The sequence below is a fragment of the Sinohyriopsis cumingii genome, chromosome 3, assembly GCF_028554795.1.
Source record: "Sinohyriopsis cumingii isolate HCF-2022 chromosome 3, ASM2855479v2, whole genome shotgun sequence".
Classification (NCBI taxonomy): Eukaryota; Metazoa; Mollusca; class Bivalvia; order Unionida; family Unionidae; genus Sinohyriopsis; species Sinohyriopsis cumingii.
This window is the reverse complement of record NC_142963.1, coordinates 38015773-38131965: the sequence shown is the minus strand read 5'-3', so window position 1 is coordinate 38131965 and position 116193 is coordinate 38015773. Positions and strand designations below refer to the sequence as shown.

The 116193-nt window shown below is 35.6% G+C and overlaps 1 protein-coding gene and 1 pseudogene across 2 annotated transcripts; both read right to left on the bottom strand.

Moving 5' to 3' along the window:
* Nucleotides 1-9220: 9220 nt before the first annotated feature.
* Nucleotides 9221-106361, bottom strand: LOC149802715 (cell division cycle and apoptosis regulator protein 1-like). Of its 2 annotated transcripts, XM_089952126.1 has the most exons (22): nt 106260-106361; nt 94747-94811; nt 89845-90050; nt 86955-87199; nt 85055-85169; nt 77062-77227; nt 69665-69899; nt 66154-66379; nt 64382-64662; nt 53335-53548; nt 51749-51826; nt 45520-45654; nt 44140-44205; nt 34579-34770; nt 33286-33486; nt 32501-32560; nt 32141-32200; nt 31354-31434; nt 27199-27384; nt 26480-26624; nt 20287-20520; nt 9221-18464 (listed from the first exon to the last, which is right to left on the bottom strand). In XM_089952126.1, the coding sequence occupies exons 2-22, from the start codon at nt 94802-94804 to the stop codon at nt 18187-18189; spliced, it is 3462 nt and encodes a 1153-aa protein (XP_089808252.1). In that variant the 5' UTR covers nt 94805-94811; nt 106260-106361; the 3' UTR covers nt 9221-18186. The 2 variants fall into 2 exon arrangements, with proteins under 2 accessions (XP_089808252.1, XP_089808253.1); XM_089952127.1 differs by lacking the exon at nt 32501-32560.
* Nucleotides 34782-38321, bottom strand: LOC149802716 (uncharacterized; annotated as a pseudogene).
* Nucleotides 106362-116193: the final 9832 nt, after the last annotated feature.

Here is a 116193-nt window from a genome sequence, read left to right as displayed (position 1 = left end):
TCCTTAGGTATAAAAACAAAATGAGTATATAATAAAAGAGGTTACTGCATTTGTATGGGAAAATACTAACTTGGTTTTTTATATATTAATACTGCACTTGCAAGGCTGTGCAGTATTACTCAGAAAAAACAATTCATATTTTCCCATACAAATGCATAAAACTACAATTATTGTTACTCCTAAATGAAAAAAATCATACTGACATGGGGATTTTCACAAGATTTCTAATGATGGCACCATGGAAGCCACTCATCCTAAACTGAAAGACTTTTCAACATGGGGTTTCACCATAAGACTTCTTATAGTGCCCAGTTAGGCCTAAATGAAAATGATGCAGATTTAACATTTAATATTGCCACCATGATGTCCATCTTTAAAATCATGTTGATATTCCTCCTGAACGCATGATTATATTGGCTTCTAATGATGTCCCTTGGTCTTGTATCAAAATAGTGCAGGTCTTACAACTGCAGCTAAAAATATGTGTTCTTATTTTGAATTGCCTAAAATTATGTTTGGTCTGAAGAGCATTAATCCTTTTTGAGAGATGTTTTGTTTTTGTAAATGTTAATGAAAGTAAAGGCATTAGTAAAATTAATATGGCTGGTATTGCACAAACAGGACCTCAGTCTGGACTGCAACTTGTATGCAATCCAGGAATCTGAATAAATGTTGAGTCTGACTTGTCAAATTTGGACCAGGTTGTTGCTGTTGAAAGAAATTCAAGTATGATTTGACCCAGTCTCAAGTCTAGACCTGATGGATCTTATGAAATAAATGCAAGATGCATAAAAGCACCACTAATTTGGAACATTCTTGGAACAAACTGGAGTATAAATATTGGTTGTGGAAGTGCATACTGACAGACTGATGTGCCCTTAGGGGCATTAGTATATGTGGACAACCTATACCACTACAGCAATCATAGCATTAGTCAAGGTATACAAAATAAACCAATTACAGCAATGTTACAGCCATGTAAATCCAATGATACCTGTCTGCAACGTGCAATCAAGAAAGTAACCTTTATGAACAGTGACCTTTACATATATGCTGAACACTACAGCAGAACTGAGCAAAATGTTTGTATGTCTTGTACAAGTAGGCATCCTCAATGCCTACCCCTTACTGATTAATATTAGCTATTGTTCACAAAAGGGCTAGGTCTGACTAAATGGGTATTTTTGTACACCTGAAAATAAAGCAGATCATAATAATGTTATGATATCCATCTGTCCAATATCAATGCTGTTTCTTAAAAAACAACTCGGGCTGTCAATTATCTAACTGTCTACAGTTATCAAACTTTGTGGATGGCTTTCACTTGGGCATAAGGGAGAAAAACTAACAATTTGGGTACAAAAAGGTAAAAGTCACAGAATGAAAGCAGATAAATTACTTTTACAAAATAACATTAGACATACATCACATACAAGGACCAAACTTTACCTGCATTTTGGATAAGGAGGAAACCTATCGGTTTTGGGGTCAAATGATCAAAAGTCAAGGTCACACAGACTGAAAGAAGAAAAAATATTTCTGCTCAATAACATTAGTTCTACATATCAGACCCTGGCCAAACTCTGTGGACATTGTATACTTGGGGAAAGGGACAATATTATTGGTTTCATGGTCAAAAGGTCAAATGAGAATGTCACAAAGAATGAAAGAAGAAAATGGTTTATGCACAAAACTTTTAGTTATTGACAATGTACCTATGCCAAAGTTTGTGAATAACTTGCATTCTGTAAGCTTAAAGGTTAGAAGGTAAGTTTACGCTAAAAGAAGAAACATGCTCCCTCAATAATCTGACAGCAACAAGGTCCATAAACATTGACCACAACACAGGGAAAAAATTGTGGTTAAACATTAAAAGGTGGTGGGGGCAAGCTTATATCTGAAAATTATAATCTCTTTTGTTCAACACAAATATTCATATCATGGATTTTAATATTAATGGATGCTTGCAAACTAATGGCAGACTTTTAAAATAAATCCATTGGACATTTAGTACTAACAAATATGTGCATCAGCAAAACTCCTCTCAGTTTTATGGCCTCTGATATAATTGTATGCAAACACAAATGATGTAAAGGCTCTGATCTCACAGACCTGTGTTGCACTGTCCCAGAACAACCCATTGATTAAAAGCAAATGTATAGATGTAGTTGTCAACAATGTATCATTTTAAAAGGAAATATTGCTGATATACAGCTGATATTACTGTGATTTTGGAACCTTCAATATATTTTAATTAGTTGGCGACAACTAATTTGTTAATTTACATGCATCACTGTGTCCAAGAACCATTAGATTCTCAAAAGTCATCAAAATAGCAGCTTAGCCACTGAATATGCACTTAGACTCTGGTGGAAATGCTCATGCTCACATCTGAATACATTAAGGCTTATTACATTTGTAATGACTAAATTAAAACCCAATTCAGTGACAAGTTAGAACACAAATTTCAGTGGATATCAGTAATTGGTATTTATTTCACTGTTGCCAGCCACCTGCAGGCATTTACCAACATTTTCATTGCTCAGTATTTTTTATATGTTGTGTTGTGTATATTTAATTTGCGTTATTGGTTTTTCTTCATGAGTTTGTGTTAAGCATATCTGTATTTTGTAAATGACCATTGTCCAAAATCAAGTTAATGGTCTACCTGACTAGTGATATTTATTTTGTAAACACCATATTACATACAGTATATAATATTTCTCTATGATATTTAGATCATTATTATTGGTGGTAAAGATGGTTTATTTGTATCCAAGAGTAAGACATTAGTTTTTCACTTAGAAAATCCTCATCTTGTGGACATCTCAGAATGTTTTAAATTGGAAACTGACCTATATACTGGCTCCATTACTGTGCCTTAGCTTTTTATATCAATGTTGTTTAATTAAAAATTACTCATTCCTATGATAACACTGTAAGTGGAATCAGTCTTATTATTGTGTTCTGTTCTTAATTTGAGTGGGTTTATTTATTTAAATTATTCACTGGAATTACAAAGAGTTCATTAATACTTCTTTGACTAAATCATTATTTTGGAATTATTGTAAATTCATTCCAGGACCTTTTGTACTATATTATTGTTACATCAAGACTGTAAGTACATTGCCACATTCCATGCCATTGGTACATTAGCACATTCTTGCCTACAGGCACATCAGCACATTCAATATTGGAATTTTTTGGGAACACCACTGGAATTCATTTGGGACTATACATCTGGTCTTTCGATATAACTTTTAGGACTATTTGAAATTTAACTAACAATACAGTACAGTATTTTGTATTCTAGGGAAATAAATTATCTGTTTTACAAAACTTGCTGTTTTTAGTGCTTTTCTGTTACTTAGTTTAAGACCACAGAATCATAACAAATGTTTTAATTTGAAAAAAATATTTTTCTTTGGGAAAATATAAAATTATATCTGATTTCTCATTCAAAATTTTTAAATTGTTTGATGATTATCCTGAATTTTGGTGCACTGACCATCATTTTTTGATGACAAAAAGATTAACGCATCAAACTTTTAATGACCAATTTAGATTTCTATTTTGTTTTAATGTTAAGCAAATAGATGCCTATTTTGCTTTTTCTATTAGAAATGTTGGATACATGCAGGTTTTCAAATTAACCAGGCACGCTAAAATGAGGCAACAGTGCAGTTTTAGTACCTTAACCAAGATTTGTGAAATGCTTGCACTTAATGTATGGAAGAGGACTATTCATTTTTAGTTCAAAGGTCAAGGTCATCATGACTAAAAGAAAGGTGACTTTTGTTGAATAGTTCTTGCTTTACAACAAGTTCCTTGACCAAAGTTTGTTCTGGGTCCAAAGATCAGAGGTCATAGTCATGTAAATCTAATTTAAAAAATACGGTTTCTACCAATCAAGTTTTACAAACATTGACAAATAACAGTGCTTACACCCTTGACTACTATACATAGGGCTGGTGTATTATTGCCATTCACTGTATTCTCATTCCCAAAAGTGGCAGACACTGAATGTAAATATTTTATCTCAATAAAAATTGTGTTACTCTTTAAAAAAAAATTTTTTTTCTAAATGTACAAAATGCAATGGTCACATTGCAGCTTTGATTTCAATTCAAAGTATCAATCAAATAATTTCTGTACATTTTCGCTTCTGAAGGCTTGTTTTCCCACTATTAAAGTAATATTTACCATTGAGTATGACCGTTCTTGTGTCCTAAAGGTTAGAGTGTGCACTTCAGATGCAGGACATTGCGGGTTGAAACCCCAGCCAAGTCATATCAAGGACTTATAATAATGGTACCAGCAACTGCCTTGCTTGGTGCTCAGCATTAAGAAGTTAGTGTTAGGACTGGTTGGCCTGGTGTCAGCATAATGTGACTGGGTGGGACATCATGCTTGATGTCCAGACCTGCCAAACCCTGACAAGTCTGTCTCAGTAAGGCAGTTTATTTTTTTTCCGTAAGATTGACCAGTTTTCAGTAAGGTGTAACAAAATATCAAAAACTGCTACTGTAAAGCTGGAAAACGTAAGTTTGACGCATTGACAATAAACATTATGTTCAAATGAAAAGTTTGTAAAGTAAGCGTAGACTTTATTCACAACTAGTACAGTTGCACAAACTCTAGTTCCTAACCCTATGCAGCTCAATGGCTAGTTGCTATCTCTCAACTTGACATAATTCTTGGAAATTCTTTTTCGTTTCACATGACGATGGCAATCATATTTACCGCCATGAGACATACTCAAATTGGTACATGATGTCCAATAAACATAATTGTGTCCTTTCCAGCTTTTATTCACAAGAATCTGAATACACCTTTTTATTCTTCTGTATTGATTATTAACACTTTTCTAGAAGCTTATTTTCCCTTTGGTCTTAAACCTGCATTGCTTTCTGGATGCCATTCTTAAAAATTCTATAATCACCAGTTTGATCATGCAGATACTTCACATGAACAAACAGGTGCATTCCAAAGCATCTGGGGTGCTGCTGTAAAATTAGTCTGGTTCCCTGACTAATTTCACTAATTCTAAGATGAAACCAGGATCCAAATAAAACATGGATGAACCAATTATCCAGATATTTTGGCAATGATCATTTTTCCATAGGTTTTGCTAGTATGCCATAAGTCCATACTTTAAGGGTAATTTTTGTAAGACTTACGGCAAAATTGTAAGAGTTGTCAGGTCTGCATGTCTGCGGCATTATACCCCAGTGCTAGACATCACTATAAACTGCCACAATGCAGACACTGAAGCAATATGACTGTAAAATTGCTAATGCTACAATAAAAATCCAAAACACACTCACACACACACCATCGACTGCAAGTGAGCACCCCCATCCAATTTCTGCTCTGCAAAGTCTTCTATTAAAATATTTTTGTTCTGAAAACAGATTAAGCATGCACCGTAATCTACATGAAACAACCACCCCCAAATGTGGCTGGAAACTTAAAATGTTTTTGTCATCAAATTTTCCATGCTTCACTGTGGGTTCAGATAAGTTTAGTGGACAGAGTGAATGGACAGTAGGTAAGAAGTATCAAGTCTGAATCCAAAGTTCTTTTTGCCTAAATTAACTTCTAAGGATGTTTTTCTTACAACATAATCCCAACTGGCATTTTGGTATCTATTTTTATTATCTGAAAATTCCAATAACGTCCTGCCTTATAACATACGTAAAGATGGCCACCATGACAGTCATACTGAATGTCAGATCACTTTAATTTAAAAACAATCAGATATTATAAGAAGTCTTCAAGTGAACATCACATGTTGATATCATAATTTGTTCAGTAGAAGCTCCAACAGCAAAACTGTTAAGATGGCCACTGAAGCAGCCATATAGAATATCTGAGCAACACCATTTTCATTTGGGGCCCCAAGTGGCTGAGTGGTCTAAAGCGCTCTCCGTTACGGATCACTGCCATCTCACCTCTGTCTGTGTGGGTTCTAGTCTAGGATTCGGCTAATGTGGGTATGCGAGAAAGCTTGCCAGTAGCTTCTCGTGGGTCAGTTGTTCTTCCTGGGGTTTTCCTGGGTTCTTCCGCTACCATTAATACTGGCCGCCATGCATAGCCTATCGTGTGCTGAAAAAGGGTGTTAAACACCACAACAACAACAACAAAAAATAACCACTTTCATTTAGTACCAGCTAGACCATGGGAGGACAGTGTGTGTAACATTTCATGGCAATCCTCTGAGTATTTTATGATGAGTACCGATAATGTACTTGTGCAAATGGATGGACAGATAATGTACAATAAACAGGCTCTATTTACATTTAAATGTGAAAACACCTGGGAAATCTTAAAACACCAGAGTGACATAAAATAGGTAGTTGTTTTATATCAGAGGACTCCTTTTACAGATCAAAGTGATTTGCACACAACTGGTAACTCTGGAAATATACAGGTAGAACATCCATTTTTTTGTAACCTATCTTCATAAACAGTGGCTTTGATTTGGACAAGGCAGTTTTATGGTGCTGCCAATGACGGATTTTTTTCTCCATTTTACACACCTTTGTAAATTTTCACTTTTTACAAGTCCTATCATATAAACATGCTCAATACATTATTAAATGAAATCTGCATCTTAAAATTTCACTTTTCTAAAAATATAAATGTTAAACAGGATTCTCCTGAATGAATTTTAAATTATTTCAATACTCAAATGAATCTCTCTTCTTCTTCTCTCTCTCTCCCCTGTATAGGCATATAACTTCATCTAAGCTGACAGAAACTAACATTACACATTCTGTTTATATTCTGAGTTGTGACTTTGATAACAATAAATCATTGACTTCGATAACAATAAATCATTAATCAACTTAATAGGAGTTTCATAGTACGGAATTAGAATGTCATTGTCCTGACCTTCTATTATATAGAAAAATCAACAGACTACTCAATATGTTCATAGGGGGAGTCGCATTCATTCAAGCTGGAAGACAGTGGTATTTGGTAACAACTAGTGAACTTCACTCTTACTGCTAGTTCATCAGTGTATAATCATTCACAACATAAATAAGCCTCCTAGTCAGATTGTTTAAAATTACAGGGTTTTAATCAGTACAATGGGTTTTAAAAAAATACAAGGAAAAATACAGGGATTTTACAAGAAATCATGAAGAAAAATAGGGATAATGACATGCTATTATTTGGATTGAATACCACATTTTGAAGTACATGAAACAACCAGCCAATACTAATAACCAAATCAATGAAATAATGTAAACATGTATCATACAACATGTGTAACTCACAAACACACATGTAATGAATACAGCCAGCATAATGGATCAGGCTGTATTCTTTATGGCATGTGTGTCAATACGAAAATGTAGCAATATTAAAGGAAATATGGACATCATAAAGATCCTTAAAAATTTAGGACTTATTGGGATTTATATAAAATACTGAGATGCTTGGAGGCAGTCAGAGCTAAACAGCTCGTAGAATTTAAGACAGAAGTATACTCATCAACTGAACAAATTTATAGCAACAGCTTCAATAAAATGCACACAAATTAGCTAAGAAATTCTTGAGAAATAATAATGATATAAAATTAAACTTCTAAACTCAAAATTTACCTCCATTTAACTTGACTTTTAGTTGAGTAATGCATTTTATGGCAAACCTTAAAGATGTCTCATGTAAGCATGGCTTGTACATTACATCATCTGGTTACAAAAATTGGTAAGATCAATTAGATTCAGGCCAGCTCTAATAGTTACTGAACTAATTCATTTTCAAAATAAAAATGACCAAGGCTTGCATGTTGACCTGGAGAAATAAAGAAAGTATTATAACCTGCATCATGGTATTTAAAAAAAACTTGTATTCATGCCCAGCATAGAAATGACTAATTAGGTTTCTTTCATGTTTAATTATTTAAGAATTTTATTTTGTATTTTAAAAACTGATATCATTCAATGATATTTCTAAAATATTACCAAATACATTCAAGATTAGATTATAAAGGCATATTCTTCCAATTTTTTTCAATTTTATTGAAAACCAAAATTCTAGTTTGGAAGCAAGCCTTCAATATATATTCCAATATAGTTACCGCTACAACAGATTGTATCCATAACCAGAATAACTCCATTCTTTGAAATTATTAGTATTTACACCAATTTTGCATAGATTCAAACATAAAAATGGAAATCCAATATTTCTGATTCCTGGGGTTGTCCCAACAGGTAGCAAGACTAAAAACATGTCACAGCATGTGCAGTGCAATTGAAATATCCCTTGCAGTCCAAAATGGATATGATCCATCACTTTTTCTTGCAAGCTGTAAGAATGTAATGTAGTCCAAATATGGCTAACTTGTCAAAATTTGTTACCAGATCATATACCTATTGTTATTCAAGTATGTTTAGTTTTTTCCGCAAAGAATAGCTCATACAGAAAATTATTTCTTAAATGTGCTCGTATTACATTACTTACAACGAATTACGGAAATATGTGTATGTAGGAAACAGAATAAATATGGTACAGAAATCTTAGAGCTAAAAACAACAAAGTCCTATGTAAAATAAAATCAAGAGGGTTAAATTATAATGTTTACTTATTTTAAAAAATGGATTTAATGCAGCCGTCTATTTTATTATGAACAATTTCTGCATATCAAGAATCTGAGTAGTCTTCTGTCTTAAATGATGTGTGTACACAGATGATTCCCTGTCTTAAATGATGTGTGTACACAGATGATTCCCTGTCTTAAATGATGTGTGTACACAGATGATTCCCTGTCTTAAATGATGTGTGTACACAGATGATTCCCTGTCTTAAATGATGTGTGTACACAGATGATTCCCTGTCTTAAATGATGTGTGTACACAGATTATTCCCTGTCTTCAACGATGTGTGTACACAGATGATTCCAACAAGGCAACATGCAGGGAGATTTGACCTGTTCCTTTACTGCATTTACAAAGTCAACCAGAGCTATTAATCAACAAGAAGGTTGGAGTCTTTTAACATGAATAAAAACCACAACTGAGCACAATAACAACATTATTAATGTTATGAACTGCTGTGGTAACAGAAAGTATGACTATTATATTTCTGAAATAACTCTTAACTAAAATTTGCAAGCCTGTAGTATAGATGTAGACAGTCTTTGTGCCTAACCAGCAAAGAACACTACAAAATAAAAAAAAATAATCAAAAAAAAGTCTGAAAAAGGGAATGAATTCAAGACCATTTATTTTTTAGCTGCAGAGTTTTGAAACCACCTCTAATATTCTTGAGTGATAAGATTTTCAATATGTCACTGTGGATTGGATAATGGATGTCTGAGTGGAACCATTTCCATTTAGGTCCAACTTGACATCATAAGAAGTCTTTTGGTAAAATAAACCCATGCTGATATGACTTTCTGTAATAAAAAAAGCAATAACATGATTTTACAAATGTCTGTCATAATGTAATTTTAATCACAAGGAATCAGATACTGGGACTATGACTAGTGCACAAAACAAGACTTCGACTCCACTGATAAACAGCAGACTTACAAAACAGTTGATACATTTTTTACTTCGGCATATATAGCATTGTAACATGACAACCCAGGCAAACAATCTTCCAAACTTTATTGCTGATTTTACCTATTTTACTGTATCTTTATAAAGGATTGTTCTAAAGATAATATCATGATCAATATTATATGCAATCTCTTGCTCATAACTGAAGTCATCCAACAGCTGGATGACAAACTCATTTACAAAGTTTCAATGAAATTGGATGAAAAATAAAATGCCTAAATTGAGATAGGAAACAAGCTCAGCCAATCAGATGAAAGTTATCTCATTAATATATGCTGATCTAACTTACTACAGATGTGCTGAAGGTGGAGTAGGCTCCAACTGGAATTTGGTCTCTTGAGTGGTAACATGCTCATCCAATCAGATTTAAGATTACATTATTATTATGTGTGGACTATTATCAAACCCCTCCAAGATCTTAACAATTTAAGCATATCAGATTAGAAATGTGGCATCTAGAATGGTAAGAAAGTCAACCAATCAGATGCAAGATTACCTCATTAGTATGCATGGGTCTAGCTCTTTATCTTGTTCAAGATTTTAATATCAGCATGGTCTAATCAGAAAAATGGCTTTCAGAGTTGTAACAACGTTAATTAACCAGATGAAAAACCTCAAAGGTGCATGACAACTCTGGGTGAGATGAGATAAAGTTATGCTGTGGAAAGCAAAGTTTGAAGGAAAAGCAATAAGGGGCTATAACTCTTTCAAATAATAATATGGATAACTTGAAATGAAACTCATTCGAGGTCTCATCAATATAATACCATAAGGCAATTTTTTGAAATCCAACTAAGCTTAGTAATATTATGCTGCAGAAACCAAACTAAGGAGGATGGACAATCAGGGGCCACAACTTATGTAAATGATATGATGAAATGTTATTAATTAAGATTTTATCAATACAAAATTACACACCAAATTTGTCTGAAATGCAACAAAGGCAAGTACAGTAATGCATGGAACCCAAAAAAAGTATGACGGACAATCAAGTGCCATAACTCCTGTAAATGATGACTTAGAATGCTGGAAATCAATCTCCTGCAAGATCTCATCATTATGAAGCCACATGTTAAATTATATTGAAATCCAACAAACTTTGATGAAGGTATCATGTGGAAACTAGTTAGAAGGATGAGCAGTCAGGGGCCCAAGACACTTTTAAAGGAGACTAAACACAAACTAGGCACACTTAAGCCTATAAGACAATGTTCTTACCAAAGTGCATCAGAATAGGTTAAATGGTTCTTGTGCTATGTGAGTTAAAACCAACATCCCATCTGAAGATATCCAGTTAAATGTCATGGGTCCCAACTCTATCCAAACTGGAGTTGACAAAATCTATTAAAGGTACATATAAAGCTATTAGACAATGTACACACCAAATTGCATCAGAATAAGTTGAATGGTTCCTGAACTCTGCTGGTTTGGTATGTTTGAAGTTTGGTGGGGTTTGACACATGACAGGCTATAATATGGTGGCCAATATACCTGGTGGAGGAAGAACCTGGGAAGAACCAGTCCCATAGGAAGCTAATGGCAACGTTTCTCACATACCCTCGTTAGTTGATCCAAGTCTCAAACTCACGTAGACATAGGTGAGACATATGAGTGCTTTGATAAAGCAAGTACCTTAGACCATTCAACCACCTGGTGCTCCATGGCTACAAGAATTTACCGTAGTAGAAATGAATTGTGATAGAAAGCAAATTTTTCAAAGTAAATTATGTTTCTCTGAGAATACTTACTCAATCACATTACGTTAGGAAAATTTGCCTGCTACCTTGCAAATCCAGTCCTACTCAAGGATGAAAATCGTCTTATCCTGTCTATTTTTAGAGTGACAAAGAGCAATAACTGTCCATTACCTCCTCTTGATACCACCAGGTGTTGCCAGTTTGTAGCTGAGTGAGACATTAATGCAGATGCTCACATGGCAGGGTGGTTGGGAGGGTTTTTCAGTAATGTGATTGGGTAAGCATTCTCAGAGAAATGTAATTTACTTTAAACATTTGCTTTCTCCTTCGAATACATTCCCCAATCACATTACATTAGGGGAATTAAGTAACAGAAGGAGTGGATGCTGAGCTTTCGGCAACTACCTCCTGTATCCTTCTGGAGGAGGCACCATGTGGCCAAGTGGTCTAATCACTCACTGTTACAGATCACTACCCTCTCAAATATGTCTGTGTGGGTTCGAGTCTCAAATTCTGTCAATGAGGGTAAGTAAGAAAGCTTGCCAGTAGCTTCTTGTGAGTCGGTGGTTCTTAACTGGTTCTTCCTCCACCATTTATACTGGCTGCCATGTAGAGCCTATCTTGTGCTGAACAACAATTCTTCTGGAGATGAGTGGCTGGATTCCCCATATGAAAGATAACCCATTCTCCTAATGACCCAAGCAACACAGCTCGAGATCCCATATGTGTGTGTGTATATATATATATATATATATATATATATATATATATATATATATATATATATATATATATATATATATGGCTGAGAAGATGAAGCTGATATCTTCTCACCTACCAAACTTTTCACTTGCTTATCCAGTGAAGCTAATGGGCTGTGTTGATTGGTCTAGTTGGATCTGGTGGACATCTGTGCTGTTGTCACCAGCCCTACCAGATTCAACGTTTGTCTCTGTGGTGCTAGTTCTCAGAGGTAAAAACATGTGAAGGTTGACTGCATGCCAGCCAACAGCTTCTATAATGTCTCTGACGGAAAAATGGTGCTTGAAGGCAAGGCTTGCAAAAATGGCTCTAATCTCATGAGCTGTAACCCTCATGAGGTGACTGATCTTGAGAGCTCTCTGAGTATGCTGAGCATATACTAGTAACCCACTTCAACCACGAAGCAAGGGCTTGAGGAGTGATGCCTTGTTTTCCAGCACTGACACGGATGAAGTGATGTTTTCACTCGTCATGACTTGTCCTGGGGCACTGATGTGAGAATACTCTGATCTGGTGAGATGTCAGAGTACACCAAGCATATGACCCACTTCAGCCAGGAATAAAGAGCATGAAGCTTTATATCTTTTGTTCTGTCTCACAGAGACTGCTTGAAACTTTGGAGCAGTAATCTATGCAAGAAGAGAGGTTGCTTGTGCCATGACATGTCACTGTGCATCTTAAGTATTGCTTGAGGGTGCAGACAGGACCTTGCAAGGCTGTCTCTCTAGTCTTGTCTAAGGAAAAGAGAGGACGAATGTCAAATGGTTGCTTACCTAAGGACTGCAACTGATTCACGGCAACTAGGCCCGTTTGTGTAAGGAGGACTACCAAACGAACTGAACTGAACTGAAGACAGTTCAGGTCGACTGAAAGGGCATGTAGCTCACTGACCCTGCATGCAAAAGCTAAATTTTAGCTATCAGGAAATATGTCTTGTATGAAAGGAACTTGAGCAAAGCATGAGCGAGAGGTTCAAACTTGCTTGAGTTGAGCCAAGTTAAAACCCAAGATAAATTTGATTTTGGAAACAATATTATGGATTTTAGTTGCTGGAGATCAAAATTGTCTTACAGATCTGAGATATCTTTATCAAACCCAATGTCACATCTGCCATGATGTCAGAATGTGTCAGAGGCGATAGATCCCTGAGAGCACTAACAGAATCTTGCATGGCTGCTGTTCTTGACCTGGCTATGGAAATAAGTGAGCAGGGACACTGGATGACTACCAACAGGCAGTAATTTGTTCTGGGCTACAAATCCCAATAGTATCATGAGAACCACCGAACCCTCCAATCTGAACTGAACAGAGTTCCAGTGAACATAAGGAGGGATGCAGCCTTGGTCTGTGTGATAGTGTCTTTAGTGATGTGAAGGCTAGAAGTTCGAAGAGGTTCCAATCTAGCCATGTAAAAAAAACACCTGATTGGATCACTTTGGAGACAAATAAGGGATATTCATCAAGGAGACCAATATTGTCTAAAAGATATGATAGGTCTCTATCCCACCCAAGCATGTTGTCATGATGCTGGAATGTGTCCAATATCATTGGGCAGTAGCCTCTGGTAGCAATTGGGGTCCGAGTGTTTCTCCTTCAAGAAGAGAACCTGAGAAAGTCAGCTAGCTGAGGGATAGAGGCACACAGATGGGTGATATAGATGGTTACTCTTAAGATTTCTCCACAAATGAAAGTTTGAATTGTCTGACTTGCAAGACTGTCCAGGTAAAAGCCAAGCATGTTGAAGAAGAAGGCAGTCGATTCAGGTTAGCCAGAATCTTCGTGGGTGTATTATCATTGGGAAAAATAGACTGGTGATATAGGGCTTGTGCCCTCAAAGATGGACAATCTGGGTCATCATGCCATTCTGACCCCATAATTGTAGCACCATATGAGGGACAACAGAGGCCCACAACCCCTCCCAGATGACTGACAGTGGATCTCACAGCCCAAACTGCTGTGTCTAGAACTGGAGAGACAAAGGTGGGTAGCTGCTGATTTCACCTTGTCATCAAGCGGATGACCTTGAAGTGTGTGAATCCGAGTGGCGATCAATTGATGGAGGGGCAATTCTGGGACATGACCCCTTCTGGATTGATTCTCAGTGAAGTCAGTGATGTAGCCAGAAAGTGTATGAATTGAATGTTGATATGGAGATTGTTGCACCCATGTAGAAAATGTCAAATCAAAACTACCCACAAGTTGTCTGGTACCTCCCTATTTGAGGATATAAGTCACCACCACAGTGTTGTCGGATCGAAAGAGGACCATTTCACTCAAGGATTGATGTTTACAGAAATGAAAGGTACTGATGACAGCCTTCCTTCTTCCTTTCTAGGATACTGATGATTAGAGGCCATTCCCCAGGTGTCGCTAACAGTAGTGAAGGTCAGCAATGGGTGGGTACTCCTACCATGTGCACTAGTGGCAGTACTTTACGTTATTTCTGCCTGGGGTTCTTCACTGGAATTCCAGTGGTCAGCCAGCCTGTACTGCCCTACCGATGTGGGGATGATCAAATCATGACTGCTTGATTAAGAGGATGTAAATCAAGGTGTCAATGTGCTGGCAAGGCCTGCATAACAAGATGGCCAAGCAGGGTTAATCCTGCTGCCATATAATTGCCAAGGAGTTGCAAGAACTCTCCTGATGAAATCCAAGTCTTGACAGAAACATACTCAAGTTTGATGCTTCTGGGAGCACGAATACAAGGGGACATGCCAGATTCTGGTTAATTAAAAAATCAGTGTCCAAATGGACGAAATTCTGGGACAAAGGAGGTCTGACTTTCCCAGTTCATGAAAAGGCCTAGATGATCTAGCTGAGAAGGGAGATAGTTCCACCTTGGAGTAGGACGGAACGTATCATGTGTTTCTTTAAGATGCTGCCCAGGTACGCTGATGTCAATGTAGATGATGCCGCCCAGAACAGTGAGATGGCAGACTCCCTAGTGTGAGTGAAAGCCCAGGGGTTGATGAAGACCGAAGAGAAGAATGGTGATAATGATAATGGTGTGGCGGTAAGCGGAACATGGAAACTAGCAATAGATGTGGTGGATAGGGATGTGGAAGTATACAGGTCAAATCAAGACTAACAGCATACTTGCCTTGTCTGATGGAAAGGTAGAATGACATCGCCTTCCTAGTCTTGAATAGGGTGAGGAGACTCCAGTCGATGATGGGCCTCCACTTGCTATTTGCATTCCAAAAGCAAGTCCTGAGTAACTCATTGGGGAATGTGTTCTTAGAACAAGCACCCACACATTTTATGAGCAACCGTACCCTCTGTTACCAGACGGCATCCATCTCATGATCTAATGGTGCAATGTGCTGAGATGAGGAAATTGCTGATGAACCAAACCTGAAGCCATTCTTATTGGCCTGGATCAGCCCCCACACCTTCTCAGGGGACAGGGAGGTCCAGTGAGCTCAAATCGATTTTATACAGCCACTGTACTATTGCATGATAGGGATCAATGTGGGTGCACATGTGACTTTCGATGACTCATCACCCTTACTGTGCATCTGGCTCAGCTTCCAGTGCAACACAAGTCATGCCAGGTGACCATGAAGACTCCACTCGGCCATATCTGTGCAAGACATGAGCTCTCTCTTGAGTATAAACTGTGTGTTCTAATATCCGCCATCACAGCTAAAGACAGCACTGCCGGCATCACCACACTGACAGCACTGCTGGTATCTTTGGCTTTTCCTGTACTGTCTGCATTGCAGCACTACCTGCCTTTCTGGGTTACCTAAAAATGGGAAATATTCCCCTAATGTTTTGCTCAGACTGAAGAGAGTGGGGCTTTCACTGCTGTACCAATCAATGTAACTTATCCAGTGACGGATGGTCCCCTCCTTTATCCTCTCTGTCCCCCGACAATACAGTATATGTAGGTTCTGTGTGACAAACTTTACTCCAAGAGGGGGGATTCTAACGACCCCCACAAGGATTGCCACTGAGGCTGATTTGGTGTGAAAACAAAGGATGCCAGAGGTATCCTGCCACGACCTCGACCATATCTCTTTCCCCTTTGCCACTTTCTAAAGTACAGCCATGCATGTTTTTTTCTGACCAAACACTGCATGTTTAGCTCCTTCTGTTCAATGCTGAATGTGTGTAGTAAACATTCCTCCTGAAACGACATGAGACGATAGAAAAACAAAGCATAGATTAGCAAATTAGTATGTGACTAACAAGCTAATAGTATAAATCATCCAATTCGGCAGCCCAGACTACATATTATAGACAGTGTATATCATAAACAATGGATAATTAACAAAGTAGGAGTCCTGGCAGACTTCCATGCTTTGAAATTGCATATACATATATAAATGTTCTGAGGAAACAACAAAGACAAACTAAAGCAGAATCTAGTAATGGGTTGAAATTACTAGGTCGATAAAACACTGCCGTAACTAACAGACCGAGGAACATGTATCATAAACATAGGTCCTATATTAAGCTTAAGCACAATGCGTACATACTATAAACCGAACCAAGGTCATGGTAGTCTACCATGCACTGATACAAGAATCACACCTAAGTAGAAACTAGTAATATGCTGAAATTACTAGGATGCTGAAACTAAACACTGCTGTAACCACATGTTACAGATGCCACGTAACAGAAACCATGTATACATATAACTTAAACAAAACTGGAGTCATGGTAAACTTCCATGCCCTGAAGTGGCCTGTAGAAAGTTTAACTGATATATGCTAAAACGACACAAAACACATAAACTAAAGCCGAAACTAGAAATGTGTTGAAATTACTAGGTCTATAAAAACACTTTCGCAACTAACAGATTGGTGAAGTGTTATATCAGAAACCTATGGCCCTGTTTAAAACTTATGCTGCATGCTTAGCTAATACAAATTCTATCAAAACAGCATGAAACATAAATAAGTTAAGCATAATTATCAAGCAGCACTTCAAAATTTTGCTATTAAGAGCTTCGTAACAGACAAAGTAAGCTAAATAAGTCAAATGTATGCTAACCCATAATGACCTTGTGTAAGGTCAACGATAGCATGGTGGGATGGTGGTCCTACAAGAATAAGTCCTGACAAGTGAGAAATCTCTCAAAATATTGGCAGACTATGTAAAATATAGCATACAATCTGCAGTAGATAGATAAATCCACACTATAAATGCAAAATGAATGTTGGATGGGTCCACAGGAACAGAGAAAAGGGCTGGCTTGTCAAAGGCTATTTCACTATGTGTGTCTCAGCACACAATGAAGGTAAAAACTGGCAACACCTGTTGGTATCAAGGGGAGTTAATGGACAAGAATTACTGTCCTTTGTGCTGTAAAAATAGACAAGATAAAATGATTTTCACCTTTGAGTAGGGCTGGATTTGTGAGGTAGCAGGCTAATATTCCTAACATATTGTGATTGGGGAATGTATTCGAAGGAGAAAAGGGCAATAGCTCCAACAAAATTGGCTAAGAAAGGAAAACAATTTTTAAAAGGTACATGTACATGTAATAGACACTTCACCTATTAAAATAGCATTCAATTATCTATAAGTGTTAGTGACTTTTTGGTTAGAAAAAATGTGAATGGTCAGACATATCAACAGACACACAGAGGAGACAAAAAGGTGAGTACTACATGGCTCCTGCATTATGATGTGTGTAAATCAATATTCATGCATTTGTAAGCACCAAGATAAAACCTTTTAGATTGACTATCAAAACAGTCCATTCAATTACAGTCATTACTTCTTCAATCATTTCAGGATGTAACAATAATATGCTTCATGTGACCTGAGAATTGTATGGAAAAAATAGATATCATATATACAATACATCTGATAACCTCTACATTTCACAGTTTATAAGACAATTCTGTTGCACTGACATAGACATAATTCTATACAGACATGTACACAATTCATGAACTCAATTATTGCTGATTATGCAGGAGAAAAATGACATGGCCATATTATGTCTGATATATGAAGCATGAATGACAGTATTTTTTATTTTTTAAAACTCTAAATCTGTCTGGAACACACAATGTCAACAAGTCAAACACTTAAATCTTTCATTAAGTCTTTATATGTATGTTGCCAACACACACATATCAACTTAATATTGTTCACTAAGACCATTTGGGGCAGTATAAAAGACATTTGATTCATGACTGATCTCCATTCCATGTGGGCTCTGTTTTAATATGTACAAGTTCAGGATTAATTTCCTTCTGTTTTTCATCAAGAGCATTTGAGACTGTGTTGACAAGGGTTGTCAACAGAGATTTAGATTCCATTAATGCTGACAGGTAATTCTTGTTCAGTAGCTCAGTGCTGGTTGTCAATTTTTCCTGGACTGACAGCTGATGGCGGGCATTCTTCAAATCTAATATTAATTTTTGATACGCCTCTTCCTTCTTGCTTAGGCTTTTCTTTAGACTGTCTGAAAGCACATAATAGAGCAGTTCAAAATGCTGTCACTCATCTATTAAACAGGTCTAATTGGTCTAGACCTTTAATGCTTGCAAACTAATTTAGCCATAGCATGATAAAGTTTCCTTGTCTTTACAATGAGGTTCTTCTGTATTTCATCAAAACCTATTGTGACTATATTACTGTAATGATTATATCAACTATTCTATGCAAAACCTATTGTGACTATATTACTGTAATGATTATATCGAAGGGACTGATGCTCCACTGTCCAAAATTAACTTCCAGGAATTCAAAATTATTTCTTTTAACTGCGAGTGCTGAAACTATCTCTAATCTTCTTGAGTTGGATTTTCAAATTAATTACTGTAACATGCATATTGGATGATGTAAGATCAGCACTGTTGTTATTTTGGACAAACATGACACCATTAGAAGAATTCTGGTGCAAACTCCAAGCCAATATGATCATCAATTTGGAAATTTAATGACTAGATTTTCAAGATGTTCATTGTGGCAGCAATATTGGGTGTCTACAGGGGCACCATTTTCATTTAGGACCAACTAGATCTCATAAGAAGTCTTTTGATGAAAACACTATAACATTTTCAGGAGTAGCAATAAGGTTTTCAAGGTGGCCACTGCTAAAGCCATACTGGATGACCAAGCAGAACAATTTTCATTCAACTAGACATCATAAGAAATCTTCCTGTAAAACCACCATGTCAAAGTAACTTTCTGTCTAGGAGGAATAGAGATAAAAAGATTTCACTGGGGAACGCTGTGGTGGCCATATCAGCACAATTTTCATTTGGGACCAACTACACATCATAAGTCTTTCTGTGAAAACCCCATGTTGATATGATCATCCACTCAGGAAGATTAATGATAAAATTTTCAAGATGGGTATTTTTTTTTGCAACTATAATGGATGTCTGAGCAGAACCATTTTCATTCAGGAGCAATTAGACCTCGGGATGAATGTGTGTGTCAAGTTTCATGGCAATTCTCTGAGCAGTTTAGGAGAAGCACTGATGACAAACTTGTGGTGACATATGGCCAACACATCTGATATCAAACAAAAGATATGCAACAGGCCATCCCAAAAGTTCTTCTAGTTAGTGACCAGAAAAGCCCCCCAAAAATTATATTTGCAATAAAACTACACATGAATTGGATTCCACAAAATTCTCAAATAATGGTCCAGAAGTAGATTTTCTTGGCATATTAAGTGCTTCACTGTTGCTGAGTCTACTTAAGGCTTACATAAGATAGGATAAACACTTTCTGTATTTAATCACTTATTCAATGGAGATGCAGTTAAGTAACTTTAATCAGGATGCTATCTCCTGTTTCTCAAATTGTGTGAAATTAATCTTGTGGGCATACATTTTCTAGAGTTAGCACACATACAAAAGAAAGGCACCAGTAATTAAACTCATTGATATGATTTTCGCAGAAATGGTATTATCAGTTGAGACCGCAATATCCAGTAAAAATTGTAAATAACAAATCAAAGTGAATTCTGAGCCAAGAGTGTTGTACATACCATTCAAAGTAATGTCTCTAAAATGCTATTATTTACACCGGGACAATATCATAATCAATGATTAAAAAGCTATATATTTATGATCTCACTTTTATATCCAATGTGATCCAAGAAGACATTGGCTTATTTTAAACTGTTTATACCCCCAAAGTAAGAAATTGTGCTACCTTAATCACCTGGGGCAATAGTAGACAAATAACCTCCTGATGGTTTAAGTTATGTGCAAGAATGAATTCTTTGTTTGTTTGCTGAATAACAGACATTAAAAAATTTATAACCAAACCTTTATCTTCTGAGAGGCTTTGAATTTGTTTCTCAAGCTCTGCTAAAGACTTTTCACTTTTTTCAAGCCGTTGCATCACACTACCAATATCTACCAGTGCACCACGGAAATCTACTAGTCCTGGAGAAATTTGTTCACATCCTTCTGGTTTCAAATTTTCTGACTCTGCTGCCTGTTTCCTACTCTGTGAAGCTTCTGCAGGGAATATCCTCTTCTGCAAAAGTTCCAAATTTCCTGTAAAAATCAAACATAAATGGTGTTAAATACAAAACACTTGCTTCAGATCCACAATTGCAATTTTCATGAAAGTCCTGAACACTAGTTGTGAGTAATTCTGTAAAATGCAGCAAAAAATTAATACCATATATATACTCTCTTATGAGTCCAACTGCAAACTGCACAGACCCAGATCTGCTGTTGCATAATGCACTGCCAGATCTGGGTCTGTGCAGTTGGTTAGAAGTAATCAGTACAACAAACAATATTGACCCTGATCTGCAGGTGCATTATGTTACAGCAGATGTTGATCTTTGTTATGTGCAGTTTAACCTGACTTACAAGCAAGTATAGACATTAACAGACCTGTTTACCCATATATTTTCTTTTAGTATTTTAAGCAATGTCAGTCAGTATTTTTAGAAGGCAGTCAGTATTTTCATTCAGTGTTTCTAACATTGTAACACAGCACACATCACCTGTGAAACAGCGCACAAATCGTAGACACTATCAATACACTATAATTACCATTATGTAGTATTGCACAACATACTGACTATACAATATTCTGTAAATAAGTCTTATCTTGTAAAGATGCTGGTACTTAGGCAATTCTGTGTTTCAAGGCAAAATCTGCAGAAATTGACCACCACTGACTTTAAGATATTGTTTATATTATAGTGATAAAAACCACAAAAGAATACCTCCACACACCCAAATTTATTCCATTATTTACCTCTGTTACTTTCTCTAGAAAATCTGTTTTATCAGCTTCACACATATCCATAACATTTTAAATAAAGCCAATTTGCTACATTTTACATGGTTAATTAAGACTTGATACAAAACATTATGATAGACATTGTTATCCACTCAGAAAATAAAATAACTTCATCTAGACAGGTAAACTCAATCTTATTATTTCATAAAATCTAGTATCAGCATTGTCAACATTTACTAAAATGGAAATGAGCTTCATATATTATTTTGCACAACGTTTGTCAACAATATCAAACTGATCCACTTGGAATTAATGTTTTATTGAAGGCTTAGTCTATGGGTTTTTAATGGAGATATAATAGGCACTCTTTATCCTATCCAGCTGGTCATCTGTCCACTCTCTGGTAAAATTCTTTGGTAAAGCCTCATATATTATTTTGTACAAAGTTTGTCAACAATATCAAACTGATCCACTTCGAATTAATGTTTTAATAAAGGCTTAGTCTATGGGTTTTTAATGGAGATATAATAGGCACTCTTTATCCTATCCAGCTGGTCATCTGAACCACTCTTTGGTAAAATTCTTTGGTTTTGACTTCAGGACCAATAAAGCCTCAATGGTCTGATTGGCTAGCAAGTATCTCTGATCAGTAACGTTTTTCCTAACACAGCTGAAAATGCATTCACAAGCAGCACTGCTATAAGGCACAGTGAGTAAGCTCAGCATGACATTACACAAAGATTGGAGATCAGGTTCCTTGGTAGAAACAGCGATGCAAAATTCATCTATTCTGTTTTTCAAACACATTCAGATGTCCATTGATTGGTACCAGCAAAACTGCTCTATGATGGTATCAGCAGTTGCACCTGGTGGTAACAAGCATGGAAATCTTTTCAGAAAGTAATGCAAGTTTATTGATTTTGCTGTTACTAGATTCTTAGGATCCACAACACAAATGTGTTGAAGCAGGGGGTCTTGTAATGGCAGCTTCTCCAAAAGACAGGTGCAGATGGCTTCAAAGTAAGCCCTCACTGAGGAATAAAAGTCTGTTATTCTGCTCTTTCGCAGATGACTTTCCTCTGCTTTGCCCACAAAATCTCTTGCTTCTCCTCCAATTAAGAGATCTTCATGATCCTTTTGTTCCTGTCGATCTCTGAAATGGACCTCCTCCACAGAATGATTCAAAATAGCATCTGGCCTAATAAAACGGCTGTATAGATCATTTAAGAGACTACAAAGCAATGGCTGCACCTCATGGATCATGGGCTCCTCTGCCTGTAACTTCAAAAGGACTTTTTCAACTGCCTTGATGGTATAGCTGACGAATAAACAATACAGCCTGTTTGTCGGAGAACGAAGGAACTGGAAAATTACATCAATCTTCTGTGCAGAGTAGCCCCTCTCTTCAGATTTTCCTGGTTTTTACTTCTTCTGTTCTTCATGGAAGAAATGCTTTAATGGATCCCAATTTTCAAGCAGTCTTGCAAGGCATCTGAAAAACAAGAAGGCAACAAATTTGAGAAACTGCATAAATCAATATATTTATAAATTTATTCTGACCAGAAACTGACATTAAGGCCATTATCTATATATTAGATTAATTATTTAAACAACGTACATGTAGCTGAAACATGGAATTGATTGTATTAGTGTAAATGAATTGTTGGCCTTTAACTAACGAAATTACAAAGTCAACAAATGTGAATCTTTTATTACATTCAAAAACTCGATGGCAGTTTGTTAACAAATATTCTGAATAGTAATCCATCAGTATCATACCTTCCAATGCTCTGCCATCTGGTTCTTCCATGCTTGAGCATCCTTTTTTGTTCAACATCATATAGTCCCTGAAGATCTTTCAGATCTGACTTGTGGACTGTACTTTAAAAAAAAAAGTAAAAGATGTCTACCAGGACCTCATCAACTGGTGGCAGGCATTCTTCAACTCGTCTTGCTGCAAGGTGAACTAGGTGAAGGGTGTAGGCAGACAAGAAGACTTCAATCTGTTCCTTCTCCACAATCGTATTCCAATATCAGCAAACTAATCAACTAATGACCAAGTATGGCCAAGTTATATACAATTGTAATAATGTGCATAACCTGAATTTTTAAAATATGTTTTACAATTACATTGAGATCATTGCATTAAGTATCTATATCTATGAAATTCTATCCATTTTGATATTTTTTATATTCAATAGTATTCATGGAAATATTTAATGTTTAAACAAGTAGCTTTCATACATCTATCATACACATCACAATACCAGGGTAGGGGCGATTCTTTGATTTCAAACTGTGATTCTGGAGTTTATATTTTAACTTTTTTTTAAACAACAAAAAAAACAGAAGTTTGGATCTAATATGAAAGGAAAAAGAACCTACAACGGTCTAAGGTGTCAGTTTGAAGTGTCATAAGTGTGCATTTGTCTTTGTGTGTGTGTGTGTGTGTGTGTGTGTGTGAGAGAGAGAGAGAGAGAGAGAGATTATTTCTAAATACCTTGTGCAATTTTTGAATCTGGGAACATATTTTTCATTGCTTCTGTTAACTTGTCAGCTGTGCTCAATAACAAATTCATAATTACAATCAACTCACATAGAATCGCCTCAGCATGTGTTTTTTGCTTTTGAAATATGTGCTGACTTCCTATCCCTTCATCATGGACAAAATATTTCTGTTTCCCTTCACTAACGATCCCAATTTTGCATGATTTTCCGATTCCATGTGCCGTGAATGTCATTCCTTCCACCATGTGCATAGGAAAAGTCTAAGTTGCAAACAGTGCACGCACAAAATGTTCTCCTTTAGACAATGGTTTAAGGCATGGCCACAGAATATTATAAACTGGTATAAAATGCTGCTTTCTATGTTTAGACTTTCCATTTTCATCATCAGTTTCGTGCTGAAACTTTCTTGTCAGCTACATTTTCTTTGTTTAAACAACCAGATGTTGAGAATGTTAAAATCAGTGACGTGGAACAGACTGTGGATGCGGACACAGACCGAATAGACGATACAATGAAACGAAATGAAATAAAAATGACTTAAAAATTAATTTAAAAAAATAAAAAATAAATGCAGCTTTAAATCATATTTTCAGATCAATGACCATAGGACCATACAGATGAGCTTTATTCCATACAAATACAGCAAAATACGGATGGGTAAACAGGTCTGCAGTAAGATACTGATAACTTTTTTTTAGATACAGTCGCACCATCTATGGTCAGTTGCGGGATGATCTGGGAAGATATCATAAAGACCAATGAAGCAAACAACCCAACTAAATATGTATCCTTATGGACATACTCTGTCTGCATCATATAAAAAGTGAATGATTCTATTTTGTTTAAATGACAAAAGTGATAATCAACAGTCACTGAATGTATAAAACATATCTGTCATTCACTAAAGATGATATAAAAATTCAACTTTGTATTTTTAGGATTGTATCTTTTTTTTGTTCTGTATGCTTTTTGGGAGGAAAGCATAAGCTTACTCTGCACCAAATAGCCAGGATGGTGCTAATATGCCAATAAATCATTCAGTTATGACTCATTGATATATTTCTTTTATATTCAAGTGGCAGCTGAAAATGCCTGGTTTTCTCCAGGCTCTATTAACATATACCATTTACATCCCCCATTGATCGGGAACCTTTATTTGTCACTGTTACCATCTTATCATTTTAATTTCAACTATTTGGTTTTGATATCGCTGGTTGATATGAGACTTTTTATCATTTTTAAACGATTATACATATAACATTTTGTATGGCGCTAAATAGCCTAACAGTGCTCATGCGCCGTTAAAATACAATCAATCAATCAATCAATCAATCAATTTTTAAGGCTCTGATCAATATTTGCAAAATTCAAGGACTTTTCCAGGTTGGGAACAAATCTATTTGTTCCCCAGACTTATTCCTGATTTCTTGGTAGCATGGGAACCCTGTATTACACCCTTTACTCTTGTGAAATCTGATAACGGTTCCAAAGAATGGAACTACAATCTGATTAAATAACAATCTAAAAAATGTAAGTAGATCTGACTTGCACCGATAAAAGTTCATTTTCAGGGGAACCCAAGAATTTCCAGACATCTCATATTTAGTAGTTATTATCATGCTGCATTCTCTCTTATGGAGAATTACTTCAACAAAGAACAGGCTTCAAATTACGTTTTTCACCTTCATAAATTAAAAAGCTGAAATTGTATTACAAAACAAAAGGCTCAATAGATCTGCCAGAGATCTCAAATTGTATTACAAATCAAAAGGCCCGATAGATCTGCCAGAGATCTCAATTTGTATTACAATCAAAAGGCCCATAAGGTCTGCCAGAGATCTCAGTTTGTATTACAAGACAAAAAGCCCAATAGATCTGCCAGAGATCTGTTTGTATTACAAAACAAAAGGCCCATAAGATCTGCCAGAGATCTCAGTTTGTGATACATAACAAAAGGCCCAATAGATCTGCCAGAGATCTTTGTATTACAATCAAAAAGCCCATAAGATCTGCCAGAGATCTCAATCTTAATCACACAGAATTATACAGGTACAGTTACCTTGTGTCTTGCATAACCAAATATTTAAAAAAAGTAACTGAACTGGATAAAGTGCATAAAAAAACACCACCATCACCCCCCCAGTTTTTAATGTGGGAGGGATCTATCAACAATTTATGAGAAGCTACAAGTAGCTTCAATGATTACTCAAGGTCTTGTACCCTAGAATAGGTATCAACTGATTTTCACAAAAGAATCAACTAAATTTTCTTTGATGGTGACATTACACTTTCACAGTTTCACTTTAGATTTTTAAGTTCCATCACCCCAAAAGACTTATTTTTCAGCCAGTTATTATTTGTACAGAACAATTTATAATATATAAATGTTTGTCTCAGTGACTTTACGTGAGTGGAAACTAAACTCTCTGGCCCTGTATTCCCAAAACTTAAGGTTTATCTTAAATCTGAACATTCTAACATTGTAACTTTTATTAGAATTAACTTAGGTTCTTCTACCAGTCTGCAAAATCACAATCAAACTGATTTACCCAGTGTAACATGCATTGTATACAAAACCTTATAAGAATACGGAATGGACTTCAGAACCAGGGGAAACCACTGACAACGGATGGAAAACCAATGACCCATGCATGTACTGGAAATGAGAACTGAACTTGTAATAGAAACTTTTGAAAAATACATTTTTCCGATGTTGTAAACTGGTAGAGTTGAGGATTTTAAACATACCCGCTGCTACTTTTGTCAGGTCCAACTCTACCTCTGTCTTCTCTTCAGTGGGTTGCTCCTCTCCTGAAGATGGTACTAGTTTATCAGTCAGTTTCCTGTAGTTTAGCGTGTCCCGCACTACAGCTCTCTGCACTAATTTCCTGACCTATAATGTAGAGATCTTAAACAGACAATGTGTCATAAACTAACCATATTTGTGAGAATAAATGGGTAGTCAAGGCCACAAATGATACATATTTGGCATGAAGCTAAACAGAGAGTCCTGCCTCCCCAGATGGAAACATTTTCTTGACAGAACCTCACACTGAACTATATTTTAGTATTTCTTTCCACCAAATTGTATGTTTAGTTTTTCTTTCTACTATTTTCTTTGCTTATCTTACCACCCAACACCAGCCACTTCACTTTAAACAGAGAATTATTGTCATCCTTGGCTATGAGAGGTCGCTTTTTATCTGACCAGCAAGCTTGAATTTTTTTTATTTTTTTTGTAATGCCTGTTTTCTTAACAGTATTCTGAAAAAGTTAATAATTCTGACTAGCAAAGCTTTAAAACCCAAATCACTAAGTAACAGGAAGTTTAAGGCTAACCAGGAAATGAATAACAATGTAATGTCAGTAGGTTTTAGTGCATTTAACATTTATAAAGTGTATTTGTGTATGTATGTGCTTATGTGGGGTGGTGCATTCATGCAAGTGACTTCATATTTCTGTCTTACCTGAGCTCTGGACAGCTGCAGACCTATGATGTGAATAATCTCCTCTATATCCTTGTCCAACAGGTAACCTGTATGATTCTGGTCAAAGTAGGTGGCTGCCAGCAACAACATTGGATCTTTGGTCACATATTTCTTTTTCTCCTTCCTTTTCGCTTTGGAATTATCTCCCTTTCCATCTTCTTCATTCTGATAAAGGAAACATTATTAACTGGAATTCAGTTTGTAAAAAAAAGTATCCCCATGCTTAACTGTTCTGACCTCCTCCACAAAGTTTCAGCACCTGGAGTTCCAGAAGGTAAGGATGGCCCCTAGGGCAATGTCACTTGCATATGCCCATTTGTTTTTTTATACCTAGCAAGTATTTATGGTAGTATGGCAAGGATGTTAATAATATGCAAGTTATGATACAAGTGCAAAGTCCTTTTGGGGTTGTGTATTTCTTGGGTCTGTTTTAGTTTATTGTAGAAATTGGTCTGTTTCATGCACTCTGTGTGTGTATGCATGTCTCTCTCTCTCTCTCTCTATAAATATATATGATGGGGATCTCCATAGTTTCCAATCCATGCTATTGCTAAGAGGTAAGTCTCTTGGTGTCGGGATGAATATCAGCTGCATGTATAAATCCTCCTTTTCATGTCCAGTTAGTGTACATATTGGTATAGAGTGGGGATCTCAATCACTTCTATTTTATGACTCAGTGGCTAAGAATCTGGGGGTTAGAATAAAAATCCAGTGGTCTCAGTCTGACATGTATTGTCATTTGGGTCATTAATTATACAAGCTGATTTTTAGCAGCGCTAAAAAAAATGTATTACCTGATGCATGAACCCTTCTAAATCTAGATCAGACACAATCCATATTCTAAGCGAGATGCCTGTTAGGGTATTAAAAATTATTTTTACAAAAATTAATTTAATTTGCCTGAAACATTTTTGATCATGTAGACATTGGAAGTCTTAGTAAATTATTAATATTTATCCACATGTTATTGTTGTTTTGCCTGTCACCCCTTATGGAGTATAGGCTGCCCACAAACGCCAGAGGCTTCTGTCCTGTGCCATCCCCTCGAGCTGACTCCAGGTGTGACCCATCTTAGTGATGTCTGCATATAGCTTGCATCATCAGGTGTTTCTTGGTTGGCCCCTTCTCCACTTGCCTTGAGGGTACTACCTCAACGCCTGTCTGGTAATTATCCACATGAAGGCACCTTATACTTAAGAAAATCGTCTACTTACCATATTTATAAAAAGCAAAGCACATGACCTATGCAAGGGAATTTCATGAGTTTCCTATAGTAAGAGCTCATGCTTATACTAGCGTAATGCAACACTGGTTAAATATACCGAGTGGCACCTATAAGACTGCATGACAAACATAAGCTATGGGATTGGTGACTTCTACAATAGTCCCAGACAATGTTTTTCACATTAAAAGGATCAGAGATAGTTACCCATATTTTTATCCATTCAGTTAAAAGATCTATTGATATACTAGGTTAATTACCTATCTTAGGGCGAATAAAAAAATGTTAAAATTATAAAAAAATCAGACGATCAAGTTTAAAATAAAGTCTGAACAAAAAAATATAAAAAAGTTTTAAATAATTGGGACGCCATAGCAAGTTTCAAACTCATGACTTCTTGTCTGGCAGCCGTGACACACAAAATGACAACTGTGGGTGTTTATATATAAGTTGGATTATATATTTTCTGTCACTGTGATGTAAACTGTCTAGACATGGGTGAGATGAAGTTCATCAGCCGTTGCATTTGTCTGCCCCACCCTTCACTACAGATCAGTAATGCCAAACACAAAAAGGTCATAACTTAAAGATAAAGCCAAAGACCTAAAAAAAATGTCTGAGATTCAAAAGATGAGGCAAATGCTACAACCATCAGGAATTCCACATGTTTTGAAAATGGTGAAATTATCAAGTTCCAGGAAACTTGTGAGCCCTTCTACAGCAGAATGTGAATGAGGACTACGTTTCATGAACAACATCAAAAGTATGAGAAATTGTATAAAGCAAGACAAGCTTCTAATGCTAATGATCATCAATACTACCAACTCAGCAAATAAAGTGGACACTGATAGAACGAATTGATGATGGTTGACATCAGAATCTAGAAAAAAAGTTGCTTTATCTGAAACATTTTGAGAGGAAAATAAGAACACAAGTTCATTTAACATGATTTTATTTACTTCTTTTATATTTAAGGTAGAGCATTTTATTGTAAAAACTGAGCCCTTTCAAGCACACTGGAGTCAGGTCAAATTCAATTATAGTAAGGACAAGTGATTCTATTTTGAAGTTACTTGCCCAAGGCCTGTGTTTGAAAATTTTCCTTTGAGCACTGCCAAGACATGTAGACACAAAACTCAGGAGCAATTTGAAATTTATGAAAATAAATCACTAACTGCGCCCCCTTCCTTGGGCATGATATAATTTTCAAAGGTTTTGGATTTAATCTACACCCATAGATAAGTTGGTATAAAGTGTTATCACATGGCAGTGTAATAATTCCAATTATTATGAAATGAGTTTTCTGCAATCTGACTGGATGAAAATGGTCATGTGATACTGATATGGAATTTTTATACACATCAGCAAATTCTGTGGATTCAATTTGGTTCCTTGTTTCCAGGTCATTTTATGTGAAGCTGTATCTATACCAATGCCTTACACCACAATAACCACCATAATAACAACAAACCCAAACCCACCCACCCACCTATATGATTTCTGATCAAAATTTGCAACCCCCACTTTAAAATTGTCCATTAGAAGCTGAAACAATGTAGTGGCAAAGATCTTTCAGCACTCCAACACTCTATCCTTTTGCCAAAGAAAGTATATGGCAGGCTTTACCAGCCAATCTTCAGAAATTATTGCATTCTGCTTCAACAATATGTTCCACCAGCTGTTATTGAAGATCAGGTCATATGATGAGCAAGGGATCTTAATAATGGTGGACATGAGTTTGCTTTAGAAACATTTAAATGCATAAAAAGCATGAACAATGAATGCTATAACAGCACATGCCATATGCAAGGGTAATGTTGATAAAACAAAGGAATAGCCTGGTCTAAACAGCAACAAACAATTTTTTTATTTTTTAAACGACCATAACAAGCTCCTTAGATCAATGAAATGACCCGCTCTACCCTGTATGTAGAGAATCGACGACTCATGGCTAGCGAAGATGGGGATACAAATTCTGTTGCAGTTAAGAGGTTAATCAAAGAAAAGTTCAAAGTTACATAAAAGTAAATGCCTTGTTGATGAAATCTGTTGTTATGATGGCAGAAATGAAGTAAATTGGAATTATAAGGATAAAATGATCATGGTTGGGTATTAATCGATGTGTAAATAGTTACCTAATCAAACACAAACTTAACTTAAAGTCCTTTGCAGATTATTTATTTTGTAAGTCATTAGGTAAAATTTACACATCGATAAATACCCTACTATGATCATTTAATCCTATAATATTGGCTATGTTGTGTTAATGAAAAGTGTCAAAACGGTACATATAAATAACTGCATCAACAAAAAAAACATCCTTTGGAAGACAAACCCTTCCAAAGAAATGTAAATATGAAGTACTACAAGATAAAAGGTAAAGATGTTAAAATTCTATAAATGGTACAATTAAAGGACAAAAGAACCCAAGTTTCATGTGTCTAGTTCTAATGGTGTAAGACAAGTTGTAGGAAATCATTCATAAACAAATGTGTATTCAGAAGGACCATATCACAATATTCCTGCACTGTTTATAAGTGCAAGGATTCTGTTTATTGCTTCAAGTATAATGATATGAATGACAATAAAAACTTCCTACACATTTTTCTTCGTTTTTTTCCCCTTCCTGTCTTCTGTTTAAATAAATGTGATGATTATAAACATGTTACAGTGAAATATCTTCTGGGAAATATTGTTTCTTTTTCTGAAGACCATCATCAGCAATTTTATACAACTGAAAACAGCCATTATGTATTGAAATAGTTCAGTATGCAGGATTAAATTAAACTTCCAGTCATAGATACTGAATTGAATAGATAAGAAGCAGAATCGGGCCAATTAGATCACACAAAAAAATCATAATCAAATAGAAAAGAAAGTTTCATTTTTATTTTCATATATAGAGCTCACACCTCATCTACTTCATCTTCTTCATCTGTGTCCTTTTTGGAGGATCCATCTCTGGAACCATCTTTCTTCTTCTCCTTAATCTCCTAAAAGTAGCAAATGTATCATTCATCTCACTTGATATTTGACAAAAAATGGCTCCATGATGTATGTTACAAAACTTACAAACATATAATAAGAGTTCCATTGAACAATGTCTTGCCTTTCTTTGGCCGTGGATTACAACCTTCCAGTTATTTACTACTGAGCCACCTGCTTCTTAAACAAAGATTTTAAAACTGGCTTGCACAAGAACTTTAATACAGTGTTGTGCTTAAACAACAAATACTAACATTGGCTTGCACAAAAGCTTTAACACAGCATTATGATTAAACAGAGATTTTAACACAGGCTTGCACTAGAGCTTTAACAAGGTGTTTTGCTTAAAAAAAGATTTTAAAACTGGCTTGCACATGAGCTTTAACACAGTGTTTAAAAAAAATTAACATTGGCTTGCACAAGAGCATTAACAGCATTGTTCGTTGCCACTTACACCAAGAAAAGAGGCACAAAATTAAAATCTTTATACTGTTGTCAGCCTTGTGGGGCAACACCCTAATGCCAGAAGTGGCCTATGGTGTGACAAAACAAAACTGTAAAATTTTAAATAAAAGTGCATTGTTGGTATTAGATACAGTAGTCTCTAATCAGACTCCTGGTACCTTGTGAGAGGTCAAAGTTCAAGAGAAGCAAAAGGACATGATTATTCTAGTTTGATGGTCCACTGAAAAACTGAAGAATCTGCTTTCAAACCTTTTTCTCAGAATCCCGCTTCTCCTTTTCATCAATTTTCTTTCTCTTTGCACTTGGCTCCTAATAAGGAGAAAAAAACATTTTTGATTAAAATAGATAATACAGACATAAAAAGTTGAAAGTGATGTTGTTGTTGTTGTTGCATTTAATGACATTAATCCACATGACAGGCTATAAATGGCAGCTAGTATAACCAGTGGAAGGAAAACCAAGGAAAACCCTGGTAAGAAGTACTATCCATACAAAGCCAATGGCAAGCTTTCTTACATACCACACTGGCTGTGCCCAAGTTGAAAGTGAAAGGATCTGATCATTTTTGTTGGAGGCATATTGAAAGATAGATGATTATGTTTTACAAACCTTTTTTTCAGAATCCTGCTTCTCCTTTTCATAAATTTTCTTTTTCTTTGCACATGATTCCTGAGAAAAAACCCTATTTTCATTAAAAGCTTCATTCTGTGGTTACCATCTACAGTAGGATGGGAAAGTTAGTATACAATTAATGAATGCATAATTTTTGATAAACTTGTTTTCAACTAATGGCAGCATGATCTACATTTTCAGCTTCACAAGCTCCATAAATGATTAAGTAAAAGCACATGTAATTTCTGTCTCTAACAACAGAATTGTGTGCAACACTGTGTTCATGGTGTAAACATGAAGTCTAACTTATATTAAAACAACTACTGCGAGTTACAAAAAAAAGTGTGATGCAATATTAAATGACCCTTCTGAAAACAAAACTTCACAACTAAGTTGGCAGCGGTCACAGCAATATGTCTAGTGACCACTGTGATATTGACTTGGCAAGAAAACACAAACATTTCTACTGAGGATCATAACTTTGTCAAAGAAAGAGAGAAGAAAAAAACGACCAAGCTCTCAATAAGCAGATCTATATCTATTCTAAGGTTTATGCACAACAAAAACTCTAAATATGATTAAAGGCTGCAGAGGTATCATGGCTACAAGACAATAAGGAGTTACACCGTAAAATCTTTTGATAAAGGGCTATAATCCATTACAAATGAAAGTAAAGACTTATCCACAAAAACAACATCTAAATTTGAGGTATTTTACACACCAAACAGTATTACAATATGAAGAATGCTGATCTACATGATTACAAAACCAAATCAACCTACCTTATCCTCCTCTTTTTCATGCTTACTATCTTTTGCAAGCTCATCATCTTTCTCCTTCTCTCTATCCTTAGATTTCTCCTTCTCGCGGTCCTTTTTCATTTCCTCTTTGGGTTTCTCTGGTGCTGCACATAGACTTTTGTAGATGTAGAAGGCAAAGTCTCTGGTAAGCATCTCATTGAACAGTTCAGCAAACAGGGACACCTGCAACAGTTTTCAGTCCTACTTACATCCTCTTGAAAACAGTGTGCTGTTCAATCTTCTGCATCTATTTTTCTTAAATTTGTTACTGACAAGACTAGTAATTTATTACACTCTAATATCACTCGGCCACCAATATGTCAAGTTCTTGCCCATGCCAATGGTTAGAAATTAAAATCAGCATTGCTATTTGTTTCCCACATCTAGAAATTATTATTTGATTATCTAATTGGAGGAGAATCTCAAGGACGGAGGATTGTGATTGTAAGGAAACAAATTATTAAATGCTGTGAGTTCATATGCAAATTGACCATTATATACAATGCATGTATAATAAAGTAATAAACTCCCAAAAATATTACAGTAATCATTTTATTCTGATAACTTGCACAGAAACAAAAAACATATGATGAAACTGTCCTCATGGAGGTATAATTAACACATCAACCCCTGGTGATGAGTTTAAGTGGCAGGAGGTAGTAGCCTACTGCCGAGCTCTGTAGCATCAACGTCATGTACGATACACTAAAGTGGGTGGTATTTTAGAAAGGTAGACAGATGTAGCTCTACAATGATACCAACAAAATTTGGAATTTCTAGTTGCACTACAAAATAGTTAAAGATTTTTCTACCCAAAATTCGCCCATGGTCAGAATCTGATTTTGTGTCCGGATTTTAGACTGTTTGTTCTCAGATCTAAGGCAGACCAGTATGAACTGCAAACAGACAGATGAACCTTTGCAAAATCCGTTAAGCAAAAAAAAAAAAAAAAAAAAGAAAATAAATAAAAATTAACTCCAACTTTTACCTTTCTGGTCATGCACGAGCCAAACAGCCAATAGTTCCTAACACAACTAGGCAGTATGTTATTGGAAGATCACCTGGAAGTTGGTGTTTTAGGATTTATTCAGAAATAGCTTTCAAAATGTGTTTCCCACTTGAATTTCAGACGAAAACGATAATAACCTCCAGTGGCTAATGTGTTAACAAAGAAACAAATTCTGACACATACACAACACAGGTTCCTAAGTTGGGACATTTAAATCAAACAGAAATGTCCATTGATGTAATGAATCTCTAACTAGACATGCATACCTCAAAAGAGTGTTCCTTGTTGTCTTCAGGTCTGTAATCAAGCAGAACACTAAGTGACATGACGGAGCAGTCAAACTTGCCATTCTTGGCATGAGCATTGGGATGTACCAAAATACAAGGGTTCTCTGGCAGTGTATACCTTCTTTTCCATGTCACCTTCTCCTTCTCTATCCTTTTCTTTTTCTCTTCCTCCTAGACAAAGACATACATTGTAAAACCTCTTATTATTGCTACTGCATGAACAATGGAACATGGTGTGAATAAGATGGTCAAATTTCAGACAATAAAATGATTGCTTAGCAGAATAAATGGGGGTGACTACACACAGTTGTTGACAAGTCATCTCATTTTGAAGAAACTCAGAAACAGTGGTTTCTTATTTACTTTAGTATTATCAATTCTCGTGGGGATCAATTTTCATGGAATTCATTGTTACCCCAAACCACGAATTTAAGTCTCCAGTGAAAAATGAGCCACGTAGGATGATGACCATCCCCCCATTTTCTTACAGTGTTTCATTCCTAGAGATTAACACAGCTACTAGCATTTGATAAATCAAGGTCATTCCTGTAATCTGGTAATGAAATATTAGCTTTTACATGGGTTTGTTTTGTTTTTTATTTTAGCCCTTTGAAACAAGAATTATAAATCATTTTATATTGTTTCAATGCACAAGTTTGATAAGGTATCCGATAGCTGTAATTTTACACTCACTGCCTTAAATCAATACGGGAGGTAAGTCAGGATACAGAGAAAATAGAGAAAAGGCATAAGCATTCAATCAATAGTAATACTTAAAATGAAAGATAAAAATAATACAAAAACAACAGAATATGAAAATTAAATTTAATACTTACTCAAATCGATCCCTCATTCAAGTACTACTTTATTGAAACATTTAAATCCTTCTGAAAGCACATTTCAATTTATCCATGCATTTTTAATCCAAAAGAACAACAATCGTGTAAAATACTATTTCTTGAAACACTATTATTAATGAAACATTATGTATATACACTAATTACAGCAGAGTATTAAAGCTCACACTTCACAGATTTTTGGACAAAGCCACTGTATCAACAAATTGTTAATCAAGTCTCATGTTACTCACAAATGCTGTTCAGGTAAATATTCGCCAAGTTGCTGAATTAAACAAGTCCAGCTTTCTCAAAACCACCATAGCTGCCAACCCTCCAGGCTCGCAATTAGCGAAAATAGGAATAAAAATTAGTTAATTTTGACATGAATTCATGAAGCAATCTTCAAGTCTGGGAATATTTGTCGGAACAAATGTTTAGCATGGTCTCCAGCTGATAAAGGTAAATTGTGTTCAACAAGAAAACTCACAAACAATGCTTCAGCACTGGTAGCTTGCAGGTCTTCCGTCAATGGCTTATAATATTCCAGAGCTGAAATCTGCTGTGAGTTCTTAATTTTCCCAACCTCTAAGTGCTTTTTGCTACCAATGTGCTTCCTCAAATCATCTCTGCCACCATGCCCAATGCTAAAATTTGTGGCACACTGCGTGCAAAAAGCATGATGTATATTGGTGTTTGATGGCTGAATGCACAGCCAATTTTTGGTATATTACAAACTAAACTTCACATTTTGTGCAATATATTTTTTTTCCTTGTTGGTGAAGACATTTTCAAGATGTGATGCCAAATGGTAATTCAAATCAGTGTTTGCAGCACATGTACAGAGCAAATTTCTGGTTAGGCCCCAATTTCTCTCAAAAGCATTTGTAAAACTACTCTTATACATATAGATTAAAATATGCTAACATGCTTGCTACCAGGCCAACTGTACCAATCAGCTATAGTTCCACTAATATCACAACCAGCAGTACTGGACCGTTTCAGCAACTGCTAATATCACGATTAGCACTTAACGGGAAATCGGTTAAGGGACAGCCTGTCAGGTTAATTGTTCACATATGGAATGATGACATTATTCACATAATGTATCAGAGATTCTCTGTTACTCCAGTGTGAGTCTGTCTGAGTCACATACCAGTGGTCAGGCAAAACTACACCCATAGGCAGGCATCTGTCAGTCTTCCTTACATAAATGACTTGTGGGGGCAGGAGAGTTTTGGATTTGCTATTGAGAATAAAATCGCAATATGCCTCTTGTTATCAAGTGCAGAAACTGACACTTGCTTAGATCCATGGGCTTCCATCGTCCAGTCGCCACCTGGCACAAGTTGGCACCCGGTCTGATCCCAATTTATTATAAGACAGTCTGGAATATTGTGCTGTTTCACTACAGTGTTAACTTTCTCCAAGAACGGTTTCTTAATGTCTTTAAAATTATGGGGCAGCCATTTTACAACTTTCATTCCTTTCTGCTTAACAAATTCCATACGACGAAGTAGCAACCTCGCCCAATGCTTGGTGATGCTGATGTGTCCACCGTAATGTGCCAGCTGACTGCGAGCATGCTTGGTGATCACAGCCTCTGCCCCTGCCATTACAATCCTAATATTGATCACTCCTCCATTAATTCTAACTTTCTTGATCCAATCTTGTATCTCAGCATCAGGCATGCTTCCTAGCATCAAAGGATTGCCCCGAGGTGATTTGGGTAAATTATAAAGTTCATGCCCATGTTACTTTTTTAACTTTATGTGCTTGTCCTTGCATACTCTGTACAGTGGTTTCACTAATCGTACAACTCAGATCGCTACTGAATTTGCAGGCTGCCTTGGCAACACCATTACTGATGGAGTATCTGGCTATCTTTGCCCAGATTTTCTTGTTATAACTGTTATACTCTCCTCACTTTCATTTCTGGGACAGTGACTGAAGCAGGGGTTCTACTGCATCATTAGCTGCCTGGTAAGCAAGCGCCTGCACCGTGTTCTCAGTTTCTGATGGGTTGGGAAGTCCAGGAACCAAGGAGCCAAAGACGAACTTTACCACTCAAACCACTGTGTTAACGCCATGATCATCAGAAAGTACTGATGGTGCAACTTGATGGACAGTGGTTTAAGTATGAGATCATTCATATGTACTTTAATAACCAATTGGCCTAGTGTTGTTGGCTGTGTTGGCTTCCTTTGATGTTGAGCACTCAAATGAAAACATGGCAAAAGTGATTAATTTTGATTGGTTTTTTATTTGTGCTCAAAGAGATGGAAGTATTGTTTTAGTGTTGTTGGCTGCATCTGCTTTGAGTGATGTTATTCACTTGGTCGAAAACACGATGTAAGTATTGAACTTGTCAGGTCTTTGATTTATGCTCATACAGGTTGTAATATTGTTTTAAGCATTAAAGTGACTGCCGTTCGCATTGGCATAGTTTTTTTTTTTTGCATTCTTTATTATGGGTATTTCTAGAGGTTGAACCATCAAATTAAATACCTACTAATATGCACATTTTGACAGGCAAAACCACGAATTTAGGTACCAACAAAAATGCCTTTTTTTAAAATACAAAACCACAAAAATTGAGCCCATTTCAAAATAAATGATACTACAGTATTAAGATGAAATCCATGTGTAATGGTCCCTCACTATAAAGTCTCTCATTAAAACACTGTTTTATGAGGTTTATTGTCCCTTTCTTCTTTAAAGTGTTCTTATCTGTTGGACTATATTTCTAGAAAATGCTTTAAGCACCAGCTTGATCATTTTGCATTTAAAAAATGTGGACATTTTTAGCTAAGTTACTATCGTAAATGTTCCACTGGTTCCCTTATCAACTCCAAATATAACGAGATCCAGATCAAACACAGTCATACCAGTTTACAGATTTGACTACAACAATTGTATTTTCATAATTTTTGCTATTATTCCACAAATCTGTAATTGAAGGGTCATTTCTGTAAGATGTACAGTCAAACTGTAAGGGCTGGCTGGTCTTTGGAGGCTGAAACTGGGGGCCAAAGTGTAAAAGAGGGGACAGACCACCCATTCTTCTGTCTGGCTGCCTCTTGTCATCAAGACAATTGAGTGAGGGAACAAAAGCGGGTCCAAATTAGGCAATACCCTGGTCAGCCTCTCTAAATTGTGAATCCTAGCATCTGATGATCACAGATTTTTTTTTTTACATATCTGGTTGAGTACAACTTGTTTACTACATTTTCAAATGTCCACACTTAATTAAATTCACAACCTGAACTGCATGGAGGGATCAAGATGGAGATCCAAAACTGAACGACTCGGTGTAACTGGTTCTGATACAAAATCATCATTGTCAACCAAAACAGATAGTTATCACCCTGTCTAAGCTCTCGAGTGAGATGGGGTTATCATGTCTCACTGCCCTCTTTGGGGAAGGGGACTTTATGATTAAAGGTTCTTCATTGGATGGGATGAACACATTGTTCCTCTTTCCCAAGAGAAAGAGGCTGATGATTTCTTCTCAACACAGGGGGCAGTGAGTGGTAGTCACCTTCCCATTCCTTCAATAAAATTAGAACAGTTTAAGAAACTGTTTAATTATGCATGTACTTGTCTTAAATAGCTTTTATTGTAATTTTGTTCTTATACACATTACCTGATCAAAATACAAAAGGAGCACATCCACTACCATGCAGATCCAACCCTCTCAGCCTTAAAAATATTTTCACTACATCTTTTGGCTTGTTTAAGTAATAAAAGTGCTACAATTTTCATCTGCTTTTCTGTCATGAAGTCAGACTTAGGGGTCTCTCATTGGATATTGGGGTTTGTGCCAAATCCATCAACCATCAATTACTGCTTTTGCTCATGCTAAGTCAGATTGTTCTTTACTAGACCTACTTTCTGCCCTTTCAGCATTTGAGTGATTACTTTTGAGTTTTCAGAGAAGCACACTTCATCTATTTTTCGGTCTAATCTATCACATTTATCACAAATGTACAGTGTGTTGTACAACGTAATTATTGCAAACTTACAGCGTAATTATCAAAAATGTATGGCATAATTATCACAAATACTGTGAAGAGGAAGTTGTAATGCACAAAACTTTCAAGCTTAGTTACAACAGCACTTTGATACAGCACAGATGCTGAAATTCGAAGCTACTTCTGTTTGAGACTTTGCAAGAACATGAGACTTAAATATGATTACACGGTTAAAGGAAATGTACCATATATACTCGCTTACAAGTCAATCAAACTACAAAATAACAAAGATAATGAACTGCCATGGCATAATGAGCCTGCATTCCACGGTATATGTTGTCTGTCCTATTGATTATTCCTAATAAACTGCACAGACCCAGATCTGCTGGTGCATTATGTAACGGAATATCTAGGTCTGTGCAGTTTGCAGATGGACTCAACTTATAAGTGAGTATATAAAGAAAGGAAAGAGTATGTCATCAATGATAATGAAGAGTAAATATAAAAAAGACATAAGACAAATTAAAGCTACATTATCAGTATGCTGGATGGTATTACCAATCCAGTTTAAAACATTCAAACCTGAAGAAATGGAACATAACTAAACAAAGACTTTGGCTGACTTTCAAAACATATGTAGGTGGGTATTTTTGACAGGCAAAAAACAAAGAAGGGAAATCTTATCTGAAAGTATAAATGTGTCTTTTTGTACCACCCCCATTATGATGATTAATGTCATTCTGGGATAAGGAAAGCAAAATTCCAGCAAGAAATTAAATTTTGTTTGAGTGTGATCCTATAATTTTGAAGGTCAAAGGGCAACATTTTATGCTTAGATTCAGAAGTCATTATATGACAAATTTATTTCAAATATCATTCAAATAAACATGATCTAATCTTGGATTTGATGACCTTAAACAAAATGTCAAGATCACTAGTTGACATTTTGTGCAAAGGACTGGATGTTAACTGGTGTAAGATATCTTGGAAACCGTTTGTGAGGCCAAATGATGTGATCTTTTGATGTAAATAAGTGTCAAGGGAAGCAATACTAGTCACAGTGAAATTTTTTTAGGAAAAGGACATACATGGGACTACATCCATTTACCTTTAATGATCAGGTCTATTTTATACAGAGGTTTAAGATCATGGCAAAGAGAAAAGACCAACCAATGTCCTGTAGGTGTTCTTTATACCAAGGTGGCAAGTTTCAATTAATCAGTATAACTAAACACCACACAGCCCACACTCACCCACCTAAAATGCATAATCCCCCCACAGCATACTGAATACCACTCAGTAACTTGAAGATTTGCTCAAGGTCCCCACTGCAACCAGTACCACACCAATCACCTCCCCTAAAGGCATCTGCACGTCATATTTAGTCCAGTTAGTTCAAGTCATACTGGTGACATCTTAGATATCAGCAGAGACCTTTTACTGGCTTGTAGTTGATTCCTTCACTAAACACAAAGAATTAACCTGTGACTTTGAGATCTATGTCACAGTCACCACAACCCAATCTAATGAGGATCCAAAATCAAATTAGACCTGCTTTTATTTCACATTTATTTTAGATATCTTGCTTAAATGGTCCTTGTGAGATCACATCCACACCATTCCCCAATTATATATTACGTTAGGAGAGTATTTAATGGGAGCATGGAATGCTGGGCATTCAACCTCTACCTCGGTTACCCTCTAGGGAATGACGGCTGGGTTCTCAATGCGAACGATAACCCATTCTCCTAATTACATAAACAACACAGCCTAGGGTCACTTGACATGTGAACCCTACATATGCATACATGTCAACCCCTGGCGAGGAAAAAGTGTAATACAAGTGGACAAAATGAGTAATCCGAGTAGAAAGAGTAATCCACATAGAACATGATAAAAATTCAATAAGCATAAGTACAAAATGATTTATTTATCCCTATGGAATTTTAACATCAATTACTGCTTCAAGTTTTTGTATATAACACTTTGAGCTTTAAAAAGCAACAGACTCATATTACATTTCAAAACACTTTGTACCAGCTGAGATTATGAATGTTTTGCACACCAGTAAAGCACTAAGTGCTGGGTTAGAGAGCCTGGATCTGAATTCAGTTTTATTTTTTTGAACATTACTGAACAATTTCTCACAGTCAGCATTAGATTGGAAATTTATATCTTACAGTTATTTAGTCTTTTAGCTGGGAAATAAGATGAAAAAAATCAACTCTATCCGCATGATGTACATTGTCAGGTAGAGTGGAGTGCCAACTTGATACTTCAGGAGTTCTTCTTATTTATCAGCAGCTTTTCCTGCAACATGGTGCATCATATGACCGAGACAACTGATATGTACAATGATGGAGACATTTTTAATTTTTTTGCCTTTATGAATTCCTGTCAACACTGATGCAGTATCAGCTTAAAACCCGATACAATTATGCCAACTTAAGTTTATTCAAAGTATTATCAAGCAAATAAATAAAACGTTTTCTCCAGTGGAATCTACTGTTAAATCTGGTAATTAAAAAAGAGCACTCTGACTTTGCCCTTTTCGTTGTCAAAGTCTCTTACACAGACTTTTTGTCACAATCACTACTCCTGTCTGTTGCAATACTAAACGGCCCAATTTTCATGACTTCTGCAATTTTAAGTGAAGTATCTTCTGCTATACACCTAACAATATTAGATGATTTTGTTCTTGCACATGTATATTTTCTGGAATTTTGTAATCAGGAAACATCCGTCTCAACAAGGGACCAATGCAGTCTTCTACCACTAGAGGTTGTCCGTGTTTTATTAGGAAATTAAGAGCTTGGTAGAATAGCGCATCTGCATTTATAAACTTCGTGCCTCCAGTTCAGTTCTGCTGTATAAAAAGAAGTTACCTCAGTACTGGAGTTAGTAAATAAGCTAATTCAAGGTTTCGTGTTTTACCACCATGACCAATATTAAAATCCTTTCCATGCAGCCTGCAAGGGGCAAGAAGCTGCCCTAGAATGGAACACTGTATTGTGTAATTCATGTATTCATTTCTGAATCAGTTTATCGTCTTTTCCTATTCCATCTGTGAAATTATTTGAAACATATTTTTGCTCTAACAAGCATAGACTAAAATTAAACTGACTTGACGTTTAGCACCAAATACCTACAGACCGGTTCTGTTCTGAATTATAACAAAGAATCTGCAAGCAAAGATTAAAAGTTAAAAAACCAGTCTGTTCTCAAATAACTAAGTCATACAGCTGCTATAAATAGAAACTGAGGTCAAAAGTTGAAAGTAGAAACCAGCATGTTTACTGAAGTAAGGCAACTGCTATAAAAATAGAACATAATACTGTTAGAAAAGTGCATGCATGGACCCCAGCATCCCCCTACAGGCTCACAATGGAAGCTGACTTGAGATGTATACTGAGGATGTCAATATTATTTTTCCTTGACTGATGTCTTCTTTCCTTCCCTTTAGCTGACTTCTGGACTACTTTAGTCCAAACTTCCTCCCACCATGTATTACATACGCTGCATGGCATTGATAATGTACATTTACATTTACAATACCGGAGTCATGGTTGTATTTTTTGCTTTGAACTATTTGCATTTTATGCATTTGGATGACATTTCCACAGAAATGTCACAAAAAGAGGAAACAAAGCATAAATTAGTAATTCAGTATATGACTAACTTTCCAATATCACTCTAAAAGTGTCACATTTTGGATGCTTTCACTCCTGTTACTAACGGAAAAAGTGAAAATAGTGTCAGATTTTAGAAGCCCTCTAGACTATGCTTTTAACTTATGTAGAGATGCATTCAGTTAACACTTCTATTAAAATGACACAAGAAAAGAAAACAAAGCATAAGCACATCAGCATGTTATTAACTTGCCGATACCAACTTGATTACTAATGGAGTAAGCGAAAACAGTCAAGTGAAGCTAACTTGTAAATGACAACATGAGGTCAACGACAGCATGGTGCAGCATGGTCTTAAATAGACAAAGTCCATAAATGTGACAAAATCACTCAAATTTGACAGAAATTGTAAAAATAATGTATAAAACCTGAAGAAGAATAATTGTCCCACACAGTAAATCCAGAAGGAATGTTGGCTGATTCAGTGTGTACACTAAATTGGTTTGGCTTGTCAGAGGTAAGATGAAGGATGTTATCAGTACAGCAGCAAAGCTAAAAACTAGTGACACCTGGCAGTGCCAAGTGTAGATAATGGTCAAAGTTATTGCTTTTGTCTAATTGAGATAGACCGGAAAAGACAATTTTGTCCTTTAGTAGGGCTGGATTCATGAGGTAGCAGGCTAATATTCCTAAAGCAGACTAATAATCCTAATGTAACGTGATTGGAGAGCATATCTGAACAAGAATTGAGGTCACAGTCATCAGAACCTAATTATGTCTTGGGATCCACTCAAGGTATCTATAAAGTAAATTTCCAATTTGGTCTCATTTGATCTAATAGTTTTTATATATCTTCCTTACCTCGTGTGACAGATGGAGGTACAAACAGATGGAGGAACAGCACAAAACCAAAATGTCCCCCTCCATAGCAAGGTAAACAAAATCATAAAGTCTGGAACCAGTAAAATCTGCAATATGGATTTTTAAGGCCAGTCTTCTAAATTCCACTCTTCAAATTTCCAACACCTAATGAGTTAAAACAGTTTCTCCTTATCCTGTCATTTCCCATCTGACATACACATTTCACTGAAAAAAAAATACCTCTCTCTTCTTCTCCTCATCCAGCTCCTCAGCTTCCTGAGACCCCTTCTCAGCAACTGCCTCTTCCTGGAGAAATATAAACAACATAAATTGTACTTTCAAAGTTTCAATACTAACTGCTGGGAATCAGAAAATGCTTGTATTTAACACCATTTTCAGGTTCACTAGTATCTTCATTAAAACTTTCTCGGCTCCAAAATTTCATAACTTTAAAAATAAATTGCCATCATCACTATCATCAGCCATTATTTGCCGAATGAAATCATCACTTAAAGATGAACCAAGCTGGAAATCAGCCATTTTGGGTTATAAATGCATATGTCAAACTTCAATGATGCAAGGTTCAAATTACAACAGAATGCTTCTTCCCCAATGTGCCAATCAAATTTAGTTTAACATCCATTCACCTCATGCTGAAAACCCCAGATGTGTAAACAATTATGAAAAAGATATGTTATCTCTACCAGCATGACCACCTCCACCAACATGACTTATCTCACAACAAGTACTTTTGGGTGAATGGCCGAATAAAAACTGCATACCGTACAGAGGACATTTTCATATGCATGACTTTGTGGGAGTATTCACACATTACTGGTCTCCAAGTGTGTGGATTTCTACAAATTTTGTATGATTCATGCAACTGTGCCACCTAGCAGTATCTCTGTTAATGTATAAGAAACTGAATTTGTATGATGGTTTAAGTATACTACCATATTCTGTCATCAACATTCTGTCAACATCAAAAAAATGTAGCCTCTTGTAGTACACCTTTATGGTCATCAAACCTGTTCACCATCTCTGCAGATAATAAATCTAAGGAGCTTATCTTCTGTAATTGAAATGAAATCCTACTTTACATCAAAGCCATGCTCTGAAAACAGATCACATAAAACACAAAGAACAGAATTAATTTATTATGATACATTTATGTAAAGTACTCTTTTCTCCAGATTTTACCACCAAATTTACATCTCTATAGTGGGGCCCCCAAGTGGCCAAATGGTCTAAAGCGCTCTCCATTACGGATCACTGCCATCTCACCTCTGTCTGCGGCGGTTCGAGTCTCGGATTCAGCCAGTGTGGGTATGCGAGAAAGCTTGCCAGTAGCTTCTCGTGGGTCAGTGGTTCTTTCTGGGGGTTTTCCCAGGTTCTTCCTCCACCATTAATACTGGCCACCATGTATAGCCTATCGTGTGCTGAAAAATGGCGTTAAATCCCACAACAACAACAACATCTCTATAGCAATTAATTGAACCTGACCATGCATGGGTATCCCCCACCAAAAGGAGTTAGAAGAATAACACATCCTGAGTGGGATTGATAATATTGTTCAACATTATACTAGACAACAATTACTGAAAGGATCAAAGTACTAACAGCTTCCATATTCTCCTCCTCTGCTTCCTTTTCCTGCTCCGACTTCAGACTCTTTGTTAAACGGGCTATAAGCTGAGATTTCAGCCCTTTGGAACTCAAATTTCTAGATTCCAACTCTCTTCTCAAGTCCAATATCTGAAACAAAACAAACAGGGTTTGAAGCTTATGAGTCAAAATCTGACACAATTTCTAGTATGTCTGTATAAAAGTATGTATGTTCACATGCATGCATGTGTATATATGTAGTAGTGTTGTATGACACATCAGCACAAAAGTGGCTATGATGTATAAAATGAATTGCACAAAAATGTATAAAGTTAAACCCTTCCATAAAAATTTAAAATTAAATACAAGATAAAATACAAAATGTAAAGATTCTTTGAACTGTACTAAGATTAAAAGATGAAGGAAACACATGTAAAATCCTTAAAACATTATGAAAATTTGCTCCATAAACTGCATTCTCTGATACATCCTGATACAACTTCAACAATTAGTTTATTTCAAAATACTTTTGTCTCAATGGGTAAATTTGAACATTAAAAAAGAATGTGCTCCACCTGTCAGTGGAACTAACTGGGTATACATTCTCGTTAAGGTTCACCCGTTTTGGGCATGCGTGAATCTGGAATGCCTGTCCAATATGCAATTGGAACCATATAATCTCATCTCTCCGATTTGTTCTACATGAGGGATGCCACTCTCCAATAGTCGGATAGTGTTCTCAAGTCTCATTCTACAGGTTTTGCTTTGTATATTGAACATAATGATTTGTAATATTTTTTGTCAGTATAATGAATCTTAGGGCAGCTTTGGTTGCTTTATCTGCACTTCATTGAGGTATGTGACCAGGCAGCCAACAGACAAATACTTTCCCCCAATGGAATAGGAACATGTTTCTGGGATATCTGGGATATTAACATGTTGATGAATTAAAAATTCTACAAGGCTTTCAATATGGAAAGGGAATCTGAAAAATGAAATAGTTTGCTTCTTGAGCAGTTTCAATGTAATTCAAAGCTTTGAATACAATGTGAGGTTTATCTCATAATTTGATTCAAGATGGTGCCATCAGGTGATCCAATGCAATTCTAACTTTGTCTCCACATTTCAAAATGTATACAGGGACATATGGCTCTTACAGAATGTTCTGATTTCATTGAATTTACTCTGAAAAAGGTCACAATTTACTTTTAAACTTTATACATTTGCAAAGGTCAAATATTTTGGAAGTTTTTGATAACCACAGTGGTGATCAGGGAATACAGAATTGCGCGATATTTTCAGCACCGTTTCTAAAAGTGAGGATGAAGTTGTTTGCCAATAGGTGGAAAAAGTTTGCTTTCTGAATGTGCAATGTATGGTATTTGACCTAATCACCAAATAATATGCAGGTTAGACGGATTAGAGGACAGTTTGGTAGCATACTTAAGAGCCAATTTTGTTCATATGAGATAAAGCAATTTTGTCTCAACATGCTGTCTGTCGAAAAGGGGAGTTCTATAAGCACCCAGATAAAATTCAAATCCCTGATTGTTATCAGATGAAGCATCTGCGTGTAAGATTTACAAGCTGAGCTGTATACAATCAATCAATTGTAATGTTTAGATATTACTAATGACTTGTATAAGTGGATCAAACATTGGTCAATATACAAAAAGCAGTGAGTTCCAGGACTAAGGAATTTTACTATGCTGTTAATTCTGATGATGAATGGGGTGATTGAGAATATACTGCCCTGAGATACACCCAACTCAACAGCATGTGTTTCAGAAGGGCACTGCCTCTATGTACTCTGCATTTTCTATCTTTCATAAATTAGAGATAGTGTTAGGTGGGTGACTGCTTGAACCTAGGTTGAATAAGCTATTCATTATACTGTGCTTCTGTGTGGTGTCACAAGCTTTCTTCAAGTTAAAATTGACATCAACAATATGTTCTTTTTTTAATAAAAGATTCTCCAGGAAATGCTTAAAGTCTGACAAGATGGACTCTTGCACTTCTGAACCCAAACTGAAGGTCTAATATTAGTTTGCTGGATTAAAGATACCAGAGCAGTCTATGATTTAACATTTCTTCTATAGTTTTTGCGAATAAAGCCTGTAAGCAATATAAAACAATAATAGGAAAGGTTGGTTTGGTCCTTTCCAGGTTATGATCATCATCGTTCCTTGCCAAGTTGCCAAAATGTTTAACAGTGCATTTAGAGCTCTGTTAGGTGTTTCAAAGGATAATAATTGATAACATCTGTTTCTGCTGAAGTGTCACAGGCTTGAGCCTTGTAACTCTCTGAGAGTCAGAGGTTTACTGAAATTTTCTGCATTAACAGATCTCAAATTTAGAGAAATCTTTTCTTTCAAGTTTTTTTTACATGTCAGAAGGTTTCAGAATAATTCTCTTGGATGGAGTTCTTCAAAAATGTTTTCGCTAATGTATTTGAGATTTTTTTGTTATGGTTGTGAAAATTTCATCAGATTTCTTTAAATGATTCATACAGCTTTTATTTTTGCCAGTGACATTTTGTACCATATTCGATACCAGTTTAACACAGGAGTGAGAGTTCAACCCAGAGACAAAAGATCTCCATATTTTTCTCTTGCTCTTTCTTATGGTACAATAAGCTTTAGCTGAGTATGAATGGTATTTATTCAGATTCTCAGATGTTGGATTGGCACTGAAATGATGAAAGATCTATTTCCTGATATCATCTTTGCATGGATTATGAAACCATATTATGTCAACATGTTTAGGAGTTGGCCAAGTTTTTAGTATCATATTCCCAGCAACATCCTGGAGTATCTTTGCAAAATAGAGTATTGTATTTCCAGCAACATCCTTGAGTATTGTATTCCCAGCAACATCCTGGAGTATCTTTGTAGACTGGAGTAATGCACTGCCAGCAACATCCTGGAGTACCTTTACAAATTGGAGTATTGTGTTCCCAGCAACATCCTTGAATATTGCATTCCCAGCAACATCCTGAAGATCTGTATTCCCAAAAACAACCTGCAGTATCTTTGTAAATTGGGGTATTTTCTTCCCAGCAATATCCTGAATTATCTTTGTAAATAGAGTATTTGATATAATTCATTGTTATAACAATCAGCTATCACATTCAACTCGCATAGGTATTACAATGTTTCTCATCTGCCTTGTTTCAGTTTCCATCTCTACCTGAGCCCTTGGGGTCTGGGAATACTGTTTCTAAAATATACTGGAAAGTGGTCATGGCCACAGAGGTCATCAACAGCTTCCCAAGAGAAGTCAAGGAACAGAGACAGACTGAAGATAGTCAAATCAACATATGAACAGGATGCAGTGGTAAGATGCAGGCAAGAATACAACATTTCATTAAAAAGGCAAAGAATATTTTTGGAAACAAGTCTTCTATGTTCTTCCCTCCCTCATCAATATCCTTACATACCCCCCAATTGGTGGATGTTATACTCACTAAGCAAACAAAAGACACTGGTAAGTGACACAAAATACGTCAAGTTCAGACTGATTGGTTAGAATGCTTGGAGGGAAATATAATGAACAAAGTGAAAGAGTTTTATGTATTATGAAGAGCTACAGCCTGCAAAGTAGTCCGAGACTACTTTGACTAACAGGAATTTTATTATTCATGAGGACTGATACTCCTCCATTGGCCTAATCAGTATTTCTTGAAAAGCTTTTAAGATCGACTCAATTGTTTTCTTTTAAAATGGTTTCTTGAAGACCAACTAATGGATCATATTCATTAAGTAGAAGGCTATTATCATTTATATTTGCCTTTAAACCTCAGATATTCCATTGTGTTATGGTGTCAGACATATTTATGAAAGTAGTGGAATGAAAGAACGTATTTGCCTTAAACTGTCTGCAATTCCATTGTATTATGGTGACTGTTTGGCTAGAACGGGTTTTGGTGTCATCAAGAGTGTGAATCTGGTGTGGCCAAGTAATGTCTGCATACAGACAGCATTTGTGGAAGGTGTCTTTTCCACTTCAGTTTTTGCAGGCATGAGATTTGCCAGCTGTGTTATGTGGCACTGTGGCTTCAACAAATTTCCTGGCCTCAGGAAAGCTGATGCCTTTCTCCTGTTGCACATGTAGGATCTCCTCATGTTTGAATTTACGAGTCTCTGGAGTATGAGAAGTGCTCTGCCTAGCAATTAACACAAGAGATTTCTCTTAGCAGGATCATCCATCATTACCCTCCTGCTAACTTGTTTCCTTTGGCAGCCATCTTGTTGTCGGCCATATATATGGCTCTTAAAACACACCAAAGGATTATTAATCAAAACTTCAACAGGGATATTTAAGAACCTGGCACTGATCGATGTAAGTAATGTGTCACGGCTGAACAACAGTAGGTAAATGTTTGTGGGAATATATTTGCTGTTACAGATGCTGGTTTCACTTTTGAGACATTCTGAGAGCTGAGATTTTTGACCATCTCTGCTTCAATGCAGCCATTCAAAACTCTACCAAACAATGTTTTTGATGAGCTGGAAGATTTGTGTGGAAATACCTTGATTGGAGTGAACAGTAGGCTTTACAGCTATACCCTACAAGTAGCTGGCCTGAACCACACTGTTAACACTTTTTGGACTCCCCAGCCAAGCCAAGAGTTTTGCTTCTCATCATTGGATTTAAGATGATAAATCTTGGCCAATTTCCTGACCATGCAAGTTTCCTCATCCGAGTTGCATGGTTTTCCTATGTTAGATTATTATTTCACCACCTGTGCTTCCCACAAGGCACCAAAGATTAGTGCTCGTTTATTGCATTTCTCATGTCAAGGATACATGGTGATATACTGAAGTGGAAACATTAATGAATTGATTCTTGCAAACACCCTAAGAGGCTATATCCTTTGTAAGGCTTGGTGAACACAACCATGTTGATTAATCACAAACATCACTTTTAAACTTTATGCAAAACACTTTAAGTGAATAACTTTAACAAAGCACCTGAAACTTGGTGTGACTAGCCAGCTATTTAGCCCAGGTCCTTCCTATCATCTAACTAACGTTGAGGCCAAAGCAGTGTGTTGCTTTGCAGTGGCAACCATCTGCCTTCCCTCTACTGAACTACCATGATCTTCTCATGAGATAAGATGCAACCCATGGCAAACAGGTTACCTCCACTCAGTTGCCACTTGTGACATGCAGTAAAGATGCGTCATAACTATACTACAAAATCAAAACCACACTGGGTCACGGCCAATATAATACTCAAAATTCAATGTGAATACTAGTCATCCAAAGTCATGAATTAAGACAGTTTTTTAAAACATTCCCAAAATAAACAATGACATATTCATACAAAGAACTCCACTCTACATATCAAATATAACTCTTGACTAAACTTGCCCCTACACAAGATAAAACCAGTATGAAATACTTGCATTATGTGACACATGTATTTCTTGACTACTTGTACATCAGAAAATAAAAGCTGTTTTGTTTGGAATTTCCCACTCCATTAAAAACTAGACTTTCATAGAAATTTTGCAAGCTGTGAAGTGCACGTGTTCAGAGCTATCAGCTGAATTTTGAAAATGGAAGTCCAAGCCATACCTTATGAAAAATTTGAGCCCAGTATATAGAAAACTGCAGATCAGCTTTTAAAACCTGTGGCTCCAAAACCTGAAACTGAAGGTCCTGAGGCAGAAGGTGTGACACTCTTCCTGTGTCCACAAATTTACCTTCCAAGTTTATATGGTGACAAAAAGCAAACAAACATTGGTTTCTATTTATATCCTCAACCTCATTTATTTGCTCATACTACAAGTTCAATCAAGACAGGACTTTGAAGTGGAATAAATTATAACATTTTATCACATTATCTCCAACATTTACAAGTTGAACACATTGATATACACATTGATGGACAGCCAGAAATGCAAAACTTGTCCACTTTATATATAAAAAGTTTAGATCAATGTATATTTACATGTAATACCGATATACAACATATTTTTAAGCCTATACAATTTGGTAATTTTGTTTTTAAAAAAAGGATTTTAATTTGGGTCAGTTATATTGGGGCAACTGTGGATCAACATAGGTAATATTTATATTTTACCTGGATTTAATTTGGCCATCCCAATCTTTGACTGCTAAATCACTACAACCTTTCCACCACTTCTATATCATATGTATTCAAACCAGCTTTTAACTCAATCCAGAAATGGTTTGACATTTTAAAAGATTTTTGTAACAAGCTTGGAGAAATTCACCTTCATTGTTCTGGGGTCCAGCTCAGAAAAATGAGTAGGCTCATTTTTAACTTCATCTTCCACACCCTCTTCTTCTTCCTGTAATGAGAGAATCAGGTTTTACAACCTTTTTACTTAAAGTTAACATGATGATGACACGAGAAAGTTATTAGTTGCAAGACAGTTACTGGTGCAGCCCCATACTGTTACACTCAAATCTTGACAACTTTGAACTTATTAACTTAAGAACACAAAACAATTTATACAGAAAAGCAATTATTTTGTCACAGTAGACAAACCATCCCCTGATATTATCTCTTTCGCTCACTTCCAACTGAGTGCCAAACACCTATTTAATACAACCAGTATAAAGATATTTGCATTTTAATGTCAGCAAGAATCTTATATTCATGGTTCCCCTGGACAAACTTCATTTGAAAGAAAAAAACATAAATATTACCTCCAGCTATCATAATGAAACCTGCCCTATTATATACTACCCATATAAAGGACACCTAATTATGAAGGATATCAATAACAAGTCCATTTCCTTAATTTTGTGATGATTTTCAGTCTCTATCAAGGACAGTGCTGATGATTCCTGGAGTGTTTCCTGTACATATTTCTATCTTTCTGTTATAATAAAAGAATGCTACTAATTCATGTATGCTAATTTATTGTGCAACTCATCCTATACCACTGAGGGTTGAGACTTTAAAACAATCAGAACAAAACAGTTCATTAATTTTTAAGGCTCGCTTGGATGAGGAGAAGTGAATGAATGAGAAAAAGGAGGTACATGCTGCATTGCTACATACTTCTCTATATGTTTTGTGTAAATAGGAATATCAATACAAGACTTTATTTTCTTTTCTTTAAATCAGCAATATTGTGAACTTCAATGTGACATCTAATTATGGTTCCTGACATCATCTTTATGTCTTCTGTGAGAATGTACAGCAAGCCAGTTCTGGAATTGTTCCTGTACCTGATTAACTACAGACCTGAACAATACAAAAGAAGACATAAAGCAAAGATATATAGGTGCTCTGTTTGATTCCAGGCTCAAAGTCAAGCTCAGTGCCACAGTCGCCAATTCTTATTTTTCCTATAGTGATAAAACAGAAAGGTTAAAAGTTAAAAACTCAATGCCATAACTAAGTCATTAGTTTGGAAAAGCAAACCAAATATTGAGTTTTAAAGGATAAAGTTTACTTCTTCTCTGGTTTGTTTTCTTCCATTTTTTGAAAAATGAATAGCAAACAGAATGAGAAAAGTTGGCACTACTAGTCCAGATGGTTTGTCAATATGATATATAGTTCCATAAATGAACGCTAATATAAATGAGCAAAAATAATCTGTCACGAGACTTAGTAACTGGCATTGTGTCTTTCAGTGATATCTGATAATGGTTTTGTGGTAGTTTCCAGGACCTGACTCTTTTTTCTTCCATGTATGGTAATGAGTGATCGCCATCAATTAACAACAGACCATATAAGGCAATCCTGACTGGGATCATAGACTAGATGAAATCCTCCTAACTTGAAAAAGGAAAAATGCATTATTATTATTAAGATACAAAAATACAAAATAGTGATATGCTGTGCCTGAGACTCTTCACGTCCGTCGTTGGAAATCTGGTGCAGTTTTTTCTGGAGTTGTTTTTTGTAGGTGGACTGCAGGGCTGCCCACTCTGTGCGAGGCACTTGGCAACTCCAAACATCTGGCAAGAAAATGACACATCGTTCGACTCGCGATGGAAGCTGCTTCCCCTTGTGGGTCTCCTCGGGCCGCAGGTATCGCACCTCTGCAAACTGATACCTGTTTGAAGGGAAAATCTCAAAAATGCACATCAAGTTATTGGCAGGAAAGTATTACTCTGATCAGTTTACTGACCACTAAATATATGCATCAATGAATGGTGCAAAGAAGCTCAAAATAGGATTCTGTGATCTAAATCTTCCACAATACCTGTGCACATCTACATTAATTATTTTCCCTGAAAATAATTCTGAAATAAAAGTTTAAAAATCGAACTACATGCATAAACATTTTATGAACCTGACTTTTACTAATTTTGTATATAATATTGTTTCTCATAATGAGATAGGTTATGTTATAGTGGATACAGAATTTTTAGGTAAAATTGTCAGTGAAAAGTTTGTCTTCATTAATGGAACAAAACAGAAACAAGTAGAGTCACCTAGAGGTTTTCGGCATCACTATTATTTTTCATTGGCAAACAAAACTTTCTACAAAAGACATTCAACACTTTTTCCACTTCCATACATGCTTTTCAAGTGTGGTATAAAATAAATACTGTTTTCATTTGTGTAAGCAATTATATCCATAGGTTATTAACTTGCCTAGATTGCAATTGAATATTTTTAAATAATCTATTCTGGCTACTGCCTTTTCCTTCTTTGTCCACTGCAAAAAAAGACTAAAAGACTTACCACATGTAAACTGTGGTTACTTAACAATTTGGATGACTACTTAGCTACTACTATAAATTATTCAGTGAGATCCTAGCTAAACTGGGAGATCAATTAGTTTGCCCATACTTTTTGCACTTACTTTATCCAGAAAGCAGTTACATTAAGAGCATGCCACGTCATGAGGCAAGATGTAAGATAAAAACTCATACTTTAGACCGTCTCTTAATTAGCTTCAATATATTTAAGGTGGGTAGAAAAGGACATAAAGCTATAATTGGACAAAAGAGTCAAAGAAGGGATACATCAGTCAACAAATGGACACATTAGTCAAAACAGGGACATATCAGTCAAAAAAGAGATATATCAGTCAAAACAGGGACATGTCAGTCAAAACAGGGACACATCAGTCAAAAAAGGGACACATCAGTCAAAAAAAGGGAGTCAAAAATGTGTAGGAGCTGGACAACATTGTAAGGTTTTTCAGTTTTACAAATATAACCAGTTACTCAGAACTAATGTAAATATGTATACAAAATTTAAATCCATTCATTAAATCCCAAGTTAGGAAGATAAAATGAAATTTATGTTTCTCAGTATAAAGCATGTGTCCAACAGGGATTTCTCCATACAAAAGCACATTTTATTAATCTGTCAATAGTTAACAAGGAAAAACAAACCTATCCTGATCTAGTTTTCTATCAATATTTGAACCAAATATTTAATCTACATTTACTCTTTCTTTCTTATTTGTTTTGGGTGAGGAAAGAAAATTTTTATCATACATTATATTTCTCCAAGAATACTTACTCAAATCCAAATTTCACAGAAAAATTCATTTTACTTGTCAATGTATCACAGACCTCAAAAATACAGAAAATAACTCTTCTAAGATTAAATATACATTACTCCCTTTGGTAGGGGTGAAACGATACACCTGTGTCACATTTTGATGTGATTCACAATACACAGCCTGCGATGCAATGCACATAATACACATATAAACTTGATGGTCTTTCCACCTTTGGAAGGTAGGTGGTGCCCTTTTATGTATGTTGACATACTGGATGTATCACCAGTATGCAGATTACAGGAAGGGATATAATTATCATAAATTTATATGCAATTCTCATCAATGCCAAGAAACCTGTTGGCTGTCATTGAGTTTTATTCCACGTTTAAGGCCATTTAATGGTGGCTCCATTTAATTCACTTTAGCAACAGACCCTTTCTTTTACATGGCATGAATTCTTTGAAAACATCTTATTACCGATTTCATGTCTCACTTAAACTTGGAATATATTAGGATGTCATCTTCAAAAGAGAAGAAAGCAAGCAATTTCCTCATGCAAAGAAAATCTCATCTAGAACAAATCCAGGCATGGGAACGAGGATGAATACCAACAAAATCTATCATATTGTACTTTATGCATATGCAAAAGACTGCTGCAGCCAAAGATATTTGTATTTGTTAGTGAAGAAGGAAAACTATTGACAACACCCAGTCTTAATTTTTAAAAAAATTTTACACAAGGTTTTAAACTGGAGAGGTATGTAATCTGCCCCCTTGTTGATTCTGTGCTAATTTTATTTATTCCATCAGTACACTCATTCAAAGGTTAAATATCTCAGCAAAAAAAGAGAAATTCCAAATGTGTTCCACATGTACAATTTAAGGAGAGATGCTGCCAGAATTTTGTCTTAAGGGGGACTTCACCCTTCGTGACCAAAAGAATGGGAAATAAGAAAAGAAATGATGCTCTTGAAATCAGAGCAGTCGACATGAAGGCAAATCCCCAAATCCTGTCCCAAATGACCAAAGTATGCACTGGTCAGTCCTCTGCATTCAGAAACAGCGAATAAGAAAGGTAAGCAACTTGTGGTTCTGCTGGATCACAGGAAGATCTCAGGGATGGCACTTGCTTTAAAAAAGTTGTCACCAAAATAATCACCAACATCAATATTTACAAAAATGTCATTATTTTCATAATAGAGTACTCTCTGTTTGTCTCGACATCCTCGGGGCAAAGGTAATATTGTCGACTGTGTAGATGATTTATACAAGTGATGGGGAGGGTTGAAATTAGATTGAAATTTCACATACAAGTGTGAAATTTTTAAGAGGTAACCTGACATCATTGACTAGAATTTACACAGAGATGAAGAAAAAGAAAACCCAATGTAAATTCTGATTAGATGAAAACAACTAGTCTGAAATACACTTGTATATTGACAACTTACATTTCTGTAGTACACTCCATAATGTATTAAATAATGTACATGTACATGAAAATCCGTGAATTCAAGTATTAGATCATATGTTAGACCATTAGAAAATACATCTAGCACACACACACACACACACACACACACACACACATATATATATATATATATATATATATATATATATATATATATATATATATATATATAAAATGGTAGTCCTTGTTTGATCTATATCCCATTGTCAACAAACACGTGTCATGAAACAATTCACACTTATATACATTATCCTAGCATCATGTGACTGTATAGTTGTTTATATGCTACATGTACATGTACTTAAATTGGCCAGACTTTTGGTCAGTTCGAGACAAGATTACCAAATGTAATGATAACATGTAAAAAAAAAATTTTAAAAGTTTGACAAATATTCTTACAAGATGTCCCACCTTCTTTTAAGTTGACAGCCAGATATCTATTGTTTCAAAATATTGGAGATATATAATTTGGTAATTATATTTCCAGTGTTTTGAAACAATAAATATATTGCTGCGGAAAAACTGTAAGCATGAACTGTTTTGTTGCAAACAAGAAACCCTCATGGCACAATAAATATATTCCAATCACTATGAAAAATTAAACAATACATATATTTAAGTTTGTTCCCGACTTCCTTTGATCAAAGGTTGATAGCTTGCATTGGTGAAGGTGCATGTGTCATAGAAGGTGCCTCTAAAGGCCCGCCCTGAAGGACCAAACAAATGTCCATTTTTATTGCTGTGGCAGAGTCAAATAATTGTAGAAAACTGAGCAGGAATTATTTTTTCATTTGCTTAGTATATATATTTTATTCTGGTATATTTAAAAAGAAAAAGTATTGCCATCGTCTGACAGATTGTAGTCATTCCCATCTCCACCTTAAGAGGTGGTGTCAGGTAGCATGACTATTTGGGTTGTATTACAGTAATGTGTGTGTGATTTGGATTTTTAACATAGCTTTAACAATTTTTCAGTCATATCACTACAATGTCTGCAGTGTGGCAGTTTATAGTGATGTCTAGCACTGGGGCATCATGCCGCAGACATGTTGCATGATGTCCCATACAGTCACATTATCCTGACACCGGGCCAACCAGTCCTAACACTAACCTCTTAATGCTGAGCGCCTGTATTACAGTAATAAAGCCAGACATGATCATAAGCAGATTATGACATAAAAATGCACCATTAGCATGTTGTATCAATACGACCAAAGGATATGTTTCTGTAACAATACATTCCAGTGCATTTTATATTCAAGTTTCAGTCTTCCTTTCACTGTTAATTTGAATTTTTCACTCCAAAAACCAATAGTGCATAGTTTTTACAAGCCAAAAATGTTGCAAAAAAATCGCCAGATATGTTTTGTCACCAATAATGAAAAAAATCGCAATCTGCAGCATTAGTGAACCCCAGTGAGATCCCTGAATCCATCAATGGCTAACCTGAGAGGGAGCAAAACCAATGAAAGATTGATATGTATCGAGACCATTTGGTGAGCAGAGTCTGATCTCTCCTCATTGAGTTAGTTAGTACACTGAGCCAGCCCAGGATAGATCATGTGTGGACAGTGATGTGGCATCAAGAGCATCGATACAAAAAGTTCAAGACCAGGACACACTGGTGGCCCCCCCACACACAACTGCGTGAGTTCGCATTTAAACAGGTTGTCATTTCTAGACAGATTCCTGCCATATATCATCCCCTGTTCTGGGTCTGATGCAGGAAACGCCATATCTGTTGAGAACAAAATTCACTGTCCTAAGAGACTGGAAATGGTATGCCACTGGGCCAGTAGAGCCATCTGAAGCAAGCATATGAAGGACCAGCTGAGGTGAAGCATATCTGTGGCTACATAGAGTAGCACCACAAGTTGCAAAACTTCCTCAAAAAACTACAATGTTCGATTCAGGAAGCCTAACAATTAGAGCTAACTGTAGTATCATTTATTTTCGTTGGGCTCAATTTTCGAGGTTTTGTTAAAAAAAAAAAGCATTTTCGTGGGTAAGTAAATTCGTGCTTTTGCCTGTGAAAATTTGCATATTAGTAGGTATTTCATTTCATGGTTTAACCTCTACAAATACCCAAAATAAAGAATACAAAAGAATAAAACTATACCGATGCAAATGGCGGTCACGTAAATGTTTAAAACAATACTACAACCTGTATGAGCACAAATCAAAGAGAACTGGCAAGTTCAATACTTACAATGTATTTTCAACCAAGTTAATAGCATCAGTCAAAGCCAACAACACTAAAACATTACTTCCATCTCTATGAGCACATATAAAACACCCATCAAGATTAATCACTTTCGCCATATTTTCATTTATCAACACCATAGAAAGCTGACGCTGCTAACAACACTAGGCCAATTAGTTATTAAAATACATATGAATGATCTCTTACTTAGACAACTGTCCATCAAGTTGCACCATCAGCACTTTCTGATGATCATGGCGTTAACACAGTGGCTTAAGAGTGGTCAAATTCAACTTAGACCCCCCTTGGTTCCTGGACTTCCTAACTCATCAGAAGCTGCGAACATGACACAGGTGCTTGCTTACCAGGCAGCAATTTGGGGATTATTTACCTGAGAAGCATTTGTGAGTACCATGAGACTTGATTGACACTATGTTGATATACTGGTTTTGTCCAAAAATCCGTGAAATGTTGTTGTTGTTGTAGGGTTTAACGCCATTTTTCAGCATAAGATAGGCTATACATGGCAGCCAGTATTAATGGTGGAGGAAGAACCCAGGAAAGCCCCGGAAAGAACCACCTACCCACGAGAAGCTACTGGCAAGCTTTCTCACATACCCACATTAGCCGAATCCGAGACTCAAACTCACGCAGACAGAATCTGTGAAATGTGAGCTTTAATACTTTGCTGTAATTAGTGTATATACATAGTGTTTCATTAATAATAGTGTTTCAAGAAATAGTATTTTACAGGATTGTTGTTCTTTTGGATTACAAATGCATAGATAAAATGAAATGTGCTTTCAGAAGGATTTAAATGTTTCAACAACAGTTGTGCACGAATGAAGGATTGATATAAATAAGTATTAAATTTAATTTTCATATACTGTTATTGTGTATTAATTGTTCTTTCATTTTCAGTATTACTATTGTTTGAATGATTATGCTTTTTTCTATTTTCTCTCTATCCTTACTTACCTCACATATCAATTTAAGGCAGTGAGTGTAAAATTACACCTATTGGATACCTTATCAAATGTGTGCATTGACACAATATAAAATGATTTATAATTCTTGTTTCAAAAGGTTAAAATAAAAAATAAAACAAACACATATAAAAGCTAATATTTAATTACCAGATTACAGTATTGACCTTAATTTGTCAAATGCTAGTAGCTGTGTTAATCTCTAGGAATGAAACACTGTAAGAAAACAAGGGAGGGGGTATCATCCTATGTGGCTCATTTTTCATTGGAGATTTAAATTTGTGGTTCAGGACAACAAAACCACAAAAATTGGTCCCCATGAAAACTGATGATACTACAGCATGTGGAGGGTGGGGGTGGCCAAACAACTGAGACGAGTCATTAACTCCATATTGAAATGGATGATACTGGATGGGGGAGAGATCTGACTTCCCCTAATTCACCAAAGCCCAGCTGAGAAAGATATGAGATTAGGCTGTTCATATCCTGAACTAGAATCATACTTACCATCTGTTTCAACTGGATGCCATCCAGATATGCCAGTCATGGATGATTAGGTGGATATGAAGAGGGAAACATTACAATTGATGGTCTTCATGAAAATCCATGGACTCTGATTCTGAAAGGCAGTGCTCAAAACTGATTGTTAATCCTCTAGTATGAAAGCAAAGGAAGACAGACTTAAGGGGTGTTAAAGTAGACTGACTGGAGTGGACCAGATTTTTGTTGAGTATGGCAACTTCCACCCTGTGTGTGTGTGATTTGGATTTCTAACGTAGCTTTACAAAATGTTCAGTCATATCGCTATGATGTCTGCTGTGTGACAGTTTATAGTTATGTCTAATAATGGGGGTATCATTACGCAGACATGTAGCATGAAGTCCCACCCAGTAACATTATCCTGACACCAGGCTGACCAGTCCTAACACTAACCTCTTAATGCTGAGTACCAAGCGAGGCAGCTGCTAGTACCATTTTTTTTATAAATCTTTGGTATGACTTGGATGGGGTTTGAACCTGCAACCTCCTGCATCTGAGGTGGATGCTCTGACCACTTAGGCCACCAAAGCGATTGATGTTCACCATGTGAAGCACTAATACTTTGAACTAGAGGAAGATATATGATAATATACTTTCCAAGAAAATCTTGAGTTTTGTGGGAATGTGGTTTATATAACAGATATGACCACAATTTTTCAGGATTTTATATGCTTGTGCACCTTTTGCAGAATTTTAAGATTGCTGCATTTTGTATCTTGTCTTGCTGTACTTCATATTTACATTTGTTTGGGAGGGTATGTCTTGCAAGGGTTTTGTGCACTTTTTGCCATTTGTGGTCTGAGGTGCTGTTAACTGGTAATTCTTATACATATATCATGTTACCTACTGTGGCCTCCCCATCCTGAACCTTGACACAGCTATGTACATCTTGAACTGGCTCATGTTGATGACCATTCAGAATTTTCCATTCAGTTTTTGCACCAGGCAATGTCTACAGTAGAAACCTGGAGAGTTTAGTATTTGTCTTCTCAGGGTCTCCCAGGATGTTGGACATGAATGTGGAAGATGAAAGGGAGGAGGGGTAACAAGATCCAATACCACTCTAATGCAACTTGGATCACCCAGTAGTTTTCAGGAAAAAGGTTAATCCAAGCCTAAAACAAGTCAAGGAGCCTGACACCTACAGACAGATTGTCCATGGGAAAACATGATATTCAATCAAGAAGACAAGCAGGCAAGACATGTTCACTGCTATAATCTTCCTGTACAAGCTCAGGAACTCAATGTGCAAGGCATCTAAGCAAGTATGATACCAATGGCTAGAAAAGCTTGCTGGCAGCTTGAACTCCAAGAAAATGAATTTATAGTGTATCAGAGTCTTGGATCTTGCCAGAGAGTCAATTAGTAATCTCACTGATTATAGCTCAATGTGGGAGCAGGCTGAAGGTGGGATGCTCATCCTTAGCTTCCAATGAAGCCTTGACAATACAAAACTGACTTACCAATGGTAGTGCTGGAAACTCAACTGATGACAAAATGGTAGATTTCTTCTTCTGTGACTTGGATGCAAAAGTTTGTTTTCTCCACTGTAGAATCATGCTGAAAAAGCTGGTCAGGCATTTCCCTGCACTTTGTGAGCTGCCCTCTTTCCAGCATATCTTAACAATATGTAACAAACTAGGTGGAATGGAGATGCTGTTTTATCTAAGGGCATATTTTTTATGCTTGCCCAAAGGTTCAACCATGAAAAGCAGACCCATCACCTGAAGTGTTGGAAAGGACAGTGGTATGGATTTCATCGTTTGGCCCACTGGCTGGCAAGGTGTGTGGATGGACCAGTTGCACGGTTCCCCTTAGCAGGTCATATAAGATGGGGCAGCAAGGTCAAGATAAAACCCAATTCATCCCAAGTTATGTCTGACCCTGCTCAGCCTTGTAGCTGACTTATTCCCAGTGGACTACCTAAAAGATGCAAACTATCCAAAGTAAAATACTTAAGTTATGTATAGCACATGCAGAAACCTCAACAGTGGCTATTAAATAAACAAGTAGCTATGATAATGTATGCAAGATTTGAGGAAAAAATCCACACAAAAAATGCAAAAGTAAGAAACAAAACAAAAAAACAGTTAATATTTTAAGTAACATTAATATCATAATACTAAACCAACTTTGCAAATGGATGGTTGAAAAGTATATTGATATCTGATAGATTTCAGATTAAAAACAACTGGATGTTGACAGCACTGCAGCAAAAAGCTTCTATCAAACAAATGCCATTATAGGGGTCACTACCTAACCTAGCAGTGACAAGGGGAGTTAATAATATAGTATCATGCAAGAATTAGTTCCCATAGATACTATTTTTTTAGGTCTATTTGATAAAGAGATTGGAAAGACAAATTTTCATCATTCTAGAAAGGATGATTTTAGAAGGTAGTAGAAATTAATTTCCAACATTAATGTGACTTGGTTATGTATACGATGGACAAAGGAAAAACAGCTGTACAATTACTACACAAAATAAAAGGATGGACACATAAAGGTAAGATTGTATGCCTTGTACGCTGCTAACACACATTCATCAACTAAAAGTTCTGATTCTTGCAGTAAATTTTGATGAACAGGTGTTTACATTAATGAATAAGAAGTCTATACTTCATTACTGTGGATGCACATGTTTTATAAATTTAAGACCTAAATAATCCTCCATTCTCTAATGTCAATAGTCAAGCAGTTCAAACTCTCTCTGTAATGGACCAAGTCATGCAGAGCAGACAATTTTGTGCAATTTGTGAACTGACAAGCAGTCATCCATTTCCAAAGATCCCATTATATTATATCTTACTATTTCTGCAAGTAAAATCCTCAAATGTACATTTCTTCTAATAAGTGCAATAAAAATCAGAAGCAGGTAGTGAATTTAATACTTTTCATGAATTCTGTGGCTGTTGATGCTATTCCGTTTGTGAAATCAAAGGACCCCTTTCAAATCCACAAATTTAAGTACCTTTAAAAATGTTATTTTTGAAAAGCTATGAAAATTTACACCAATGGAAAACAACAAATTCAAAGTAAATTTTACTCTGAATTCCACAAAATACCGTTTTATCTATCATCTGGAAAACCAATTTTCATTTTTGCCATTGCAGGTACTTCCTTTCTCTTATTAAGTGTTGATGGTACCTTTTCTGGGAGGTCTAGACAAACAAGTATTCTACAAAATGCATTGTATTGTATACAAGAGGATGTCTCAAAATATCACCAGAACAAGAATCTAAAAACATTAAGTCAAGCCTGTGATCACTATAACAATGCATACTATTTGCCTTATAAAAAATGCTGACACTATTTTTTTACATTTACATTTTTTACAACATCGCTGCCACTAGAAAAATAAAATGTCTTGCTATCTTCTACTGTTGATCAGACCCCCCAAAAAATGTCATGAATGTTTCATGTAAAACTGAAGTTAATGAGTAGCAGATTATGACACCCAATCAAATTAAAATCAAGATTCACTTGTATTAAGTAGATCTGATAAACATCAATGTGAGGTTATGTTCTTTTAATCTTTTGATTCACCAATAAAGCTTTCATATTTATTAGAGTGAAAATCATCACTCAGAGCACACTGATACTAATGATAACTCTAACAAGAAATACAATGTTTTACCTATTAAAAATAAGTGGGCCAGGAATGCCAAAGGTCAGCAGGACATGATATTTTACTGATGCTGGTCAGATCTCTGTAATGTCTGTCCTCAATTTTGATCAGATTATGATAACACCAACAACATCAATCTATTTTGCTCAATTAATCATTGTCTTGTTTGCTTTCAATATCAAGACAAAAGTTACCATGTAAATCCTAGTGGATTAACAAGAATTTGGTTGAATTTAGGACACACAACTATGACAAGGTTTCATACTAAAGACACAAAAACTATATCAAGTGAAGAGGTTTTATACTGAACCCTTGCACGTAAGTGTAAACTGAAAAAACATCAGTTTATACCATACACATTTAATAAATAATCTACCACAGAGACACATATTTACTAATTTATATGAAGATAATCTATTGTAGATACACATATCTGCTAATTATTATATACATAAATGACTCATATTTACTAATTATTATATAACAATAAACTATCATACAGACACATATTTAGCAGATTCTATACAAATAATCTATCTCAAAGACACTTATTTATTAATTTATATGCAACACATAATTAGAATAATTCCAGCTTTACCATTGTGTGCATGCACTGAGATCAACTCCTGTCAAGGCCTTTGTGGTCCTTATTGCTGTCTTTATGAGAACCCTTGGGTCTTCATGTGGATTAGGACCATCTAGCGATGCAGACCAAGGCCCACCAATGGCTATTGGCTCATTCTTGCCCTTTACACCCACCAGGAATTGAATTAGTCTCGTAGGATGGACAAAATTCTCTCGAACATTTTCTGGATCTTCAGACATACCACAGCACTTGTGGTAGATATCTTCAAGTGTTGGGCATGACATAAGCATCACCTGAAAATTATCAGAATACATGTATCTAAACAAGATCAATATTAAATATTTACCAAATATTGCTATAAGTTTTACTGTACCAAGAGGAATCTAGGAGTTATGGTACACAAGGCCACTTACTAATCAATTCAGCTGGTCTATACCTTATTGTCTAGTGATATGTGCCACCTGCAAGATGGACAAACCAGGTTCAAGTCTCAACTGTGACAGTTAAGACTTTGTATCCCCCTACAACATATGTTAAGGCTTGAAAGACTCCCAACATTAAAGCACATTTGCAAGGTAATTACTTGTCACAGGAAAAACATGACATTTTACTCCTGAACTCCAGTGATACGGGTCTGTTATATATATTTAATCTGCATCATTTTCTTGTATTCAAACATGAAAGATATCAATCAGCCATCAAAGTGATGCCCACAAAACCCTCATTAAGTAGCAACTGTTTTGATCTCCATCTTGCAGAAGTACTGCACTGTTACAATCACATTGTATTATCATATTAATCAGTCTTTTGTATCAAATCAAGTAAACATGGGGAACTAAAAAAAAAACATTGAAAGGCATACAAATCCTATGTGCATAATAGCTAGTGGATCTCGATTATGTGTTAAGTAAATTCATTTCAACTCACTAACTGAACACTGAGAACAGTGTAAATACATGTAACATAAAGAACGTACTTGGTTTATCATATTTATTCATAAATGTGAAGGATATCAATGGAACCAAGCAAAAGATGCACTAGGTATTTAGTTTTACTGACAGAGTTAGTATGCTGAAGCAAGTTCTAAAGTTTATAGAGAACTTAAAATTCCAAAACTGGCATGCAGAGGTTTGATCAAGAATGAGCAGAAATTTCACAATAAACTTCAATGAAATCCAGATTCGGTTTTTCACTAACACAAAAACAACAAAATGGAGTTTCAACATTGTTATTTCTTTAAATAAATGTCACTCTTTTTTTAAAAAATAAAGGAAGTTTTATTCTGAATCTACAGTAATACTAGAATGTATCCACATTCACCTACAAAAAGCAGTGATGTAATACACAAAGTTTTCACTGGTACACATGTAAATGTGTGCTGAAACCACTTTAATGTTTTCAAACAAACTTTTTGAGATTGAATATATTGATAATAAATGTAATATATACTGAAAATGACGATCTTCATTAGAAAAAGCTATTTATTGGCAATTATTAAATGATTATTTAACCAGTTAAATACCCCTCAATCTTCTCACTGTCAATGTCCATTCCTTTCCTCATTTTTCAGTAAACCCTCAGTAATCACACCCTCACTTATGCAAAACATGTGTGGAAGTTATTGAGGAAGAGGTGCATAAAAGTTTTTACCACAATTTATTCTAAATATCTTTATCAACTATCCCTAAAATAAATTCTGCAAACATAATTTATAACCCCGATTTTTTGTGTAGTCAACATTTTACCATCTTTACTTGATGCAGCTATTTTTCTGGAAATCTTACTTTAGCACTATATGTATGATCTGCATCTGGTGGGTCCAAGACTGCGTCATTGTTCCCAATGGGCTCGATATTTTTATGTAGAACATGGAAGGTACAGTGGTGACCAATTTGGAAAGGCCGAGTCAAGGGAAAGCAATCCATCCAAGAAAATGATGAGTGGAAGAAATCACTAGGGATGTACATGTTGGCATATCTATTCTTCAGCAAGACAACATTTGCCTCCTTCCTGAAATGAAAGTATGTTTGAGATAGGAAATGAATTCTATCGATAATGCAGAGGTGATTCTGCTATGCTAACATGGCCTTCCTGGCAACCGTAATATCTGTTGGTAACAGCAAAATGTTTATTTTAATATATCCCACCTAAATGTTAGTAAATCTTACCAAAAGTGAAAACTGGGCCTGAGATATGTCTACCAAGGTAGTCTTGGACTTAAGTGGTCTCATATGAGATTGTGAGTGAGATTTGGATTTTTAACGTAGCTCTAACAATTTTTCAGTCATATCACTAAGATGTCTGCAGCGTTTCAGTTTATAGTGAGGTCTAGCACTGCGGCATCATGCTGCAGACATGTAGCATGATGTCCCACCCTGTCACATTATCACTAACCTCTTAATGCTGAGTGCCAAGCGAGGCAACAGTTAGTACTATTTATGTAAGTCTTTGATATAACACAACCAAGGATCGAACCCATGACCTCCCGCATCCGAGACAGATGCTCTAACCACTAGGCCACCAGAGTGGTCAGGTCTCATATGAAATCCTAAATAACTATTTCAGTGAATTTACTTCCAATGAAGTGACTCTTATTTTTTATGAAACTGTATGGCATTCCACATCATTCTTTTAACTGAAAACATAGAGGTTGAAATACTGTTCAATACTCTAGTTTGCTAAATTGACTCTGTTTGGTAAATGTACTTCCAAACATTCTATCGTTTATAACAGAACCTACCTGAATTCAATATAAAAGTAATGGTTCCATATGATCATGGAGCACTTGTATTCGAACAAAATGTACAAGAAACAAACAGAATTACTAGTATTGTAATGTAAACATAGGTCAAGTGTAAACATAGGTCAAGTTACATTAGTGGAATAAATAGATACAGTTGCTGACAAATACTCAGTCCCATAAGAATGACTTGTTCAAAAAAAAAAGCCGTTTTTACACATCAAATAACACAACTATAACTACTACCAAGTACAACTACTACAAATACTACTACTAAAAATGTAACATTACAAAACATGAACCAAGTTTTATAACTAATTTTATGTTACACTAAAATATTTATTGGTTTTAATCTGCTACAAAGGGACATCTGAAGAAAAATTTACCCTAAAAATTATTTGTGTGATGAAAGATAGCAGGTTAGAAACTGAAGGCCTACTTTATGTGTTAAAAATTCCTTAAACCAGTTTTGCAATAACAATTCACAATTCAATCTAATTGTTGGAATCATCCCTGTAACATAACCTACTAGAAGATGAAGAAAACAAGATAATGCAGAAAACAATCAACATATCCTTCCCAATCCAGAGCAGATCACAGGCTACACAACTGAACATCTAAGGTATTACATAGCAATTTTACATTCCTTGATCCTCTCTTTTTGTTGCTAGCTGAACAAGAGTCTCTGGACTGATGCTATACTGTCCAAAATTTATTTCCAGGAATCTGAATAAAGTATTTATTATGGTTTTTATTCATTTTAATGTATTGCAACCTATCAAGGGGCTGCGCCGGTTAAACGCACTATGGTGCTGCATATACAAATCAAGGTGCAACCAAATACTGAGTTGCAAATGGGACATTAACTCTGAACATGCAACTGACTAAGGAGCTGTGCTTAAGAAAGTTAACTACAACAACTAAGGTATATTATAAAAACTATCTCTGATATTCCTGAGAAATGTTAACATACCAAAATCTGGTAACAAAACTATTTTTATAAGTCCATGTAAAATGCTCAAAAGATACTTTCCTATTCCAAGCACAAAACATGTATTGGGGTAAACTCTAGCCATTTCCCTTGTTGACCATCACTGTCATTATCACCAGAAGCACTACCAGTATTAAAATTAAGACTTTGTGTGGAATATTACTAAATGACACCATTACATGTTTCATTTCCCCAGTCTCCCAACTGTTGAAATAGTTGATAAATTTATCATTTTATAAAGAGAATAACTGACAATTAAACATAAAGAGTACTTACAACAGAAACAGTGGATGACGTGTAAACATTGGCCATGTGCTATTTTACTGTTGTGGGTCTGACATTCTAATAGCTAGAATTCTCATCAGTTGATAGGGTATTGTAACTTAAATTACTTTCATAAACACAGAAAATCATGTCAGATATTTTCAGTTGCCAACAAGGTGTTGTGGTTGAGTGATTTAAGTGTGACTGTGGTATAAAAGTAAAGTGGCAATTGAGGTTCAAGATTAAAGCATAGCGTAAATGCTGCACCATACTGACCTGGAAAGAATTCTGCATTGTATTGTAGTTCCAAAGAAAATCATTATTATTTTCTCCTGTTATCTCTGGAGGGCTGCTGACCTGTTCAGATTTACACTTGTATCCATTAGAAATTAATTTAAAATCCTAAGCAGAAAGTAACATGGAGTTCAGCTTCATGGCTCTTTTCAATTATGACAAAGCCAGTAGGTCAAAATGTAACTTTCAATAAAATTTACTCATTTCGTTTAGATACAATTATTTTCAAAAATGTAATATAACTTCCACTAAATGTTTATAAGTAATGTTCAAGTGGTTGTTAGCAAATATGCCAAGTAATGGGTCAGGCAAATTCAGATCTCAATTCAATATAATATTTAGTTTGGTTTTGTGGGCTGTTACAGATATCTGTATCATACATATATTATTTTTATAACGTTTTATTTGAGTCATTGGGTCAATGACATAGTTTTGAAATCTTTAATTCTATGGCTGGTCTGTGAATAAGAAGAGCACATGTGTGTACTTTCTCCACTTATAAATCACGGCTAAAATGCCAAGTTCACGTCAACAACTTGTTTGGTCAAAGGACACCATGAAATAGTTGAATGGAGGTAATGTCAACATAACAAGATCCCAGGAGAATATCTGTACTCTGGAGATATCATGACCACCCTAGCTGCTGACTGGCTCAATTATTTAAAAAAAAGTGCTGACTTAATATTTTACAATAAAGAATAATTTAAATACCTGGAATTATATTTAGTGATTTCTAATTGTTGATTAGATGTGTACATAGTGGTTACATAAAACAATTAACCCATTACCTCATAGTGTATGGCTTTGTAGGCAGTTGATATACATGTACCTAAGTTACATAGTGTAGTGCACTATAATTATAACTCCTGTTACCTATTTGACGCCATACAGAAAAGTTGCCAGTTAACTGTTACAGCAGTGTAGTAGATGTGACGTTTAACATCAACTTTAACCATTTTGCATTTTTAGCACACATCTGTATGGTACAGAAAGAAATAAGACTTACAAATCTAATGATATTTTGGGGATCTGAACAACATATCGAGGAGCAATTCTGGCTGGCCTCCTAACAGGACTATGTGAGTGCAGAGCTGGCAACTTTTTGGGTGGTGAACGTGATCGCTTTCTGTTGACAGGTAACCTATCTCCTCGGTCTGATTTGTCACGATGTATTCGATCATCTCGCTTACGATCACGATCTCTGTCAAAGCGCCCCTCTCTCCTTCCAGATCGCATGGAATCTATCAATGAATGTTAGATCTGTTTACTGTACTCTTCAATTATTAGTTATAATGACCTACTTTTTACAAAAGAAGCAGAATATAACCATTAATACTTAAAAACTTAATAGTTACATATATGAGAACATATCTACAATAGATGATAACATTCCAAGTGTGATAATATTTTATTGTATTATATACATATGTTCTCTATGTTTAAGCTTAAGGAAAACAATATCTGATAGCTCACCTGATTTCTGTACAACGTAAATATTTATGTAAACACTGAAATCATCTGGAAAATCTCTACCTGTACCAATTTCTGCTGCTAATTCATGAGCATACATGTGACCTAAACAGTGGTATGCAAATGTTCCAAGTTAGAGACATATTATTCTAATAAAAAGACACTATTGCTTTCTTGCTTGTTTACTTAGGACTAACCTTTAGCTATTGTGCAGTTTGGCCACAGCTGACCAGAATATGAAACGAGGGCACATCTGGGGGGAAAACAAGGCATATTACAAGGAGAAATGTTACTTCCTTTGCAAATTTCACATGTATTTGGATCCGGAAGATCTGTCAATTTTTAGTGAACTCGAGGCTTAATAAATGCAGCAAAAAAACTCCCAATTTTAGGTCCCAACCTCCCTATTTTTTTTATTCAGTCTCTCTACTTGGCTTCTTAACAGTTTACAGGTATGTATATTACTTTAACTCAAGTTTGCAAATGGCAGTAGGGAGAATGAAATTTCTAAATTGTACTTGGCAACCTTTATGCTCAGATGATTTGTCAAATTTGGTCAAATTCTTATGCATGTTTTTTTATAATGTTTCTTTATTGCCACTTGGCATCATTTGTACAATTTAAAGCCCTCAAAGCAATCATGTTTTTTGTCCAATTTTATTGATTTCAGTTGAGCAGCATTTTTGAAAATATTGTTTAAAGTATTTCTATTTTTAGCACCAGCAGCCACATTTGATGGCAAATTTGCATCATTTATATCAAATCAAAAACCTTTCATGCCAGGATACTTGCAATCATATCTAGTAATATTCTGCTGGATGGTTTTTGAGAAGCCGCTCAAATAATTTCTATTTTTTAATAATGGTGACCATATTTGATGGCAAATCAGTTTCATCTGTAAACACTGATAAGTTAATGCCAGAATACTTTCTGTCAAATTTGGTAAGCAGTTTCTCAGAAGTCATGCATACAAATCTGAAAGTTTTTTTATATGCCAAAATGCTTCTGTCCAATTTGGTAGCAGTCTGTTAAACATTTTTTAAGAAGTGGTTTAAAGATTTTTCTATGTTTAGTTATGGCAGCCATATCTTATTGTAGACTGGCCTCATTTGTAAAGCAAGATGCCCATGTGGACCTGATATTGCTCATCTGCCTTACATATTTAAAAGCTGTGCAATTCACTTAGCAACCTCATTTAGTATTGTAAATATAGTATTGTAAGAACACCACCTATGTAAACTACTTCCCAAACTTTATATCATGTTGATTTTGCCTGTAATACTTTATCCTAATTTTTTAAAAATGCTTTCTAAAGATGAAGGCATAATTAATATGCAGTTTCTTGTTCAGCTTGAAATCATCAAACATTTTGCTTTAAACCTATTTATCATGTTTTATAGAAATTGGATTATCTGCCAATCAGATGCAAGGTATCTCGTTAATAAACACTGATCTCACCTGTCATAGGATCTGTCTAAAACAATGACAAAATAAGCTTAAGGTGGAGCAAAATGTAGAATTCAGTTTCCAGTGAGGTAATTAGCTTAGCTAATAAGATACAAGATCAGTTCATGAATGTATATAGATTTTGCTCATATACAAATTCATCCAACATAAGATAAGAAAAATTAACCAGTTTGATCTAAATATGAGAAGAAATATATCTGCTAAATTGCTGGTGTTAATTCCACTCATAATCATGCTTAACCAACAGCCTAATGACAGGCCTATTTAACAAGTTTGATCAATATGCTAGCAAAACAAATTCTCTTGATTGTGGTAAAAATACAACCAATCAGATGGAAGTTCACCTCATAACTATGCATAGATCTTGCTCATAACAGAATTCAGCTAACATCTTTACAGTATACATATATTTACAAAATTTGATTAAAATCAGGTCTGAAATACACTATCTCAACTGTTAAGACGTTTAGTCATATGCAAGATCATTACTATACATAGATCTTGCTCATACTAAAACACGTTATATATCTTGTTGATATAAGATTATTATCAAGTTTGAAAAAATATGATCATTAAAAGTTATTAATGTGGTAACAAGCTGAACCAATTAGGGAAGTCACTTAAAGGTTTTTCTAACAGCACTGAGCAGTGACCTTATCTGATAGCAGACGCATCATTTGAACAAATGTGAAAGACCTGCAAACCAGGTTGCTTTCTGCCAAAAGTTAGTTCATTTCTCAGTGACTGTTAAAAGCCTGTTTAAAGGTTTTTCTATTTTTAGTCATGGCAGATATACTGGATGATAGATCAGCATGCACTGAGCAATTTTAAAAGGCCTTGAAGGCAGAATGCTCTATATAAAATCATGTGCAAACTGATCAGGCAGTTTTTTAAGCTGTAAATAACAATTATGAATCACCAATGCATGATGGATGGGACATGATGTTTGATCAATTATGAATCACCAATGCATGAGAGATGAGACATGATGTTTGATCAATTATGAAACACCAACGCATGATGGATGAGACATGATGTTTGATCAATTATGAATCCCCAATGCATGATGGATAAGACATGATGTATGATCAATTATGAATCCCCATCACATGATGAATGAGACATAATGTATGATCAATTATGAATCCCGAATGCATAATGGATGAGACATGATGTAAGATCAATTATGAATCCCCAACGCATAATGGATGAGACATGGTGTATGATCAATTATGAATCCCCAATGCATAATGGATGAGACATAATGTATGATGAATTCCCAACGCATTTTGGATGATACATGATGTATGATGGACAATGCACAAAGAACAAAGAACCATAAGATACCTGACCTTAAGCAAACGTGAGCTAAGAAACAGTTCATCATCCGATTAATGTAGACATCTAGCACTTTAAGAAGAGCAGAATATTTAAGTCAATTAACAATTACTTTTCTAGTTATTCCAGAAAAACCTCCAGTAAAATGACCTGCTCAAGAAATTATATCAGAATGCTACAGTGTATGTCTGTATGAACGACCACAAGCAAAAAGAGATAATTTTACAATCCGTTTTTGTAAATATTAATGTAAACATAAGACAATGGAATTTGAGTACATAACTCATCACTTAAGTCTGATGGTTGTTCTTCTGTAGTAGTGATTGCATTATTTTAAACAATGCTTTGTAGTTCAAAACGATACAATACCTAGGACGTTTTACAACGTCATTCATTAATCACATAACTGGCAGGCTAAAAGCCATTTTATGCTGTTCATATGGCTTACTAAGAATGATATGTCCAATCCAATTGGTTTATTTCTGGAGTGCTTTGTTTTCCTGATTTCCTGCATCAGTTAAATTTGTCTGGAGCAAGCAGGGTTTCTGTACCTGCTTGCTACATATTCTGGTGTTAAAAAAACTGATCAATTATGTTTTCATTCATGTGTTTCTTTCATTTTTTGATGCTCAAATCATGTAGTTACAGAACTTTTACTCACAATTCAGTTATTTGTTTGTTTTACCTGGAGTGGCATCAACCACAATTCAGTAATTATAACATGGCTATCAACTGTCCAAGATAACAATCAAAATTAAGGACTAGAGAGAGTTCCACACTGTCAATTATAATGCAGATTAAACAGATAGACGAATTGGAGTAAAGGGTTTGAACTTATGATAAAATATGAACTTAATTTATGTACGATTAATACTCACTTATAAGTCAAGTCAAACTGTAATCAATAAAGATCCTGATCTGCAATATCATAATACACCTGCAGATCAGGATCTATCTTGATTGTTCTACTGATTATTCCTAACAAACTACAGAGACCCAGATCTGCCAAAGAATTATGCGATGGCAGAATTGAGTCTGTGCTGGTGACAGTTGGACCTGTCTTATAAGCATAACATATACCACCAAATTAAATATATTAACTAAATCTCCGTGTTTGTCCTTATTTGATTTATTTTTAGGAGATAGATAATTAAGTTATTAATCATTATATGAAGATCATGCATTTGGTTTATTAATGTTTTTGACTTTGCACATACTGCACAGTGAACATGACTGGTGTTATTGTTATTGCATATATATCCCCTGCTTATGCAGTCAAGAACGCTAGCATATCTGGAACACACTTTTTACCAAAGATTAACTCTGTGAAAAAAGTTCCAATTATTTAAGCCATCGATGATACCCGCCAACCTTCCAGATAGTAGTGGCCTTGTTTTGGACTAAAAAAATGGTTTTGAGTTCCAATGGGGGCAAGTTTGCAGAGCCAAAATAAATGTACAACAGAAGAATATACTTGCTAAATTGAGCTGGTAAACTCAGCATTTCCTATATCATCACCACTTATGCACAAAGACTAACATAATAATACATACACAAACATAACCACATAGACATGAAATATAACTAGAAATGTGAGGATGGAATAAATATGCCCTCCAATATGCCTGAAATGGCCTAAACATAAAAACTTAACCAAAGTGTTACAAGGATAATACTATATACCCTGTACAACTACTAGCACAATGGGGCATAAAAATAGTTTCTGCTTTTAAAATTGATTCTAAAACAAAATCACATTTCAGCTGGCATCCACTTTCCATCATTTTCGATTTACCATATATACTTCCTCATAAGTCAGCCTTCTTTTTAAATATTGAAAATTCGATTTAAGCAGAATAGGGTTCATTTTAAAAGTGTGACATACAAAAGAACATCTGATAAATCTAGGGGTAATGTTGGAAACTCAAGACGTAAGCAGTATATAAAAAGGGTATCAATTCAAGTATTTTCATGTTTTTGTAGCACTATTCTCATTCAGAATATGTAAATAGTATACGCTGTGTTTATCCGTTTCATAATGGTATTCATTACACAATGTGTCTACAGTTATTTGGGTTTTAATTTGAAAATATTTTCAGTCAATTAAATACTAACCACTGCAAGGTGAAGTGTCCATCCATGTTATTTTCTATGGGGTGTGTACAGGAAAGTATACTGTTTCCACTTTGGTGCAAGTCTGAACAACCTGCATTTTTATTATATCTGTGTTTTGCTGTATGAATAATGTGTTTGATGCAATACAAGTTTTAATTTAGATTTAATTTTGAAGTGAAATTTCCCAAGTTTTCTGCCAGTGATAAGCTCTTGGCTTGCAAAGGTAACACTTTGTTTTCAAGTTGACAATCCTTTTTATTTATTTTAATACATGTACTTGTTCAGTGCCAAGTAGAGTTCTATAATTTCCTTTGTCTATTTGACCATAATCCCTTAGCTTGAAAAGCAGTGCCCTGTTTTTTTTTCCCCACAGGACAACCATTTGATCAAGCCGCAAGTATGATATTTACTCAATACCCCAAGTAAACAGAGGATGGTTATTGTAACTCCATGTGATCTTGCCGCACAACTGACATGTGTTTAGTTGCGCCTTTATTAGATTTTAAAAAATGCATGGATTGAACAAAGTGTCATTTACAGAGACCAAGCTAAGTATTTACATAAGTACTGCACATGTGACAGTAAAGCAGTGGTTGTTGTTATAGGGTTTAACACCATTTTTCATCACAAGATAGGCTATACATGGCGGCCAGTATAAATGGTGGAGGAAGAACACAGGAAAACCCCGTAAAGAACCTCCAACCCACAAGAAGCTACTGGCAATGGCAGTGATCTGTAACGGTGAGTGCTTTAGACCAATCAGTAAAGCAGTGGAAACAGTCTGCTGGCATTTATGATGACTAGATGATGATTTACAATGACTTCAGAACTTATCAGACGATGAGGATAAATTCTTGGACATTGTACCATACGACTTTACATAAGGAGATTTATAAGATACTGTGAATCACAAAATGGGGACTTAACATTCCTTTTTATTTGAAAGACACATGGAATACAAATATGGGATATTGTGAATCATATCATTCTGAACTACAGTTTGTATACCAGTATGTGACCTATAACTGAATTCATGGATTTTATAATATAAACAGATTTATATCGTCAAGATTATGAATTTTAATGGGTTTTATTACATGAAGGTTGATAAATTTTAAGATGCTGATTTATTAGTAAAATATTCCACTTAAAAATATCACTTCAATTTGCACTTGTTTTGTGTATATTTTTCCTACTATCTTGCAAAATACACCCTGACTTATTGGAGGGTAAAAGAGAAAACGGCTTTCTGTAGCCCCAAAATGGTGGAAGATTTGACTTTAGTCGAGTCAGCTTGTATGTGAGTATATACCATAGCCATGAATGACACTTAACTGTTACTATTTACTGGACTTGGGAGTACATCATTAACTTGCAGGTACATATTTGCTGTTCTCAATAATTTGCTGGATGGATTGATGGTGATATAAGTTTTATTCGTGTTCATATTTGAACTCAGTGGAGACTGCATCATAATCTACTCATCTTCACACTTCCTGGTAGTTCTTGGAGAGTTTGTCTGAGCAAGGAAAATGATCTTTCTGCATCTGCATCATTGTGCATCACTGTGCAGGAGTGTCATACATGCAATATCCACACTAGTTATGTCAAATCTTGGCATTCCCATGGTACATTGCAACATATTTCCTTAAAGAAATCCACATCTTTACTGCTCCTAACTAATAACACTTTGCTTTTTATGATTCTATAAATGGAGTAAAAACCAACTCAATGAACCTTTACCACAAACTTAACAATATCTTAATAAAGACATCGACTGCCTTATGAAGACAACAAAGTGTAACAGCTATTATTATTTCTTCAAGAAACTCAAACAGAAATCATGTTTGTGTGTGACATGCCATAATTTGACACCTATGCTAATAAGAAGTTTATGGCTTTCAAAAACTGTTACATAGACTCTTATTAAGAATGCTAAAATTGTCCATGCTAAACAGTAATACCAATGCCTGACCATCTTCTCTAACAAGGAACAAAATATTTACAACTTACCCATGGGCTGTGCTGACTGTTGCATCAGAGGCTGTGGTGAGAGTGCACCCAATGCAGGTGGTACACTCAACCCTAAACTAGAGGGAGGAATACCCCCAAATGTTGTCAATGGAGGTCTTACACTCATCATGCTAGGACCATTGGTACTTGTAATGACTGTATTGCCCTATTAATAGTAAATAAAATGTTATAAGCAAAACCTCTAATAATCAGTCATGCACAGAAAATGCAACAGATTTCATATTTCAAGGCTTGGCCTTCAGTTCATCTCTGCAAACTCAAACATGTTGTATTCAAAAAATGAATACTTCAAGTTATTTCATTTCCTTGAACTACACTTCCAGTTTTTGCTTCACCACAGAGACTCATGGTTTAAGAATAAATCTAAAGAACCATATTAATTATTTTGAGGCTGAGTTTGATTTGCATTCACCAATTTGCTTTAGATGAAATGTATGGACCATAAATAGGACAGATATGGCAAGAAAGTTATTTGAGGGATCAAATTTTGATCTGAATAATTGGGAAAGTGATCTACATGTTGCCCTCGAATCTACAGAACCTTTTCCCAGAAAATTAACAAATTATGACTGCCACGGATAGCAACAAAATTTAAGAAGGCATGGGGTTTGTTCTACAGTTAGATTATGTCAGTTACTTGACCAGATGCCCTATGAAATAGTGATCGTTTCATCTGAACATCACTAATTAATTTATTAACTGCAACAAAAGATCCTCACTTACGTCAGACTTGATGCTATGAGGTGTACCTGTGTACTGGGAAATTCACTTCATCTACATTTATATAACACAAAGTATGTTCTCATGCAAGTTGTCAAATATCAACTGCTACAATCACCATAAGGCAAATCATTTCTTAAATTGCATATGGGCAAAATCCAAGCTGAACAAAATGGAACTTACTGTATCAAATATCGGTCAAGACTATGTTTTACGTTATGTGTGGGATATGACAAGAGAAAAGTTTCAAATTATAATTGTTTGTCTTTTTAAAAAAAATGAAATTACATAAACATCAATACCAGGGTTTTAAGCTCAATCTTAAAATCAAAAGACTTTACAGAAGCAATCCTCCATATTGTTTCCTAAATTTTGTTTTGCACTTGTTTTTCTGTTTGATTCAAAATGTTCAAAAACAGCAGTATTAAACTTCAGTTCAACGTAAAAAGGCTGAAAATTGGCTCAAAAGAAGGTCAAGCTTTGATGAATGTTGGGATTTTCTCATCTAACATGATGTATAAAAATGGTAATCTACAGCAAAAATAGCAGGTAGGCCCAATGAGAATATATGCTCAAGCTTTCACATTAATCTCTGTGATAATAAAAGAATATATTCTACTGTGGCAAAGTGGATGAAATAGTTAGAATACATAGTAATGTATTCTCCCATCAGTAAACTAGTCTTGATAAACTGTTTTAGAACAATAGATAATAAAGAGAGCCATTTGTTGCATAATGGACTTGTATCTCAAGGTATTATTATGTGAAAGTTTCCATTACAACATATAAAACTAAATAATTAGAGGATGAGCATGCAATCTATTTATTTAATGGCAGAGATGTTATCAAGGCAGACATCAATATTAATTTAACACTTTGATCTTATTTTCAGAAAGTACAAGAGATCTAACAAAGAGATTACATTGTTTTTTTTTAATTATGAAGGATGTAGAGTAGAACATAATTGTTTCCAACATCAATAAGATAACAGTCTCCAATATCAATTTTATTTGGTGCATCAGTTTAAGTTGTATTAAATAAATAAACAAGATCCATTAGAGTTGTTCTTAACTGAAGAGTAAAAGACATTGTTCTTAAGGACAACTAAACAGATTTTAGTTAATAATGTGCCACTTTCCTCTCTCCTCATTTTAATTAATAAGATTCTCAGATGACAAAAAAAAAAACTTAAAAATTGAAAAAGGTATTAACAATATTCAACTTTTAATTCCTTGGAAAGGTATAATGAATGCGAGAAATTTAGAGGCAGGGTAAAACCTAACATCAACCACTGCAAGTCTCACATTCAACTCAAAGTCAAATATAATTACAATTTGCAGGTTAAACAAGGTTCAAATATATTTTTCACCTGGTTGCATTAACTTATCAAACAGTTTCTAGGCTCTCAAAGATACAACTATTTTAAAAAATGTACTAAGAATTTTTATTTTTTAATTTATAAAGTTTGATGTACATTGCCACTCTAGTTTTAATAAAATATATTTTCAAATTGGTTAATGTATGAACCACATGGTTTTTCTCACCTGGCTCTCAAGACCAAGAGAAATAATTGTTTGTAGATCAGGTCATGATAAACATCTATAAATCTTTGACCAGTGTATTATATTTGGAGATGTGAAAAATACATTTTTCTACTTGATACCTATGGACGCTGAATGGTCACTAAAGAGCTATCAAACACTGAACTCAGCCCAAAATATTCCTGGAAGGTTTGACTAAATATAGCTGTTTTTGTTTTTGTTCTGGTTGTTATGAACATTAAAATTCTATCACTACCTAATTGCATGCAGGATAGATGATAAGTGAGTAATTTATTTTATTGTACTTGTCATGTCTCACTTTCTATGAAGTACATAACAGTTAAAACACATAATTCTGACCTATTCTACAAAAATTTGCATGTGAAAAGTTCATGAGTACACAAGTCACTTGTTTATATTTTCCCTAGCTATTATCTTAACCTTGAGACAGGTTGTAGCTAAGCTATGTGAGACACTCCATAGTAATGATATATAACTGACTTAAGTCTCTTTTGACTATCTCCAGTAGGTCAAATCTTATTTCCAGACCAATAAAAAAATACATCAAAATTCAGATCCTAATTTGGCATGACACCAGAGTTACGTGTCACATGAATTAAGAATTCCTGTCCTGACACTGACCTTTAGAAATGATAAAGAGCATCGTACAAATTAATCCTTATATATCAGCTCATATACACTCTTCCCAATATCTTAAAATCTTCAGACCTAATGCCTGGACACAGATTGAATATCTTGACCTTCAGGATAGAACCATGGTACATGAAATACTGTCCGGTCATCATGAATATGAGCATATTCAGCTTAATATTGCTGAAAAAATGAAACTTTTAGTTTCAAACTTGGCAAGAAAGCAAATTTTTCCAGTAAAGTATGATTCAGTAAGAATATGTTCCCTAAGCACATTAACATTTGGGTTATAATCATGCTATCTGCTGAATCCAGCCCTACTAAAAAAAAATTTTTTGTCTTTCTGTCTATTTTATGTGAATAACTTTTCTCCTAACCTGAAAGCAAAACGAACTACAGTCACGTGATTTGCAACCCCTATACCCACTGAATTGTTCTTAGTGACAAAATATAATTAGTGAATCCAGAGAAGCTAAGAGACTCTTTTGACTTAACCTGAGTGCAATGGTTACCTGGGCTGCATCCAACAGACCAACCTGATTCAGAGTTTGTCTCTGCAAATCTAATTCTCTGAGATAAAAACTCAAGAAGATTGACTCTGCATGCCAACCAACAGCTTCTATAATGTCTCAGATCAAAACGTTACATTCAACAGTGAGACTCGAATTTCATAAGCTAAAATCCTCATCAAGTGACAGTGATCTTTTGAGACTTCAGAGTAGGCCTAGAGTATAACCCACTTCAGACACAAAGATAGGGGGTGATATCCTTTATCTTGACATTCTCCTTGAGAGAGAGAGAGTCATTAGCATGTGCCATGACTTGCATCTGTGTGCTTCAAGTAGTGCTAGATAGAGGGCACAGAAAGGGTCTTGCATAACCACTGTTCTCAATGTGTCTACTGAAGAGAGAGAGAGAGAGAGAGAGAACTGACAGGGCATGTAACTTAGTCACAAGAAAAATGTTTGCATGATAGTAGCTTCAGTGAGGTTTGGGCTAAAGGCACAAATTTATCTAAACTGAACCATGTTAAAACCCAGGACAGATTCCATTATAGCTAAAGCTGTCCAGAACAGGGTGACTATGCAATCCTTAATCTGATAAAAACCTAGGACTGGTTGAACCTGAAAGTGTTATACCATGTCGCAGTAAGCAAAACCAAGAAACTTTTAGACATGTGAAAATATGCATAGGTCAGACTGAGACTGATGGCATACTAATCCCTTTTTATGGCTAATTCATTTTGATCTTGCCACCTTTATCTTGAACTTTGGTGGAAGAATGTACTGACTGAAGCAATTCAGGCCAATTTTTTTTTTTAATAAGGAAAAGCCATGAATAAAACCCCTCATGATTGTGGTTTTCTCACAACCTCATTTGCATTTTGTCAATGAGTGATTGTATCTCCAGTTGTAGAGTAATCTCCTGATCTGACAGCACATTTGTTAGATGGGGTGAAGAAGAAAGAGTGGGTTGGACAAATTAAATCCAAAGCCCCTCTGAAATTACTTGAATCACCAATTCATTTTGAGGAAATAAGTTGAAATTGGAATTGCAGGAGTTTGGTGTCCACTGATAGGCTGCATGTGGGTGGTAGTAAGAATGCCTCATAAACTGGATAGGTTCTCGTCTCCTGGCACAAAACTCAAATCTGAACTGAACCTGTGATACAAAAATATCCTTTCCTTTTGCTTGCCTATCATCCACTGTGGTAGAGGTGTACTGTTCTTACAAGACTGTGTGTGGTAGTCAGTGAGTTGAAGGGGCAGTTCCTGAGCTGCTGGGCACTGAACTTATTCAATGTTTCCCCCAAAGAGTAATGACAAGTCAAAAGCATTCATACTGTCAGGGCATTATGATGGAGGAGGGGAAACAGGGGGTCTTTTTTGGCCTGCTCTCTACCCACCTGAGTAAGAATATCTATGGTTAGGTTGTTGTCTCCTGGCATAAGACTGGGATCAGAACTGAACCTGTGGCATAAAAGGTCCCATTCCTTTTGCTTGCCTATTGTTCCTCTGCTGTGGCAGGGGTGGAATGGTCTTAAAAGATGGGAGAGGGTTGTCAATGAGATGAAGGGGCAATCATGTGAATCACCAATAAATTCTTTTCCAGAGCCAGGAGTTCAGTATGGAAGTGCCAAAGTGTGTTTTGTACCAGCACAATGAAAAGATCAATGGTACTTGACTTTTACAAAAGCCTTCCTTAGCATTCCCTGGGTCATGGACTCTTCCAAACAAACAGTCCTTAATCCCTCTGATCTGTGCTGACTGGGGAAGGCACCAGAAGGATCAAGTCTCTTCATCATTAATATCTACTGAAGTTTGACTCAAGTCTGAAGTTTGACTCAAAAGTCATAAGTGGTGGTAAGGGGTGGAGGGCATTCTGACACCTAGTATATATCTCTGACAGCAGCCTTAAAGCTGAATTCAGTCCGCTCCATGGTTGGATCTGAGTAATGCTTGTTCAGGAGTATCTTCACACTCACTGAATGTAGTATCCTATTCAGATTCTGCCTCCATTTCTGGATAAACCAAATCTGGTGACATTAATGACATAATGCTGTCATCTCTATATAAGTCACATTAAGTTCCTCGCATGTAAGCCTTGAATATATGGCCCTGCTGTACAAATATGCTGTACCAGTATAGGCATCAGGTTTGCTGGGAGCATGGTCAGCTAGGTTGCTGGCCAAGAATAAGGTGTTCTGGTTAGTACTGCTACAGGCCATGCAGTAGGCATGTCTGGATGGACAGATCATTAAAATTCCTGTCATAATAGGTATGTGTAGCCACTGGCCTGGCAAGACAGATGGATCTATCACTAACACCCCGCCATATGCATGGCTACATGGAATGATCTATTATTAAGTTCCCTAAATGAAATTGCTGAACTGGGTAGATGTCTCTGGACAACGATAATGTAGTACAGGATGCATTCAATCAATCCATTAAAAAAAAAAAAAACATGCTCAGACTTATCGGGCTGAATCTCATGCTTGAACATGTGCCAACTGGGCTGTCTAAAATGGCGGGGGGGGGGGGGGGGGCACTCCCCATCTGAATATGACATAATTACTTGTGGAAGTAAGAGAAGGATACAAGGGCAAAATCTGCCAGGAATTCATCAATTGCTTCATCATTTCCTGAATCAGTTAATGCAGCTGTAATTCAATGGCCAATGTAGATACTTGTGAATGAAAAGCCATATCATTTGGTGCCCCAATTTCCATGGAATTGATATTAGCTGATAGTTGTATATGCTGCACTTCAGGTGGAGGGGGGACCTCTGGAATGTCCCCCAAAAGGCTAGTAAGAGATTCTGTCTCTGAATGAATATTTAATACATCTAAGTTTTCCTTGCAAGATTTTCCTGTCTTTTCTTTGACTTCAGTCAACTTCTTCAAAGCAGGAACCTTTACATCCCTGGACCATACAGTACACACACTGAAAGGTAAGGATAAGTGTATTTTGTGCACGTTACACAAGACTCATGCATGTGTTCCTTGGCCTTGAACTTCTTGCATCGGCTGCACTTCATTGACATGTTTCATTGACAGGACACAATAATACAAGAAAAGCATTAATTAACAATGCAGTACGTATGTCAGCAAGTCATTAAAACACCACCATTTACTGAGTGAGCAAACAATAGGCAGTGCATGCTTTAAACAACATTACGATAGCATGTTGTACCAATAAGTCAGGGGCCCCCGAGTGGCCAAGTGGTCTAAAGTGCTCACCGTTACGGATCACTGCCATCTCACCTCTGTCTGCGTGGGTTCGAGTCCAAGGCTCGGCTAGCGTGGGTACGTGGGAAAGCCTGCCAGTAGCTTCTCGTGGGTCGGTGGTTCTTTCCTGGGTTTTCCAGGGTTCTTCCTCCACCAGTTATACTGGCCGCCATGTATAGCCTATCTTGTGCTGAAAAATGGCGTTAAACCCTAGAACAACAACAACAACAACAATTAATAAGTCTAAACAGGAATATCAAAATTTCCTGAAAATATTGGCTAAATTGAAAAATAATATATACCACCTGTAGAGGAAAGATTAATACATAATGTAAATTCAAATGTTTAAAATTCACATTAATATTGGCATGGATTTATTGGAGATTTTTGTACATGTTGACTGCACATTAGCAAAGTTTAAAAACCTGAAACACCTGGTGCAGCAAGGAAGGTAATGGGCATGAGTTATTGTACTTTGTATGATACAAAAAAGATGAATTCTCATTTTTTTGTAGGGCTGGATTTGGGAGATAGCAGGCTTATATCTCTAATGTTAATATGATTGAGGAACATACTGACAAACATATGTTCACTGGCATGTGACTATAACCTTGAATCTTAAGATTATGAAAGTATTAAAAAAGATCAAGCTGCAAAGTTGTACAATGTCTGATAATACAACTTTTATTGGCTTTAAAGTAACAGCCAAGATAATACAAGCATGTAAGCTTGCAATGAACATGACTCTAACTCTGCAAATTCAATTTTGATAGTGGCAAAAGACAAACCATCCAAAATACATCATTTTCATTACCTAAACAGATTCTGAGCAACACCTCAAGCATAAAAAATGACCATGACCTTGAAAACTGGGTAATAAAAGTGTGTTATGTTAGGTGACCTTAGGTCATGATACATGAATATATGAAGTCTCATTTGACTCCTATTCTGAAAAAGCTTCTAGATGATATACTGACCTGAGATCTTGATGAAAGTGATAAGTGACAACATCCAGTCATGATACACAGCTAGACCAAGTTTTATGTCTATTACTTTTTTTTAAAGTTTGTGAGTTGCAGACGCCCATCCCTGCCCCACCCACCCAACCATACACACACACGCACACAAGTCATCTTATGTCTGCCCTAAGGTACCTACCCAATGGGAAAGAATCAAATATTGCAGACAGCTTTGTGCATATACCAAACACCCCAAACCACATTCTTAGATCAGACTCCTTGATATCTATCACTATATGCATTTTTGGCAGAATCATATAATCCCCAGATTTTCTATTAAAAGCAAGGGGAGTATCAGAATTTTTGACAATTACTTGGTTTGGTAGGATCTGAATCCTGGTTGCATTCCACCTGAATGGCATGTTAGGATTATAACTTGCTTCCACCAGCACTCGGTCTCCAGGTTTAGCCATGTTGCCCTTCACACATCTGTCAACAAGCAAAGAAATATTTATTGTGCAAGAATTGCATGGAAAAATAATGTATAACAGTGTTATTCCCATTAATTTTTCATAGCATTAGAGTAGGCACAAGGCAGCATTGTAAAAGGTGTTTCCTAGGATGCACATTATCGTCAAAAATGCAAAGAATATATAAAAGTATACATGTTTATTTCTCTAATTTAAATGATGTCTTTAGCCAAAATTATTTAATTAACAACACATTATCCTCTTCACTGTTAAAAAGGTCTCTCTTAGAGTCTGAAAAGTGATGGAATACAAGGTTTATTCATGGATGTAAAAGAAAGAAACAAAACAACCTGATTTAAATTTTATTTAACTTATGATGATCAAAAAATTCCCTGAAGAATGTATGGGTAAAATTTTTTGCAATGACCAGTCAGGTGACTGATCTGGAGGAGAAACCCTCTTCAGCTCGTGTAGGGCTAGATCTTAGCAATCCCCTTCCAGTGTGACCTGACTGCTGGTAGTGATGAGGCCATAGGGTCTCAAAAGTGCTGCTCATTCCTCACAAAGGAATCTTGGAGGAGAAATATGGTCTTTAGAAGTAACATGTTTAGCCAATCAGCTGCAAGATCTCTTCATCAATATGGATGTCTTACCCATAATGAACTCATCCAACATCTTGATGATATTATTTACCAAGTCAAAGATTTTATCTTGCCTGACTGCATTATACTTTGAATACTTCATTACCAAGTAAGCAATAATTATAGGTAACTCAGGCAATTTGTTCCCCATTCAGAGGTCAAATGCTCACATTGTACACAAAGTATACAACTTTTGATCAAAGTATAATAAGCTGATGATCTTCATAAGGGTAATGGGCATACATGGGGATAAATATTAATAACTTACTAGTTGTTCAACATCTTGAAAATAAATTTCTCATTTCATCAGCACAATTGCAACTTTCTTTGGGAAATTCAATTTTTTCAGCAAGTGCGACAGGCATCTCACTTAGATCTTTTGAGTACTGCATGGGGGACAAAATGGATCAAGATTCAAGGGACCTAGGACAAATATTTGCAGGAAACCTCAAGGTGCACCACTGCAGAAATGGCTTCCATAATGGTAACAAGCTAAGTCAGTCAGATGCATGATTATCTCCTTACTATGTGTGGATCTCACTCATTACCAAATACATATGAGATCTTGATGTTATAAGTCAATATTCCAAGTTTGATAAAAGCTGTAATAAAAATATGGCCTCCAGAGTGGAAAAAAACTCAATCACATAAAAGTTCACTTCAAGAATATCCTCATTATCAACTCCTCCATGATCTTGATGATATAAACCCATATTCCAAGTCTGATCAAAACAGGATCAGATGTCTGCCCTCTGAAGAGGTAATAAGCTACTGTTGACAGCAGATAGCCAGATGGCTAAAACTATTTCCCAACTTTGCACAAGCTGTATAATCTCATTCTAGAAATTACTCAAGGAATGAAGTTTAGAATCTTTATAATTGTGGAAAATATTTATTGTTTCAGCGTTGTTCCCAAGACTATAAAAAGTTACTGAATTAATTAATGAATATACATCCTTCAGATTAATCTACATCTTTCAAAAGGGTAAATAATGTACAAGAATTTATACCCTTCAAGAGAGTTAAATAATTCAAAAAATACTACAAAGCTAGTTATCAACTGTACCATTTTAGAAATTATTCATGACCCCTAGCTGTTATGGAACTATGTCTGTTAACATAACTTGGTAAATGGATTAATGCTGGAGATGGATAAAACTTACGATGACTGAAAGAAGACATCATCATCCACAAAGCCGAAGTTGTCGTGCAATTTGGTGATTGTTCCTGTGAAGACCCGTTGCTTTGGTGGCACTGGCTGTGTGGCCCGTGGTGCTGGGTAGCTCACTGTGGCAACCTGGGTGGTGGTGGCAAGAGATGTTGGGATGGCAATCCCAGGTTGTGGTAGAACTGTACCCTGAGCTTGTTGTAATGCTGCCACTGCTACTGCTGCTTGCTGCTGGGGAGCCTGTGAATAAAAGGTTAAGAAATAAGGAGGTACAGTGCAATAAGATCATATGTAACTAACCAACAGTCAAATCTGCATATATGCTGATGCATTTTTTATGAGAAATTCCATATGCTGTCTGATGATGGCACCCCAAAATGTCTATATGGCAGTATGTAGCATCTTCACAGGTAAATCTTTAAAGAAACATGAGATGTATGATTGTAATTTCTGTGAACACAGAACTTAACATAAATTTATCAACAAAAGATTTTACCTTTTGTTTTTGTATTTTGTATTACCTTTGGTAAAGCCAATAAAACAGACTGTAAGCACAATCTGTATTCACCTCATTATAATATTAAATTGTCTGACTAATTAGTCAAAATAATTTTTCTCTGTAGCATATACAGTAGTACCCCTCTTAGATGGCCACCCCTTCTGCACTAGGGAAAATGGCTGTATAAGAAGGGTGGCTTTTCAAGTGGGGGATCATATTTATGACAAGTGTATGTATGAGTGTATTGTAAAAAAAAAAAAGCCACATCTAACTTCAAAGCATTTAGTATCTTCATTTAAAAGTAACAATAATTATTAAAAGGTATTTCTCATCTTAAGAATAGAATTATTTCAAGTGAACATACATGAATAGTTCTCAATTCTTAAGCATGAAACTTGAGTGGGGTATTGACAGCATATGCATTGCAAAACCATTAAAATTTAATCATAGTACAAAAATTTTGTTTGCCATTTTTTAACCATTCTCTTTCAATTTACTCCAATTTCCATCTGCTACAGGATATTCTCCTTATCTGTTACGGTGTTTCTTATTTTAATCTTTCTAACATCAAATTTTTGGGCAAGAACTCATCAAATCTCCCACTGCTGTTGAAGCCAAGTAACTTTCAATTTTTCTTCTAAAGTAAGAATTTTCTGTTTATGTGATGACGTGTTAAAGTGTCATGATGATTTATTCCTAATTGTACAGTACTGCAATTTAATCATGTGTGTCTGTGTGTGTGTGTGTGTGTGGATTTTTAACGTAGCTGTAAAATTTGTAGTCCTATTGCAATGATGTTGGCATTGTAGTATTTCATAGTGATGTCTAGCACTGAGACATCATGCTGCAGACATGTAGCATCATATCCCACCCGGTCACATCATCCTGACACCAGACCAACCAGTCCTAACACTAACCTCTTAATGCTGAGCACCAAGTGATGCAGCTGTAAGTACCATTTTTAAAAGTCTTTGATATGACTTGGCCAGGGTTCAAAACCACAACCTCCTGCATCTGAAGCAGATGCTCTAACCACTCAGACTACCAGAGCGGTAACAATTTAATCATGAAGACAAAACTTTTGTACACTACAGTAGACAAAATTCCTTGTTTTTAAAGACAGTGATACATGTATTGTCACATGATTTATGTCATTCGCCTGGTACCTGTGTTGTTTAAGGTTCATTTCTTTGTGTGTGTGAATCCACAAAAGCTATATTTAGCCTTAGTCTGCATTTCCTCTGACCCTTGCCACCCCATTTTTTATATTTGGACATTTATGTTAGGGTGTAGGGTCACAGCCCATTCCCCATCGAAAAGTTGGAATTTGCCAACACCATTTAGTGTCGGCATGAGGTAATTTTTTCTACAACATTTGAAATGGATTATTATTGATAAAACGTGGCTACTGGATATATGATATCATCAACATGTGGGTTTTACAATTTGTGGGTTATAAGATATGTGTACTCAAGTGACTAGCAATGCAAATCGCGATTACCAGGTCAAATTTCATCAACATTTAGTTTTATCTTGTCTACTAGATGAATCTAATCCAATGAGCGTTTGGGTTGACTTAACAAATATGTTTATATCAAGCACTCAAATGATCCATACTGCAACCTCTGAATATTCTGGTCTGATCTCGATAAATTTAACTCATGATCAGTTGAGTTACGACTCAATTATTTTATTGTTTCAAGCTTCAAGTGGTGGCAGAAAATTCTCGAGTTTTTTCTGACTTTCATCAATATTTGCAAAGGACTTTTCATGATCAGGAGAAAAGGTTCATTTTCCCCCAACTTTTTCAGCTGATTTCCCGGTAGCATGGGAACCCTGCAGATAAAATGTTACCACTTGTGACGGGTAAATTTGACATATTTGACCTAAAATGCTGGCTGCATCAAATGTGTACTTATGTACTCATTGGTGCTGAGAAAACTGGCTGTGTAGAGGAGATGGATGCTGGTGAGGAGGCTTATATAAGAGGGGGACCATTGTAAAAAGTTTCTTGTAAGCAAATACTGCATAAGCAGAAGGATAAGAACATCAAATTTACACTTTTCTACATCAATTCCATGGAAAGTAACTGCTAATCTGGGGCTTATTCAGAGGTCAAGGATGAGCACTGGAAGGAAAATAATGCTTAAATAAAACATTTTTCATAATCCATATTTTGTCCTAAGCAACTAAGTTTGTTTTTAACACTAAAGGGTTATACTTATATCCAAAATTCACAAAACCAAAATGATCAAAACTACTCCAGTATGAACATCACTGAACCAGACTAATTTAGTGCTTCAAGTTTGTAAATTGTAACATATTATGATAATATCAAACAAAGCCCCTTGGATCTAGGCCATTGGAAATCTCATATAATCCTTACCTGTTGTAAAGTTACTGCTGCCAGCTGCTGAGCTGTGGAGAACTGGGATGGCAAAGCCTGGCCCTGGGGCATTTGTGTTGCCCCAATATTGTACATACTGGGTGCTGCCACCCCTGGCTGTGACAACAATGTGGTAGCCACATTTACTTGTGCCTGTGTTAGAGTGCTGGCCTGAATGCTCGATGCTGCTGATACGGCAAGAAAATCTGAAGAAAACAGGTTTAAAAATCTAACAATCGTGCAGTTACATAGAAAAAAGCCTGGGAATTTTATAAGGTATATATATATATATATATATATATATATATATATATATATATATATATATATATATATATATATATATATATGGAAACATCAATGACTATTAGGTATTTATGACTCTGTGTAATGAACATGTTTGCTGCTTTTCGCTTTGCAGGTTTAACCGAATTTTTCAGCACATGCCTGGCTACACATTACAGCCAATATAATACATACCGTATATACTCGTGTATAAGCCGACCCCCCACAAAATGAATTGGTAAAACTGTTATAAAGTGCATGACCCGCGTATAAGCCGACCCATAATTTCTAGACTACCGGTACATCACAAGATGCACAAAGTGAGTTCTGAATACGTTTATTTAGGCAAATCACATTATTAAATAAAATGAAAGTAAGAAAGCTAATTTATATGTTGAAATAAAAACAATTCTGAAGTGTTAAGTCTTAATGGAAATTTAATTAATCCTCATTCTAAAATCATGAATTATAAAAGTTCTATCACTTTTAGAATCCTTCAAAATCTGGCTCTGTATCAGACTCGCCAAACAGTTCACGAAACTCGGCTTCTGTTACGGGCATGCTTTCATCATATACGTCGTCATTGTCATCATGGTCATCTGATAGTGTGTCGTTATCCTTCTTGCTCTCCTCATCATTGTCGGATTGAAATATAGCATCATCCTCTGTTCCATCCATGGCATTGCTGATACAACACTTCCTGAATGATTTTGCTTTTCCACCATTCTCGTACTTGCTTCTCGTTCACAAAAAATTCATGTGCTGCAGCACAGTTATTTGCTTCTGCATATTCAATAACTTTAAGTTTGAATGCTGCATCATAAGCAGAACACTTTCTTTTACTTCCAACACTATTCATTTTATCTGATTGAATTGAATATAAACTTCTAGAGAGATTAAACTGAAATAATTTCTTACAGTGGTAGTATACTATTTATATACCTTATCCTGTAATTATTTCCATGTGTGGTTGGTTATCAATTTGTATCTGATAATTATTTATCATTGTTGTTTATTTGTGTGTTTTTTTTAAACTACCGGTAGTGTGATTCAATTGATCAAAATATGATTGGTTTCAGCGTGGACATTATTCAAATATTGTGACAGTTTATAACTTTGAGCAGAAACCATGTCCACTACCATATCTCATTAAACAATACATCTGAGAGTCGGCATGTATTAGTAAAGTCATTGGCATTGTACAACAAAACAAACCTATTATCCCCGAGGCATTTACCACAGATTAAGCATATGGTAGCTATTGTATAACACTCTACCACTAACAAACCACTTTGCTTTACAAACAACTAAACAACAGTAGTATATAAACTGTGGCTGCCAATTACTTCTAAAACACCTGTCAAAGAAATCCCACAAATTATCTTGTTTTACAATTATTCACGCTGACTCGTATATTGCCCTGTTATTTACCCTTCCTAAGCGTGCGCGCAACAAACCCCTATGGAGCCCCTTGCTACTGTTCCTTTAAGACTATCATACATGTATTTCTACTTTCAATCAAAATGTTTGTCGTATATACCTTCAGTATCGTAATTCTATTATTTTTTTATGTAGATTCTTTTCATATTTACACTGAAATAAGCTAGCGTGCATTTGTACGACTCCGTAGAGTTTAATGATTACTGATTAGCTGAGGGTTAAATACTTGACTGGAGATTACTAATATGGCGGTTCTTTTGGAAAATACACGTACCACCGTGGCTCAAATAACACGTATGGCTGCATTATCTGGTGGATGGACATCTGTCAAATAGACGTCAAGTACGTTAAAACATGTTTTTCATTCATTATCCTACCACTTAAGTTAGAAAAAAAATATTTGTTTCACTTCACGACAGCACAAATCTTATGAGCCATGTGGCATCATTAGGCATGTGATCTCATCTTCGGCGATCGACAGAAACAACAAATACTGGAAATCAAGGGAAAAAAGCATTAAAAATTTCAGACTTGGACCTTGGCCTGCAGATAAGCTGACCCCCCTTCTTCCAGGCCTTATTTTTTCCCTAAATTTTTCGGCTTATACGCGAGTATATACAGTACATGCCACATATACACACCCGAACAGGTATAAGCATAATTATTGCTATCAATAAAATAATGAGAGCACAAAGATTTATCAATATGTACATATTTAGATGATGACCATAATATATTTGGAGATTCAGCAATCCAAATGAAACTGCAAGACAAACTGCTGGACTAACTGTGCTAACAAGAGTGCATCAGACATTAAACTACATAACAAACAGGGTGAGACGCAAATAACCCTAACAAATACTGTGGGAGCGAAATGATTTGCTGATATGTGTATTCAGGTCATGACCTTAATATATACCACCTTTCAATGCAAAAAACATCACCAGTACTTATGCTAATCATATGCTAAATGAAGCTAAAGATAAGAACAACAATAACTCTAAAATACATTGCAGCAGCAAAGTGGTTTGACAATATGACCATATCCAGGTTATGGCCATGTTAATTTCATGGCAATCTATCATAAACTGTAGAACTGTGCCATAGGATGTATTGTAAGACAAAAAGGCAATAACTTACCAACAAGAGATGCAAAGTCATTTGCTGATATACACATCTTTGGATAGGAACATCATGATATTTCCCAAGTTTTATGGCAATTTATCAAATACTGTGGGAGAGTTTATATTTCAATGTGGGCATCTCCAAGTGACGATCATAATAATTACTAAATTCTGTGGCAATCCATCAACATTTGATGCTCTACTGGACAAAAAAATGCCCAGAAATTCAAGAGTATTTCTTCCTTTTAACAGCTGAATGTTGAAACTACAGTATCTCTGATGTCAGAGTGGCACAATGTACACTTGGGAGTAAGCAGACATCATTAGAAGTCTTTGGATTAACCCCACCTCAATTCAGGAAGTTAGCGACAGCAAGATTTTCAAGACAGCCATGTTTGATGTACAAATGTTGCCATTTTCATTTACAACCAACTATGTATTGTAAGAAGTCTACTGGTGAAAACTACATGTTGAGACACCATCCATTAAGTGTGTGTATGATTTGGATTTCTAATGTGGCTTTAACAATTTCTCAGTCAAATTGTCATGATGTCTCAAGTGTGACAGTCTATAGTGATGTCTAGCACTGGGACATCATGCTACATATCTTGGCATGATGTCCCACCCAGTCACATTATCTTGACACCAGGACAACCAGTCCTAAAACTAACCACTTAATTCTGAGTGCCAAGCAAGGCAGCTGCTAGTACCATTTTTAAAAGTTTTTGTTATCACTTGGCCAGGGTTCAAACCCGCAACCTCCCGCATCTGAGGCGGATGCTCTAGTTACTAATCTACCGGAGCAGTCCCCAAATATAATCAATCAATCAATTAATCAACAAACTTTGAAAAAGAAAACATTGTTGTCAAAATGACTTTCCATTTAATAGTAATAACAAGATTTTCAATATGGCAACCATGGTGGCTATACTGATGTCAGATCAGTGCTATTTTAATCTAGAACCAAATAGGCATCATAAGATGTATTTCGATGAATACACAATGTTGATGTGATCAGCCATCAAGGAGAAGTTGAAGAAATTTTCAAGGCAGACATTGTGGTGTCCATATCAAAGGTCATGTCAGTACCAATTTTATTTACTACCAGACAGACATTATAAGAAGTCTTCCAGATGAAAACCCTATGTCAAAATGACTTTTATCGTCCAGGTGGACCAATGATATTGACATACTGGATGCCGGATTGGCACCGGTCTCATTTAGGTGTGTGATGTGATGTGATTTGGATTTTTAACGTAGCTTTAACAATTTTTCAGTCATATCATTATGATGTCTGCAATGTGGCAGTTTATTGTGATGTCTAGCACTGGGGCATCATGCCGCAGACATGTAGCATGATGTCCCACCCAGTCACATTATCCTGACACCAGGTGAACCAGTCCTAACACTAACCTCTTAATGCTGAGCATGAAGCGAGGCAGCTGTTAGTACCATTTTTGTAAGTCTTTGGTATGACTCGGCCGGGGATCAAACCCACGACCTCCCGTAGTTTCATTTAGGACCAACTAGACATCATATGAAGTCTTTTAGTTAAAATCCCATGCTGATTATGACAATCCATCCATTCAGAAGGAGCAATTAGCAAGATTTACAAAATGGCCATTGTGGCAGTTATACAGAAAGTCCAAGTGGCACCAACTTGATTAGGACCAAGTAGTTTAGGAGGAGCAGCGATAACACACTTGTGCTACTGGATAATGGACTGACAAATGACCATTGCATATGCCTTTCTGAGCAGAAGAACTAAAACTAGGACTATATGTGCTAATAAGATTGTATGCCAGATGGAAGGATGAAAAGACACAAGGATTACTAACTACATGTATATAATAAGCAAGTAACAAATTAATAATCAAATATGACATAAGGCCCCTGTAAAGTACAAAAGACCCAATAAATTTGATCCAGGGGGAACTTTTCTTGGCAATCTGGTTAAAACATTGTTTGCAGCAAAACCTAACTAGGTGCAACACAAATGGTGATAAAGTGATCTTTAGTTTGCAATGGTCTAACAAGCAATACATTCTTTTACCTGCTCCTTGTCTAGCCCAGGGTGGGTTTTTCCCTGCAGGTGTTCCGAACTGTGACATATTTCACCTGAAATACAGATTAACATAATATTTGTACATAACAGGGTCCATTCTGAATTCTAATATTTGAGTGAAATAATTTTCTTTCTAGTGTGAAAAGGGCACAGTTAATGAAAACAGGGAGAAGAGAGTGCAGAAAGTTCAAAATTTATTATATTCAAAATATTCACCTAACTTCAGCTTTTGCATACTTTCACATCAGATGATCAAACTACATGTAGTTATAAAATACAATTAAAACCTTTATAAAAATTACATTTTTTCACCTTCACCACAGATGTATTACATAGCTATTGTATAAATACAGCAACTTCTAGTAACAGTTAAAGCTGAAAATCAGCAACCAATGTCTTAATAAAAATCCTCTTATCATGCATTCACAGGATACAATTTTTGTATAAAATTAAATCATTTTATTAGCAAATGAACTACATCCAGTCATAATTTACTTCAAATGGGTTACACATGTTCAATGATTTACCGGCATTTTAAGAACAATATGTGAATTTTCGACTGAAAACAGCAATATAACTTCTGCCACTTACGATCATTCAACTATAAGCCATGAATTGACTGCAGGGCACAATATGTCTTTTTCTAATTTTATGCCTTTAATTAAAGCGACTACTGACACAAAAGAAAACACTGTACAATGATTATGAATGAATTCACCTGAAATAACAAGTTGATGGGGGTGGGAGGAAGGTTGATGGTGCAAAAAAAAAGACAACATGCACGCTTTCAGAGCTCTCAACAGTTTCTAGAAGAGGAGTCCTTGACTCTTCATTCGTGGAGCTCAGGAGCCCCCAACCTATTTCCGAGAATCCCTGTCATAAACCCATGAGTCCCTCCCTTTTAAATGGATAGAAAGGAAAAAGAAAAAGTACATGATCAATATTTTAATACATATCAGAATTTATATCTTGTCCATTAATAACACCACACTAACAAAAAATATTTTTCAGTATAAAGAATGTTAAATTGAAACACGTAAATTTATATATTTTTTTAAAAATTGTTTACCTTACAAAAATAGTAAAAACAACAAAAATAAACCACAACAATAAATTCATCAACAATTAATTTCAATCCCATGAATGATCTTTTACAATGCTGTGAAGTTTTCTCTCCATGTAAATAACATCTTCATTGATACCAAAGAAATGAACATTAGTAAACACCTGGCATTACACCATAATATATATATATATATATATATATATATATATATATATATATATATACACACACACATACAAACACATATACATGATGTCATCCATTTCTATATCAGAATTTATAATGTCTAATGACCAATAAAGTACAACAAAATTATAAAGTGTTTTATAGCAGCTTCTTGCACTGCATTTTGCCTTGCTTATTCATTCATTATGGAAACTCAAAGTATGTGCTTGTGGATAAAAACATTATGCTAACAAGTATTATATATGTCTTTTTACATTATTTATATTCTAAGGCTGATAAATATATTCACCATTCATATTTAGTTTGAATGGTGCAAATCAAAATTTTCAACCATCAGCTCTTATTATTTGTATTTCTGACTGCCTCACTAATTTCATCCTTTTGCCTTGACTAGAACTTCAATACAATAGATGTTAAGATGATCGTTCAATTTGTAGGCAATGTTTCACACATATGAAGCTGCCCTTGCTTAGTTTGGGTTTCCTCTCAAACTTTCCACCCCATGTTAGATATTCTGAGTTATGTTGAGGTGGGACGTTAGTGTACATCCCCTATCAAAAACATATTTTATCTCTTTTCTAGCCAATACAGCAACCAAATGCAGTCTTTACAAGTTTGACCTTGCACTTGGTCATGTGATCCAAATTACAGAACTGAGAATGTGGAATTCTTCATTATCTTATGTATGAATTCTGAAAGTGCTAGAGATGACATAAGCCTAGTTTTCACCTTTTTCATGAAAACAGTGGTACAGATGATGATTTGGAGTTATCCAATATGGCTGACGTTTATCCAGAATTCCTGAGGGTCAAACATAATAAATACAGTGTCAATGTGCATACAGATCCATAAAAGATTGAGTTTGTGAAACAGATATTCGATTCAGAACCTTGCATGACTTCATACAGATCTAGTGGTCAAAATGGTACTATCTACAGGACACAAGAGAAAAACAATGTGACAGCAACATTGTATAAAACATCATGTGTCCTACACATGCAGGGGCTGATTTGTTTCACATGGTTAGATCCTATTATCAGTTAATGTAGACAGGATAAGAACACCCATGCTAAAGGCAGTTATATGCTGAGATCTACACCAGTAACTAGATCTAGTACCAAACATGAAACAGCTCCTAAAATCATTGACCTAGATGACTCAGGCAATAAAATTAACACCCCTCTAGAGTGTCAGGCAATTACACGCTCCATAAATCATGACCATCACAGTTATGGCTTAAACCATAATGATTTCTCCATATGTGTACTTCAAAAAACAACTGACCTTATGCCAGAAGGTAGATCGCTCCGCCTACCGAACACGTGACTTGACAACCTCTTAACCTCCGACAAACATTCTGTGAAAATGGCGGGCATGATAACATTAAAAGATATACCAGACGATATTGGTGAGAATATTTGGCATATGAAACAACATCAAGACAGAGACAGAAAGCGAGAGCATTTATCCATCGCTTTCACTTCTCTAAGTTACGTTGGTATGCGGAGAAGTCGCCCCAGAGTGGTTGGAGAAGTCGCCCCAATTGGTTGGAGAAGTCATCCCAAAACTTGTCACCCAAATAACCATTTTATAACAGAATAAAGTCATCTTTTACGTGATTCATATATTTTTATATATACGTGATCACAAAAGAGATATTAACTAAATTAAAGCAATATCATAGTAATATTTAAGTCTGTATATAAACTAATGAATGACGACAGTATAGTGATTAAAAAGGATGATAAGTCAAACACTATTATTATTGTGAATCAAGATGATTATGTTAAAGCTGAACTTCAATTAGAAATTAAATAAAAAATTTCAACATTCATTAATGAGATCGCTAAAAATAATAATTCCGTGAGGGGCCCCAAGTGGCCGAGTGGTCTAAAGCGCTCTCCATTATGAATCACTGCCATCTCACCACTGTCTGCATAGGTTTGAGTTTCGGATTCGGCCAATGTGGGTATGTGAGAAAGCTTGCCAGTAGCTTCTCAAGGGTCGGTGGTTCTTTCCGTGGATTTCTCGGGTTCTTCCTCCACCATTAATACTGGCCGCCATGTATAGCCTATCGTGTGCTGAAAAATGGCATTAAATCCTACAACAACAATAATTCCGTGTGTGAGGAATTTGATACTTTCCCTCTTAACATACGTACACCTCAAAATTAATAATTCAGTATAAGAGGAATTTGATCTTAACATACGTACACCTCAATTCTACATATTACCCAAAACTCATACAAATCCTGACCATAATTTACCTTTAAATTTTCCAGGACAACCCATTATATCAGGTTGTAATTCATATACTGAAAACCTATCCAAATTTACTGCTAGTGTTTTACAACCTTTAATAAAATCACTTCCTTCATACATTAAAGGTACAACTACTTTCATTAAAAAGTCGAAGCCTATTCCACATCTATTTGATAATTTCAATCCTGTTATCATTAGATGTAACATCACTATATACCAACATTCCATATGCAGATGGTATTGAAGCATGCAAATATTTTCTTGATAACAATCCTAATAATAGCACACCATCTAGCTAAGATATTTGTAAAACAATAAAAACTTATCTTGGAAAATAATTATTTTCAATTTAATAATACGACTTACATACAGATAATGGGTATTAATATGGCTCCTATATACTCCTCCCTTTCATGGGTGAATTAGAAAAGGATTTTATTCAAAACGAAAAGTTTAATCCATCTCTTTGGTTCAGATTTTTAGATGACATATTTATGATCTGTAAGCATTCAACTGAAGAACTGAAAAAAATTACTGATATACAATAGCCGAGTCGATATCGACAGAAGCAGCTTGTCGGAGGAAAATGACGGACGTAAACAGTGCTTGGAGGTGTCTATAATAGCGCTCGCTGATTGGCAATCGAGCAGAATGATTAACAACTGGCAATAGGTCAATTAGGAACTTGGAGGCTCAAATTGAAGAATTAAAACTACAGTTACATGCCATTAAGTCAGCACAGGGAAGGATTAATGAGCAAGTAACCTCAAGTGAAACAGCAATTCAAACATACTCCCAAATAGAAACAATATCAGATGCTCAGATACAGACAATCCCAATACCAGCCAAATGAAAATGTAAAATGACCATGCAAGTAACAAATGATACCCAAAGTAATCCTGCACTGCAAACAATAGTACTCCCCTCTCAGTCATGTGTCACACCTGCAACAGCAATAAGTGTACACCCATGGCCCTCAGCTCAGACAAAACTGTTTCCTGCACCAACAACTGCATTTCTCAGAGCTCACACAAATAAATCAACATCAGCTCGATTAGCTCACACAACTGAGACACCAATTTCAGCACCCCTTCCTCCAAGAGATGTGTCTGAAATACAATCTAGAGTCCAACACATGACATCACAAGCCAGAAAAGATAGGACTCTAATAACTGGCTCCTCAATATTGAAAAATACAATACCAAGGAGACTTCTTAAAACAGATGTACAGACTCTAAGAGGTGCAAAAATTGCTATTTTAGATAGCATGACATTCATAATCAATTTAAGTATTGCAACCACATCTGTCCCCAAAATATGGAAAACTGAAAAAGTAACTCCTAACTCCTATTCACAAATCTGGTTCTAAGGATAATGCTGATAACTACCGACCAATCTCAATACTACCAAACTTGTCAAAATTGATTGAAAAACATGTCATATTTAACCAAACGCTGTTACACCCTAATTAATCAGTCTTTAGACAGAAACATTCATGTGAGACTACCTTGATATCCCTAACTGATAAATGGCTTCAAGCACTTGACCAAGGTAGAATAATAGGATCAGTGTTTGTAGATTTCAGGAAAGCTTTTGACATGGTGGATCATGAAATCCTTTTGAAGAAACTGAAAATCTACCAATGTGATGAAAACACAGTTTGATGGTTTACTTCATACTTAAGTGAGAGAACACAACATGCTGATATAAATAATCTTCTGTCTTAACCTGGAACAATAAGATATGGAGTACCACAAGGCTCAATTCTAGGTCCATTACTGTTTATTTTATTTATTAATGACCTACCACTTTTACTAAGGAGCTCAATATCATTTACAGATCTCTATGCAGATGACATAACATTGTCAGACATCCAAAACAAAAAGCATGAACTCGAAATTTCTTTACAGAATGCCCTAAACAAACTGGACAACTGGTGCACATGGAATGGCATGGTGGTAAATACTGGTAAAACTAAAATATTACAGTGTGATCCCGCTTTAGCATGCTCCATTATAACACAAATTCGGATATAACACGGTCGCTGCATGGCTCCAGACATTTTATTAACATTTTTTCTCGCACACGAAAAAAAATCTTTCTTAAAAGTAAAAAAAAAAACGTAAAAAGTTCATTATCATTTTGGGGAAGATATTGCGGAGACCAACCGGACAAGGCATTATCTCATAATCTATCTTTCGTCAGATTTTCAGCTGCTCGCTAGTAATTAATATATTTACACAGACTGACATCTGTGTGTGGATGGTAAGTAAAATTCCTCTTCTTTCCACTCAGTATTAATTCCTTCATAACACCCACATTTTCTGTACTAATCCTTGTCATCAGACCAGGACGCCAGTGTCTCTATCATCTGTTGACCCTTTGTTAAATTTATGACACATGAGTGGAAACAGCATCACTCCACTACCACAAATATAAAAAACATACACACACACCCATCTTACTTGTTGATCTATTCAATAGGCAGGGAGGAACTGTAACTACAATCAACCAAACGATGGCCAATTCCTTTTTTAAAAATGTATCCAGATAAAATAGTTTGCTAAAATTTCAAAGAAAACATTACCTTTGAAGCACCGACTGTTATGAAAATGTGCTAAGAAAATGAAAAAAAAATCAGTCTCAATCATGCAATGCAATTATTTGATGTTGCTGCCACAATAAGAAATGGGCATTCGTTTGGTTCTCCAAAGCTTGCCTTTAGCGGTGACTTCAATAACACATGCACCTTTCATCAAGGAAAACTGACTACAATATCTTTGATAAAAACAAAGAACTTTTCTTCAAAGAAGTCAATACCAAAACTTAAAAAAAAAGCAATGGAATCTGATGGATTTTTCCATTTTCCATCATGACAATAATATGTGTACTGTGCCATGAAAGTTTCCTTTCTGCAGGGAAAAAGTTTGTGCATACGAATGCTACCAAGCGGCAGCTTAAAACACAAACTTAACTTTTACCAACTTGGGACATACTGAAAAGTAAATGTGCTTCATCATTCGTTACGTGATTGTGCTATGTTTATCCAAAGGATTCAGACCTATATGACCTGTCACAAAATTACTGAATATTTTAAATCTCTGTGTGTGCATTTTTTCGATGGAATTACTTGTATTGTGGATCCAATGTATGTGATGAGATTTGCAGGTGAGTACATGGTGTTGATACTCTATTTTTGCAATATATCAGACATGCATATATAAACAGTATACATATATATGTACCAATCTGTGGTTTTCTAAATAAATTAAAATATTATATATGCCTTCTCTGTTTTCACTATAGGTGTATTTCCCATTTAATGCATCAATTTATGATGGTAACTGTGCCAACGAAGCACGTATTTTACAGCCCGCATTTATTAACACACACCCTGCAAATTTTTGGGGGTACATGCATAATTTTCTTGAGCTAACTGACCTGGTTGCTTATAACACGATTTCATCTATAACACGGTTGGGTTCTATGACTCCCAACTAGTGTTATAAAGCGGGGTCACACTGTACTTATCTCAGCATGGCAAAAACGGACAAATCTTGATAGTGATGAACTATGACATGGAAGGATAAAAATTTGCAAATGGTCTGTCATCATAGACTACTTGGTGTTTCAGTAGATAATAACCTATCATGGACTGAACAAACCGAACATATCAGTAAAAAAGTCAATTCAAGTTTATGGCTTCTCAGTAGGACAAGACATTTTCTCCCTGAAAGGCACATAAACTATTTTTAAACAGTTACATACAACCCAGTTTAGACTACTGTAATACAGTATGGGGTAATTCAAATGATAAAAACATAGCAAAGCTGGCACATCTTCAAGAAAGAGCATTTGGGCTAATATCAATCCAGAAAGAAACCAAGGAAAATTTTGCTGGTAAGTTAAAAATATTACCTATTAAATATTGAATCCATTTGAGAAAAGCCAAATTAATGTACAGGATATCCAATAATAGTGCTCCTGAATATTTACAATCGCTATTCCAGTATAGGCTACCTGGCAATACTCCCCACCTGTGATCCATGTCTACCAAACAGTATAAAATTCCCAAACCAAATAAGGAATTATTTATAAACAGTTTCCAATACTCTGGAACTCTGCTCTGGAATAGTATTCCAGTTGAGATTAGAAATGCCCACTCTATTTCCTTCTTCCAAACCCAATATATCCAGTGGCTTCAGAGATGCAGCTAAAATAAATAAATTCCTTTGTATGAGGGTCTCAAGGTAGATTAGTTCTTAGCTAATTGTGTTACCCTCTTTAAATAAGGTCATTATTATTATTATTATTATTATTATTATTATTATCTTAGAACCTAAACTCACTCACTTTTTAAGAGAAAAAAACATACAACTTGATGATTTCGACTATTTAACATACACTGTATATACAATGTATATACTCGCTTATAAGTCGAGCTCAACTGCAAACTGTACATTCAGATCTGCTGTCGCATAATGCAATGACAGATCTTGGTCTGTGTAGGTTTTTAGGAATAATCAGCTGAACAAACAGCATAGAACCTGCTCTGCAGATGCAGGTGCATTATGCTATAGCAGATCACAATCATCATTGTTTGCAGTTTCACTTGACTTATAAGTGAGTAGAGATGGTTGCAATCTTTTGAATCTGATACCACCTCACCAATTCATTATTTTATAGACTGAAACTCTTGGACTTTGCCACCTACTATAATCTAGTAGTAACAAACACCCTTGGCCAGCAAAAATCATCTAGAAGATGGGTTTGGTACAGTTCAGATGGAATACACCACAACCAGACTGACTATATCTTTGTGAGGAAGTACTTCCTGTCTAGTGTCAACATTGCCAGAAAATGTAGCTTCCCAGGAGCTGACATAGGAAGCGACGATTACTTGCTAATGATGACTATCAAATGTCATCTGAGGAAAATCAAGAAGTAAAGACAGGTTAGGATGAGGTTTGAACTTGACAAACTTAAAGATCCATGTGTGGTACAAGCATTTGAGGGATCATTAGGCAGTAAATTTGCACCACTCACAATTTGGGGGCTGAAGAAATAAACCTATGCTCCTTATCACCTTCTTCAACATGGCATTAACTGGTACAGCCAGTGAGATCCTAGGATATCGAAGGATAAAGAAGTCCTGAGTCACAACAGATATTCTTGACCTATGTCACGTCATGTGAGGAAAAAACTGAGGAATAAGTGGGGAGACCAATGAAGGAGCAGAAAATAACAGGATTAAGAAGAGCTATATAAAAAAACAGGAAAGCTGGTTACAGGACCAATGTAGGGAAATTGAGAAAAGCATGAACCAGAATAACAATAAAAAGGAATACCAGTTTGTGAAAGACCTGACACAGAGAAACAGGTGAGATCTACCATGATCCAGGATAAGGCTGGCAAAAGCCTCACAGAAGACCAAGAGATTCTTAACAGATGGACACACCTCAGTGATTTTCTGTGTCCCAGATAAAACACTGACATCCAAATAGATGTGATTAAGCATTTCCAAGACCTCTGGTCTCTCTCTATCATGTACGAAAAACAAAATAAATGCCAGAAAGGGAGAAAATGAAACAGAGCAAAATATATCTGAGCCTGTATTCACAAAACTCACTATCTTGAATGCACCTACATACATACATACATACATACATACATACATACATACATATATGCATGCAGTTGTCCACATGCATCTGTGTACATAGCAGACACTAGTATTTCTTGTGGCTCTAAATAATGTGTTTCTTTGTTTCTCTTTTTACTTGATATCTCTGAAGCTGGATTAATTATTTTATTCATTTGTGCATAAAATGATAATATAAAGATAGGAAAGTCATATAGGGACTGTTATTATTGATACCTGGAGGTATTTTTCACAGTACTTAAGTATAATCAAAATGTCAAGTAACTGGGATTCCCCAAGGTTCTGTGCTAGAGGCTATACTATTATTTTTATGTCAGCAATAAAGCAGATAACTTCAACTCACAAGCGATAGTATTTGCTGATGATACTTCTTACTTATGTTGCAACTTCTTCTGCAGACCTGTCACAAGTACAAAAGATTATAAACAACGATCTTGAAAAAACATAATGCATGGACAAACTAGATGCTTTTTTTGTTTAACTCTTCAAAATAGGACATTAATCACAAACAGACAGACAGTCTTTTCCTATCCGAAGTTCTCTTTTGACAATATGCATTTGCCTCCTGGTCTCAGTCATTAACATTCTGGACCAACATTATCCACTAAATGAACTGATATTAGTATGAGTATTCTGAACACATGTAAATATCTATGTTATGCATAAGTAAGAATTCTTTTCGCAGGAAGTTTTGGTCAAATTATATATATATATATATATATATATATATATATATATATATATATATATATATATATATATATATATATATATTTATATATATATGTGTGTGTGTGTGTGTGTGTTTGTGTGTGTACTATTCTTATGTCAAATTTTAGAATATGTTTCTCAAGTCTGGTACAACTGCTCTACTGAAGATACAGGCAGATTGGAGAAAGGCAGATTAAATTGGAAGATGTACCAATAAATTGCTCTACAGAATATTTTCATATGGAAACTGGTTGGTAAAACTCTTTCACAAGGAAAGAAGAAAAGATTATGCATATAGTATAAAGTTATAAATACATGTACTCAAGTGTCAAACTAAATCGACCTTCTTCCACAGGAGATATGATGCATCTAATTTTTGTCTATGTAATTCCCAAAGCATCACATCCATCTCAACTATACATGTACTTCTTTTTTTGCAGATGTCCTTTCTCCAATGCACGATTTATCTTTGAGACTCTTTCCCTAAAGATATCCTAAAGCTCCTAATCTTTATAATTTCACAAAACATTTATCAAGTTACACAAATGTTTCAAATTTATTCAACTTTTTTTAAAAAAAACTATTCTATTTTACAACTTAATTAAATTGAGAATGAAATGGTCTCAAACCAGTGCACACGTTCACAGGTAAGAACAAATTATTGTACATCATTGATATTTGTTCTCACTTTGAAAAAACAAAAAAAGTACTATAAAGGAAAAGGTGACCTCCCTTTATTTCATACATTGCATGCATTATATCGCAGAAGATGAAAAAAATAACTCTACATGGTTCTGTTACCTAAAGCAAGAATTTTGAAATATATGGAGAAAAATAAAACAACAAATTCTATAAAAATTGTCAAAAAATATTTTGTCTTAGTTAACCAATACCCGTTTTATCTGCTAGATCTGGATACTACCATATCATTGGGTGTTATTTTGAACACAATGATATGATCAGAGGAACATAGTTCACCGAGTAAAAAACCTAGCTCATCTTATACATCATAGATACTCCACTTTTGGTCTATTTGACGAAAAGCAATATGACGGTGGGCAAATGACTCCTATTTATAGCAACAAGGGGAATTTGTAAACTGCCCTAATCGATACTTTCAGTAAGAGATGCACTGCTGCTGACCCCCCAGTTTTGTTTTGGCAGTAACTAAACAAATAACATGGATGCGCCTTAGTCCTACAAGTAAGACGTATCACATGTTATTTATGATTTAGTGCTACGTCCCTGACGCCCACAACAGCGTCGAGGTCCTACATATAGGACTAAACCTCCATCCTGACACAATTGTCCCAATGTTTTCACTGGGAAAAGTCAGCTTAAACTCCGAGTTTAAATTAAACTCCGACACTTACCATGAAACTTTGAAAAGCAACGTATCGTTTAAATGAATGTATCGGATGGATCTGGCTAACAAAATTGAGCGAGAAATGAAACAATGAATACATGTTTCGTTAAGATCCGTAATACTACTTCTCCACTGATTACTCGATCCCTCCTCGTGTTGTTACTGTTGGTTTCCACTGTTAGTTACTTAATGCTATATCTCTATTCCTTATACAAAACATTTCTTGAAAATAAATCTAGTTTATTATACCTTGTAATGAACCCCACATGAATGAATAAATATTACATCTTGTCATAGTTTCTACCCTCTGCTCTCATTGTACAATTTTCAATGACCGAACGACATTTCAAGATAAGAAAGTACGAAAATAATTTAACCGAAACGAAATTCATTATAATACACTGCCATTCAACCAGTATGATATATACAATGATTTATAACTGACAATTAGCATTCCCTTAAAATTTTTAATATTGACAACATCGTGAAATAGCTACTCATGATCAAAGCTGCCAAAACTTAATTTGGATATAGCTGTTAAGTGTCGGTGTAAAATCATGTTTTTCCAGTTGATGTTGTCAGTATGCGCGGATCTGATTTCTGCAAAAATGTGAGTTTGTAGGAATATGTGGATTTTAATCAGGGACGCACGCACAATTATTATCAGGGTGTTACGGCTCTATGGTCATAAATTAAGTAACAGAAATAAGCAAAACCAACAAGTTTTGGAAAACATAACAAACAATTCAGTTATAGAAGTTATGAATGAAAATGTGAGATGAACTTACATTATTAGTGAATCCAAAATAATCCTGATAAAGTCCTAAGGAAGTCCAAAAGAATGAAAAGTTCCTTATAAATTTCAAAACCGGAAATGTACTGGTCTGCCATGAATCGTGATGTTGTCAAAATGGCCTTGTCCAAATCTCCTTTGAATAATTCACAATAGTTCCAAGATAATATTATAGTCCAAGTGAGTGTTTTCTATTTCTACTTAACAGTCCAATCAATGTTCCTCTCAGATAACATCTAAGTACAACATAAAACACATTTGCAGACTTGATGTTATAACAGGAACACAAGAAATAAGAATGACTCCAAAACATGAATGAAATTTGATTGCTCAGTTCTCTCCTTATATACACCTTCTATTACGACTATATTTTACAAACATATCACTCGTGCGGTGTTACGAAACACACAACTCCATTCAAATCAACCGAAATCGACAAGATATTGACATGAACGATTTTCTCTTGTTCGACATTAATAAAATTTCAGAATCCGCATTAATATCGTCTCTAAGTAAGGTGTCTGCGATATTAGCATATGCTTCCAGTTCAACTTAGCGACGATGCGAAAGTAAAACCTTAAAAGTACGTTTGTTCATTTATAACATTCCTTAAATTAAATGTAATCTTTAATGTTGCGATGCATTATGAATGTGTATTTGTGTTGTTTACCAAGTTCACTTACTTCTATAAGTTGGACGACATAGTGAAATATGACTTTGAATGAGAATCGTAACGGACATGCGCAATATAAAGTACATCCATAGGATGCAAAGTCTTGAAGGTTTTTGTTAGTGAATACAAAAATTCTATAACAGCCATCTACGGCACACATTTACGAATTCAGAATTTGGTATGGAATGAATTTCGATTTACTCTTTTAAAATACATATTCATGTTCAATTAAACACCAATGATTTCGTAACTCTGCTGACTTAACTGAAATAATGTTAAGAGTCTATGCTCGTAAAATAAGTAACAGAAAAGGCCGAAAGACAACAAACTTTGTAAAATTTAACAAATTAACAAATAATTTATTTCCCAGGAATACAGAGTGAAAATGAGAATCAAAGAACTTACGGTATTGCGAATTAAATCTCTAAATGATCCAAGAATTACAGACACGAGTCCTCATAATTTAAAGTCCTGAATAAAATTCAGTAAAAGTCCCGAAGAAATTTAAAAAAAAATGAAGCCAATGACGTGTCTATGGTAGCTATAAAAGTGCTGATGTGTCAACAGTCTTTTGTTAAAGAACAGTAATATAATTCAGGTTTGAATTCAATATAAATTCCAGTGAATATCTTTATCCAGTAATTTTATCAGAGCACTTTTGTATTTCCAGAGAAAGTAATCACTTGAATTCAATAATTTTAACGTAAAAGATTCCAGCCGAAAACTTCTGGTCACAGCATATAATACGACTTAAAAGTGCTAGATATTAAAGCATGAATGACCAAGTCCTCACAATTGCAAAATTATATAGTTTTCTATTTTACCTCATGTCACAATTAGCATTTTCTAAAACAAAAACAAACAAAAAAAAAGTTACCTTATTGAAACAAAACTTTTAGAATGATCCTGATTTTTTCAAAATCAAGACCATAACCTGTAAAATTCACTTGAAAAAAATCCAAAACTCTGACCCGAATAAACAGATTTACTTCTACCATTAATAAAGATCATGATATTAAGCCCATATACATAGAGAATGATTTAGCTATGTATTAGTTGTTTACATAAAATGAAATAACAAAATCAATCAGGTCAAGCAGAAATGAACACGATTTTGGATAAGGCCAAGTTCAGCATACAATGTTAACTTTACAAATGCTTTAAAACTAACAGACAAACAATTAAATTAAATATACATAACAACATGTATTTATAAAGTAATGCATGCAAATTAAAAATTAACAAGTCATAAAAGAACAATTTACGAAAGAAAATATATATTGCATGAATCAACATGCAAATATGTTAGCACATTAATTGCTACAATTTGTCATTGATAACAACTTTTAGTCCTTTCTGATGCTGTCCATTTTCGCTGTCCTGGCTTCTTCCAAACATTTTCGGAAGCCATTGAACACTTAAAATTGTGTTTGCAGAAAAGATGATACATATTATAATAGAAAATATACACTTGATAAGATATTCTTCCCTGCAAAATGAATATAAAAAACAGTTTTTGTTATGGACAGTCTCTCTAAATATCTAGAAAAACTCTCAACGAATAATCTTATACTAGGAGGAGATATAAACTGGGTGGGAGATAGAATGGATCGGGTGGGCGAACTAACAACAACCGATATTAGATTCAAACAAGAGACGGAAAACCTTTTTAGGAAACATAAACTAGTGGATGCATATAGAAGAAAGAATATTTTCAGAAAAGACTTTACGTGTGAATATAAAGATAATAAAGGAAGTAGGTTAGATAGATTTTATGTATCAAACTACGATGAAAACTTATATAAAAATGCGGGAATTTTAAATTTAAAAAAATCTCAGACCATAAACTAAATAGAGATAAACATAATTAATAAACATAAATGGGGTAAGGGAACATGGAAAATGAACAATAAAATATTAGAAGATAAAGAGTTCATAGAAGAAATACAAGAAATAATTGGGCTATTCAAGGATAAAGGAAATAGGGACATAATAAAAGAGTCGAATACTTGAAAAAACACTTTCAAAAGGAAAGCTTTAGGGTTCTTAAATACAAGAAATGAAAAACAGAGAATGGACGCCATTAAAAGGCGTCTGGAAAAAATAAACCTAGGGGAAGAAGAAAGAATTTTAAAAGAAAGCTTAAATATAATACTAGAAGAAGAAAACCAGGGTAGGGAAATAAGAGCGGGGAAATACGCTGCAATATATCAAAAAGCTGAGGGGTTATACAAAAGAGAGGAATTAGGAAGAGGAGGGGAGAAACATATGGAAAAATTAAGAGACGATAAGGGAAATGAAATAGTTGAAAAAACTGAAATATTAAGATACATCAAAGTTTTCTATAGTGAACTCTACAAATCACACCAAAAAACAAAAATGATTCAGAGATAATATACAGCTATCTAGATAAAATACCATGTGAGGAAATATCATCAGAACATCGAGCCCTATGTGATGACCTCATCTCCGTAGACGAAATTAAGAAAGGAAAAAACCCAAATGCATTAGCAAAAAGAAAATCCCGAGGCGGAGATGGCCTCAACGAGGAATTCTATCAAAGATTCCAAGGGGAGTTTTCGCACATTCTTCAGTGGTTGTATAATAATATTTTACTACGAAATGAAACAATGACTAAAACTATGAGGGAGGGTTTAATCACTCCAATTAATAAAGGGAAAGGCGAAAGAGAAGAACTTAAAAACTGGAGACCCATCTCCCTCCTAAACACTAACTATAAAATCTTGAGTAAAATCCTAGCCGATAGAGTTAAATATGGAATGGAAAAAATAATAAACTTCAATCAAACTTGTGGGGCGAAAGGGATGGATGTTCAAAATAATATTTTAAATACTAGAACAATTATCGATTACTTGCAAGAGACAGGTCAAAAAGGTGCTTTGTACTTTTTGTCCAAGAAGAAGCCTTTGACAGATTAGAACATAACTATGTATAAAAAGTACTAGAAAAATTTGGTTCTGGAATTAATTTCCAAAAATTGACTAAAATCCTATACAATAACATCACTGTAAAAGTACAGGTAAATGGGGCAAGTACTGAGAAATTTTATATCAAAAGATCGGTGAGGCAAGCGTGCCCACTATCTATGCTATTATACGTAATAGCAATACAAATTATTAGCATTAAGATAAGACTGGATAAAAACATGGAAGGTATTAAAATCCAAACCAAAAGGATGAAATAAAAATGCTCAAACACGCTGATGACTGCACTAATTTTATAAGATACCCAAACTCCTTTAAACACCTCGAAAAGGAATTTGAAAATTTCGGAAAAGCATCAGGGTCTAGAATTAACCATGAAAAAAATGACATACTAAAAATAGGTAACTGGTAGGGGAATCACCCTGGGTTACCCACATCTAATCAAGGAACGGGTGAAAGAATTAGGAATCTTTTTGGGGAGAGGAGAGGAACAAGAAAACTGCAAAAAATGAAAAATAAAATAAACGACAATGTGAATATCTGGGGACTTACGCCACTCTGCATAATGGAGCGAGCTCAAGTGGCAAAAACATATATGTATGCCAATATAAACTATGTTCTTAAATCTATAGATATAGGAAATATAAATTTACATAAAATGGGTAATGAAATAATAAATTTTATATCGGATTATAAGGCGCATTATATTAATAAAGAAATGCCTTATAGAGCAAAGGAAAGGGGAGGACTAGCCTTACCCAGTCCCATGCTATTAAAATGTACAAATATTTTAAATAGGTTTTAAAAAAAATAAGATCAAAACCTGAATCGCCATGGGAGGGCCTGTGCATATACTGGTTCGGTTGGACATTGAGGAATATGGAGGATATCTATAAAAAAATGTATAAAAGATATGCTGGTAAACTATAGGGATGCAAAATAAGTATGGGAACAAGAAGAAAAATTAACCTACAAATGGATTAGAGAAGGAATAACCAAAAACATAAGATGCAAGGTGGAACAAAAAAACTATTGATAAATTGGGACAGAGCATGGGGGCACTGGACTAAACTAGGCTTCCTAAAAATACAAAGCCTCTGCTTCAAATACATGCATGATGCATGGTTGACAGGAGAGGTAGCAGTGAGACGGCACTTGGTCAGAGTATCGCCAAAATGTCCACTGTGTAAAAAGGCTCCTTTCAGCAAACTACATACAATGGAACAATGTGAAAAGAGAAAGGACGAAAAACTATAAATTATAGCTGAAATCTGTAAAAAAAAAAAAAAAAAAAATTACAAGAGAGAGAACTTACTTTATCTAGATGGGAATTTTGACAAAAAACATTATATAAAATAACTGATTATATAACTGGTACAATGAGGGCATGTGGGCAAGTTATAGCTATAGGAAGAATATTTTTAAAGTATGTAACATATATTTTTAATAAATCGTATCTACAGATTTCTATTTTTTAAAAATATAGAAATAGCATAATAAATCATACTTTCTCTCAAGTCATTAAATAGCCCAAAAAAGGAGCAGGGGAAGGGACAGGGACCCTATCAGTGGAAAGTACAAGGCAATGACGTCATGGGGCTATGTCACATGGCGCTACGCGAAGTGAACAGGCCTATGAAAGAGTGTTGGAAAATACACCCCACATAGAAAATAAACAGACAATACATGAACACAGGGAATAGTAGGCAGTACATAGGATTGAGTACCCTCTATGACCTTTTCTATCCAACTATACAGCTCCCGTACTGTATAGTCTCTCCTCCACTAATATCAACAATTTTATAAACCCTTTTGGAATTTTCTTAGGACATAGGTAAATAATTAAGAGGAGGCCAAATTCGAGGCAGGAGAAATATAGTTTTAAATAAAGAAGTGTGGACCCTGACTCGAGCACAGCCTACCTCATTTTACATTTAGTGTTAATGCGAGGAACGACACATACAATCGCTCACTAAACAATAGATTTTATTTTCACAAATTCTACTGTAGTACACCGTTCCGGCTCATCAAAATTCAAACTGAATAACCGAACAATTATAAAACAATTTAAACAAAACAAAGTTAGTCGAATGGACATAGAAGTCCAAAATAAATGAAATAAGACAATTGAGAGAAACTTTATATAATTTTGCTGTCCCAAATTTGCAGAAAATATAGTAATATACACAATATAGCATTAACACACATAGCAAACACTGGGACCTAGAAGACCTGTAGCAAAGGTCACAAAAACTTTTAGGGAAGGGACTTCGAGCAAGGTGAATACAACCTGGCTCGGATGAACAACCCAATAGATAACACTACGGAGAAAATAAATTTAATTTAATTTTTTTAATTAAAATTCTTCTTTTAAATAGAACAAACAACACATCTAAGGGGACACACATAAACATAAAAACACTTTTATTTTTGGGTGAAAATGGGGGGTCTGCCCGGTGCCTCCCCCACCCCCACTCCCTTAAAATTGAAGCTTGGGAATGTAATTGTGACCAAAATAAATATTTCTCAATAGATTTTACAGTACAACAGAAGCCTGTACTGTCGTCTGCAAATAAAGCGATTTTATATGACTTTTTTTTACCGGGAATGTGGATACCAATGATTTCCTTTTCTCATCGTATTCTATCTACAAAGGGTTCAGTTACTAATATACGGTCCTACTAAGCACCGTAAAGTTATGCAAAGTCTGACAAAGTCATGCAAAAGTAGTAAATGGGGGCACTTTACCGTCAATGGGAATTAGCATTACAGAGACCCCTGGGTCAGATTAGCGTCAAGGGAAATTTAACATGGAGAAAAATCGTGGGTCAGATTAGCGTCAAGGGAAATTAACATGGAGAAAAATCGTGGGACGGTTTAGCGTCAAAGGAATTTAAACAGGATGGGACTTTATAGCGTCAAGGGAAATTGAACATGGGATTTTTTTTTTAAAAAATTTTTTTAAAAAAGGGGTAGGCAATGGAAAGGCTATCTCTTTTCGAGAAATATGGCTGGCCCTGAAAAGGGCCTTTGGGTTTATGTTAATATTAATATTAACATAGATGGCATCTGTCACATCTTCTTCTTCTTCTTCTTAAACTCCTTCTAACTGCCGGTCCATACACAAGTACCCTCTTGAGACATCCTTGTCTTTCTATGTAAACTCTCCTCATCCATTGACTAGTATCTGTCCTATCAACAACAGTCCACTTGGACCTGACATACATGAGCATGTCCGTCCTAAACATCATGGAAGACACAAGGGTGGATGACTCAACTGTGGTCCACATCTTGAAGCGACGAGAATAGGTGAATCAATGCAGTGAACTGCGCTTATTTATAGGTACAGGAAGGATTGAAACAGATTGAATTCATTCACCAATCCGAACACGCGTTACAAAATTCAGTCAGCTCGCATCCAATCCAAAGAGAGCAGTCTGTGACGTCACGTGGTCTATATAGATTCGTTAGCGCTTGTGTGCAGTCAATCTATGCGACAGTGATTCAACATGACGGAAACTCAGAAAACGATCCATTGGGGTGCACCAGCAGGGGAGACTGCCCAAGGGAACCCGGACTTACTTTCAGAAGAGGTACATTGGGATTTTGTGGATTTTCTTACCTCGCAAGAATTTGTTCCGGAACCTTCGTTACCTTCTTCATTACCGCAAATGGAGAATTTTAGACAGAGACAGAAAGAAGAATTGGAGAAATTTATGCAACGACAAAAGGAAGCGGAACAAGCTTTTCTCCTACAGCAACAGCAACAGCAACAAGAAGAGGTAAGAAAAAAACAACAGCAAGAAGAAGTAGCAGCAAAGAAACAAGAGGGTGAAAATCAAACGGCTACGGTACTGTTGGACATTTTAGCGGAGTTAAGAAGTCTGAAACAAATGTATCAGACTTCTTTATCACGACCGAAGAGAATACGACCTTCCCGAGCTAAACACGCCAACCCTGTGACTAAGCCTGTCGTACCACCCTTAGTGATTTCAACCCAATCATCAGAAGTAGGCCTTGGCCGTGGCAAAGGCTTAAGGCAGTTAAAGTTGATTGGTTAAACTCACTCCTACACCATAAAGAAAAAAGGCCCTTTTCAGGGCCACCCACATTTCTCGAAAAGAAATACAATTTCAATTTGCCAATAACTCAAAAATAAACCCCACCCATTTTACCCTTATAGTACGTGTCTGTGTATGAGTGCTTGAGTGTAGCTTCTTATTTTAAAATCAAAACTCAAAGACACTTACCTTATATCATTCATGTATTCTTTTATCCATTTTTTACAATCCAATTCACAATTCACCACAGAACACTTTAAAAAGTTCTTACACTTCTTCTTTCTCCTTATTTAGTCTCTGTTTTTTCAATTTCTTCACCGTTTTTTCCTCATTTTCTTCCTTTCTTCTTTTCTTCTCCTGTTTCTTTTCCTCTTTTAAATAGAATTGTCTTCTTTCTTCCTCTTCTTCCTCTGAAGAATCCCTCTCTTCTTTCGAAGAATCCCTCTCTTCTTCTGAAGAATCCTTCTTTTCTTCTGACTCCTCTTGTTTCTTTTTTGGGCAATCTGGAGACCAATGTCCTTTTTCTTTACAATAATAACAGGTATCTTGACTTTTGTCTTTTTTAGCCCCTGTTTTTTTTTTTTGACGGTCTGGACACTCTGAAGACCAATGCCCTTTCTTCTGACAGATATAGCAAGTATCTTGACTTTTATCTCGAAAGGAAGGAGAGTAGTCCGTCGGCTGGTCTGAAGAGAATTTTCTAATGACCCCTCGCAAAGCTCTGACGAAACGTTCCATCTGGGTAGTCTCTTCCATCGTTGTGCTCGGCTTGAGAGTGAAATGAATAGTGAAAGGACAAGACACACACCCTTTTTATATACGCTGGTTTGCCAAGACTATAAATTAGTCTATGGTGTTTAAACTTGAGTCATTTGACGTTTTGCACTCAAGATGAAACGATCCTATTCATTCGAGAAGAAAGAAGAAGAAGAAGAAAGTAAGAGGCAGAAACGTGATCTATCGCCTCGTACCAGGGCTGAAATCTTGGCACAAATTCATGCCAGTGATTTTGAAGAGGACATGAGTGAACCAGAATCCGAACCCTCTAAACCAAGTTCACCACCCTTAGTCAACCCTGAAAAGTACTATTCCATTCGAGAGACGGAAAAGCGCTCCTCTAGAAAATTTAGAACCACGGCTTACACCTACACGGTGAAGTTTAAAGATTTCAAGGCCGACGTACCCTTGGAGAAAGCAGAAGGGTTTATCACCGAGATGTGGGATTCTTTGCTCACCGCACTCAAGCGACAATGTCAAGCCAAGAAGACGATCGCTTGACACTATCCATAGATCACGACGGTTTGAAATCCCCTGTTTGGATCGAGTTTAGCAGACCCGCAGAACTGACCCCTTCCAAAGTCATGGACAAGATACAACAGGTGCAACAATCTAATGACCAGTTTGACATCACCGATGGTAAAGCCACACTGAAAATGGCCCACGTCTCTCCTCCTCAAGGGACAGGACGCAAAAAGATGTTATTGGTGGACGACCTTCGCAACACCAAAAAGAGTCTCGTCCGAATTAACAACCCTCAAGACCAGATGTGTTTAGCCCGTGCCATCGTGGTGGGACGAACCTATGCCAACAAGAACGACACGGTAGAATGGAAAAGAACCTGGAACACTATTCAACAATCCGACCGAGCCAAACAACGAAATGAAGCAGAACTCCTGTTACAACAAGCCGGACTGTCCAAAGACACACCCTG

What these genes read in the sequence shown, in the direction of transcription:
- LOC149802715 (XM_089952126.1), bottom strand. Translation starts at nt 94,804, where the DNA reads ATGTCACAGTTCGGAACACCTGCAGGGAAAAACCCACCCTGGGCTAGA. An exon ending in ACAGTCAGCACAGCCCATGG is followed by an intron (nt 69,900 to 77,061) that starts GTAAGTTGTAAA and finishes ATTCATTGATAG; the next exon opens with ATTCCATGCGATCTGGAAGG. An exon ending in CCCAAAATATCATTAGATTT is followed by an intron (nt 66,380 to 69,664) that starts GTAAGTCTTATT and finishes CTTTCATTTCAG; the next exon opens with GAAGGAGGCAAATGTTGTCT.